This window comes from Macaca thibetana, chromosome 5 (genome assembly GCF_024542745.1).
Source record: "Macaca thibetana thibetana isolate TM-01 chromosome 5, ASM2454274v1, whole genome shotgun sequence".
Taxonomy (NCBI): Eukaryota; Metazoa; Chordata; class Mammalia; order Primates; family Cercopithecidae; genus Macaca; species Macaca thibetana.
The window spans coordinates 64879692-65023870 of record NC_065582.1 but is presented as its reverse complement, the minus strand read 5'-3'; the positions used below and the strand labels follow the sequence as shown (position 1 = coordinate 65023870).

The 144179-nt window shown below is 35.5% G+C and overlaps 1 protein-coding gene and 1 pseudogene across 1 annotated transcript; both read right to left on the bottom strand.

The window, feature by feature from the left end:
• Positions 1 to 40911: 40911 nt before the first annotated feature.
• On the bottom strand, positions 40912 to 84997 carry ANKRD50 (ankyrin repeat domain containing 50). The gene is made up of 4 exons (XM_050789889.1): positions 82968 to 84997; positions 55046 to 55275; positions 45412 to 48962; positions 40912 to 43946 (listed from the first exon to the last, which is right to left on the bottom strand). The coding sequence occupies exons 1-3, from the start codon at positions 83477 to 83479 to the stop codon at positions 45415 to 45417; spliced, it is 4290 nt and encodes a 1429-aa protein (XP_050645846.1). The 5' UTR covers positions 83480 to 84997; the 3' UTR covers positions 40912 to 43946; positions 45412 to 45414.
• A 25382-nt stretch (positions 84998 to 110379) lies between these two features.
• LOC126954349 (survival of motor neuron-related-splicing factor 30-like) lies at positions 110380 to 111153 on the bottom strand (annotated as a pseudogene).
• Positions 111154 to 144179: the final 33026 nt, after the last annotated feature.

Here is a 144179-nt window from a genome sequence, read left to right as displayed (position 1 = left end):
GAATTTTGCCATGCTGAAACAAAAACTCTCGAAACGGTACACATAAACTCAGTCAACTTCTTTCTTTTGAGGCCACAGACTTTAAAGTCAGTGGTTAAATAACCAATCCACACACAAAAAAATGACGATTTTCTTTGGCCAACATTATTTTAATTATAAGTTCCAGTTTCTTCAGCATTTTGTTTGCTGATACATGACTAGCTTACACAGCACCTTGGTTTGCTGATCCAAGTAATGTATTGGTTTTTCTTCTTTCCTATAATTAAATTCAAGTAAATGTTTTCCCCAATGTACAACTCATAATTAGTAGTGAACTGCATGAATTTTTTCATTAGCCTTGTATCTATATTTTTAAAAGTTTAATGTAAAAAGTTGGGTTAGCATACCCATTTTGTAAAAGTCTAATTTATCAGATGATACTTAATATAAACTCAAATATTTTTATAAGTAGTTATGTATATCTTTCTCTTTGTCCCTATAAAATAATGTTAGTTTTAGGAACAGAAATTCCAATCCTAGTATTATTTTACATAAATACAACTTACATTATCCAATTTTTTTTGCCTCTATTTGCCAAATGTAGACACATTTCTATTTATTTATACAAACACTGATTACAGCCTTGAGTTTCTCTTTTCTTGATCCCACTGTGTATTTCTTTGGTGTAAATATCCTTTACTAAAGAGGAACACTTCCCCCCACTGCCTTTGCAAGTAAAACAAATCACTTGTCACAAAATGATGAAAACATATAGTTTAAGTTTTTGTTAGCATATGTGATAAAATGTCTTAAGTCTGCAATGGCTGAGGCCAATGAGAGAGAATGATGACTTTCTGAATAAAATATATTTTCTCATTTGCTGCTGATTCAGATTGATTACTCATTACCATCATTGAAAGATAGAAAACACACAAAGAGGCTTATATATATATATAAAATCAATCATCTGATATGCTGAATAATTAATCATCTGATATGCTAGTTATCAATACAAATTAATGCACCTCACCTCTGGAGTTACTGTTAAAAAGTTTGGAAAATGGTTGAAATTAGTGCCAATTTTGTAACCTTGTTATTCTCCTTATCCCCCAGAACTACACCTGTCATATGTAATTATGAAGCACAGTTACTTGGACCACATCATATGAAAAAATGCATTAGAAACCACACTTCTGTATTGAAATCTTCTGCTCTTCTAGTGAAAAAAGGTCAACTAACAGCAATTTCCTATGACCTAACCTAGTATTTTCCCCTCTTGTCATATTAACATAAAGCTGGCTTTTCCATGGGTTGCAGAATTCAGTGTTGTGATGAAATAATATTTTGAAGTTTAGTTAACTTGTCATTTTCTATATTTTATGTTACCCTGTGATCCTTTGACATTAGGGCAATGTCTGAGCACATTTCTGCCACTATAACAGAATACCACAGACTGGGTAATTTATAAAGAAAATAAATTCATTTTTCACAGTTCTGGAGGCTTGGAAGTCCAAGAGCATGGGTCTGACATCTGGCATGATACAAGGGCAGATGGCAAAAGCCAGCACATGAGACAGGGAGAGGAAATCAGGCTGAACTTACCCTTTTATCAAGAGTCCACTCCCATGATTATTAACCATTTCCCACAATAATAGCATTAATATATTCACAAAGGCAGAGCCCTTCTTATCTAATCACCTCTTAAAGGTTCCACCTCTAACACTGTTACAATGGCAATTAAATTTCAATATGTACTTTGGTGGGGACATTTAAACCATAGCATTATGCCCCTGACTCCCTCAAATTTATGCCTTCTCATTTACGAAATACTTTTTATCTTGATAGCCCCCAAAATCTTAACTAATTTAAGAATCAACTCTAAAGTCCAAATTCTTATGTAATTCAAATATGGATGAGACTCAAGGCATAATTCATCTTGAGGCAAATTCCTCCAGTTGTGAGCCTGTGAAATTAAAACAAGTAATTTACTTCCAAAATACAATGGTGGAACAGGTATAGGAAAGACATTCTCATTTAAAAATGGAAAAACCAATAAGAATACAGGGGTAACTGGTCCCAAGAAAGTCCCAAACCCAACGGGAAAAACAACATTAGGTATTAAAGCTGAGGAATAATCTTTTTGACTCCATCTCCCACATCCTGTGCACACTGGGGCTAGGGTTGGGTCACCAAGGTCTCAGGCAGTCCTACCCCTATGGCTTTGCTGGGCTTAGTCCACCCAGTACCTCTCCTCGGCTGGAGTCCCCTGCCTGCAGCTTCTCCAGGCTAGCATTGTATGCTGGTATCTTCTATAGTTCTGGGTTCTTATGGGCAGCCCAACTTCCATGGCCCTATCAGGCATTGCCCTAGTGGTAACTCTCTGCAGTGACTCTTTCCCTGTGGCAAGTTTCTGCTCATACCCCCAGGCAATTCTTAACATTCTTTGAAATCTAGATGGAGATAGCCATGCCCCCACAGCTCATGCATTCTGTATGCCTGCGGAATTAGCACCACACAGATGCTGGCAAGGCTTGTCACTTATACCTTCCAGAGCAGTGGATCAAGTTGCACCTGAGTCCACTCGAGCCACGGATGGCATAGAGAAAAGACACTGAGTGGAAACGTGGGGAACAGTGACCTAAGGCAGCACTGGGAAGTGAGCCTGTGGAGGGTGCCCTGGCCCATCTCCCAAAATAATTCTGCCTTCCTAGTGCTCTGAGCCTGTGATGGGAGGGGCAGTCTTGAAGCCCTCTGAAATGCCTTTAGGGTATTTCTCTCATTGTTCTGATGAGTAGGATCTGGCTGTCTTCTATCCATATTAATATCTTTAGCAATGGGGCACTTTGCTGAACCCTTGATATTGTCTCCCTAATATACCTTTTTACTGCTTATGTGGCCAGGCTGTGAATTTTCCAAATCTGTTTATTCTACTTCCCTTTTAATGATAAATTCTTCCTTTAAGTAATTTCTTTTATCTCCATCTCACTGAATACAATTGAAAGTATCCCGAAATCAGTCTGAATGCTTTGTTGCTTACGTATTACTTCTGCCCTATACGTAATTCTTTGCTCTTGAGTCTGTATTCCTTAAAGCCCTCAGGCATGGAAGCAGTTCCACTAAGGTCTTTGCCACTTTATAACGAGAATGACCTTTACTCTAGTTTCCAAAACCTTGTTCCCCATTTCTGTCTAAGACTTCATCAGCATGAATCTTTTCTGTTTGTGTTTCCATTAACATTCTGGTCACAATCATTTAAGCAATTTCTAAGAAGATTCAGATTTTTCATACCTCTCTCTTCTGAGCCCTCACCAGAATCACCCTTAGTGTTCCATTCACAGCAATATGGCTTTTTTTTTAAAACTGCTCTTCTAAATTCTTCCAGCTTCTAGCCATTACCCAGTTCCAAAGCCATTCCACATTTTTAGATATTTGTTGTAGAAACAAATACCTCCCAATATCAATTTTCTATCTTAGTTTGTTTTCTGCTGCTGTATCAGAATATTACAGACTTGATAATTTACAAAGGAAAGAAATTATCTCTCACAGTTGTTGAGGCTGAGAAGACCAAGAGCATTATACCAGCATCTGACAAGGACCATCACATGGGGGAAGGGTGGAAAGCAGAAACAAGCATATGAGAGAGAAAGAGGAAATCAGGCCATAATCATCTTTTTATTAGGAGCTCACTTCCATGATAACTAACCTACTTCTATAATAAGGACATTAATCTATACATGAAGGTGGAACTCTCATAATCTAATCACCTTGTAAATGTCCCACCACTCAACACTGTTACAATAGCAATTAAATTTCAATACAAATTTTGGACGGAACATTCAAACCATTGCAGGCAGCTAAATCTTTCAACATCCATTGACTCCTAGAAAAAAAAAGAACGTACTCACAGAAAAAGAAAACAGTCTTTTGAGGATCAAAAGCCTCTATGTCTTTTTAGGAAAATGTAGCCCACAAAGAAACTCAAGGCACAGATATTTTATGACTCAAGTGAAATTTTCCTGTTTCTGTCCCCTCCTCCCTTCTCTTCTCTTATCCCAAGATAAAACGCAACCCCAAAAGTTAGGAGAAGACGACAGCGGGAAGACAATCTATGAGTAAATAGATATTGTAAGCTGTTGAGAAGGGGCATCCACACTGCTGAGAGAAGTCTTGAGGGAGGATGACAGAAGGACTCTCGATCTGTTGTGGAAAACAAGAGTAGAGAAAACGCTTGCCTCATTTTTCCTAATAGAGATGAAGAAAGGGAAAGTTCCTCAGGGTAGCAATGGCTTCAAAATAGAACTTTCTTATACCAGGAATAGATAATTCCCCCTTTCCTGAGTAAATAGGAAGAGGTAAAGAGCTGAGCTATATGAAGCGTGCTGTGGTTTGGATGTTTGCCCCTATGGAATTTCATGCTAAAATTTATTCTCCAGTATGGCATTGTTGGGATCAGAGGCCTAGTGGGAAGTGTATGGGTCATGAGGGTGAAATCTTCCTGAATAGGTTAGTGTCTTCCCTTGGGGTCAAGTGAATTCTCACTCTATCAGTTCCCATAAAAGCTGGTTGTTAAAAAAGAGCCTGACACCTCCCCACTTTCTCTCTTGCTTCCTCTCTTGCCTCCTCTCTTGCCATGGGATCTCTACTTATGGTGACTCTCCTTTGCTTTCCACCATGAGAGGATGCAGTTGAGGCCCTCACCAGAAAGTGAGCAGATGCCACCTCCATGCTTCTTGTACAGCCTGTAGAATCATGAGTGGAATAAACCTCTGTTCTTTATAAATTACTCAGCATCAAGTATCCTTTTATAACAACACAAAATAGACTAAAACAAGACCCCATTGGGTTTCTGTAGTTTCAGGATGGACAAGAATAATAAAGTGATACTTGTGCATGGAAGAAGGGCCCAGGCATTAACTGGGTCATAACATGACCCATGGAGCCTTGTAGTCAAGATTTTAAAATGTCACAACAGCTATCAGCATGGGTCAACACACAAACGCCAGAAAAGGCTGTAACACAGAAGGCTGCTGCAGGAGATGCAGAGTGGCCACCCAAGACAGAAGCCATTCTTAACTACTTGGCACTCTGTAAGCTCCTTGAAACACAGAGATAATCCCAGAGAAAGGGGAGTGAGTATTTTTGGAGTGGGTAGAGGAACAGTAACCAAGTGAAATTAGAGTTAATGTTAGAAATACCAGTTGGAGAAAATAAAGAAAAATCTATTTTTTGGACCTATGAGTTTTGAGGCTAAACTGGAAAAGTTATGACAAAAATAAAAACTATATGCAGCAGAAGTACGTTTCAAACCGAGAGAGGATTAAATCATTTAGCCATCCCTTTCCAAACCCTGCATTAAAAACAATAAGCCATTCTAGCTCTCTCTTTGAGTAAAAAAATTTATTTCACAGCCCATCTTCCAGTCTTAGCCACATTAGAAGCTAGTGAAATAGGTTCCGTGTTTGGCTTTTGATAAGCACACTTCATCCCTCACTACTTTGGTAAGTACCATAAAGTACTGTCACTCAAGATTCCTGATTTTTACCCTCCTTTTCTACTCTTATTTTCTGACTTTTCTCAAAGTATTTTGATTAGCCTGTAACTCATTCTTGACTCTGTTTGTCCTGATTTCCTCTTGTGTTATAACCAATAGATAAAATTCATTTCCCCTCACATTTTCACCAGAGCTCCTCTCAATCTTTCATCAACCCCTTTTCCCCCAAACAACATGCTCATGTATGCTAGCACTGAATATCATATTTACCTGTTAACAGTTTTACTTTAAATATATATCATATTATATTTCCTAAACAATACTTTCCATTCTACTCACTTCTTTGTAATGCAACTTTTCCACATACTTATCAAGTGGTAGAGTGTATGTCTGTGTACTCCTCAAATCCTTAACTTATTTTAACTAATAGAATATCACAGAAGTGAGAGAACTCCAGTTCTGGGGTCAGTCCTTTACTGACATGGTAACTTCTGATTTTTGCTCTTTAGAAGCTAGCTCCCACAAGAAGTGAGACTATCATTCTGCAATAGTCCTAGCTACGTGGGCAAGCCATGGAGGACAAAACATCACGAAGGGTGACCAAGAGGCTAAGGAGGACTGAGGCTCCAGACACGTGAGCAAAATACTTATCTTGAGTATCTTCCTATCAAATCGTCAGATGGTATGAGAGGTCCAAAGAGAGAACTGCCCCATTGAGTCCAGGCAAACTGTAGAACCATAAGAGATGATATGTGATTGTTTTGTAGTCATGTATTTTTACTTAATTACAGAATACAGTATATGTGTGTGTATATCACATCAAATTATAAACTGTAAATCATATTTCCTTATATAGCAAATGGTACATATAACAATATGTGTAATGGTGTTGTGGGTATGCTAGATGCTCAATAAATATGTGTCTGATGAATTTTATTTATATTTTATTTTATTTTTTTTATTTTTTTATTTTTTTTGAGACGGAGTCTCGCTCTGTCACCCAGGCTGGAGTGCAGTGGCCGGATCTCAGCTCACTGCAAGCTCCGCCTCCCGGGTTCACGCCATTCTCCTGCCTCAGCCTCCCGAGTAGCTGGGACTACAGGCGCCGCCACCACGCCCGGCTAGTTTTTTGTATTTTTTAGTAGAGACGGGGTTTCACCGTGTTAACCAGGATGGTCTCGATCTCCCGACCTCGTGATCCGCCCGTCTCGGCCTCCCAAAGTGCTGGGATTACAGGCTTGAGCCACCGCGCCCGGCTATATTTTATAGATATCAATTAAATGAGAGATGTTTTCCAAATATGAAGCATATTACTTGTCCTTCAAGGGCTAAATCTCTTTGCACTATAGCAAAGCTATTCAAAACTTTCCTCATTTATGAACTTTCTACTATGTTTCTAGTTAGTGGGGTGCCTAAATGAACTGACCAAGATATTCATTTGGCAGTTTTAATCAATTGTGGTGAATTAGTAAGTAAGCCTTTAAATCACCATATGATTTAAAGTCTTCACAATGTGAAGACTCAATCTTTGTAATTTCTCAGAATATTGTAACCAACTTTTATCGAACATGTCTACTTTGATGACATTTTAAAAATAAAACTATTAATTGTGCATAGAGAACATCAGATCTTCCTCAGTTCTGAGGAGTCACAGATGGTGGGGATGAAGAATGAAGCGTTGGTTACAATAAGCCAGTTACCAGGAATTGAAATAGTTAACACAAAAGTATTTATCTTTCGGTTCTTCCTCTGTGACTAGACTCTTGTGTCCTTTACTACACTTTGCTCTTTATTTCTCATCCTGCTATCATAGATAATAACTCATGGCAGAATTGAACCCATGATGACCAGTGAAGAGCTTGAGTTCCATTGTTCCTTTTATCTTCTCCATATACCTAGCAAGACACTTCAGAGGTAAAGAAAATAGAACTGGGTTCATGAGAATCAATTTAAAGAGAGAAAAAAAAAAGATTGTCGACAGTTTTTAACAAGAAATCCATAAACATCCAAGTAAGTGACATTTCTGTCACCAACACACTTGGATCTGAAAATTTACTTTCCACATGCAAACCTACATAACTGAAAAAGAACTAGTTTTACAAATAACCTAACTGCTAGTATATGCTAACAAAAGATCATTCCAGCCTTCCCAGTATTAAGAGAGTGGAAATAATCAATGAATGTGAGTAAATCAATGAAATTGTAACTAAGCATTTTCAGTTTTATTAGGAGTCTAAATAATGAGTGGTTTAACATTTATAATATAATATATTGACACATTTTCAATATCTATATCTTTTGCTCAACTTGATTATAATTCCAAAGAAATTTTAAAATACAGATTATTTTGTTGACCTAATATTTGTTTTTTGTTTTTTTTTTTTCTGTTTTTCTGAGATGGAGTCTCACTCTGTTGCCCAGGCTAGAGTGCAGTGGTGGGATCTCAACTCAGTGCAACCTCCACCTCCCAGGTTCAAGCAATTCTCCTGCCTCAGCCTCTCAAGTAGCTGGGATTATAGGCACCTGCCAACACACCCAGTTATTTTTAGCATTTTTAGTACAAACAGGGTTTCACCATGTTGGCCAGGCTAGTCTTACTCCTGACCCCAAGTGATCTGCCCGCCTCGGCCTCCCAAAGATTGGGGTTACAGGAATGAGCCACCATGCCTGGCCATATTTGTATTTTTCTAAAGTATGACATTCAAGATTATCTTCCTGTTTCAAATTAATAATTCCATAATAGAACATGCCAGAAGTAGAAGACATTTGAGCACCAAAAGTTATAATGCTTTGATATATGAAACATTTATTTCAGAAATTCAATTATTGTTTGATTCTATGGTTTTATATTTAATAAAAAGACGACTCCGATCTTAACTTCATCTCTAATCTCTTTAGAGATTATATGCCCACACATTTTGTTTTTATCATATTTCTTTATACTGCTTCACTTCATATAAGCCCACTTTTATTAAAGATGTTCAAATACAATCATGAGAGGTTTTGATTTTCAGAAACCAAATACAAAAATTCAGTTTAACCAAGTGTGATAAAGTGTTATTTCTGTTTGGAACTTTTTAACAGCCTGCCTTTTACAGTAATATACCATAAAAGAAACAATTTCTTCCATTGCATTGAAAGTGCTGATTCTGTATAGTAGATCACTACTTTAGTGCTAATGTTGTTTTTTTTTTTTAATCCTAAATTAATTTCTTTTAAACATTCTGAAATAACTTCTTTTTCTTCTAAGGAGAGACACAAAAGGGTTTTGTTTCTTTTGTTATTGTATTGTTTTATTGTATTAACTAAGTGTCCTAGGAGGAGCATTAATAGCGGGTGTTGGCTCTACTAAATGCTTAAAAGAACTGGAATTCAAAAAAGTTAAAGGACTTCTTTGATATGTTGTCACAGAATAAAAATTAGAGACATGAAGCCAGCTCCTGGTTGTTCTGTACCACACCTAGTATTAAACTTCACCTCTCTAGAAGGATTAGTAGTTGACCTCTTAAGATACTAATATTCTGCCATACTATGTTAAGAATTCTATCAGAATGTCTTAACTTACCAACCTACAAAATGACACCTACTTAGGTGACACCTCTCATGCCTTAATATAGAGAAATTTGTGCCTTGTTATACATTAAAGTTTTTGAAAACCCAGTTTTTGAAAACCCAGAATCTTTTGCAGTCTGTATTTGTGGTAAGGGCTATATTGCCTGGTTGTACTAGAAACACATGAAAATCAAGAAAATACTCAAAATGGTAAGCACATAATAATTTTTCTCACATAAAACTTATTTTTGCATGTCTTCATAGGTATATAATTGTTCGTGCATATACTTATTTTTATCAGGTGTTGCCTAGCAGCAAATAAACCCTTGCATATCTAAATCAGAGCACAGAAATAACTGAGCAAGCCTGGGGGATAGTGAAATTTCATTTTCAACATAATTAGCTCTGTAATTGTAAGGCCCAGCTTAGTAGATGTGTTTGGAAATGTAATTAATTATGATTGATTTAAACACTGTTTAAAATGCATATTTTTATGTTCTAAAAGCTGAATTAGGTAGGGAAAAATTCAATTTTGAAATTAGTAGTGTTTATAAACACTATTGAATTTTTTTAAAAGTTAATGTAGTAAAGTTAGCTGCAATTGCCTAAGTGTAATTTTTAGATGAAAACATTATACAACATAAATTAGTATAAATTACAAGAAATTTAAAAATCTGTTTTATGTCAAATCAACTAATAATAGAACTGTTACTACTTAAATAATCAAAACATTTTTAGAACAACACATCCTAATAATATTTATAATCCGAGGAATATGAAAAAACTATAAATCTATCCCTAGAGCTATCTTTTTAAATTATTTTTTATGGTAGTTAAAAACACACAACATAAAATTTACCATATTAACAATGTCTAAATACACATTCCAGTAGTGTTAAGTATATGCACAGTGTTGTGCAACTAATCTCAAGAATCTTTTCATCTTGTAGAACCTAAACTTTGTACCTACTAAACAAAAACTCCCCATTCTTTCTCCCAATCCCTGTCAAACACCAATTCTACTTTCCGTTTCTATGAATCTAACTATTCTAGGTACCTCATATAAATGAAATTGTAAAGTTTTTGTCTTTTTGTGACTAGTTTATTTCACTTAGCATATTGCCCTCGAGGTTCATCCATGTTGTAGCATGTATCAGAATTTTCTTCCTTTTTAAGTCTGAATATGTCTTGTATGTATCCACCACATTTTGTTTATCCATTCATCCACCAATAGGCACGTGGTTGATTCCACTTTTAGCTATTGTAAATATTCCTGATATGAATTTGGGTGCGCAAATTATCTATTTGAGATCCTGCTTTCAATTCTTTTGGATATATACCCAGAAGTAAAATTACTAGTCATATGGTAATTTTAGTTTTAATCTTCCGAGAAACTGACATACTGTTTTCCATAGCAGCTGTACCGTCTTACATTCCTACCAAAAATGCACAAGAGTTCCAATTTCTCCATATCCTTGCCAACATTTATTTTCCGTTTTTATTTTTTTTGCTGGTAGCCATTCTAATGGGTGTGAGGTGATACTTCATTGTGGTTTTGATTTGCATTTCTCTAATGATTAGCAATGTTGAGCATCTTTTAATATATTTTTTGACCGGTTGTATATAATCTTTGGAGAACTGTCTACTCAGATTCTTTGTCTAGAGACAGATATTTTGACAAAAGGAATGCTAAAAAGGAATCCTAAATGAATTTCTTTTAAAAATCCTGAAATAACTTATTCTTCTTCTAAGGAGATACACAGAAGGGTTTTGTTCATTTTGTTGTGATATTGTTTTATTGTATTACCTAAGTGTACTAAGGAGAGCATAAAGAGCAGGTGTTGGCTCCACTAAATGCTTGAAAGACTGGAGTGCAAAAAAATTAAAAGACTTCTTTGATATATTGTCACAGAATAAAAATTAGAGATATGAAGACAGAATGATAATTAGAGACAAAATATCTGTCTCTAGACAAAGGACCTGAATAGACATTTAGTTCTAAATATATTCACTGATTTTTCTAAACAAAAGACAGAAGAAATTCTTTAAAAAAAAAAAAAAAAAAGTCAGGATTTATAAAGTTCCATATCAGAATAGAAGTAATTTGCAAAATAGTATTCAAAAATTTTTGTTTTGCTTTGCCTTTTGTTTGTCTGGAGGCCTAACAGGTTAAAAAGAGAAAAGAAAAAGAATCGTGCATTTTTCTTTCAATTACATTTTGCTGAAAGTAAAGCGTGTCCTAGAGTTGAGGAAATGAGGGAATTCTGATTTCCTCAGCTGGGAATGACTTACAGAGGTGAGTAGGCAGAAGTAGTGATACCACAGTCCGGGATACTTTTGACACTTGGCAGAGGGCCCCACTAACCCTGAGGCTGTGGTTCTTTGAAGACCAGCAGAAGTTGCAGGAAGTCATGAGTCATCACAGTCTCAAGGCTTGAATGGCTCATTGGCCTTAATTCTTTCTGCAGAGTAATCTCCATGTTGCTCTTTATCTCATCAGCCTGCTAATTTCCTATGCTTTTGTCACAGTCACTTGAACAAGATACTGCCTGATCCTTCTCCATTTACAAGAAAAATTAGTCCCAATCCTCCTCCCACATTCTAATCCCTGTATTCCTCTGCCCTCAGTTTCTCTTACCAAGATATCTCAATTTAAGCACAAGTAATTATTTATCTCTTCCATTCTAAGGTGTATTGACTTCCTCCAGTTTTGTTTTACCCTTTCTGTGGGAACTGCACCCCTTTTGCATTAGGATGCTGTTCTCTTCCTCTTCGACCTTGAAGTTCTAATGGGAGCTGACTATGATAATACTTTACCTGCCTTAATAGAGTTGACTTATTCAAGGGTGGGCCAATCTAAATTCTCCCCTGTGAAGAGTGAAAAGACTGAAAATCCCTCTGTAGTAGTAATAGTGTGAGACTTGAAGACCCTAACCTATGAAAGAAACTGATCTTCAATTAAACAATAACCTTACATCTAGAGAGAACAGAAGAGAGACAGTCAGGAGGATGTCCAGTTCCTGGCTTCAGTTGCCCCTCGGGCTATGCTGCTTTCTGTGGTTCTACGTTTAGGCAATCCAGCCTTTCCATAAAGCCCCCTCTCTCGGGAATAAGTTGAATGGATTTCTGTCATCTGGAAACCAAAGACTCATGACTAATATATTTATTTCCTTCTGCCATTGAAAAACCCTCCTTTTATACGATCTTAGATCTGACCTGGTGAGGCCTTTGCTTCTCTTTGGCTGGTTAGCATGACCTTTTGATGAGGCTTTACTGAAATCATCTGAAGCAAACTCTTTACTGTTGTCCTACAGAAATGCTTCATAGAAAGCAGAGTTTCAAAGTTATTTCAAGATTGAATGACATTTTTTTCCAGAGGTATTTTTAACTAAACTGGACCTGTATCATCCAGCTTAAAAGGTTTAATACCTATATGTACTAACATCTTCTGATGAAGGATCTACCATATCAACCTGTTCTGTCAGTCAAAAAGCAAGTTTATTTTAGATTCTATATAAATGGGCCTGTCTCTCCTCTTCTTCCAGGCCCTGAAGAGTTGATTTTGAATTTACACTCTCCATCAAAAAGAACTTATATTCAGATTACCTTGGGGCATTAAGGATAAAGATAAGATAGCAGTCTTAATGTGGTGCTTTCAGCACTGTAGGATTGCAGTGGGTTTGGGCACAAGAGCCATTTTGGTTTCATTATTTATTTTAGTTTAGATAACACATATCTATGAGTGGTAGAACAGAGTACAGCAGAGTTCTGTAAACAAGTAATATATAAAAGTAAATTAGAATATGGAGTTTATAATAAATCTACAATCAGGTACTTTCAGGAGCTTATTTTACAGACCATAACCTGCTGCCTAGCCCATGACCTGATTCTGATGTAAGGAGATACTCAAATATTCCGTGAGAAATACAGCTCTGTACATGTTAGAAAACCCTTTGTGTTCTTTGCTCCCATTAAGAATAATCCAAAACAGACCAAGAAAAAAACCAGGGTAACACCTCTAGTCATGAACTAATCATTACTTTACACCTCAGTATGTTCATACCTGCTTCAGGCAAATCTCCATGAGAATTCTAAATGTTTTGATTGCTCAATAACCACTGGCAAAAGCAAGGGGGTCTCTTGAGCAGCCATAGCAGGCCCTCCCAAGTGTGAATTACCAAAACCTGCTTATTTGCCAGCAGCTGCAATCTTCTGATCTCCAAAGCTACACTTGCTTGGAACTCAGCCTTTGTTTAGATCAATTAAATTGCCCTAGGCAAAATGCATGTTTCTCTCTTTACTGTACTTTTCTCTCTTACTTCTCTGCAATGTATTTAAAGTAAATACATAAAAGAAACTTATGGATGTGAAAGGCATATTTGGGGGATTAGAAACAAGGCTTTATGGTTCTAGAAATTAAACTTTCCTGTCACTCTTCTATTCATGAATGGGAAATGATACTGGAAACTTCTTTTGGGAGAATACATGTTCTCGAAACTTGTGTCAGTTATCGATGAAAACTCCCACAGTAAAGGAGATGCATGGCTATTTTGGAAAAAAAGAGTAGGTTTAAAGATCTTGGCTGTTACTATTTCAACTTATTTTCTTCAGGGAACATTGACCTTTTTCAGGCACATTAAAATTAGAGTTTTGAAAATGTTTGTAGTGCGTTCTGTCATGTGAAGAGTAGGCTTGGACCTCAAGTTTAACCTGGAAGAAAAGATAGAGGTGACAGGTAAACTGTAGGAATCCAAATGATCAACTATAGTTCTCCAAAAGGCCAATAAAATACTGAATTGTAGAACAAAAATAGGACTCTGGAAACACAAAGCCATATTGCCATAGTCCAGGGACATAGGGAGGCTAATCTGACCAAATACAGATTAGCAAATACCGTCATTAATCAATTATATTCACTTTTAACATTTGAATATGATTTTTAAGTTTTCTCTCCTCATTGTAGCCTTCTTGTTTTCTTCTTTGTAAATGTTTGAGATTTCATGTCTCCCGGGTATTGAGAAGATGCTGGAATGTATGACTATTCAAATTTACTTTTGAACATTTTTATTTTATTAAAATCTAGAAATAATTTTCAATCAAGTCTCCAGTATTAACAATCACCAGTATTTAAAATCTAGATATAGCATCTCTCATTTTATGCTTGGGAAGATATTTTCATATAATCATATAAACAGCTGGAAGAATAGGAATTATTATTTCTCCTTTACAGGTGAATAGAACAATAGCCCAGGAAGAAATGTAGAAGAAAGAACAGCAAAGTGTAGATTACGTTCTAGGTCTCCTGGGTGCTAATTCAGTGATCTTTCTAACACATCACATGCTATTTTTTAAAAAATGTCTCCAAAGTTTATTACAAAGGAATGGCCCCTATAGAAATCTATGAAATTTGATTTTTCTTTGCTTTGCTCTTATACATGTACTGCAAAAATTAACAATGATGCAAAGATAATTTGCCAGGAATAAACCACACATGTAGGTGTGAGAGATTTTCCAGCTTAACATTTGAATCATTAGTGAATGGAATTTATGTTTCATACTAACAGAAAACACAGCACCATTAATCCTCAAGATTCACTGAAAGACAGCTAACTAAACCTTATTTATCTTTGCTAATTGATGGATCCTGTGAAAAGGTATGAACACAGTTTATTGTTGTGGTTTTAATGAATGAAAACGCCTTCTGTTGTGGATTGGTTTGGTAGTCAGTGTTGTGTTTAGATTGTTTTTCTTCTGTAAGGATATTGAATTTGTATCAAAGCCTTACTCCAAAATCTGTTTATATATAATAGCTTATCATATTTTCATCTTATATCTTTCCTAATATTCTGATATGGTTTGGATTTTTGTCCTTGCCCAAATCTCTTGTTGAATTGTAATCTGCAGTGTTGGAGAAGGAGCCTGGTGGGAGGTGATTAGGTTGTGGAGGTGTATTTCCCTCTTGCTGTTCTCCTGATAGCGAGTGAGTTCTCATGAGATCTAGTTGTCTAAAAATGTGTAGTACCGTGTGAAGACAGCCTGCTTCCCCTTTGCCTTCCGTCATATAATTGTAAGTTTCCTGAGGACCACCCCCAAGCTATGCTTCCTGCACAGCCTGCCAAATGATGAGCCAATTAAACCTCTTTTCTTTATAAATTACCCAGACTCAGGGATTTCTTTATAGCAGTGTGAGAACAGACTAATAAATTTTCAAAGATAACCAAATTCCTGTGGCAACTCTTCCACTCCCCACACATTCAAAACCATGTCAACAACATGCCAGAATCTCATTTTCTGAAACTGTTGAAAAATCCTCCTGGAGGTTTCTCTGACTATTGAAGCTCTCTGCCTAAAAAGCTCAGAAAACAAGAAGAATCTCAGGTGACCCTGATCATCTGGTCTTTTTTTTTTTTTTTTCCTACATCCACTGATGTATCTTCAGGTTTGATAACTTTTCCCTATCTTGTAATTAAAAGGCAACAATTAAGACATAAGAATTAAGAGGTCATTTCATTCTGAATCCTCCCTATGGGTAGACACTTTTCATCAAAATCACATATATTTTAATTTTTTTAATTTTCTGAGGATTGTCACCCTTAAATTCTTCCTATCGCAAATCATTCATTATTACTAAACAATTATAAATTTAAGTTGTGCCTATTCTTTTTTATATGTAAGGTACAAAACAACTGTGTAACATTTTCCTTATTGATTGTATGAATTCACAGGCAATATTGTCACCCTTTATATTTTATTATTTTGTTCTCTACATTTTGCAATCTCAGTTTACTGGACTCATCCATAGATACCTAAATTGTCACCTGATTCTTCAGCTTTTCCTCCAACTTAGCATTAAAAAATGACAAATAAAAAAATCTTGGCTCTGTCTTTTTACTTTGTTGACAGTAAGTTATTTAACCTCTCTAAAACTATTTTCTTAATTCATAAAATATAGGTAATAAAACTTATTTTATAAAATGTACATTTTAAATGCAAAATAATTTTATAAAAGGTCTTAACACAATGTCTGGAATCTAAACTTCTGGTAAACTTCATCCTATTCACAGATCCCTAGGCTGAGGAGGATGAGGGCAGAGAGGAGGATCTGTAATTTGCAAGATATTTCTTCTTAAAAAAGAAAAGACAAAATAACAAAATACCTAAATTAGCCTTTACCAAAATTCATGGATTCCCCAGGAAAGGCATTTCTTACACTCTGGTCAGTTCACAGTGCTGCCTGTCTTTTGACCATCCACTATGGCTGTGTTTGCAGGGGCCGGCTCTGTTTCTGGCTTTGCCTGTTGGCTTCATCCTAAATAGGCTATTTCTTTACAAACACATCCCTTGATTGCTTTACGCCCATGTGTTCTGCCTGCTGTTCTCATTTCCCCAACTCCTGAGCTGATGTTACTATTCTTCAAATTGAGGGCACCCTGAGGATGGAAACCTGCAGGGCAGCAGAATGAATTTAATCCCATTGTTAGGTTCCATTCTAAACTACTCAGCAGGCAAAGAGCAACTCCTCACAGAATGTGTTGCTCCTGAGAGTGGAAGGGTAATGAACTGTAAAACCAGATGGCTCAATCTCCCAAAGCTATTACAGGGTTAACTTTCCTCTTGCCTGGGATCCGCAAGGGTACCAACTCCTGCTGATTGTCTCTCCAAATCCCCAGGATAACTAACTCTGTTTCCTTTTTGGGGAAAAAATATTAAAATTTGTCAAGACGATCAAGAAACAGTGAAATTCTCAATTTCTTGTTGTAGAAAACTGATAGACACTATTTAATTTTTCTCCCAGTAATTGTAAGAGTTGATATTTTAATCTGGGAAGGTAGACGAAAGTTTTTGCCTGTGTATTAAAGAGAATACACCCAGTTAAAATGGATTTTATTCAAGAGAGAAGTAGAAAAGAATGCTGGCAAGGATGTGGAGAAAAAGGAACTCTCATTCACCGTTGATGGGAATGTAAATTAGTACAATCATTATGGAGAACAGTATGAACATTCCTCAAACTAAAAATAGAACTACCATATGATCCAGCAATCTCATTGCTATGTATATACCCAAAAGAAAGGAAATCAGTATATCAGCACTCCCATGTTGTTGCAGCACTTTCACAATAGCCAACATTTGGAAGCAACCTAAGTGTCCACCTACAGATGAATAGATACAGAAAACGTGTTACATACACACAATGGAGTACTATTCAGCCATAAAAAAGCATGAGATCCTGTCATTTGCAACAGCATGGATGGAACTGGAGATCATTATACTAAGCGAAATAAGCCAGGCACAGAAAGACAAACTTTGCATGTGCTAACTCATTTTGGGGAGCTAAAAATTAAAACAATTGAACTCATGCAGATAGACAGTAGAAGAACGGTTATCAAAGCCTGGGAAGGATAGTGAGCGAGGAAGAGAATGAGGATGGTTAATGGGAACAAAAAGTATAATTAGAATGAATAAGATCTATTATTTGATAGCACAACAGTGACTACTGTCAACAATAATTTATTGTACATTTTATAATAACTAAGACTATTAAAAAGTAGAATGCTTGTAATACAAAGGATCAATGCTTGAGGTGATGGATTTGGTTACATTTTCAACAACACGCTCTGTAAGAAGCTCCATACCAATGTTTCTCTCTTTCTTATGACCTTTCCACCTATAACTTGATTGAAATAATTCACCGTCGGTGCAGGCATATGTCCCACATAAAGGCTAATAGGAACTGCATATGCATGCACATCGAGGAAGGGCTTTTCCCATTAAAACAAAACAAAAACACTAAAGCTTTGGTCCTTTTTTTTTTCTATGCATTCTGTTTTTAAAAAAATACTGTTTAGAGACAACTACAGGGGCCATTTGTGATGTTATTGGTCAACATGGTCCTAAGGACATATTTTTTTTCTCAGAACTTGGTGAAAAGTGCTTTCATCTAATAAAAGCAAGAGATGATGAAGAGAAAACTGGCTTTGTTCATTTTGTCAATATGCAATTTTTGTTGTCCTTTGGTTCTTTTTCATATTGTAATGCTGTGATGAATCAAACACAGCTACAAATCTTGCAATATGATTTCTATTATAGATTGTCCTCAAGGATAACTATTTCACTTATAACATAAAATTTCAGGGTAATTTTTCAGAAATGTATTTGGGGGACCAAATGCTAGCCCTTTGAAGAAGTGTGTAAATGGGTTTCATTTTTTAATCTTGACTTTTAACTATAAGTTTCTGACAAAGACTCTCTCTTTGACCAAACTGTAGTCAGGCTCCTCTGAGCCCTCTTCTCAACTAGGCTTCAACCCCAGGTTTCCCTGTCCTATCCTTCAGGTTCCAGTTATAGCCAGAATCCTGCTAAGTTAGTTTGGAGAGAATCTCTCCACCCTTCATATTTGATCACTCTTAGTATCTATTAATAATCAGATTCCTCATGCCCTACCCTCAATAACTGATCATTCTGGCCTACCTTCAGCAAGAGTCCTGTTATGTCAGTTTCACCAGAACCCCTGCTACCCTTGATGTCTCCTTTTAGCAGTTTTTAATCTATCAACCTGACTCTCCAACCTGCTCTTTTGTTATAAATCTCCTACTAGTTTTTGCTGTATTCAAAATTGAGCCTGATTTCTTTCCTGTATTTTGATAGCTTTTATACCTATTGCAATGGTTCTGTAATAAAGTCTTCCTTACTACCTTGTCAGAACTGTCAGAACAAGCTGTTTTGTTTGTTTGCTTGTTTTTGTTTTTGACAGTTCACTAGTTTTAATAAGTCTCAGTAATTGCATGAATGGGAATTCTCAAATAAATCACAGATACCTACTGGATGAGCTAACTTGTAGCTTCATTTTTCTAAGGAGAACATTTCAGAATCTTTACTAATCTTTGAAGAGAAAGTTTATTGCAGATGCTAATCTGACTTTTAATCTGCTTTTGTCTTTTTCTTATTTATCTCTGCCTCACCTCTATTACTAACATGATATTCTTCAGGAATAAATGTTCTACTTCTAGCCTCTAAATCAAAGCATGCAGTTTCACACAATAAAATCAGTTCTGACTAGTCAGGGAAAAAGATAAGGATGTCTGGGCCGGGCGCGGTGGCTCACGCCTGTAATCCCAGCACTTTGGGAGGCCGAGACGGGCGGATCACGAGGTCAGGAGATCGAGACCATCCTGGCTAACACGGTGAAACTCCGTCTCTACTAAAAAATACAAAAAACTAGCCGGGTGAGGTGGCGGGCGTCTGTAGTCCCAGCTACTCGGGAGGCTAAGGCAGGAGAATGGCGTGAACCCGTGAGGCGGAGCTTGCTGTGAGCCGAGATCCGGCCACTGCACTCCAGCCTGGGTGACAGAGCGAGACTCTGTCTCAAAAAAAAGAATTAAAAAAAAAAAAAAAAAAAAAAGGTAAGGATGTCTGCCTCAAAAGTCTATTTAGAGTTTTGATGAAATAAACTTTTTCCAAAAAATCCATAAGCCACCAATTAGTATGTTATGAAGGAATATGCTATGCATTAAAACTATTTACCTAATTTGAACATATAGATGGCCAGTTATAGTCTTATCACAATATCAGAAAAAGCAGAATTTGCATGAGTAAAGAGTTAACTCAGAACTACTCTTAATCATAATAATCAACTCCTCAAATAACTATAAAAGTTATTAATGAATAAATAAGAGACACATTTGATTCAAGTCAGTTAATTTGAAATAGTTTGCCTAATTTAGCAAGCCGTGTGGAAATCAGAGAGAAAAATAAAAGGGCAACTAATATGTACTTAATTCTTCAACAGGTGTTTCATAATGTTAACTCCTTTAATCTTCACAACCTTGTAGTGAGTGTATTATCTTAATTTTAAATAAAGGAAACAAGATGTGAGAGGTTACGTAATTCGCCTAAGGTCAAAGTGCTAGGAAATGGTAAATACCAGATTTGAAATTAAGCCTTACTAAAAAAGTTCACGAAGGCTTTGCTATGTCCTGCAGTTCAGGCAGGAAATAAGTTTTGCATCCTTAGCTAGTTCATGGGATTGCAACCATGGCATTCTAAGGTGACGCTGTAATGAGTCATCATGGCATGATTCCAGCCAATGTACAAATTGGCACATGGGACCTACTTGCATTCAGAAAAAAAATGACTAAAAGGGCCCCTAACAAATAAATAATATTTCAAAATTTGAGCTGGAAACAAAGTTCAAAAAAATAAATTTGTCAGTTTCATTGACTTATTTTAAATTGAGAATACATTCACTTGGTAAATAAATAGAGGGCATCCAGTGAAAAGTCTACCTCCATCTTTGCCCTGTGAGCCGAGAGTTTCTATTCTCCTCTTTCCATTTGTGAATCATGTGATTAGCTTTATATGTGCCCTTCCAGTGATTGTTCTGTGAAGACATTTTGTCACCTTTCTAATGAAAAAGGAAGCATAAGATACATACTGTTCTCTGTTCTGCAGCAAGTTTTTTTTTTTTTCTCACATAACAGAATATCTTGGAAAGTTTTACTAATCTTTACTAAAGATTGGTACATAGATAGCTACCTCATTCTTTTTTTTTTTTTTTACAGTTGCAGAGTGTTTCCTTAAATAGACAATAATTTATTTAATCAGTCTCCTACTAATGGGCATCATTTTCAAATTTCTTGCCATTATCATTTTCATTTTTGTGCTATACTTTCATCCTTGTTGGCCAATTATCTTTTAATTATTCAAATAATGCTTCAATGAATAAAGTTGTATATACATAATTTCAAACAGGTATAGTCATATCTGTGGGTAAACTACCAAAATGGGATTGCTGGGTCAAAGAGTAAATGAACTGACAATTTTCTAATATCATAAGTAAATCACTTTTCATGGGGATTGTGGCAGTTTCTACTCCTATCTGCAATGTGTGAGCACACCTATTTCTCATAGACTTTATTTAAAAGAGAGATTTTTTAAAAAATCAAGTTTTGAGATTTTTGCCATTCTAATAGATTAAAAATGCTATTTTAGTATATTTATTACACTACATGTTGTACTCGGTTTTCATTTGTGTATGTAAGAATGATTGAAAATATATATTATATACTTTACTGCTTTATTGAAACCTCTCATTACTTATCGAGTAGTTTTTCAGGTGATTCACTTGGGCTCTTCTTACTATACAATGACATTGTCTGCACACCGTAAAAACTTAACCTTCTTCATTGCAAACTCTGCTAGTTTTTTGTTGTTGTTGTTTCTAACTATATCGACTACTAATTCAGAATATATATAATAAAATTTCATGTAACTGTAAAAAATAAAAGAAAAAGAGTACATATAAAAACTTGTGCAACACAAGTCTATGATTTTGTTATAGTATTGCTCCAATGTCAATTTCCAAGTTTTAGTAAATGTACTGCAGTAACTTAACATGTTATCATTGGAAGAATCCGGTAAAGAATATACACAGGAACTCTGAACGATTTACACAAGTAAAATAAAAGGTTTCCTTGCATTTGATAGACTTTTTGCTCTAATTCTTATACTTATTTCTTTATAGAAACTTAGACTTTTTAGATATTTAGATATAATTATAGAGGGTAATAGTAGAAAACCCAATAATAGTGTTTAGTCTACACACATTCAAGTTTATAACATGTCTTACGTGTTGTGGTTGTATTTCATACAGCATGGTGATCTTTCTCCACTTGAAAAATTAGATGAAAAATCACTCACAACTGGGAAATATGCTGCTGTTTCCTGTGCTGATCCCTGATGGGAAAACAGAAGCTCCTCTGTTCTCTGTGTGACAGGTTGAAGAAGGAAATATGATCCAGTCTCCTCTGAAATAATGCATCTTCACTGTGGATTATAGTGGAAGAAAGAATGTTAGCAAAATCAATGTGAAAGTAGAAACATAAAATCTTAGGGGTTGAGGTGGGGATGGAAAATCATTCAACATGGATTAAGAAGATCTGTCATATGAATGAGACTAAGTTTTCTGAGTCATTCTCTTGAAGGAGGAAGTTGAACTAGATGACCCAATGCAGTACTTCATAAGCATCGCTGATTTTCAGAAATGCTGGGAAGCTGCTAAGGTGATTCAGATGACAAGCCAGGTGTGAAACCCCACTGATTCAAGATAAATTTTATGTCTAAATTATTATTTTAAATAGGACCAGAACATCATCCATTGCAGAAATAACTGTTATTCCCAACAGATAACCAATTGACTTAAAAAGTGAGAACTCTTAAAACAACCCAAATATGTATTTCGGACCTTAGAAGAATAGTTATTCTTGTTTAAAAATTACTTTTCACCCATTGGAAATTTTGGATAACCTTCAAGTCTTCATTATTAAGCACTCCATTGATAATGTATTTGACTTAAATACATCCTAAATAACAGCTGTAAGTGAAATGAGCCAAACGTTTCTTTCATATATTATGAGCTACTGTAATTATTTAACATTTGAATAGGATCACCATAAAAAAGGGGGAAATACTTCAGAAAAAGGCGGTATCTGACTTTATAAATGATCATACAATTCTTAATAGTTGATGTTTTATTTTAATTATCTCTAGCTCTTCATTGCTTAAATTTCAAAAATGACTTAGCAAGTTTTCTTTCTCTTAAAAAATATTTTCACAATTGCTTAGGTAAAATCTTTTGCCTACATGGGGTTAACTGCTGTAAGTCCCAACTCCCACTTCAACCACTATAACTTCGTGCTTTACCTTCAGACTTTTTATCTTTAATACCAATATTTACCCATAACAGATTGATGTATTTTTAAAATAGAAACCAAGAACTGCTCCTTCAACTCTTCCTAAAAGGCACCTTTTATGAGAAATAGGTGTAGGCAGGGCAAATAAGGAACCTTGCCCATACTTGCCTATCTTCCCTCATTAAGGTTCTAGGGTGTCACTCTTGGTTCAGGTCCCACATTTGCACTCTCATCACTGCCCTGTGGGGAGGGCTGAGACCAACAATGATAAAATTTGGCTTCTGTTCTCCAAGGAAGTACCTGTGAGCACAGGCGGAGAATTTATCTATATCATACATAGTAAGTCTTGATGGGGAAAATATTTTAAAGCCTGATGACCAGTCTTCTTCCCTCTTAGAAGTCTATGAAAGGCCCTGCTGCTATGCTAGTAATAAACACCAAAGAAGAGCTCCTTGAAGGCGGTGTCATAGATAAATGTTCTCTCACTAAGGCAATGTCAGAGGTTAAGTCCTTCATAACTAAGGCAATGGAGTGACGTTGAACTCTTGGTTGAATCCCAAATTGAGCTCTGCCTGATCTCTACATGCTCCCACACCTTCTTCACAAATAAATGCATATAATTTTTCAAGTTCCACCCAATAGATGGAGGCACAAAATGTACATGCTGTTCTTGATGTTATAAGCCAGCCTGATCCACACCAGCAACAAATAACAATCAGGGTTTTACGATAATTCCATTGCTGGTACCAGTACCTTCACCTGGCTTTCTCTGAACCTACAAAACCAAAATTTCTTAGCTCTGTGACCCTAATATTATCTTCATCTTCTAGTTCTTTTGACCTTTAGTTCTAATGTTTTGGACGTTGGCTTTCTCTTCCATTTTTGACTTAAATCAGACATTCATCTGTTAGTATTCCTTTGCTCATCTGAACCCACACTCTTACTTTGTTGGGAGACAGTTCTCCAGGGGTCTCATGTTTCTGCCCATCCTGTGAAACCTTCCATTCTCTACTACATTTTCAAAGATAATTGTGTAAGAAGGAAACAACAGACATTGGGGTCTACTTGAGGGTGGAGGATGGGAGAAGGGAGAGGAGCAGAAAAGATAACTATTGGGTACTTGGTCTAATACCTGGGTGATGAAATAATCTGTACAACAAACCCCCATGGCATGTGTTTACCTATGTACAAATCATCATATGGACCACCAACCCTAAAAGTAAAAAAAATTGGTAAATATAAAAATATAGTCTGGGAGTGGTGGCTCATACCTATAATCCTAGGACTTTGGGAGGCCAAGGTGGGCAGATCACAAGGTCAGGAGATCGAGACCATCCTGGCTAACACAGTGAAACCCTGTCTCTACTAAAAATGCCAAGGAAAAAAAAATTAGCCAGGCGTGGTGGCAGGCACCTGTAGTCTCAGCTACTCAGGAGGCTGAGGTAGGAGAATGGCGTGAACCCGGGAGGCGGAGCTTGCAGTGAGCCGAGATTGCTCCCCTGCACTCCAGCCTGGCCGACAGAGCGAGACTACATCTCAAAATATATATATATATATAAAATATATAATAAATAAAAATTAATATAAAATATAAACATATAATACTTAAAACCCCAAAGATATTGTGTAGTAAATAGCCTTGCAGGTATAATACCTACTTCCAGTGCAGAGGACTATTTCTTTATTGTCTAAGTTAATAAAGAAAATAGCTCTCTCCAGGGCAAAATTTGAGCAAGTCTGTTAGCAGTACCTTTATAAGATTGAGGATTTCTTAGTCTCTGGGTTCCTCAGCACAACCTCTGTGGATGCAGCATTCTCCTGTGCCTGCCTCTAAGTTATTCGAGTGGGGCTTGGTGTGAAACAAAAACCAATGCAAAGATGGAGCTCATGCTGCCTGCTGTGTTATGAGTAATAAAGTCCTTTTTCTCTAACTCTGCTGGCATCTATGAGATGGTAGCTGGCTAACTTGTGAGCTTCTAAGTAGAATAAAATCCCACACCATGTGCAGCACTTGACATGCCTCAGTTCATAGAACTAGTATAGCTGGCATTGTTTCTTTGGGGTTTTCCTAGAATTTATTTCCCTTTCCTGATGGTACTCTGTTTCCCTCTTGAGAATTACATGTTCCCCAATGGATACTATCTTCAGGAATTTAATTAGGTGTTCTGTCCTCTCCTAGTTAAGACATGGAGGCATGATGCAGGTTGAACTCATTGGAACTTAAACAAAGACAATGAAAACAATTGACATTGATTCATCCCCAGCAGTGACTCCCTAAACAAACATTATCTGCTATTTCTGTACATCCTTTTCCTAGAATCTATAGATAACTTGAACTCTGCCTATGTCCAGGTCAGTTTCCTCACATTTTCCATGAATTGTGTGAGATTCAAATATCCCCAAAATACATTTCTTTTGGTTGAAGTTGGCTTTTGTTTCTTTCCACCAAAGAACTCTAACATAGTCAGCCAGCATTCTGGGCAGTCTGCATCTCACTCCTGGCTAACATGGTGAAACCCGCAAGGTCACATGTGTTTTTGTGTTGTGGCCGCCTGCCTTTTCATAAAGCATGGTTCAAATGCCTCTGATTATTATTATCACACCGGTAGCATGTATGGTGAATGCTCAGAGGAAGAGTTGTGATATGGAGTGCAGCTGACAGCCCACACTTGTTCTTTTGGCATACCTGAAACCTTCTTTTTCTCCATGCTTGTTGGATAATTAGAGGACAAATGGGTAGGTCTTTTTGACTTCAGTGACAGTTACTAAATTCTTCTTAAAAGAATCAACTGAATTCAACTTAATTATCTCCAATAGAAAGAGGTCATGGCAGAGTATCAGCTAAAAGCAATTAAGCAGTCAACCCACAAATGTTCAAATGAATAAGTGATGAATAATTGGTTGGTTTCCTATTATATTCAATACAAATTGAGTGAGTAGAACAGATGGGAAAGCAGGGATAAGAAAATGTATACTATTTTGTACTAAGAGTTGGGATCCTGTTTGAGAATGATTAAGCCAAGAGTATGTTTTAACAAGTGGCCTAAAATAGCAGGATTTAAATGTTTCTCACTACCACACAGCTGTTTTTGAATGAGAAGAAAGTGGAATTCAAAGATTAGTAATTGAACACATACTATGTACAAGACAATCCAAAAGATACCAAGATAAGTAAGACTTATTTTCTATCTAAATGATGATTACAGTGGGAGAAAAATGAGACAATCTGTTTAGCATAAAACAGAAAAAAATCATGAAATATAAAAATAAATTACGACAGTCATTAAAAATAAATAATCTCTGTCTGGGAGATGAGAACCAAGGTCAAAGTGGGCAGAGAAATATAGCCGTGAAAGAGCATAGAGACTTCCAGCAATAGCAAACACTTCGATGGGGGATATGAGCGGAAGGTTTGGTTCCTGTCCAGTGGTAGTGAAGTGACAGAGAAAAATGGAGGAAGAAGCAACTAACTGGAAAGTTAGGCGAAAGATAGCCTGTAAAAAGCTTTGTGTGCCAAGCATGAACTGGCATTCTGTCAGAAGTGAGAGATCCTACAAGTTTAGAGGTAGGATTATGCTGTAATAGAGTGATGTTTTGAAAAGATAACTGGTGGCCACATGAAGGAAAAACTGCAGAGCAGATGCACTGGACTGAAGAGCACAGAAGAGGCTGTGACACGGTCAGAGCTCTGCTAGAAGATAGTTAGGTGCCATCAGCTTGTAGAGTTGGAGAAATCCGAGCACTAGAGAGGAGTATGGGTTAAGGGGGAGTCCCAGGAGACCAGGAGAGGCTCTAAACAAGGATGGGGGAAATGGGTGGAAGTACAGAACAGAAAGGTGAGAAATGGGGTACGGATAGAACCCATAGGCTCCTAGGCTCCAAACCTGTACAGCATGTTATCGTAAAGAATACCATAGGCAATTGTGAAAGAATGGCAAGTATTTGTGTATCTAACATAGAAAATGTACAGTAAAAAATACAGTGTAAAAGATCATAAAGCAGATCCCTGATCCCTATATAGGTCGTGAATACACTTTGCAGCAGTGGAAGTTGTTCTGGGTGAGTCAGTGAGTGAGTGGTGAGTGAACGGGAAGGCCTAGGACATTACTGTATACGACTGTAGACTTTGTAAACACTGTTCACTGAGCCTACACTCAATTTATTTTAAAAATTGGTCTTTCTTCAATCATAAATTAACATTACCATACTGTAATTTTTTAAAGTTTATTTTTAAATTTTAAAGGATTTTGACTCTTTTGTAATAACACTGCTTAAAACACAAATGTAGAGCTGTAAAAATATTTTCTTTATATCCTTATGCTGTAAGCTATTTTTCTATTTTTTATTTTTTTTTAACTTATTAGACTTTGTTTGTTACAAACTAAGTCACAAACACACATAACTAACCTTGGCCTACACTGGATCAGAATCACCAGTATCACTACCTTCCACCCCAACATCTTGCCCCACTGTAAGGTCTGTCATTGCCTATGATAATGATGCCTTCTAGAATACCTCCTTTAGGACCTGCCTGAGGCTGTTTTACAGCTAATTTTAAAAAGTTAAGTGTAAGGTATACACTAGAAAATAATGATAAAAGTACAGTGTAGTAAATAACCAGAAATATAGTCATTTACTATCAAATATTATTCACTGTACATAATTGTATGTATTTACTTTTATATGACTGGCAGTGCAGTAGGTTTATTTACCGCAAAACATCACACAAACATGTGAGCAAATGCTTTGCTCTTGATGTTACAATGTCACTAGGTGACAGAAAATTTTCAGCTCCATTAAATGATTTGGGACCACCATCGTATATGCAATCCGTAGTTGACTGAAGCATCATGATGTGGAGCGTGACTGTACCTAGACGTGAGAGGTGAAGAGAAGCAAAGCAATTCTGGAATGCATTCCTTACCTAGTTTTGAACAGCAAAAATTTGAAAAAGAATGTGGAGACAGGTAGTTTTGTCAAAAATTTTTTGAAAGAAACACTAGTTTTTGTAAAGTTAAATAGTTAATATTTGTCCTGAAGGACCTCTCAGAGCCTTTAATGTGACAACATGAATTATAATTTTCTAAAAGAGAGGAATAGCTTGCAGCGATTACTAAGCCTAGTGTAACATAAACATTTATTTTAGATTTATTAACACAATTTGGAAACAAAGTTCAGTAAACGTTACTTTGGAGTTTTAAGCCTAAGTGCCTGGGAGAGTAAAGTGTACAGTGGAAGCTCTTTTATTGACTCAACTAGGATGTATATGTGGTTTTCTAATCAAAATGTTTGGTTGGTTAATTACTTAAAATTTTAGTCACAAAGCAAAAATGTGCATCTCTTCACCAATTTCATGAGGAAGAACAAAGCTTTTCTACCAAGAAGAGTTCCCAGATGGAGTTCCTTGTCCTCTTTCATGAATATGCCTCCCTCATACAGCATCATCTACAATATTCCATTTCAGTTTCTTTAAAGTAGAATGAAACACTCTGTTAATTCTCAGAGGAGTCCAGGAGATAACTCACTGTTGGATGGGGAAATTGATGGTTTTCAATTTGGATATACTGAATTTTAGAGTTTTCAGAATATGCTTGTAGAGATTTTTAGCTAGTATTTGGAAATGCATAAATTACCTTTCCCTATAAGAATTAATGACAATTATAATACTTACTTTAACTGTATGTATATATGTGTATAAGAGTGTCTGTTTTTTCTTTATCTCCCTACAGAAGTATATTAATAAAGTTATTACTCATCAAATCTAATAAAATTGCATGGTTTAATTTATTGTAACCCCTATCATCACAATAAACATTACTTTCTTCAGACATGAAGTTTACATTTAGACAACAAATTACACAGATGTGTTGGTTCTTGTATCCAAGAATCACAGGGAAACCCGAACAAGTACTGCACTAATGACAACACATACTTCTTGTTGAAAACCACAGTTATGAGGAGTTAGATGTGTGGATGTGTCCATAATATTCACAGATTTTAAAATTTTGGCAGTGAGCAGTGGCTCAAATCTATAATCCCAGCATTTTGTGAGGCTGAAGCAGGAGAATCACTTGAGGCTAGGTTTTTCAAGGCCAGACTGGGCAACATAGTGGATCCCATCTCTACTAAAAATAAAATAAAAAGAAATTAGCCAGGCATGATTGAATGTGCGTTAGTTCCAGCTACTCAGGAGGCTGAGGTGGGAGGATCATTTGAGACTAGGAGTTTGAGTTTATAGTGAGCTATGATCACACCAGTGCACTCCAGCCTGGGCAACACAGAGAGAACTTATCTCTAAAAAAGTAAATAGGAAAAAAAAAGAGAACATTTTATTTATTAACACGCTTCCCTTGGATTATTTTTTAAAATATTAAGGTAGGTCACAGGCAGAGACAATAAGAATTACAACATGGAAGTAAGTGGCATAGCATGAAATTCTTAATAACAGGGGAGACCCCTAAGTGTGGAGGTGGTTTTGCCCCAGACTAATGTAAGGAAAGAGCTCTGAGCGATTCTAGTGATGCAACGCCCTGCTCCCTGTGTGCCCCACAAACCACCGTGTACATGCCTCTTATGAAGAGAAGGATATGCTGGGGTGCCGTGTCCCATTCATGTCCTTGATCTTGGGTACATTCATGTGCTACTTATCAGCTGATTTAATAACAAAGCTAAGTGAAAGTAATTCTTGTCACTCTTTTGGTCACAATTAGCCTTTGTGACCTAGTCTAGTTCAATAGCTTAGGACTTGTAGCATTTCATCTATTTGCACATTACTTTAACTATTTTGGGTAAGCTCACAAATTATCCTTCAAGTTTTTTTTTCCCTAAAAAGATAGATATTACTGTTTTACACATGGTACATTGTTAAAGAGCACATTTAAATATAGGCATTTTTATAGTGGTTACAACAATTAGGTTCGTAGTGGTGAGTAAAGATAACTGAATGGGATCTTTAGGAAATTTTTAATTAGGTTGCAGCAAACAAGTTATTAAGGAATTAATTATTAAGAATTTTAACCTAATACAACAAGAAAGCCTAACACAATATTCCATTTGTCAAAATAGCATATTCACCAAACATAAAGCATTTTTGTAGTTAGTAGAATCTTTGGTCTAGAGGATTATTTGACTTAGTATTTGGGAATTTTATGATACATAAGGACAGAGCTACTTTTCTTTTATAGCAAGATAGTATAACATAGGGATTTGTGACACAGGTTCTAAAGCTAGACTGCTGGTTCAATCTTGGCTTTTGGGCTCATCCACTATGTGCACTTGGGCAAATCACTTAAACCTCAGTACAGACATGGGGTGTCTCATCTGTAAAATGATGAGGATAATAATGTTTACCCTATGGGGCTACTATGAAGCTTAAATGAGTAGATAAACTTTCAGGCCAAGTTACAAGTAAAACAAAAATTATAATTTTAATATGTAAAACATACGAAATTCTCCCAGAAGCAGAAACACATGCAATTAAATCCTTTTCTGCTCATTAGAAGTAGTTTATAAGCAGGAGAAAACAGAATCAGGAAAGCAGAAATTCAAGAGAGTGTAATCCCCATCTGGGGATGAAGAGTATGGCCAGGCAGTGACATCCCAGCTGTCAGTTAACAAGGCCTCATACAGATGGACAACCCTGAATCAGTGAGACAGAAGCAATCAGGCAAGTAGGTATCAAGGAAGATTAGACATTTAGATAAGTAATAGATTCAAAATCAGATGAAAATTATGATGCTCTTGGTGAAAAAAAAACAATTGTAAGATTCATGGGACTCCAAGAGTCATATCAGAGTAACCAGGAGAAAAAGTGAAAGAAAAAAGTTCATAAGGTAAATTATTGTCATGCAAGATGCAGTGTGAATCTTCTTTCTCAGGGAGATTTTTTCCTAACCACCAATCTAAAGCAGTAAGATATCATGACAGGTCAGGTTATCAAATTAGACACATAAATCAGAGATCTTACCCAGTATCAAGTTAAAAAAATCCCAAAGATGAAAATAATCAAGAAGGATCAGGAAGCAGCAAGCAAGGAGAGGATCTTAAAACAACTCCTCAGGCCCTTTCTTTCTGCATTGTACACATTCTGGTCCAGGATAACAGGTGAGTTTTTTAAGTGAGGGGTATGATCATCTAAGTTGCAAGAGAGCTTTATTGTATACTAACACAAACTTAGTACTTATGTGACATTTTCCAGGGAGCTATGCACCTTAAATCCATTAATATCAAGTTTGCTTACCTCAAGAAATCCTTGCTCAGGGACATCCTGCTGAAAGTATTCTACAGAAGACTCTCTAGCTAGAAAATACTACTGGTTTATTCACCTGGTGGTCTATCATTAGCATATGTTCAAGATTCGACTGATTCCCTGTGCCTTTCTTTCCTGGGATGAGTCTGCTGCCTAACTCCTCCCTTTCCAAGAAGTTACCGTGTGATATAGTTTGGCTCTGTGTCCCCACCCAAATCTCATCTCAAATTGTAATCCCCATATGTCAAGGGAGGGACATAGTGGGAAATGTTTGAATTATGCGCGTGGTTTCTTCCATGCTGTTCTCATGATAGTAAGTTCTCATGAGATCTGATGGTTTTATAAGCTTTCCCCTTCGCTGTCTTCTGTTCTCTCCTACTGCCATGAAAAGAAGGTCCTTGCTTCCCTTTCGCTTTCCACCACGATTGTAAGTTTCCTGAGGTTTCCCCAGCCATATGGAACTATGAGTCAATTAAACCTCTTTCCTTTATAAATTGCCCAGTCTCAGGTAGTTCTTTATAGCAATGTGAAAATGGATGAATACACCATGTTTTGGTTTTCTACTCGGCCCATTGCATTTGTGTATTTGTTCATTTTCTATCCCTAATCCCTGCCTACTATTACCACTAAAAGGTAAGCTCCATATGGGTAGGACATTATTTATATTATGAATTGCTGTCTTCTCAGCCCATAGCGAAAAATAGCGGCTCAATAATTACTTATCGTCTTCATAGAACAGTGGTTAGTTTTTAAGGATGAATTGGATTTTGACATATTAAGAAGATGAAGATGGCATTCTAAGTCACAACAAACTATGTAGAAAAGTTTGAAAGAATAAAAGCATTTGAGTGGGCTCCATCTGCTGAAATAGCTAACATTTTATTTTTTGTTAATCATGGCCTTTTGAGATTTGAAGACCCATCCAAAATAACTATGAGTACCAATTTTGTTCTTCTCTACCACAATAACTATCCTTTAAAATGTTGATATTAAACTGAACTTTTGACTACACAGTCTTAAGTCCATTTAAGATACGTAACACATTCTTAATTATAACAGTTTTAAAAGCTTAATGGAGTTATATATTATGCATACAAAGACTTTCTATATAGATGATTGTGTCATATGTTTATTTAACACACTATTATTTAACAGATGAAAGACCAAATGCCAATTACTGTATGGAAGGTGAAGTTGAATGGATATTGCCTCCCAGATACAAGATTAAAGCTAGACTAATTTTGAAATAAAAAATGTGTTTACTCCATCCAAATTGTCTCTAAATTAAACTATACAACACCATCTTGAAAGGCAATAGAGTATAGAATTTAAGAGTATACGTTCTGGTGCTCCTTTTGGCAGTAGATATGCTAAAAGAGTGCAGGTTCTAGAATCAGACTGATTCAATTCAATCTCCACTTCACCATTTGCCTTTTAAACGTGAATTAGTTCACTCAACTCTCTATGCCCATTCAAAATTCATTCATTATTAAAAATTCTTCACAAATTAGAAATAGAAATACACTGTACATAATTAAGGGTATCTATAAAAGACCTACAACTAATATTATAGTTAATGGTGAAAGACTATTTTTCCAACAAAAATATCCATTCCCAAAACATATTCACCATTTCACTCAGGGCTCTAGACAATGTAGTAAGGCTATGAAAAGGAGTAAAAGGCATGTAGATTGGAAAAGAAAACATACAACTGCTTTAATTCACTGATGATATAATCACCTATGCAAAAAATCTCTAAGAAATTACTGAATATCTACTTGAAATATTAAGTGTATTTAACACGGTCAAAATACACATATACACAAATTTTATTTCTGTATAATAGCAACAAAAATTGGAAAATAAAATTAAATATACCATTTGCAAAAGCATCAGATAAAAACTTGAAATACTTAGGGATAAATTTAACAAATATATTCAAGAACTGTACACTGAAAACTATAAAACATTGCTGAAAGAAATACAGATACATTGTTTTCATGGTTCAGAAGATACAACATTCTTAAGAAGTCGAGTCTCCCCAGTTTATCTGTAGATTCAGTGAAATCTCAATCAAGATCCAAGGAGGCTATTTTTTTGCGGATATTAACAAAGTGCCTTGACAATTTACAAAGAAATGTAATGAATAGGAAAACCAAAACTGCTTTGAAAAAAAAGTTGAAGGCTGATCTACTTGATATAAAAACTTACTGTAAATATAATCGAGGTAGTGTGGTATTGACATAGGGTAGACAGATAAATTAATGAAACAGAATATTGTCAATAAACAGATTTACATGTATGCGTTCAACTGATTTCCAACAAAAATGCCAAAGTAATTCAATGGAAAAGCACAGTCTTTTTATCAAATGATCATTATATCTAAAATGTATAAAGAATTTGTTTTATTTACTAATAAAATAGAATTTTGACCTAATTGAAAAATGGACAAAATGTTCAAACAGACTCTTTATCAACTGTACAGATGGCAAGTAGGTATGTGAAAAGAGGCTCAGCATCATTACAAAGTAGGAAGAAAAACAATTAAAAATCACAATATGATTCAACTACATATTCACTAGAATGGTTAAAGTCGAAAAAAGACTGAGAAGGAACTTTTGAACCAAACAAAGTGGTGTAGACTCATTTCTCCAGCCTCCTCTCCACTAAAAATGACTGTAAACTATGCACATTGGGTAAGATGCAGTCAAAGTAAAACGTTGAAATATGGTAAGAGGAAGGCAAACTAGTTTTGCAGTCTGTGACTACAGAAACAACACAGGAGCAGGATGTCTTATGACCTCCACCCAACTGATAGAGGTGACCCAGGTTTCGCTTTTATCAACCCCAACCTAGTAAGAGACAGCAGATGGGCACCACCAGCAAGGGAGATTCATCACCAGCTCCACTAACAAGAAGCAGTTTGAGGAAGAGCTCTCCAAACACAAAGCAAAGCAAGCAGAAGGAAGAAAATAATGAAAATAATAAATAGTAAATATAAAAACAGAAATCAATAAAGTTGAAAATAACAAATGAGGAAGTCAATAAAATAATGCTGAATCAGATAATCTGAAGAGTCCTATTATAATCACTAAAATTTTGAATTCACGATTAAAAACCTCCTAAAGAAAAAATTGTCAAGCCCATATGGTTTAGCCGAAGAATGCTATCAATCATTCAGAGAAGAGTTAACATCAATTTTATATGATCTCTTGCAGAAAATATGAGTGGAGGGAACACAGCTCAACTCATTTCATAAGGACATTAGTACCTTGATACCAAAACCAAAGACAGTACAAATAAATAAAACTACATAACAATATATCTCACGAACTTACATGAAATTCCTTAACAAAAGTTTAGCAAACCAAGTCTAACAATGTATTGAAAAATGTACATCATGACAAGGTGGGATTCATTCCAGATATACAAAGCACTGGACAAAACCCAGCACCCATTATTAATAAAAACTCGTCAGCAAATTAGAAGGAAAGGGATATTACCTCAACCTGATAAAGAACATCGACACAAAATCTACCATGAACATCATACTTAATGGTGAAAGAGACTAAATATTTTTCCCTTAAAATTGAGAATTTTTAGACAAGAATATCCATTTTCCTTGCTCTTATTTAATGTGGCACTGGAACAATTAGCCACTGCAATGAGGTAAGAAAAAAAGATAAAAGGCATACAGAGAGAAAATGAATAAATAATATGACTCCTATTTTCAGATGGAATGATTGTCTACACAGAAAATCCCCCAAAATCTGCACACACAAAAAATATGGAAACATTTAATCTTTAAAATTAAAACAAAAATACTAAAAATGACTACGTGAAAATTTAAAACAAACTTAAAATTGCTACAACAAAAGTTAAATGTTTAGATATACATATAACATTACAGGATCCATATATAAAAAATTACAAAATGGTGATAAAAGGAATCAAAGACCTAAATAAATGGAGATACATATTATATTCCTGGGTTGAGAACATCAACAAAATCTTTACTATGTTAGTTCTCTTTAAATTGATCTACATGTTTATGCAATTTCTATCAAAATCTCAGAAAAGTTTTGAACAAACTTAGAAAAGCCTATTTTGAAGGCACATGACCTAGAATAGCTGAAACAATCTTGGAAACAAAATGGAAAGCTTCACCCTGCTCCATATTAAAGCACACTGCATAGCTACTCTATCAAGACAGGGTGGTACTGATAGAGGGATAGACACACAGATCAATGGAACAAAATAGAGAACTCAGAAATAGACCCACAAAAATACACTCAACTGATTTTTGGCAAAGGTGCAAAAACAAATTAGTGAAGGAAGGACTGACTTTTCACCAAATGGGGCTAGAGCAATTGGACACCTATTATATTTCATATTTTAGCAAAAATATGAACTCAACCTAAACCTCATACCTTATAGAAAAAGTAATTCAGAATAGATCATGGACTTAAATGTAAGGTATAAAAACTGTAAAACATTTGGAAAAAAAGGGTAAAAATCATTGGAGTTCTAGGCTAGGCAAAGAGTTCTTATATATGACACAAAAAACATAAGCCATTATAGAAAAATTGATAAATTGAACCACATCTTTTTGCTCTGTGAAAGACTAGGTGAAGAAAATAAAAAGACGTGAGACAAAATAAAAAGACAAAACTGAGAAAATATTTGCAAACTATGCATCTGATGAACAAATAGTATCTATACTATATAAAGAACTTTCAAAACTTTACAGTATAAACAAACCAAAAAAACAACCCAATTGCAAAGTGAAAAAGATACAAACATTTCACTGAGGAGGATACATAGATGGCAAATAGACCCAGGAAGAAATGTTCAACACCATTAATCATTAGAAAAATACAAATTAAAACTATAACAGGATATCACTATACACTTACGAGAATGGCAGAAATAGAAAATAATAACAGCACTAAATGCTGGCAAGGATATGAAGAAATTGGAGCACTTACACATTGCCAGTGAAAATATAAAGTGATACAGTCACTCGTGAAAAGTTCATTTCTTATTTTCTTTCTTTTTCTTTTTTTTTTTTTTTTTTTTTTTTTTTTTTTTGAGACAGAGTCTTCTTCTGTCACCCAGGCTGGAGTGCAATGGTGCAATCTCGGCTCACTGCAACCTCTGCCTCCCGGGTTCAAGCAATTGTCCTGCCTCAGCCTCCTGAGTAGCTGGGATTACAGGCATGTGCCACCAAGCCCGGCTAATTTTTGTTTTTATATTTTCACCATGTTGGCCAGGCTGGTGTCAAACTCCTGACCTCAAGTCATCCACCCGCCTTGGCCTCCCAAAGTGTTGGGATTACAGGTGTGAGCCACCGTGCCCGGCCACATTTCTTGTTTTCTTAAATAGTCAGTATCCTGTTCCATTATTTCTTATAATTGCATGTGAATCTACAATCATCTAAATTAAAATTTCAACTAAAAAGACTGACAATACCAAGTTTGTGTGAAAATGTGGAGAAACAAAAAAATCTCATCCATTCCTGGTGAGAATGCAAAAGGGTACACCCATTTTTGAAAAGGTTTTGTTAGTTTCTTATAAATTTTAACTATACACCTAGCAACCCAGGAATCCCACTCCTAAGTATTATTCAAGACAAATGAATTTAGATATTGATAAAAAATATCTAAACACAAACGCTTACAGAAGAATCTTTCATACTAGCCAACAACTGGAAACAACTCAACCTTGTGAACAGACAAACAAATTGTGGCATAAGCCTACAGTGGAATACAGAATACTACTCAGGATTAAAAAGCTATGCTACTCATACATGCTAAAACATGGATGCATTCCAAAAGCATTATGCTAAGTAAAATAAGTCAGGCACAATCGACTATTTATTATATCATTTCACTTACATGACATCTCTAAAAAGCTAAAACTATTAAGAAATGAAACCAATGGTTGCCAAAGGTTGGGGGTAAGAGGAGAAAATTGATTCCAAAGGCGCACAAAAAACCTTTTTGAGGTGATGGAAATATTCTCTATCTAAGCTGTGGTGATGATTACATTGTACAACTTGTCAAAACTTACTAAATTAGACTTTCAAGGGATGAATTTTTGTGTATGCAAGTTATATGTTGGTTAAAAAAATAAAATTTTCAAGACTTTTGAATAAACTTGATTAATATTTAAATAAACTATATTTCTATATATCAGCAATGAATAGGAAATTAAATAAAATACTATTTACAACAGCATCAGTAAGCAACAAATTCGCTAGGAATGCAGCTAATAGAAACACATATCTCTACAACAGAAAACTATTAGGGTGGCACAAAAAGTAACTGCGTTTTTTTATTACTTTTAATGGCAAGAACTGCAATTACTTTCACACCAACCTAATAAGAAATATTATTTAAGGTAAAGAGGATCTAAATCAGTGAAGGATATAAGAGCTTCATTGATTGGAAGAGTAAAGATATTAATATAAACAAATCAATTCACCCAACACCATCTTTATCTGTAGATTCAGTGCAATCCTAATTAAAATTTCAGGTTAAAAAAATAATTGAGAAGCCTATTATAAAGTTTTATGGAAAGCAGAAGGCCAAAAGAAAAAAAAAAAGCCAAGGCAATCTTGAGGGAGAAAGTGGGAGAATTTATACTATCGGATATTAAACTTATTATAAAGCTACAGTGATTAAGTGGATATAATATTGGCTCAAGGAAGGACAAAAAGATCAACTTATAAAGAGTACCTGATTTATAACAAAGCTACAACTAAAATGCAGTGACAGAAAACTATTCAATAAGTAATGCTGGATTAATTTGATAATTAAGAAAAGTAAAAGCTATTTGAAGAAAACATAAAAGAATATCATCATGACCTTGCGATAGGCAATTTTTATACAATAGGACACAAAAGCATAACTACTAAAAATATCAGATTAAATAAGAATCTTTGTTTATAAAAATGTCATTATGAGAGTGAAATGGCAAAGCACAGAATCTAAGAAGATATTTGCATTGCATATGCTATAAAAAAGACTTAAATCCAAAATATAAAAGAATTTCTACAAGCCAAGAAACTCAAGGGGAAAAAAATGTGCAAATTTCTCAACAAGAGAGGATATCCAAATGGACAAAAATCGTATGTAAAAGTGGCTGATTCATTAGTCATCTGGGAAATGCAAACTAAAACCTCAATGTAATGCTAGTACAGAACCAAACAGAATTAAGAAAAGTAAAAGAAGAAAATGAAATATCAAATGTTGGTAAAGATGTAGAGCGTAAAAGATAGAGAGTAAAAATTAATAAAACCATTTGAGGAGACTGCTGGGCACTAGCTATTAAAGCTCATCATACACATACCCTAAAATCCAGTAATTTCATTCATATTATTAAAAAGAAATGTACGCACATGGATACCAAATATACGTACAAGACTATTATTTCCTGCAGTATTCTTAAGACTCCCAAACTGGAAAGAATCCAAATGTCCATTAGTAGTAAAATATATATATATATATATATATTTTTTTTTTTTTGAGACGGAGTCTCGCTCTGTCACCCAGGCTGGAGTGCAGTGGACCGGATCTCAGCTCACTGCAAGCTCCGCCTCCCAGGTTCACGCCATTCTCCTGCCTCAGCCTCCCGAGTAGCTGGGACTACAGGCGCCCACCTCGCCCGGCTAGTTTTTTGTATTTCTTAATAGAGACGAGGTTTCACCGTGTTAGCCAGGATGGTCTCGATCTCCTGACCTTGTGATCCGCCCGTCTCGGCCTCCCAAAGTGCTGGGATTACAGGCTTGAGCCACCGCACCCGGCCTAAATATATTTTAAAAAGTATGGTATATTCACACAATGGAATAATGTGCAACAATTCAAAAAGGACAAACAAAACTGTGTCAATGAATTTCACAAACATAATGTTAAGGGAAAGAAACCAGCACAAAAAGGACATATTGTTTGATTCAATTTATGTAAAGTTAAAAAAAAAACAAAATAGTTAATACTAATGGTAATGAAAGTCAGAAGAGTGGTTTTCTTTCTTGGGGGTAATGTCTGGAAGTGGCAAGGTAGGTTTCTCAGATTATAGTTATAGCCAACAACTTGATCCAGGTGATAAACAGGTTTGTTCAATTTGTAAAAGTTTATAGCGTAGCAACTTAGGATTTGTGTGTTTTTCCTAAATATCTATGTTAGAATTCAATGTAAATTTACAAATGAAATGGGAGTAACAGACATATCCATTAAAATGTGGCATCAATTCTATCAGGATATATACCATTATCAGTGTTCACACATCCAGACCAATAATGAGTAAAAAATATACGCATACAGGGGTCTTCTAAACATTACAAATATATTCTTCTAAGAATCCAGCCCTCAAAACTTAGCTAACTTTTGCCAGTGTGGTAATAATAGTGTGAATTTAAGAGTGGAAATGTAAACATGCAATAAATTTCAAATAATTTTATTTTAAAATTGGATAATTACAATTTTACTATAACAGCAAGACTGGCAAGCAGAGGCTATCTCTAGGAATTAAGATTAGCTCAAATATTTGCACAATAAATGATTTTTTTCCCAGAAATTCCACAACATAATCCTCAGGGTGTATCTCACCACTATTACATTCAGCCCTTCCTATCTGCGGATTCCGCATCTACAGATTCTTCCAATTGTGGATGGAAAATACAATATTGGAGAGATGCAGAATATGCAAATACAGGAGGCCAACTGTGGGACTTGAGCATACACAGATTTTAGTATCCACCTGGGTTCCTGGAACCAATCCACCCAGGATACAGTGGGATGATTGTAGTTGGAATCCTTCCAACTGCTACAACAAAGAAGTGAAAACATTAGTCATCACCAAGTTCTCATAGTGTATTTCCTTGGACCATTAGCTAGAAAACTCCATGTAAGTTTATTTAGCTACCGGTCTGTTTTTAAATTCTTCTATGTATACCATATATTTGTGTTTAAACACATTTTGTCATATTATTTTTTAGAATAAGATTTATATTAATTCAACAAACATAAAAAAAACTGCAGAACACTACAATATTCATGAAATTATTGAACAGAAGATACCTTGTTGGCCTTTTTAGAAATCTCTCTTTGGAGTAATAGGATAGTCATTCATCAGTAAACATGGAGAGATTGTTTCCAGGACTCCTGTTGGATACCAAAATCCTCAGACACTCCTGTCCCTTATATGAAATGGCACAGCGTTTATATATAATCTACGCATATGCTCCTGTATGCTTTAGATCATCTCTAGATTACTTACAATACCTAACACAATGCCTACACATCACTTCATTCAGGTGGACTCAAGGTAGTATTTAGCACACAGCAAATTTGTTTTTCAGAACTTTAGAATTTTTTTTTTCCGAATATTTTATCTGAGATTGGTTGCATCCAGGGATGTGGAACCCACAGATTCAAAAAGCCATTTGTGTGTGTGTATACATACAGTGTGTGTATGCTGTGTTCTGGTAGGGGAAAGAGGTCATGAAGAAGTGACTCAAGTTTACTGAGTGAAGAAACACAAATTTTATTTAGAAAATGAATGACCATGTTTGCAACAAATTCCCAAAATATCCACCATAAGATGGCCATAATATTCTGATGATCAAGGAGCACACACATACAAAATTTATTGGATTACTGCAATTCTCAGAGGCACAAAACCTGACATGGTGTGATGTAGTATATAATCAGTCGTAGGGGGCGGGGGGAAAGAACATTAAGTCCTTAAGAAGGCTTAGGAAGACAAACACTAGATCTTTTTGTTTTTCTACCTTCCTTTGGACAGTGTTACATTTCACTTTCTTCTTTGCAAAATGGTTCCAAATTCATTTGCTCAGGATGTATTTAAGATAATAACTTAAAACAATAGTTGTTTATACTCTATGCATATCATGCATGTTCTACTGGTTCAAGGACAAAATTAAAACAAGATTTTCTCTGTAAAGCAAATATATTTATTATGCACTTTCATATACATAGGGATTTTTTTGAGTAATATCATACAAGGGATAAAATAAAACTTTTACAATGTGAAATTCAATGTACACTTCAGGCTATTTACATACCCCAAACCAAAGGAAAAATAAAAAGAAAGCATTTGTTTGCAACTACATTTGCTGAGAAGTGTAAATGGAGGACATTAAGCAAAACAAATATTTGCATAGCCAAAACAATATTGAGAAAAGTATTTACTTCTTTTTTTTAAGTATCAAACTATTTTTTGGTGAGAATTCCAGTGAGGGTGAGGGTGAAGACAAAGAACAAAAAATATTCGCTCTACTTCGCAGTACGCACTGATTTCAGGTCATTTTTTCTTCCAAAACCTTTCCTAGAAACATTCAGATTTTTATTTCATTACTGTATTTTTATCACTTTCCTTATAATAAACTCATGATATTTAGGGAATAGACACAGACGGAATGTTATAAAAATGTTATAAGCACATGCCATCATAGTTGTGTAGTGGCAACAGCTGATTTATAAAATTTAAAGATTCTAATTTCAAAAATATCTATTAAGGAGTTTTATATTTGGAGGACAATTTTTACTTTTTAATAGAGCAGAAGCCATTTTCATTTATAGTATTAAATCCCCCACAGAAACAAATAAGCAAAGCAGGGCATCTCCAGCACCCATCCTATCATCCTTATCCTAACTCAAAGTCATTTATGTTCTATTCTAAAACATAATTTATATAAAAACATCCCGAGGAATACTTACTTTTGAAAATCGTATTTTTCCAATAGGTTCTCTTCCTACCAACTGCTTCAAGTGTATATCGTACGGATATGAAAACATTTAGCTCTTTGAAAAACATAAATCCCTTATGCAATGTCATATCTTTGCCCTTTGGACACAAGGTGCAATTTTGTAAAAACAATAAAATTAAATAAATACAATTTCAATAATTCAAAGTTAATAGAAAAACTGGCAGCTTTCAGGGTTCTCTTTCTAAAGAAAAATACATGTAATAGAAATTAGAGCTTCATCCTCTACAGTAATGTAAATGTACTGTATTTATGAGTAAAGTTGGTTCTAATAATAGTATGTGTTCATATTTATTAATAGACTCATTAACACTTTTAAGGCTACTTTGCAAGAGTCCTATTAAGTGTATTTAATAAATGTCCCATAGGGACAAGAATTCAATACTTGAAACATTCACATTTGAGTTATTAATATTGCCGTGTCACCTTAATATCAATTGAACTTATCATCTTATCTCGTAGTCCTCACTATGACTCATAGACAAAATGAGTTTTGCTGACTTAAAAAATAAAAGCAAGAAAAGCCTTACAATAAGATTCAAGTGAAACATTTATCATAATAACACATTTCTATTTCCACGAACAATGTATCACATGTGTCCTTCATATATGAAGATGACATTACTGACCTTTGTTACTAGGACATATTCTAAAGATTTTGTTCTAGAAGTAGCAATGGTTTTGTGCTGAATCTCCACATTCTCTTTCCTCATTCCTCCTTATCAACAGTACATGAAAAGAACAGAATTTCTGGGTTCTATAAGATTAACAGGCCCATTCTAAGATCAAATTCACAACCTTGGCTTCTGAACTGTTATGACTACTTTTCCAGACATATAAACCACCCATCTAAGCTATAGCTCCACTGATTTAAGAGTAAGGAGACTAAGGCTGTGGGTCACATGCTCATTTGAACCTATTTTACCTTGCTTGTCATGAATTTCTCTCTTAACCCTGGCATCCAGCCCTCCTGCATGCAAATGTACAAAGAAGAAAACAGGAAAGAGTATGAGGATAGAAAAGTGCAAATCCATCACTATTAAGTCACAATAAAAAGTACACGTGCTATGATTGACAGGTGAGCGGTGTCATCTGTGAAGGACAGCACATTTTATATTCATCAAGAATACTCATTCATCCAACCAAACCATTAAAATTAATCCAATTGATTTTGAGTGGGGCTATTTTGGTCATGCAGCAATTTACAAAATAGAAACAGCTGAGAGAGAAGCCAGCAAAATTAATTTATTTAGCCAGGAGGAAGAGGTCAGTTTAGTCAATGAATTATTCAGGGATCAAAAATCTACCCTTAGATAGACAGGTGCATTTCTCTCTGCACACACATGCGACTGAGGCATGGCTTTGTCCCTGAGAATTTTCATGCCTCAGGAATGATAGTCTGTCTTCTTAGAGGTGGAATGACAAAGTGAATGGAAGGTGAAATTGTATCCCAGTGGATGAAATAGGACTTTGTTCTGCCTACAGACTGGTTGGTTGTTTGTTCTGACATGTTTAGCCACAGATGAGAAGAATTCTACTGGGAAAATCCAGATTTAAACTACTTAAAGCAGCTCCCTAAACTACTACAAAATATTTTTTTAATCTGCCAAGAAATCATTTTTCATTTCAATGTGATATTTATATAGAAACTGATTTTTATCCAATGCTGAAGGTATAGTGAACATAGAACAGTTGCAAGATTTGTTTTATTGAGTAACATTTTTAAAGATACAAGAAACAGGCCATACACTACAATGCAATGTGACTAAAACAGTATGTTTAAGTTTCTTTTGCCACAAAAACAAAAACAAAAACAAAATAAATACAAGGAACACTGCCTTTTCATATATATTTGATCATGGCACATGCACATTTTTAAATCAAATCTTAACTTAAAATACTCAATTTTTCTTTTCAGCTTTTATCAGGGAACTGCAGTACGTATCTGCATTTTAAAAAAGTGCTTATTCCTGTGTAGTGAATACAAAGCACACAAAATGAAATTTTGTAAGCACAGAGGGTTACATTGAGAAGGCAGCCTTACTATTTAGGCACATTACAGTAATTAAGGTAACTGTACTGCAGAGATCACATTCTTCATTTTTTTTTTTTTTTTTCCAGCAAATCAACAGGCATGTTTTCATCCAGTAGCTGAAGAACCACTCCATCACAATGTCTTCTGTTTCACAGAATAGGAAACTAATGTAAAAGTTAAAAAAAAAATAATTAATTTCTACATTGTATTATAGAGCTACATATCATTTTAAAACTTTATATAATACATTTACCTCTAGTTATCTTTATCTATATATTGACCATGCAAAGCGCACAGCAGACTTAACTATTATTTAACTTATAAGGCACTTTTTAAATTCCACAAAATGTTTACCTTAATTCAGGTGTTTCATTTTTAATATGTATTTATACTTTGCCTTTACAACAGATATCATGAAAGTTGAAACGATGCACCATCAGAACTAATTATTTTAAAAACGAATTGCATTTGGGAACTGAATTAACTACTTTATTCAAATTATTTTTGAATGACATTTGACTCGTCACCCCTAGATTCACACTGAAGGCTGTTTATTATTAGAAGACATGGGGAATTTATCTTTAATAGTATTTCACCTATTATATTCCTAAAATATATTTACAAAGACAGAAGCAGCAAAAAGGAAAGACTATAATTTTGTTAGAGGAAGAAAAGTCATTAAGCAAAGTGGGATAAATATAGCTGCAGTGTAAGCTAGGAAAGATCCCTAATAAAATCTTCAGATTTATCTCCAACATAGGAAATGTGCTTCTGAAAAAGCATCTACAATATAAAACTTTCATATCTATTTTCCTACTAACGTCCCCTGTATTATTAACGAAGCATCCTTTGTCATGGGGAGGAAAAAAAATATTTTTATTTAATAAATATGACTATTTTATCTAGGTATAAAGTTCCTTAAATACCAATATTGCAAAAACATCCATTTACCATTCTTCACATCTATGCCTTATGTGTGAAAACATTACTTGGAAGATTATCAAGAGATCATAAAAAATACCTTCTACTAAGTTTTTTACTTCTTTCTGGGTGAAAAGGAATGAAATTAGTATTTACTATCTACTAAGTGCTACATTGTTGTACTCAAACCAGAAAGATGAGTGTGAAACAGCCCCTCCCTCTGCCACCATCAAAATTCTTTTAAAAGGAGGAAATAACTGAATAGGAAAGAATTCTTAATCTGGGATCTATAAGTAGTATATTCATTCATTCATTCGTTTGTTCACTTATTCAACAAATTTTTACTGGGAAACTACCATAGGTCCAAGTACTATTCCAAGTACATGAAATACGGTAGTGAACAGATAAAAATCCCTAACCTCACACAGGTTGTATTTTTAGTACAGAGGAGAAAAATAAATATAATAAACAAAACATCTCAAGTATTTTAAATAGTAAGTGCTTTGGATAACATAATGCAGGAAAGGGGGAAAGGACTGCTACAGGCAGGAGAATTCTGATGTAAAGGGGTGATGAGGAAGGTCTGGCCCAGATGACATCCGAGTAGAGATTAACTGAGGGAACTGGCCTTGTGATCGGGGAAAAGAGCATTCCAAGTAGAGGGAACTATACTTTTGTTTTTTACTCTTTATGTTGACAAAATATTACCTTCTATAATGGTGTTTCCTTTTTATAGTTGAAGCTAGGGTCAGAACCTTCAATCTGAAGCTTCAGAGCTTGTTTAAGGCTTAATTCTGTCTCTGAGGAAGGGTATCCCTCCAACACTTCCTGATGCCCTCTATCTTGCATTGTTCGTGGGACTGAAACCCTACCAAGAAAAACCTGGTTGCTCTGAAGATGGTAATTTGGATTTGTCATTATTCCATTTCTCTTCTTCTGTTCCCCACTTTGTTGGTGAATAAGAAACTGCTGTTGAGATCGACCAATTTCCTGCTGAGCTGACGGTATCGTAATTTTGCACTGAGATTCTGCTGGCATTTGTTTAGGTGGTGCAGCAGTCCCGGATTTGGCTATAGGTCCTCTTTTATCAAACTGAGTCATTTCATATTCTAAAACCTTTGGCTGTGAAGAATTACTTTGTTTCGCTTTTTTCCCAGCTGATCCAGACTTGGCAGAATTTTCTGATTTCCCCCCTTTATTTGCTTTAGTTGACTTCAAACTGGGCTTTACTTGACTCCACTCAAATTCACTACTTGGTGAATTATGACTCTGTCCTAAGGACTGTGTTGTGGAAGATGGGGAAACAATTGACTGTCGACTTCTACTGCGTGGCAATGAATGCTGCTGAATTTGTTCTGTAAATGACAAGTTGTGAAAGCTATCAATTGGCACTGTTTGAGCTGTTGCTGTAGATGAAGTAGTTCTCAAAGATGAATTTTTTGAGCTTTTTAGGGAATTATTTGACAGTGATGACTTCTGCCGGTCAACTGTAGAATCTGGAGATTCTGAAGGAGAACTAAATGCATGAGCTGGCCCATTAGGTAAACCACGTAACGAAGGCTGCATATCCCCTCCACCAGTACTACCAGAGCTATTTGATTTAATTGTTAATGACTGCATTTTTGAAGACACTGACTGCAGAGGTTTTTGCTCCATTGTGTGAACAGGTGATGGGGAACAGCCATTCAAACTAGATGCACCGTATTTTTCTAATAATTTAATTATTTGAGAATGTCCATTTTTGGCTGCAACACGCATAGCAGTGCGTCCAAATTGATCAGCATGGTTTGGATCAGCACCATGCTCTAATAAGACCTGCACAACATCAATGTGCCCTTCCTGGGCTGCAATACAGAGTGCAGTTGCACCTTGGTTGCATGTATGGTCAACTATAGCACCATGCTCAATTAGAAGCTGAACCACTTTTACATGGCCCTGCCAGGCTGCAGACTGCAAAGCAGAGCGCTTTTCATTGTCTGCAGCATTGACATCAGCATGGTATGCTATCAAAACCTGCACCATTTCCATATGGCCTTGCCAGCAAGAGACATGAAGTGCTGTCCTTCCTTCAGCATCACTTGCTTCTACGTTTGCACCATTTTCTAAAAAATATTCGGCCATTGTAAGTTGATTTTCTAAAGCCAAGATATAAAGTGTGGGCCTACCATCGGCATCTTTGCAGTTAACATCAGCTCCATGGCTAAAAAGCAATTCAACAATGTCCCTGTGCCCTTCTAATGCAGCAACTCGCAGTGCGTTTCTTCCATCATAACCTCTTTGATCAATGTTAGATTTGTTTTCCAATAATACTTGAACACAATCATAATGACCCTCTTGTGAAGCTAATATGAAAGGGATTCGTCCATCATTGTCAATCTCGTTTGTTCTAGCACCTTGTTCAATAAGTGCTTCACATATTAATCTGTGCCCTTCGAAAGCTGCCATGTGCAAAGGTGTCCATCCAGCATCATCTCTGTGATTTTCATCTAACCCTCTATCCAGTAGAGTACGTACCACCTCAACATTTCCTTGTGCTGAAGCTATACTGAGGACTGTCCTACCTTCACTATCAATACTATCCACAGCTGCACCCCAAAACAAAAGTGTATTTACAACTGATGCATGACCCATAGAAGCTGCTGCTAAGAGGGGTGTACGACCATTGTTATCTGTGTGATCTACATCTGCTCCCCCTTCTAGAAGTAAGTCAACCACATCAACATGTCCTTCATAGGCAGCTACCAGCAGTGGAGTCATGCCATCTTTATCACAATGATCTACTTCAGCACCTCGATCGATTAAAAGGCTAACAACTGATGCGTGTCCTTTACTTGCAGGCACACAAAGTGCAGCTACAGAGAGTGCTGTCCTGCCATCAACGTCCTCATGATTTACTTCTGCTCCATGGTCCAGGAGGTGTTCCACAATCTCCCTGTGTCCCATGTATGCTGCTGCTATCAAAGCAGTTCTACCTTCATTATCAGCTTTGTTCACTTCAGCACCATGTTGTAGCAAATTCAGTACAATATCCTCATGTCCTCCCCATGCTGCTGCTCTCAAAGCTGTTCGGCTATCAGCATCTGCACAATCCACTTTTACGCCAGCATAAAGTAGTGCAGAAACTACCTCAGTATGGCCACCCCAAGCAGCAGATCTTAATGCTGTCCAACCATCTTGATCAGTATGATTAATATTTGCTCCACACCCAATCAAACAATTAACCACCTTAGTATGTCCTTGTCTAGCCGCTAGGGTGAGTGGTGTATGTCCATGAGCATCTTCTATCTCTAAATTTGCTCCCCTAGAGACAAGTAAATTGACTACATCAAGACTGCCACTATATGCGGCATTAGCCAATAATGTTCTCCCATTTGAATCACACTGATTTACTGAAGCTCCATTATCTAATAATGTCCGAATGGAATCCTCTCTTTCTAAGGCTTGTCGAACTATGCATGATGTGCGATCATCTTCACTGTTGACATGAGCCCCAGCTTTAACCAACAGCTGCAGTACTTCTTGTTCCTTGGGTATTAAAGTAGAAAGGGAATCTCTAACAGGTGTACCGTTCCATATCATCCACAGAGCTAACTCTGCTGTCTCTAATTGTAAGTTTGAGTTAATTAAGTGCAAGGCAAATTCTTGTGCTTCCAGTGGTGTTAAATTCTTGGCTTGACAGGTATAACTCATGGCCAACATTCTGTGTCCTTCTGCTGCATTACATAAATACTTCTGAGTACAGTGTTTCACATCCAGAAGCCACTCTGCAAAACTATAGTGAAACAGTATTTTTGTATTTCCTAGTCCATCAACAAGAAGTTTGGAGAGGACATCTAACTTGCGTTGAAAATCTTCCAAAGTTAACGACATATTTTTGGTCCATACTGCATGATATAATTCCGTTATGGTCAAAGGTCGGCAGGCTGCAAGAATCACATTCAAAATAGGCTGAACCTTTGCAAATTGTTTTCTTACAAAAAGTCTTTGGCATAGCCAGAGATATAAGCCATTTAGAGTTCCTGGGATGTCACGAATTTCTCTTAACATAATAAAATTTTCTACAACTCCATCTAAAACTCGTTCTAGGTAAAGAAAGCATCCGCTGCTTTTAATGTGCAGTTGATTTAACATCTCTGCAGTTTCTTTTGTGAGGTGTTGTCGCAAAGCTTCTTCTTGATCTAAACGATGAAGAATGTACTGCTGAACATCCTTGACAATATATGCCTTCCGAAGGTCATCTAAACTTATTTTTCGAAAACCTAAAGAAGAGATAAAAAAGTAGATGTCGTCAGTTGAAAAGGATTATAGAAGTTGCCATATCTTCAAAGATAATGTCTTCAACATATAATAAACAAATAAATCAATTAATAAATTAATACTAATAAGCAGATCAATATCTATTAGTACGCAAACAGTTTTCTTTTCTTTCTGTAAAAGCACACTGATGGCAGAAAAATTTCATTTTCCTACCTACAAATCAAACTACTTATTCCTTTAGTAGCTTGGTGCCTCTCTCAACTCCATTGTAATAGATACTAATTAAGACGCAGACAGTCTTACATAACCATAAAAGTACCCAGTTAACATTATCTGAACTCCCAAGTGATTAGGAAAAAAAGTTGCAGGGGATATAACAAGTAAGGTTTCTTTTTATGAAATCTTTTCCATATAAATAATTTATATTTTCACCTATACACTTGAATGTACACTAGCCTTAATTATGTAACTGAGTATTTACATCCAATTAGAATATCTAGTCATTGCCTTTAAACTACATTACTGTATATTTTATCAAATTAAAATAACTAAATCTCAGACCATCAATAAATAGCTTGAACCAATTAAGATCCAACCTTTTGGCCAAATTATGGTAAAAAAAACTTCAGCACTGTAAAATAAATAATAAAACTTAAACCAACCTAAAAATATGCTAGCTGTAGCTATTTTAAACTCATTTTAAATTCTTTAAAGGAAGCCATAATTTCACTGTCTAAAGGGAGATGACATTATGCTGTACAGATATGAATTTATTAGATAATTGTGTACCCATCTTAGAGAACAAAAAACTGCTGAGTGAATGAACTTACCAAGTCTCTAACATGACCAGATTTGCATTTTGAAGGAATATTCTAACATCTAAAGAAGAACTGGAGCAAGTCAAGACTAAAGGAAAAACCTGTTTTAAAGAGGCGGTGATAAACTCTAGATGAAAATCACTATGAGCCTGAACACCCATGGTGGTGGCAGCAGTTGTAGCAGCAGCAGCAAAAATAACATGATGGACTTGGGAATTTTTAATCAGAGCTAGATTCTATAGTATTTGGTGAATGTGGAGAATTAAAGAGAGAAGGAGGAGTTGAAGCTGACATTAACTTGTGGTTCTGCCAACAGGAGTGAAAAAGAGACCACTGAAGGACAAATAATAGGTCTGGAGAAAAAGTTGATGAATTCAATTTTGTAATACTAAGCTTTAAGTATGTAGATAAAATGGACAGTTATTGAAAAAAACAACCTACCAAGAATGAAATATGAATAACAAAGTTGTCCTAATACAGTCTTTTGTATATAGATTTATATAGCCCTAAATCTATATAAAAATAGAATCTAATTTTACATATATATGTATACATGCACAATTGATTATTAAATCCTTAACAGAAATAATTTCAGAAGATAAATTTCAATTATGAAAAAGTCACTCCTCACCAAAGGAGGGTTTAAAAACATACCTAGAAATTTACAGCAATCTACATTTACCAATGATGTGAGATGATTTGCCTCCAAATCTTTTTCTGTGTGTCCATTTGTTTCTGGCTTTATCGATTCACTTAAAAATTTAAGTTAGATAAGGGAAATACCTAGTACATTGCTAATAAAATAAGTTACTTAAGAAATAATATTATCTTACATTATATAGTGTTTTAAAGTTTCTGAAGTTATGTAATACTTTACATTAATGTAATACTTTATATTACATTACTTATTTACATGAAAGATCATATAAAACATTATGAATAAATATCTAAAATTTAAATCTAATTAACTAAGATGTCATGATTGGAACTTGAGATTATTAAGACGGAAACTCCACAGTAACAGGAATGGTTCTACAGAAAAGAATAAAAGAGAGCAACCTTTACTGAGAGTCAACTATTTCTAACGCAGCACTTTAAGTACTCATTATATAAACTTCCTTGTCTGTTAAGCCTGTGAGATAAATATTTCTATTTAAAAAAATGAGGAACCTAAAGCTCAGAAAGGCTAAATAAATTGTTCACAGTAACACAGCTAGAAAGTGATAAATCAGAATTTTGATTGTTTTGTTTGACTTCAAGTTTGCTCTTTTCATTAAGATAGGAACAAGAATAGAAAGCTGTGAAAGAAAACTCAAGTGTTTGATAGGGGAATAAAGAGGAGGGAGTAGGGACATAGGATTAATTCTATAAGAAAGTATAGAATTTCATAAAGAAAACTTACAAAGAATTTATAATTTAGAGAATAAATCTCCCCCAATCTAAATACTTAATAATATGAAATTTAGACAGAAGAAATTATGTTCATTATCAATAATAATTATCTGTTCATTAAAACAGAATTAAGAATATCTATTAATCAACAACTTAAATATCTTGAATTAAGGTACTGAAAATAATTACTTTTTAAAATTATAACTTCTGACTAATACACATGTAATCCTCCTATTATGAACACACACAATATATTGCTACCAAAGCACTTTTAAACATAAGATAGGGTTGAAAAATAATCAAACCTTCTAGGGGAATAAAAACATGACTTACTGAAATGATGGACCACCTACCTCCCTATTGCTTTTCTATTCTTACTTGAATAGAAGTATTTTTCTATTTCATTCTTACTTGAACTTTTCTATTCTTACTTGAAATATTTCTATTATTTTCTATTCTTGCTTCAATTATTTGTCAGGGTATGGCATCACGTAGTATTGGTGAAAACAGAGTGAAAAAGAAGACCTGTGCCAACATTTATAAATTGATGCTTACTGAAATTACTTATTATCATGAAGAACCTGTGAGGATAAGCAATATGAAAATAAAACCTAACAAGAAATTTAAGCAAATGCCAGCATATTAATATACAAATAAAATATGTAGGCATTAAATAGTCATTAAAAAGACAATATGGTGACACTGAAAGGTCTGTCAATGTTAAATTTAAAAAGCAGAAAATCAAATTGATATATAGCATGATCTCAACTAGGAAGGGAAACATATACAGAATTTAATACAACGTGTTAAGAATGCTTAATTATTATTTTACCTCTGGTGTAATATTTGTGTATGTTGTCATTTAAAATATGTTCTAAATGGAGCCTGTATTACTTTTATAATCAGATAAAATAAATACATAAATAATCTTTAAAAAATATTGGAAGGTTAATTTTTTGTGCACAAAATGTTTTGAAATAGGCTGTTATTTCTTTAAGTCCCATTACAAGGCCTAACAACTATCAGCCTACGATGATACCCTAGTTGTAGTCAAAATTCTGCTTAGTGCCAAAGTGATTTTCACTAGATTAATCTGAAGCCATTAATGAAAATGCTAATGATCAGTATGGTGAATACATCAGAAACGTTGTAAAAACTCTCTTTCCAAAGGCTTAATCCTCAGATATGAGTAGATGAAGCCAATTTAGACACAGTAAAGATCTTAGGGCTATGATGATAATTTCAAATGCATACAACTTGAAACTCATACATTTCAACTTAAAGCATAAGCAAAAACCAGAAAGATATGTGTAGGACACATAGAAGGAAAACTGGAAAATCTAAGGAGAAACTTGAATAAATGCACAGATATGCTATGTTTATGAGTAGAAAGAAAGCATATTTTAAACAGCAAATTACTTCTTATTTAAATTGCAATTTTATCAAAATCTTAATTTTTTTGGCTTATATTACTGACAGTTATAATTTAAAATATGATATTACAACCTAGAGGAATACAGGTAAAAATATATAATTTAAAATAATAATATTGATGGCAAAGAGGGCTGGGAAGTAATTGTACAAGAAAATTACAAACATTAAGCCAATATTTTATTTGCAAAATGATGCTGAGATAGTTTAGAAGAGCAGATGAATAGTTTAGAAATACAGTAATAGCACACAGACATATCTATACGTACACACACCCAAACTTAATGTATGATGAAAAAAATATCACCAAGTAATTGTAAAGGAAGTCAATAAATTGCTGAGAAAATTTATGGTTTTACAAATTATTTAAGTTAGAGCTTTATTTCATATCTTTTAGTAAAAAATATTCTATACGGGCAAAATCATTAAAGGTAAAGTAAGAATACAGAGTAGTAAAGGACAATACATTAGTTTACGTATAATATACTTCAAAATAATCATTACAATTTTAAAAAGCTGAAGAAAACAGTTGCAAAGAATTGAAAAAATATCAAATAAAAGCCCTGAAAATCAGTAAGAAAATAACTTTGACTTCCCAATAAAAACATAAAGGTCAGATAGCAGAATTTCATGGAAAAAAGGCAAATTGATGAAACAGGCATAAGGGAGAAAGGGTTCAACAGTAAACAAGAAGTACAAATAAAAATGATAGCGTATTTTCCACATATCACATTGACAAATTTAAAAAAGACATAATTCAATACTGGCGCAAGTAAAAAGAAACCACCGAACATTTTCAGGTAGGAATATAATGATGTATATCCCTTTGGAAGGCAATTTGACAATATGTATTAATACCTTTAGCAATATCCTTATATTTTTACCTCAAAATTCCACATCTACCATGAACAGAGAGGTGGTCATGTTTATATACAGCCCAACATTTTAAATAATTAATATCTCAAAAAAAGAGAAAATTAACTGGAGTTCAAAATATACATACTCTATAATCCAACAATTACAAGTCTATATTTATAACATAAACTTTCAGTACACGTGGACAAGAATACATGAACAAATATGTTCATGAAGCATTTTTGTAACAGCAAAAAACTGAAAATGATGTAAATGTCCATGAAAAGGATAATGGAAAAATAATAGAAGGTTTATTGATGGGAAGGAGTACTATCTACCAATTAAAACCAATGAAACGCATTTATAATGAATATGGCTCAAAAATAATGTTTGCTAAAAAAAAGAGAAATAATAATAGCAACGATATATTTCTGAAGCACTTACTATGTATTAGGCATTGTCGTAAGTGCTTCATATGTAATTTGCCATTTAACCTTACAAAAATCCTATAAGAAAAGTAATATTAAAATCCTCATTTTATAGATAACGAAACAGAGGCACAGAGAATATAAATTGTGTAAAGTCACATGGCTAGTGAGTGGTAAAAGCTAAGGTGGCGTATGCAGTGTTTCATTTATGTAAACTATAAACATACATAATATAAAATATGAGCTGAAAGCATATAAAATAAGTTAATAATACTGGTTTTCTCTAATGAGGAAAAGAAAGGAATGGTGACACAGGCCAAAAGGGGCTTCTACTTTACCTACGCCTGACATATTAAGTGCTATATAAGTGTTAGCTATTGTCATTTAAATTACTAAACTTTTACCAACTACATTTTTATAAATAACAACAAAAAAGAACGCCATATGTGGAAACCAAAAGCACTGCCATTAGTAGCAAGGGAATTGAAGAGGGACAACCTGAAAGAAGGAATAAAGCAGATTATAGAAAATTATTTTAACAAACTAGTAAGATTTCAACATACTGTAAAATGTATAGAACTACTCAAAAGTTATATGACCAATTAACCATTAACTTAATTAATGTCTCTCCAATTACACTATATATCCTGTGACAGGTCCTTGTTTTACACTCCTTTTTTTTTCCCACAAGACAAAGAGGAGTGTGTTACATAATCTAATAGGAGTAACCACAACTTTATTATGGTAGTAAATAAAGAAAAGTAAGAAAAAGTAAGAGAAAAGAAAAAAATAAAAACAGAAACTCTGATAGTGTACTTTTATATATTATATAGACTGTAATCTGAAACATCAGAAAAAGGTTTAAACTGATCATGATACAACAGCATAATAAATAGAGCCCCAAGATGTATAGCAGCAAATAATGGCATGAGATACTCCTAACCTTTACTAAAGAACTTAGGAAAAGAATCTTGAAAAAAAGGTAATGTTTAAATGATCTTAAAAACACGCTAAGGCTTTTTTTATATAAATTTCAAAAGGCACAGTAGAGAATAGCTGATAGAAGGAGCAAATGCAACATGCAGATTTTCAACTGCATTCCTTTCCCTCTAAGAAACTAGTGCATTAATGAAAAGCATTTGAGGATGGCAGTATGCTTACCAGTAAACATTTTAGTAACAGCCTTACTCTGCTTTCGGGCAGAACAGAGAAGCAATAGCCATGGTGGAAAGAACTCATGGTGACCAGCTAAAAGTTCTGCAACAGTCCCAGATAAGCTGGTAGACGTTTGTTCACCTTCAGTAATGTTACACCCTTCATCAACAGAATCAACAAGCAGGTATAGGCTTTGCTGGGGAGGCTTCATTCCCAGTAGAGGGAGTAGAACACATCTGTAAAACACATACACATGAGCATTTTGAATGTTAAGTGGCTATAAGATATATTATTCAACCATTAGAGTATTAATAATAAATTCTTTAAGAATAAAATAAGGTATTAGAAAAAAAATATTATACAAGTTTCAATTCCTTACTTTAAGTACAATACTGGTCCCAAACAGTTTGTATTTCCAATTACAGCATTTTGAACAATAAAGAGTGTGTGTGGGTGCATGTGTGTAATTCAGCATAATTAACAAAGGCATTCAGAACTGAAGAAAACTGTATTTCAAAATTTCCTTTCTGATTCTTTTCAGTCAGTGATAAAAAGTGTGATTTCCTTACGACAAAGCTAAAATGTGTTGCAGAGTGGAAAACAAAACAAACTCTGGGGATCACCTTAATAAAAAGAAAAATATCAAGAGTTCTGTAGAATTTAGAAGTATTTTATCACCATTTTTCTCACAAAATTACTGCAATTTATACAAGGTCGTCTTTCACAAATTTTATTTTAAAAGACTACAAAGATCAACTATATTCTAGACCCCATTTGACGTATTTTCAAATTGCAAAGTAAATAACAAAGTATTATGCTTTACTCCATTAATTAATGCATTTCCTATGCGTGTAACTTATATTGTAGTTGAATATAACGTTTTCATAAATACAACAATGCTCATTCATTTTCAACAAATATTTACTTGATGTGTGCTGTGGGGTCAACAAGGTGCTGAACAGATACAACAGTGAAGAGGAAATAATCCATCCAGTTATGCACACCAGAAACTTACAAATAATGTTTTCTAAAACTGTTTTCTTAGTCTTTCAATGTAATAGCCACCAATATCTAATTTATCACCATGTAAGAATCAATATTTCTTTAAAAAAAAATCTCAAATATCCAGTATCATCATCACTGTAGGCCAAACTACCTCAATTCTTCATCTCTTTTACCTGGGCTACCCTAACAATCTACATGCCTCCAACAGCTCCCCTCTTGTGAGTTTCTACTGCAGCCAGGGTCACTTCAAATGTTATTCCAGCCAGACTAGCCTTCTTTCAATGACTTCATGAGACACGATCACACGTGGGCCTTTTCATTTGCAGTTTCCTCTGCCTGACATGCGCTTCCTGTCTCTCTTCATATAGTTTATCTTCAATTTTGAGAGTAACCTTCTCAAGGTCAAATCCCTATTACATGCTTTCATAATGTCAAATACAGTTCTTTTCCACTCCACTATCAAATTTTCAATTTTATATTTAATTATTTAATGTCTTTTTTTATTTCTCCTTAGCTGTAAGCATCAAGAGAAGAGAGACTAAATTGGTTTTGCTCATGAGTGTAGCCCCACAACCTAGCATAGTGCCCACAGTAGAACCTACAGACTTGACATTGTTGCAAGCTAGAATGGAAAATCAATAAACTGCAATGCAGTGGTCTCAGTGCTATGAGAAAAAGCAGTAAAACTGCTAACAAGATAAGAAGAAATGACTAACTGAACTGCATTAGGTAGGGAAGGAAGAGAATGTCAGAATAATATTCATATATTAGGTGCTCAAGATGAACTAAGTTTTGAGGAACCAATCACACTGATACAGGAGGGTAAAGGGAAGGTGGGGTAATCCTGGCAAGGAACGTGCTGAGTTTGGGAAAACTTACTCTATTGTATCTTACACATATATTTTGTCCATTATGAGCACAAAGATGGTTGATGAAAAATCAGTAACCTAGTCATATAGTACAATACATATAGAACACAATATACTAGAATAATGTACATAATAAGTACCACTTCAGATATAGCACACAGGAAGCCATCTTAAGTTACTTTTGATAGGGAAAGTGTGGAGGAGAGGTCGGGGAAATTGGGAATTGAGGTTAGTAAGGTAATGAGCCAGGAGTTGTTTAGTCAGGAGAAACAGCTGGAGGACACAGGAAAGAAAATCTAGTTGAGGCAACAGCACATGCAAAGGCTTAAAGAAGAGAAAAACCAGTGAAGTATGGAAGAAAGAATTATGAGAATCATGAAAATGAGTAATGCTGGGTATTATAAATTGTGGGCTTTGCCCTAAGGGTATTAAGGAGCCACTGAAATATTTTAAGCAGAAAATTGGTAAGTTTATATTGGAGTTTAGAAAGACAACTCTGGTGTATGCGAAGGAAAATCTGATGTAGGTAAGTCCAGAAGGAAAGAGTGACATATGAGGCCAATGCTTAGAACTTAGAAAAAAAAATCTCCAGAACTACCACTATCACCAAGGCCATCACTGCCAACTTAAATTCAGTGCTCTATATGCTTTAAGTACTTCACACATCCATTAACTCATCTGATTCTCACATTAATTATTTAAGGTAGGTACTATTATAATACTCATTTCCAGGAGAGGTAATCAAGCCACAAGAGGATCAGTCACTTGTTACTTTATAAGTGATAAGAAAGGGATTCAAGTCCAAGGTCTGGTTTCAAAACCTATGACCATCCATCCTGGTTTGCCTGGGACATTCCCAGTTTCAAGCACTATCTCAGGACCCAGCCCTGCCTCTTCCCAATCTTCTCCCCTAGTCCTGGGCACATCATAGTGGGGGTCACCCTAGTCTCCACTCTTACCCACCATGGTCCACTGACTAGCCATAACCAACGGTGAGAAAGTAAATTATACATTAGTAGCAGTGGGGATAGCAAAAAGTAGACAGATTTGAAAGAAATTTGGTGAGTAATATTAGTAGGATTTAGTGATTATCTCCTTTCTTTCGCCTATTCCAGGATATCTGCTCTTCTTTACCTAGTTTCTTATAGTGGAAATTGAAGTCATTTTTCATACTTTCTTTCTCCTCTAATATAATCCTTTAATGCTGTTAATTTCCCTCTAAGCATTTTCAGTATCATCCACTTAAAAATAATTTCCCTTTGATTTCTTCTTTAAAACATCCATTATTTAGAAGTAAGCTATATAGCTTTCAAATAATTGAGAATGTCCCAGTTATTTTTATCTGTATTATCACAGTTTAATACAATTGTATCAGATAACATGTTTCGTATAACTTCCATAGCTTCAAATTTATTGTGACTTATTTTATGGCCCACAGTATATCTATCCTAGCAAATGCTGTGTATGCACTTAAAAAGAATGTATACACTGTTGTTGCTGGGCAGACTGTTCTGCAATTGACAATTAGGTTCATTTGGTAACAGTATTGTCCAAGTGTCCTATGTACTTATTGAGTTTTGGTTTATTTACTCTATCAATTGTTAAAAAGAGAGAGTTAAAATATTTGAATATAAGTGTCTACTTCTTAAAATAGTTAGTTTTGCTTCCTATATTTTGAAGTTCTGTTATAAGGTGTACAGATGTTATGATTGTTATATCCTCTTAAGAAACTGGCCTCTATATCATTAGGAAATGACTCTCTTTATACTTGGTAATATTCTTTTCTCCAAAATCTACTTTGAAATTAACGTAGGCACACCACCTTTCTTTTAATTAGGGTTAGCATGGTATATACTTTTCTATTCTTTTATATTTAAGCTATTTGCCTCTTTATATGTGAAGTGTAATTGTTATAGGCAACATATAATTAAATCTTGTATTTTTACCCAAATTCTATCATTTAATTAAGATATTTATCATTTACACTTAATGTAGTTGCTGATAGAGTACAGTTTAAATTTATCATGTTTTTGCCCACATTATTTTGTAATGTACATGTATGTCAGTAGGATATATTACTAGGAATAGAATTGTCAGATTAAGAGGCACCTTCATGTATATTTTGATAGATACTGCCAAAGTGATGCTCCCCTTATAAATTATATATACACACACACACACACACACACACACATATATACACATACGTAATGTGTATACTCATATATGTAATGTGTGTGTACATATTTATCATGCACATATATGTAATGTATATATTTATACACACATAGGCAACAGCTGTGTAACACTAGGTATTTTCCTAGCCCCTCCATAATAGTGATTAATGTTATTTACTTTTTCTACAGCTAGGTGAAAAATGGCATCCTCATTATAGTGAAAAAAACTATATTATATATATTATTATATACTATATATTATAATATATAATGGTTGTACATATTTTGGGGGCACATGTGATATTTTGATACTTACATGCAATGTGTAATGATCAAATCAGGGTAATCGTGGTACCTATTACCTCAAATATTTATATTTTCTGTGTATTAAGAACATTACAATTCTTCTTTTCTAGCTATTTTGAAATGTAATAAATTATTAACTTTCTCTATTGTATTATTGAATATTAGAACATATCCCTTCTATTTATGTACCCCTTTATGTTTTAAATTTATAATTCCTTACCATAAGGGCAATCATATTCACATGTGCCTAGGAATCATATTTTTTTCTTTAAATTGTGTTTTCATACACTTTACCCATTTCCTCAAAGACTGCTAATTTTTCTCTTATTGGCACTCTTTAAGTGTTAAGAAATTGAGATAGTGCCACTCCACTCCAGCCTGGGTGACAGAGTGAGATTCCGTCTCAAAAAAAAAGAAAAAAAGAAATTGTTTGTTGTATGTAATACAATTTTTTTCCACCATGTGTCATTTTTCTTTTGACTTTTTGAAAGGTTTTTCTTGGACATGTACAATTTCTTTTTTCTTTTTTTTTACTTTTATATAGATAACACATCAGTCTTTACTGTTTTCCATTTATAGCTTCTAAGTTTTATGTCACATTTCTGAGGGGATTCCCCAGTTCAGTGATAATAAGAAAAGATTTTTGCTATGTTCCATCTCATTCTGTTGTTTCACCAACTCTTTTCCAAGCACTTACATCTCTGCTTCATGCAACTGTTTAACTCACGCAATCACTCATTGTTTTCATTTAAGGCAATATATTTGGTCACAGATTCCATTTGTTCGATGGAAACATTTTTTATGGTGTTTCTTGTGCCCTGTTTTTCACATTCCTTCCCCATTTGTTCTTGAGATGTATTTTATGTATCCTGTGCTAGCTCTTTCTGAGTACATTCTTTCTGGATCAGCAATTACAAGTTGAGTGTATACAGTGTCCAGGCTGGCAAGAAGTCTCCTTATGCATCAGAGTGATAGGTATAAACAATTTATTTGAGCTTGGACTTCTCCCCAGTCAATTAAGATCAAAAGCTGTAGGGATGTACACAACCCGTAGAGTTTACTACACCCAATACCTTTTACTACACCAAATACTACACTTAATACCTTCCTCCTGCACATACATGGCTCATCTGTGTGACTCCTTCTGCCCTGCCCTCTTCATTCTTTCTATATGCTTATCTGGGTCCAGGAAACTTCTAGCATAAGTCTATAACTTATCTCCCTGGGATCAAATGAGAGCTTTTGTCCTCTTGATATTCATCAGAATATGCACTTATTTCAACGAATAATGGTCTGCCAGCTTTGCATCTCAATTTGATATTCACTCTCACATTATATTGAGGTTTGGGATTATAGGTCTCTCATAGTTTCAAAACACACAGAGCTTTTCATTCACTTTCTTGCCTTGAAGCTATTTCCCAGTACTATTTAAAATGGTCTTCATCATGTTAAAAGCAGATAGGATTCATTCCTAAGTCCTCCTTTTTGTTTTAGCACATTGTCTTCCTTTCTGTTTTAACACCAAGCTTTTTTTTTTCCATTCAGCACCTATTTCTAACACTGAGATTTTTTCTCTCTGTCAAGAAAGCTCCCTCCTCCAGGCAGTATTTCTTATTTCAGCAGAAGTTTCATTCCTGAAATAAGCCTTCTCTGACTACCATATCTAAAGCAGCCCTCATCACCATTACTGTTCCTGCAATTGTTTCTTTGTAGCATTTATCACATTCTTAGATTAACTTGTTGGGTTACTTCTGTACTGCTTTTGTTATAAGGCTGAGAGTGAAGCTCCTGCACACCTCCACATCTCCTTGCCCTATTATGTAGGCTCCAGGAGGGCAGGAATTATGCCTATCTTGTGCACTGTTAAGTTTCCCAGCACTCAAAATCACTTGTAAAATGAAAATCCCACCAAAGTATGTATACACAAAACAAAAATTTAGACAGTCTAAAACAGACTTTTCTGTATTTGTGAATAATTACATACATGTATATTATTATTCCAAAAGAGATAATGTAATGACAGTTGGTTATCACAATCATACAAAGATAACACCATCTTTAAAAGCAACGGTATGATACAGGGTTTGACTTTGCATGTGTACCTTAACTAAATGTTTTACATTTCTTACCTTCATTAATATTGAGCCAATATTTATTACATTCTTAATTTTTTGTTAATTCAATTTAAAATCCTTGAGTTAGTTTTTCCCCCATTTTCAATTGCCTTGAAAATGAGGAATGACAAGATCATCCTTCTGTAGCTAGCCTTTTATTGATTTACTCAAATTTTTTTTTTTAAATGACAGACAAAATTATATGTATTTACCATGTATAACATGATGTTTTGAAGTAGATATATGTTGAGGAAGGCCTAATTCTAACTAATTAACATATATAGTACTTCGCATAGTTACAGTTTTTGGGGTGACACTCTTGATTTCCTGGCAGAAAGGCTGCTGAAATTCTGAAATGAAAGACATCCATTGTTCTTTTCCTTTGATACAATGAATTTACTTACTGCCTTTTTCTTAGGAGATTAATGACCTTTTAAAGCTCCTATAAGTAAATTATAAGGAACATACTATTAGATAGATAGATGAACAGATTGAACATGTAAAAAGTGTCTTCAGACTTAAAATTGTTTCTGTGAAACATCAGGTTGAAGCTCACTTTCTTCCTCACTTATTCAGACATAAAGTAATAGGAAGAGTGTCCCTCCTAGCCTTTTAACAAAACAACTCAGACAAGCTGGAAGAAGAAAAATTGTGAATTACAGACAGACTGTGGAGCCCCTGGGGCCACTGATAAACAGCGTTCACACTCTCTTGCTGCCTTTTCTCTACTGACCCCTTAGGGCTTTAAAAAATACAGCAATCACCCTGGCTGGGAAAGGTATGGAATAAAGCCCCGCCCCCAGTCTAGGCTCTTCTCCCATATGACCCCTATGGAAAAGCCTTAAGGAGGAGTCGGTGGGGAAGAATAGAATAAGCATTACTTGTCCTTGAGGAACGAGTGAAACCCACTGCAGCTTACAGCAAGGGGATGGGCAGGATCAGAAGACCTCACCCCAGATCAAGGGGTATAACATAATCTTTATCAGAAAAACAGAAAATGTCCCCATTCTCTGCCCTCACTGCTGAGAGAGTTGCAGAAGAGAAGAATTTGAGAGCTGAAGGTAGAGTAGATATTGAAAAAATCCACCCGGAAAATCAGCCCCTGCTCTAAATACAACATATTATTAGAAGATTTGAGGTGAGAGGTACACTGAGGGTACCCACAGCAACAACAAATATCAAATTTCGTGACTCCTGACTAGCTTAACTCACCTCTCCTCCACATTAAAGCCTCCTGCAGAAAACAAAAAGTAGGCCCATTTCCAGGTAAAGACTATTTACAACTATTTTCCAGTTGTTTGACATACGGTATGGGGCTTCAAAAATTAATTATAAAATACTAAAATAACGAAAATACTTCTGAAAGAGAAAAACAAAGTTGAAGGACTCACACTACCCAATTTTAAGATTTACTATTAAAGCTAGCGCAATCAAGGCAGTCTGTTAAGTATTTGTTAAAGACAAATACATAAAAATTCTGGAAACAGCAGCATAAATAAAGGAACATGATTTTTCACAAAGTTGAAGAGGTAATTCAATTGAGAAAGGCAGGTTTTTTTCTTTCTTTTTTTTTTTTTTTGCTGAACAAACAATGACAAGCTGGATGCCCAAATGCAAAAAAGACGAACTTCACTACATATCTCTCACGCCGTCACACAAAAATTTACTCAACACAGATCATAAACTTAAGTGTAAAACATAAAACTATACAACTTTTAGGAGAAAATTTTGTAATATTGAGTTAGGTAAAGAGTTTTTAGACACTTCACCAAAAGCGGGATCCATAAAGGAAAAACAAATTGAAAACTTGACTTTATCAAAATTAGCTACAGCTGTTAGACACTGTTAAGATAATGAACAGAAAAGCTGAAGACTGGCAGAAAATATTTGTAAAGCAAATTTCTGACTAAGGCTCATATTCAGAATACATAAATAACTCTCAAAACACTAAGAAAACAAAAATTGTTTTTAAATGGGCAGAAGATTAAAATAGACAATTTAGAGAGGAAGACAGGGGTGTCAAATAAACACAAAAACATGCTCAGCATCATCAGTCATTAGAGAAGTTCAAATTAAAACCACAGTGTGATACCATTAGACACCTATTAGAATTGTGCAAATAAGTAAAACCCCGGACAACATCAAGTGCTGGCGCAGAGCAATGACAGCCATTTCCAACGGTACAACCACTTTGGAAAAGTCTGGCAGGTTTCCCAAAAAGTTAAAGCTACACCTACTGCATGACCCAGCAATCTCACTTCTAAGTATTTATCAAAATGAACTGAAAATATATGGCCACATGAAAATCTGTACATAAATGACATAAATGTTTACAGCAGCTTTATTTATAATCTCCCAATTAGAAACAGCATACAGGATCTTCTACTGGCGAAGGGATAAACTAACTGTGGCATATTCATACAACAGAGTATCACTCAGTCATAAGAGAAAAAACAAAAAAGAAAAAAAAAACTACGGTTGATTCACACAACAGCATGGGTGAATCCTAAATGAATTTTCTAAGTTGAAGAACCCAGTTCCAAAAGGATGCACATACTATTGCATTTATATGACACATGGAAAAAGTAAAACTATTATAGAAATAAAATTTACGTCAGTTTGCCAGAGGTTGGAGTGGGGGAAGGAGTTTACTAAAAAGTTCAGCAAGTAGGAATTGTTGGGGTGATGGAACTGCTCTGTATCACAACTAGGTGGATCCATGACTCCATGCATCTATCAAAATTATAAAACTGTACTCTACAAACAGTAAATTTTACTTATGAAAACTGAAAATAACGCAAAAGTATTACTTGTTAATGTTTCGCTGAAACACAAAAGACACAGCTTGGTACTACCAGGGAGTCAGGATATTCAGAACTCAGAAGATTATGTCCTTCATATGTGTAATATGGAGTAACTCATTGTCAATGAGTTGCCCTCTTTCCAGTTGGTACTCTGAGGTTCTTCTGAACAGACCAATGCTCTTAGATCAGATCATTAACACTGAAGTCAGTGAAGCCCATCTAGACCTACCAGGATGCTGAATCAAACTATAGGATTCTGTTTTCCAGGATCTGATCAACAACTGGCGCCTTATCAATTTCTCTAACCTCTTCAGCCCTGCGCTTGGTTCTTTAAACAGATCCTCCCTTTGGCCTTAGAACCTTCATACATGCTGGTCCCTTACCTATTATAATTTCCACTCCTCCTTACTTCAAGGTTTTTATTATTCTTTAGAAATCAGCACTCATTCAGAAAGGTCTTTCCTGACATTTCTCACCCGACAACCCAAATTAGGTAAAGTTCTCTACGTATACACTCCTACAACATCCATGAAAGCCCTTATAACAAGTGTAATTAATCAAGTAACTAAGGAATTGGCAGTTTAGCATCCACTTTCAAAAACTTTGGGAGAGAAGGAACCACCTACATATTATTCACCACTGCATTTCCAGCAGCTAGCACAGAACTTCACACAAAGTGGATGATTTATAAATATTTATGGAATGAATGAATGAATGGGTTTATTTCATTATTGATATACAGAACAGTGCTTATTCATTCCAGTGTCATGCCTTTAAGATTAAACAAAAACAACAGTCCACTGTTGGCTTGCATTCAGCTCCTAGGTGCTTGTGATGGTTCATTTTGTGTGTCAACTTGACTGGGCCACACGGTGCCAAGACATTGGTCATATATTAATCCAGGTATGTCTGTGAGGGTGTTTCTGCATGAAATTGACATTTGAATGGGTAGATTGAGTAAAGCAGATTGTCCTTCCTAATGTGGGTGCTGGCCTTCATCCAATCAAGGATTGAATACAACAAAAGGCTAACCCTTCCACCTGACTCCATGAGGTGGGACATCAGTCCTTTTCTGCCTTTGGTCCTGAAAAATCAGCTCTTCTTGGGTCTTGAGACTGCTGGCTTTCATAATGGAATTCACACCATTAGCTCTCCTGATTTTCAGGCCTCCGGACTCCACTGAAATGAAACTAGTGGCTCTCCTGGGTTTGCAGCTTGTTGACTACAGGTCTTAGGATTTCTTAGCCCCAAAATTATGAGAGTTAATTCCTTACAATAAATCTCCTTAAATACATATATGGCTCTGTTTCTCTGGAGAATCATAATACAGGGCTTACTGCAAAAATTTCCCTTCATATAGGTTACTTTCTTAAATTTATTCTTACATAATTTGTGTTTTTTAAAATGTGTATTCTGTATCTTACACTTATACCTACAAAACATTTATATCTTCCCATCTATTTTTGCAGTATTAGTCTATTCTTACCATACTCCAAAGTACTAAATAAAAGTCTCCTACAAACAGTGCAATATGGATGAAAAATGTACTTTTATCTGGGAAAAACTGTGTGCCTCTAGTGAAAGGTCCTAAAATTAGGGCAGAAGAGAAAACTAATGCAACAGCAATCCCAAATTACTGATCACTGATTTCTACTTGAAAGCAGTACACAAGTTGAGCATTCCTATTCCAAAAATCTGAAATACAAATCCAAAATGCTCCAAAATCTTAAACTTTTTGAGCACTGACATGATAACACAAGTGGAAAATTCCACACCTGACGTCATGGGACAAGCCGAAGTCAAAATGCAGGCATACCACACACAGTTTATTTGTGTTCCCAAGGGAAAAATAAAAAAAATTACCTTCAGGCTATATGTATAAAGTGTAGATGACACATAAATGAATTTCATGTTTAGACTTAGGTCCCATCCCCAAGATTTCTCATTATGTATATGATAATATTCCAAAATCAAACAAAACATATATCCAAAATCTGAAACATTCTGACGCCATATATTTTGGATAAGGTATACTCAACTTGTATTAATTAAAGTTGCTTTGCATTCGGAAATGGATAATGAACCAAAACTCTCAAGTACTAAACACTCAGTATATAGACACTGAAATACATGTTTGCAAAGTGACTTAACTGGTAAATATTTTAAAGCAATTTGGCTTTCTGGAGGGAGGTAATGGTTGGGGGGATATAATGCATTTGTCTTTTAAATTAAATATATGTGTAATGTATGTTGATTAATTTTCTTCTTCAGGAAGTCAAGATAAATATAAAAATGGAAAATAAACACAATCAACCTGCTATGTTTAAATTGAGCCCCTCCCAAAATTCACGTTAAAATCCTAACCCCCAATGTGATGGTATAAGAGGCAGGGCCTGTAGGAGGCAATTAAGTCATGAGGGAGAAACTTCATGTATGGTATTAATGTTCTAAAAGAGACCCCAGAGAGCTAGCTCATCCCTTTTATACCATGTGATGGCACAACACTGCAAGAAGGAGCCATCTATGAACAAAGAAACAGGACCTGACCAGACTTCAAATCTGCCCATATCTTCAGCTTGGACTTTCCAGCATCCAGAACCTAAAGAAATAAACACCGTTGCTTATAAGCTGCCTAGACTATTGCATTTTGTTTTAGCAGCCTGTATGGACTAAGACACAAACTGACATTTATGCCTAGAATATGTAGAAGCATGATCTTTATGAATTTACCCATTTATTCCTCACCCAAATCCTGTAAATTAGATACTAGTATTACTTCCATTTCACAGATGAAGAAACAAAGGTTTTGAGGGTAATAGCTTGCTAAGTGAGACAAGTAGTAAATGGCAGAAGAAATAGAATTCTCTTCATTTCAAAGTTCCTCTTCTTAATTATTGTGTTAAATTGCTTCTGCAAACATCAAAGAGTATAAGATAAGAGCGTGGTCCAATATTAAACAAGGAAGTTCTTAAAACCTGGCTAAACCAGGAAAGTGATGCTAATTTTTTAGCAATTAAATTAGCTGAAAATATTTTTGCGGAAGAAATAATATTGTAATGTTTAAGGTCTTCTAACTGAATATGCTACTTTTCAAATTTCACTTTCCTGAGGGTATTAAACATTCCTGTTTGTTTGCTACAAATTCTTTACTAAAAATCACTTATCTCAATACTGAAATTCCAGAAAAATCAATAGATGGTAGGTGTTTGAAATAATTTTGCTGAAATTATTATATAATTAGTATCAAGGGTCTAATTACCTACAGCTCCTGAATTCACTAAATCTGAATCTGTAATTACTTGTGATATATCAGAATACTTTTTCTGTATATCTGAAGACTGCTCTGATAAGTTTCATTTTATTCAGTTATCCTTTATACTATGCTAAATGGAGAATCATGATTTTTAACCAAAAATATCCTCCAATTTAATGGTTTTCAATTGTAAATATCCATATTTTTTTCTACATTTATTACCAGTTACCTTGATATTTATGGGATTTAAAAAATTATACAACATTAGCAGTTTATCCATTCTGAATTCTGAAGCCTGAAATATCATTACTACCTAGAAGGTAAACTCTAAATGCACGTTTTGATGCTAAATTTAAATAAATAGTAATGAGATTTGTTTTGATGTTAAATTTCATCTAGAAACTAAACTTTCTAAAATAGTTGAGGAGTATATGCTGACACATCTGCCTATCACTTTGTTAACCAAAGGATTAAATTCTTGCAAAAAGCCAGGTATTAAAAATATGTTTTTATATAAGATGAGAAGTAGAAAAAGTAAAGCACTAACAATTCTTACTCAATATATCTTGTCTTATTTTGGAAAAACAAACCTAGACCTTCTTTTCTTAGGAGCAAAATTACCCATCCAATAAAGTAAAGCAAGTGGAACAGGAAAAAAAAAAAAAAAATCAGGCAATACAATTAATACTTTCAATCGGGGAACAAATATTATCTATGCATTTACCAGGATAAAAAACTAGTAAGTAAAATTGATAATTAAAATTAGTCCAGGAGTTTGGCCCAAATGTAGAACACAATTTGTCTCTAAATTTTGGACTAAGGCATAGTAATTTCCTGGTTTTATGAACTGTCTCCCCTTTGTTAAAACACAGCAGGAAAATATGGAATTGAAAATAAAAAGAAAAATATAGCCAGTCAAGAATAAGATAAACATTTCAAAGTATCAGAAATGAAAAAGAGGCATAACAAGACAAAATCTCTAGCTTGCCAAGAAAGTATGCAAGGCAACCTAGAGATTTGCTGATGGAAGTAAAGGGAATATAAGTTCTCCCACTTCTAGCAACAGGACTCAGGCTCAGTTTGGAACTAAGAGCTGGAGCTAGGGCATGTCCTATTAATAATGAAAGAAAGATGAAACAAAAAGCACTGCTGACTACCACCCAGGGCTATGGCTTTTAAGAAGCAGCAGGGAGCACATAAAGTTAGTCTCAATGGAGACAGGAACTGAACCTAAAAAGATCATGGGTCAGTGACTGAATTTACAAAATCGTTAGTGTCGGCTTGGAGTAAGAACTTCATATCTCAATTTTTAGCCCTCATTCAGGATCATACTGGGGATGGGGAATGGTGGAGGCAATCAATAACAATTAGACAGAGCAGGAAGAGCAAAGAGGTAGAAATGGTAATAGAGAGGAAATCCAAAAGAGAGTAAAAAAAATTACAAAACTTATAATGCCCAGAAAGAGAGCAACAAAATCAATGATCAGAATATGAATTCATATCCAAATTAATTTATATAACTCCTAAAGATTTAAAAGAAAATGTATTTGTAATAAGTATGAAATTAATTTTTTAAAAAAATTATTTTACAAAGGTACAAATCCAATAAAATTGGAAAGAGCCAGAGAAATCTTGTTTATAGGAACTTCTACTGCCAGACAAAATGTAGTAGGTGGCAGCAGCCCAAAACTTCCATTGCAAGAACTAGAAAAAAAATGAATAAATTACAAAATTTATATTTTTCAAGATATGAGAGGGCTTGTTGAAGCAAGAAGATAAGATGAATTAGAATTTCAGAAGATAGGAGCTCTTCCAAAGTGAGCAAAAGAATGACCTGCTAATTTATTCTCAGGGATTATTTGCTAATTTGGGAGGCCTATACTGATTTTAGTTACAGACTAAGAATCAGATTTGGCTCACCCTGAGGGACTCTGCAGGAGAACCAAACCAGCAAAGCTTTCAAGAAGTCAGTTAAATTCCTTTTATAGTGCAAACGTATGGTGTCCTGAACACGAGACTGAACTTCTTCAACGCACGTCTACTTAAACTCTGGGCCATGCTTAAAAAGTTGGGCAACTTGGCCAACTGCATCTAAAACCCAATATGAAATCTCTCGTAGTATCTTGGAAACAAAATTCTGCTAAAGGGAAGGTGCTTACTTTAAGCACGTAACTCAGGAGATTTGCAAGAATTTGAAGGTATAAGGGGCAGGAAGCTAAAGAGCTAAACATAATTTCTTATGTTGCGGGGAAGAACTGAATTACCAAGGGTCTTTCAGAGCTGAAAAGGCTCTTCTGACTCTCCAACCAAAAGCTTAAGTGAACCACATAAAAATAATAGAAATAAACCAAGGATCTTAGTAACATTATAAAAAAGTACCAGCCCAGCTTAATGCCTGACTGCATCAGCCCCTCACCCTATCTGTCCAAGGTTTTCTTGTTGTTGTTCCTTTGTTTTAATTAGCCTTTTCTGATAAAAGACATCACCTGGAAATCTACAATCATTTAACACACTATCAGACATAAAATAAAAAGTTATTAAACAGAAAAAAGTCAGGATTATAGATTGATAATCTAGAGAAAAAAGAGATAATAGATGCAGAGGAATAATCCAAATACTTTAGTTAGTATAAACTAAAATAACCATGAATAATATGTTCAAGAAAGTTGAGTAGATGGATCAAAATAGATAACTGAAAGAATTATAATTTAAAAATGTAACCTATAAAAATAATGAAATAAAATTCCATTCTAGAACTAAAAAATATATAATATTTGACATTAGGAACCCTGAATGTATTCAACACCACTCTCATTAGAACAGAAGACAGGATTAGAAATTCAAAACAAGTTGATAGAAAATACCCAAACTGAAGCACAGATAAAAGAAAGAGAAAACAGAAAAAATGAAAAAGATGTGTGGAACACAGTTAAAAGGTACAACATATATGCAACTGTGGTCCCCAAAGAAAAAGAATGAATAAACTAGAGACACTATACGATCTGAAGAAGTAATAGATTAAGGCTTTTCCAAACTTATGAAAAGCATCAATCCACAGATTTAAGAAATTCAATAAATATAAAATAGAAAAAACATGAAGAAACCACATTTTGGCATCTCATGCCAGAAATCCAAAGACCGAAACCCTTAAAAGGAGCCAGAGAAAAAAGGCATTATCTCCAAAGGAGAAAAAATAACACTTTAAGAAACTTTTCAACAGAAACTAAAATTAAAAAGATTTGCAAAACATGAAAAACAATGCCATTCTTTTAAGTTTTTTTTGTCTTGGAGAATATAGTTATCCTTTTATTTAAATGTTATTTATATTAACATGTAATGATTATTAAATATATGAATGTATTTAAATTTTATCAGTTTAAATTTCAAATATAGCAAATACATATTGATAGACATAACTGGCATAAAAGTTATTTGAGGATCTCAATACTTTTCACACCCCACATCCAATATGTCATATCAATCTTGAAACATAAATTAGGGTACACTTTTCACTTGCACTGATACTTCACCAAATCAAATCCAAGCACCACTGTCTCTCCCTTCAATTACTGCACTGGTGCTTACTGGTTTCCTCAGAAGGATAAAATCGCTATTTACTAAAAACGAAAAGACTAAGGGAGCAGTAAGATGTGGGATGGAAGTCAGAAGTCTAATTTTGAACATGTTCAACATTAGAAATCTAAGCAAAGAAGTTGAGTAAGCAATTAGATTTATAGGTCTAGATTCAGAGAAGAGGTCATGGCTGCATAAATAAAATTGGGTCCACTGAGAGACAGTTGATAATTAAGGCCATCAATGAGCTTGATGTAAGAAGCAAATGTAAACAAAGAAAAGCCAAGATTTTTACCCTGATGTATTTCAAAATCAAAGGTTGGTGCTATGGTTGAGTGTTCCTGCCAAAACTCATGTTGGAAGCTAAATTCTCAGTATAGCAATGTTGGGAGGTGGTTGCTTTAAGAGGTGAATAGGTTATTAAGGTAGATTAATACGTTTCTCTTTAGATTCGATCTCCAGGGAATTGATTAGTTCCCAAGAAAGCAGGTAAGTTATAAAGTGAGGTTGCCTCTAGTGTGAGTTCCCTTTGCATGCACCTGCTTCCCCTTCCACTTCTCTGCCATGCTGTCACATAGCACAAGGCCCTCATCAGAAGCCAGGCAGATACCAGCACCATGCTCCTGGATTTTCCAGCAACCAGAGTTATGAGCCAAACAAACGTCTTTTCTTTAAAAATTACCCAGCCTTAGGTATTCTGTTATAGAAACACTAAATAGACTAATACGGTTGGTAACATATGAAGAAAAAGTTGCTGGTATAAGAGGAAAGAACCAAGTGAGAAAGTGAAGAAAGTGTTGCTAGAAGTGGGGTGTGATGGGGGGTGGGTAGCAGGAGATAAGTTATGTAAGATATTTCTGCTGCATTGAGTATTGAGCATTGGATTTAGCAACATGGAGGTCTTGGAATACTTACAGAGTGGAAAATAAAGCTTGATTATACTCTAATGGGATCATGAATGTATGAAAGAAACAATAGTAAATATAGACAGAATTTTTTGAAGCATTTGCTATAAAAGGGAACAGTGAAGTTGAGTAGTAGTTGAACAATGATATAGGTTGGGGGAGTGTTTTAAAAAGGCTACTAGTACGGGATATTTGAATAATGATGGGAAAGGGTAAAGTGCTTAAATATGTCATTGAGTAAGTGAGATGGGATGGGATCTGGTAAATAAGTGAATGGAAAAGGAGCATGGATGGTTTAACCATAGTTAGAGTGTAGATCCATACTCTACAACCATAATTAATGTAAGGCAGACTATGTAGATATAAATGCAGGAGGGTTAGTACAGTAGATGTTCCAGTAAATGTGTAGATGTTCTCTTCTAAATATATATATGTGTGTGTGTATATATGCTATTTACTTTTATTTACTTTATTATATGTATATATATGCTATTTTATTTTATTTACTTTTTATTATATAGGAAGATAAGTTGACAGCTAAGAGTAAGGGTTGGGAGGTGGGCAGGGAAATAGAGGTTGAGAAGACAGAAGTGTGAAATGGTGAAGTAGGCGAGCAAGGGAATGGAAAGTGTTTCTCAGAGTGTGGTATGGGGACCCTAGAAGACTCTGAGAACTTTCCAAGGGGTCTGTGAGGTCAAAATTATTTTCAAAGAAATATTAATATCATATTTGCTTGTTTCACTCTCATTTTCTTCTGAAGGTATGGTGCAGCTTCCAGGGACTACATCATGTAAGGTATTGTAAGAGACTGAATGTCCAAACAGTCCAACTGGGATTTTTGTTAGGATTGTATTGAATCTATAGGTTATTTTGTGGGAATTAGCCTGTTTACAATATTGAATCCTCTAATCCATAAAAATGATATACTCCTCCATTTACTTTTCTTCGGTTTTCTTAATGTTTTCGTTTCCAGTGTACAGACTGAACACATCTGTGATTAATCACCAAGCATTTGACTTGTTTTGTGTTATTGTAAAAGAAAATTGTCTGTAAATGTATTAAAGAAGTTTGAAAACTGTTGCTATAGAATAAAAAATGTACAAAACTAGAGTTTGTAACAAGTATGTGTGTATACCTATATATCTCCCCTTATGGTCAAACTACATAGATTTTATAAAAAGTAAATTCATAAGAAAGGTCATCTATGGGGTGTGTGTGAGTAGAGTAGATCTGAATTAGAAAGGATACCCAGGGACTTTAAGTGTGGATTATTTGTTCTTTAAAACAAGACAGAAAACTCAGATTAGAAGCAGATATGACCAAAAAAAAAAAAAAAAAAAAAAAAAAAAAGAGTAGGTATGTATGTTTGCTTTCCTGTTTACTTTCCCGTATCACTGAAATGCTTTAGGGGATGAAAACAATCTATCATTTCCCCAACAAATTGCTTATAAGGATTTCTTCTCCTCTGGGGCCATTAATTTTTCCCTTTCAATTCCTGTGACTTTCATTGTTTGTGATCTGTGTCCCTCTAAGCAGCAACTGAACCAACATATCAATTGAGATTGAATTCAAGTTTTTTCTCCTTTCCAAATAAATATTAATTTTAAGTGATAGTCTCAGAAAGAATGACAGCTATTCCACACATGAAACTATGGATTTATGGAAGAGAGGCAAAAGGTGACCTCATACGAATCTCATCAAATAACATAAATCTAATGCTATTCAAAAGATTTTCCACTTGATAAAAATTAATTTCAACATAAATTTCAAAAGATACAAATACAATAACCAAAATAGGGTTTAAAATAAATCCTTTTCATCTATAACTATATAATCTACATGTATAAATTGTTCCACAAAAAGCAACCATGGACTACTTAAAAACTGAACATGGCTAAAGCAGTAACAATTATCAGTGTGAACAAAATTATAATGTTTTAAATTAAAATATAAAGTTATTCATTAATTCAAGAAATAATTACTAAGTTCCAACTGTATTATAAGCCCTGGATACAAAGAGGACAAGAAAAGCAAATACTCTGTTGATGCCAATAGATGGGCAGAAAGTCAAAAGAAACAAATGCACAAAAGAGTTCCAGATCATGACAGATACTGAAAATTAAGAACAAAGACAGCTAAATGGGGTGATGGGATTTAAGACAATGACCGGCTAGGGAACTTCTAAAGACTCAGTGATTAAGGAAAGCTCTCTGAGGAGACAATGTTAAAGATGGTACCTAAATGACAATAGGGCAAATAGCCATATAAAAATGTGCTGGCTGGAACATGGCCTATTTCAGAACATAATAAGGGCAATGTCAATGAAGAGCAATGTGCAAGAATAAAGCAGTACAGGTTAAAGTCAAAGGCTAGGCAAGGGTAGACCATGTACATACAGCTTAGGATTTATTCTAAACATACTAAGAAGCCACTGTCAGGTTTTAAGCAGGGAAGTAACAAGATCTGATAACTTTGCTTTGTGAAAATAAGAGAAACAACAATAATAGCAAGATGAGCAGTTAGGAGTTTAGTGCAGTAATAGACCAGGCAACAGAAAATGGGAGTAGTAGTGTTGGAGATAGAGAGAAGTGGAGGTATTTGTTTTATCTTGGAGACAGAACCAAAGTATTTAGTGGATTGAATGTAGATGATGAATGAAATCGAGGAATCAATGGTGACTCCTATATTTACGATAAAAATTAATGACTTCCCATTTTAAATATTTAACTTTTGTATCGTTAGCTATTTTCACAATAGTGGTATATCATAAACACCCCAAAACTCTGTGGCTTAAAGTAACAATCATTTTAGCTTTCTTCTGCATCTCTGCTCTTCGTGATTTACTCTTGGGTTGGAGACAAGTTGCAGGTTGGGTCCCATCTGCTCCAAAGCTCTCTCCTGTTCCTTGGATCAGCAGCCTAGAAAGATCTTGTCCTTCTCACTGTGGTGGCAGAAGCACGAGAAGACAAGCTCAACTTTAAGCTTCTGTTTGGGTCATGTCTGTTAATCCACTGGCCAAAGCAAACCTTAACGGCTGAGCCAGAAGGAAAAGATAGAGAAATACACCTTTTTTTTGTTTGTTTTTTGAGACGGAGTGTTGCTCTTGTTGCCCATGCTGGAGCGCAGTGGTGTGATTTCAGCTCACTGCAACCTCCGCTTCCCGGTTTAAGTGATTCTCCTGCTTCAGCCTCCCGAGTAGGTGGGATGACAGGCATGCACCACCACGCCCAGCTAATTTTGTACTGTTAGTAGAGACGGGGTTTCTCCATGTTGGCCAGGCTGGTCTCGAACTCCCGACCTCAGGCGATCTGCCCACCTTGGCCTCCCAAAGTGCTGGGATTATAGGCGTGAGCCACCGCGCCCCACCAAGAAGTACACTTTTCCTCTAGTGAAAGGACCTGCAATCTCTTATGGCAAAGACCGCTAGTAGATGGAGGTACAAAGAATAGAGACAAAAATAGAGACAAATGAGAGAACTGTAAAAGGCTACTAGTTTCTGGAAAGTTCCAAATTATTCTTCAAGATAACCATGAGGAATATGTAATTCTTCTTAATACTTAGCTCTAGTAAGCAATTACATAAACATTTTCAAATTCTACTTCATCATTAAAGACTACACTTAGCTAAACACGTGTATAGTAGAAAGAAAATGGCATTAGAAATACTTCTGAGATTAGGTTAGCATAATAGACATGGGTTTGAAATTTAAAACAATGAAAATTATATGGTCAAAGACACTACTAAAACAACTAGAGGGTAAAGACAGGCAACCAATTGGAATACACTTCAAAGTGATTTGTTCATTTGTTTGTTTATAGAGATGGGGTCTCACTGTGTTGCCAGGCTGGTCTCGAACTCCTAGGTTCAAGCGATCCTTCCACCTCAGTCTCCCACATGTGTGAGCAACCACACCCAGCCAAAGAGATTTTTTAAAACAAAAAATAAATATTTAGTTACCTTATTTCATAAAAATCAAACTATTTTACTTCACAAAATTGAAAAAGGCAAAATTGCTAAAAACAAAGTAGAGACCTAAAAGCAAACTGCAAAAAAATCAAATTCTCAACATATATCAAACAAAAGCTTCATATCTCTACTGTTCATATAAAGGTTTTACTAAATGCTAAGAAAAATAAGAATGTTCTCACTTGTCCATGCTCCCTAGATGCTTTAATACGTTTCATAGACTTAAAAATAATTCTTGAAAGAATGAAAGAGCATAATGTGCTCTGTTGAGGTTATAGAAATACACGTTAGATGAGGCATAACCAAATCATTAAAAGTTTCCAAAGCTAACCAGAGAAATGTGAATTTGATATGTGGGTTATCACAGGCTCAGAGGAATATCCTAAAGAAAACACTGTTTTAGTATGGCTAATTAGGCAACTGTGAGAAAAATGAATGAAGTAAGTAGATCAACCGGAATGGGTGAATAAAAATTGTAGATTAGGATAAATGAATTCAAGGACTATCCCAAGAAAAAGATTAAATATTTTAGAGTAGAATATTATGACAGAAGACAGTCAAAGAAAACTCCAGAATCCAGCCTAGGACAGTGCTTCTCAAAGCACTCTAATGCACACAGGATTCACTTAGGGATCTCATTAAAAGGCAGATTCTGATTCCCTAGACCTGAGAGTCTGCATTGCTAACAACCTCCCAGGTGATGCTAATACTGATGATCCTAAGATCACATTGTTTAATAGAAAACTGCCTAGGAAATAAGAATAATTATAGAACTTAGGTAAGGCATCAGTTTTCCCGTATTTCTAGATAATAATCAAGCTTCCTATTATATGCTCTCTTATCCTGTTTCTTCCTTCTTAGCACTTATCAAAGGTGTGTTCATAACATGTATTCTTGTGACTATTTGTTCAATATATTTTACCTCACTTAACTTAGTGTTCTGCTTGGCTCAACACTTTAGCCCTAACGCTTAGCACATATCTAACACACAGTTGACACTGAATACTTGATAAGAAATAAATAAATCATCAATGAATAGAAATGCTTCAAGAGAAGCTAGTTTAAACATAGGTTAGTGAGGGACTACCAAGTAAAAGGATACATATTGATCAGAATGATAAGCAATTTTGATTGCTATCTTATTAGCAATCAAATCTGCATCAACAGCTTTATCTATGCATTGGTAGCCATGTAAGTAAATAAAATAACTGAAGGCATATGTGTAAAGAGAGAAGATCTAAGCTTGTGGGGCGAGAATGCAGAGGAAGGTCCACCAAAGAATGGAGTGAGTGGGAGATTCTGAAAGAAAAAAGTGCAAATAATAAAAACAATACCTAAAACACATCATTTACAGGACAAAGGCAAATTGAGCAATAAGTTCACAGGCAATCATGCATAAACATCTTTTTGTAAATGTGTAGAGATGAAAGTTAGATTTCAGTAAGCTAGGAAGAAACTGATGGGGAAGAGGAAGGGAAACTGATAGGGAAGAGGAAGCAGCACTTACAGATACAAACTCTAGACAGTATGAGAGCAAATTCTGGAAGTGATAAAAAATATAGCATTTTTTTTGGAGGAATAGAAAACATATTTGTCTTTGAAAATGACTATAGGAGCCAGGCTGGCACATGTAAATACATGAACTGGTCCTGGTATAGAATAATATAGCATGGTGGAGACTGAACCAAATTAGAGCATGCAGAGCTCATAAGACAGCAGTTGACTTAAGTCTGTAAGATTACTGCCTCAAAGGAATGAGAACCCAGTATTGTCCAAATTTCCAGGTTTTTTTTTTTTTTTTTAAGAAAAAGCAAAAATCTGGATATGTATACGAAATTTGCTACATTAGGAAAAAAGCAAAACAAAACAAAACAAAATACTCAACTTGTAGAGCACCACTTCACTCTCTCTGGTCTAAAAGGAATCTGAGTTATCAAACAATAAATTAGATTGCAGAACAGAACTAAGAATGTGGCTGACTTCAAAGTTCTAAGTATGCAAACAGGAGCAATATGTTATGCCATTAGAGCAGAAGTGATTAGAGGTTGAGGACTGGTTCAGCAAATGATAAAGAGTACCAGGAACCAAAGGAAGCAGCACTTAGATTGAAATATAAAAGGAACAGACAAGCTCGAGTAAAAAGAAAAGATTTTCAGAAGGAAAAGTGAGAAGATTTGAATAAAAGGAAGTTTGTATCTTGAAGTAGAAAGGATATGGTTAAAAGTTGGAAACAATAGACCATTCAGTGAAACGTGATGATCTTTAGATTAAAAGACAAACATGTAAAGTTTTGATAATGAAATTATATTGATTAACTTATTTTATTTAAAATTTGAATAGTAATGGCACTTTAGAAGGATCTTTTAATTTGACAATACTTAAGAATAGATAATGACAGTTATCTTAAATAGCACTAGTTATACAAGATTGATTATGAATGTAATATATTTTGCCTTAAAAACATACAAGTGAGGGTAAGAAGGAGGCACACATTCCAGCCCCCTTCTGTTCTTGGCCCCTTTGTTGAGTGTGCCAAAAATACTTGGAGCCAGTTGAGAGAGGAGATAGATATCTGGCCACTTAAAACTATCTGGACTAATGCCATATTAATATATGCTAAAGAACAGACAGTAGGTTAATAAATTAATAATCACTATACCAGTCTGGTCTGCATTTAAAACTGACCTAAATCATGTAGCATTTCAATTTCCTTTCTTATTTAAGAGCTTCAGCCTTCTTTCAATTAGGATCACACATATTCTAGATAAGCAAGTAGCATTATGCACTCATTCAAAAGACAGTCATTTAACAATTATTATATGCAAAGTGCTATGTACAAAGCACCTTGGGAAATATAAAAAATTCATCAGTCATGAATAATGTCATGAAGAAGTATATGCCTAATATGGAAGATAACAAAAGATATATGCATAAATAACTACAACACGGCCGGGCGCAGTGGCTCACGCCTGTAATCCCAGCACTCTGGGAGGCCGAGGCAGAAGAATCACGAGGTCAGGAGATCGAGATCCTGGCTAACACGGTGAAATAAATCCCATCTCTACTAAAAACACAAAAAATTGGCCGGGCATGGTGGTGGGCACCTATAGTTCCAGCTACTCGGGAGGCTGAGTCAGGAGAATGGCATGAACCCGAAAGGCAGAGCTTGCAGTGAGCCAAAATCGCACCACTGCACTTCAGCCTGGGCGACAGAGTGAGACTCTGTCTCAAAAACAAAAACAAAAAAACTGCAACACAAGCTACAAACCTAAACAGATATAAGTGAAGATCCATAAATGCTCCCAGAGGAGGTAAGATTAGAAAGAATATTCAAACATTCAAAGATTCCCATTTGACACACAAAACAAATGTCAGTATTTGGTCTCCTAGTTTGAATTCTTTTTCTAACAAGGCATACCGCCTTTTACCATTAGCACAAGTTTTCTATTAAACTCTCAAAACAGAGTTACTCATCTTTAATTCTTTATAGAAATTTTACTCCATTTACACTGAACCCATGGTATCCCTGAAGATGTTTAATTTTTCCTGTTAACATTACACAGAACAAAATATTTTTACCCAACACAGTAAAACTGACATCACGTATCTGGTCCTGCAGACTGTTAACAAGAAATAAAAGTGAGGTAATGACATACACTAAGAACAAAAATTTGTATTTCCCTGCACCACATCCTTTCAAATCTCCAAAATGACTTTTCTGTTCAAAGTCCAGAAAGGTGTTTCTGGTTGAACAAAATAGCTATCTTCTAAACCAGTCACAAAACCTAATGCTACTACCCTCCACTCCTCACTAACTTAGATGCTTGAGCTTTTTGTCAAAAATAATTGGAATGTTTTACAATTATAGGGCTACTAGGAGTCCACCTCTAACACTAACTCTAGAAAAGACACCGTCAATGCAAAATATACAAAGTTTTGCACTAAAGGCCTAAAGGGGGAGGCAGAATTAAAGAAATCAGCCTTTGGCTCTCAAAATAAGTAATAAGTAAAAATATAAACATCAACTTAGTTTCAGCAATGAGGAAATAAAATATTGTAAACAAATTAACAATAGTATTGTACTTTAGCCAGATACGAAAAATAAAAATGAAAAAAAGATATCAATGTGTCTTCACATCATTCCCTTTAGCAGATCACCAAATTCTATTAATGTTTAAATGTTCATGTGTTTCATGAACCCTATAACAAGTATTTACTCTGATGGTTATTTCTCTTTATATGAATAAGATAAATATTAATGTTAGAATTTGAGTTCCATGAAGGCAGAATTCTGTTTGTTCTATTGCCTGATTTATCTCCAGCTGAATTCTATCTAACACACAGAAGGTTCTTAATAAATAACGCAGATGAACTATGCTTAAAACACATAACACTCTCATTATTTGTCGTACAAATTGATGAATGCCAGAAGAAATTTTGTGACAACTAAATCTAAGAAACTATAGAATATACTATACCATGTCAGAAGGGAAGAAAGCGGCAATGCTTCACTAAGATGAAGTTCCTTTCACTCTTCCTTAATTATCATGAACTAGTGATTAACAAATTACCATTTAACCATACAATTTCATGTATTATGTATTCTATCTACTATCATTAGGCATAAAAAAAAATTAAAGAAAGCTAGGAAGTAAACTGAAGAAAAGTGGATTTAAAAAGCATCAAGTAAATAACTTCTCTGCAATTTCCCCAGCTTTGTGAATCTGTGAATAACAGATTTTTCATTATCAACTTTCTATAACTATTAAATAGTTCCACACATGAATACAGATGCTCCTTAACCTATGATGGGATTACGCCCTGATAAACCCATTGTATGTTGAAAATATCTTGAGTCAAAAATGCATGTAATAACTCTCAACCTACCAAACATCATAGCTTAGCCAACCCTACCTTAAGCATGCTCAGAATACTTACATTAGTCTACACTTGAGCAAAATCATCTAACACAGTTTATTTTATAACGAAGCGCTGAATATATCATGTAATTTATTGAATACTATATTGAAAGTAAAAAACAGAACAGTTGTATGGGTACTCTAAGGTTTCTACCAAATACATATTGCTTTCTCACCATCCTAAAGTCAAAGAATCTTAAGTTGAACTATCATAAATTGGGAAAAGTCTGTATATGAAATCATCAATATTAGTAGATATTTAAAGGTTAAAAGTAATAATACAAAAACTGGTTTTGGATTTAGTTTTTGTCAAAAGCGAAAAATAAGTATTTTCCTGTTATTTGCTTACATTTATCAGTTTTAACGCTGACTTTGATGGCTAACAACAAAAGATAATAGATTTGCCTTGAGTTTTATTGGACTAAATTTACACATTAAAGAGTCTACAAGAATATCACACCTCTCAAAGATACATCCCTTTGGCTGACTTTAATAAATCCCTCCCACATTTGAATTCTGTACCATCCTTAACTCTCATTCTAGAATACCACTTCCTCTATCACTATATGGGTAATCTGAAAACCCACACTCAAACCACACTGTGACACAACTCCTGTTCTCCAGCTTTGCCACACATAACCTTCTAAACCCCTCCTCTTCCCATCAAGTCCTCCAAAGAATTTCTAAGATTACTAACACACATAAATACATACATACATACACACACACACACATATTTAAAATCTCAGCCCTGCCATTTACTAGTCTGTAACCTTGAACAATTTACTTAGCCTCTCTGTACCTCAGTTTCCTCGTGTATAAAATGGGAATAGTAACTACCTCACAGGATTATTATGAGGATTAAATGATCTAATATTTGTAAAGCACTTAGAATAATGACCGACACATACTGTTTACTATAATTACTATTAAATATTTTCAATAGTACTTCCAAAATTTATAGATTTCACCCCACTAGATTTGAGGATATCATAAAAACAAACATCACTCTTTTTAGAGTGATTCAAATCTCTCCTAGAAACACACTCACGCAGAAGTGAGCCACACACACACACACACACACACACACACACACACAAACCTCCAGTGCACAGTATACCAGAATCTGGAGAACAAACTTTTGCCCACTAAGAATGTTATTGTAGAGAAAAAGCTTATGGCAAAATGGGTAATTCAAGCAGAAGTGAGGCACAAACTAACAATTTGCCTGCTACTTTTACAATGAGCAGAGGCATGATAAGCAAACAAACAAACAAACAAACAAAAACATGTTTTCAAGGAATTATGTTTTCTTGAATAGATTTGAATCTGAAACCACTCTGGAAAGCAACTTGCTCACTTCCTGGACCAATCCATTTACTATGGAAAAAAAGCTTAGCTGAAGTTAGGAAAAAACCACTTTCTTTGTACCACTCACTAAAAGTAAAAGTAGTAAGATGATGCCAAATTTTCCCTATTTTATAAAATCACATATTTCAAAATATCACTCAGCTTTTCAATTATTTAATAGAAGAATAAATCCCAAAACTCATCAGCAAATGTTCTTCAGATTCTCAGTGGCCAATAATCTCCTTTAAAGAAACCCTTTCTTATTTAAAGAAATACTACTACTATAAGGGGGAAAAAAAAAAAAGGTACTAGATGCTATACTGATAACTACTCTAAGTTCAGTTCACCCTCTGAAAAGGTAACCTATTTTCAGACAGCTAAATGTGCTTCTCTACCACAAGAACAAATTTCCCTTACCATTTATAGGCAATATAAATAACATTCTGTTATTAAGCAAAATTCAGATACACTTTTAATCCATATGCTGTGCAATACCAAAACCTAGATTTTACTTTCTTTGATATTCAAAGTAAACAGGTATATTCATAACTTCAGATTAAGGCCAAATGTACAGCACAAGTAAAAGTAACCCACAAAGTTAAAAAAAAAACAAAACAAAAAACTACAACTAAAAATTATTTTAATTTCAGCATAGAAATCTGAACACCATGACAGTTTTATTGTTACCTTTTAAATGCTTCGGCTGGGTTTCTCTCGCACTCCCCAGGTTGTAAAAGGCTTTGGACTGCTGGATCCCTTAGCTTGTCCTCATATCCTTGGAGTAGTCCACTGCGGCAGATCTGGGCTACTAGACCTCTAATAAACCCTCCAACACACAAAGTATCAGAGTCCTGGGCTTTGCAGAAATGAAAGGCCAAAGCTTGGCGATGTAAACCTCTCTGCAAACTTGTAGGTGAACTTGGCCATAAGAGTTCAGTACATAGGGCCGTCTTGCCACTGCCAGGCCCTCCTACCAACAACACACCCCAGGCAGCTCCCTTTCCAGAGACACCACTAGCATTATTCCCAGAATTCATTACAAGTGATGGTGCATTGACAGTACTATTGCAGCAGTTACTTTTTTCCTGGAGGCAATGCTGAAGCTTGTGGAAAACCCACTCCCTACAGTAAAACTGCTTCCCTTGCAGTAAACTGGTTTGAGCCATTTTGCAGACTTTCTCTTCCCAAGGATTAGTCATAATAGGTTTTTTATCTTCGTTTGCTAGAGTCTGGATACATCAACATAGGTCTTTCCATCCATTATGACATAACGTGCATACTAAGTTGACTTGGAATGACAGAGTAACTAGTTACAGTAAAATTCAACAGCCACAGAGTTCATCTGTCAACAGAACGTGCATGACTTTATTTGGTTCCTTATTCTTGATCAGCAGTCTATGCATTAGTTGAACTGAGGGAGAAATGCCTGATTCCACAGCTCAGCATCACTTTTCCTATATCTTAATGAATCACATAACTCCATGGTTACAACTGGAGTTTATGTGATTGTGGATGTTTCAAGAACAGAGATGAGACAATACATCTGGAAAACTAAAGAAAAAACCCAATCTTTCGATTTGTACAAAATACTTCTCCAGATTCCAAGTGTTAATTCTGCATCTGACAATTAGATTCAGAAAAGAGGTCCATTGCATTAAATGGCATCAGAGAGATTACATTTACACGGTATGAGGTACAGTATGTAAGTAGCTCTGTATTTCTCGTTGAAGGATGATCACTCAGAGTATTAGATCTTGCCAGTTTCAGGCATCTGGGCAACTGCCAGGGAACTGTTTCAGATTATAGTTTCTTATGTGGCAGAAATGACAGACCACTGTTAACACTTTCTTTATTCAAAGCATTCATAAAATGCATTTTTCAAGACAGCAGATTCTTAATGAACCTGTTCACAGGTTTCTTGGTTTTAAGATGTCCGGGTAATCAACAATTTCCACAAGTAACTAAAATAAAACAAACAAAAATACCTCAGTGCAAAATATCATATGTTAAAAACGTATTAAGGTCAATAAATGTTGCAGTGTACCAGTTAACGTAATCTCAAAAATCCACTGCTTCACCTTTGGCACTTTCAAAAAGTTGGACAAAAACCCCTGAAATAATCACATTCTCCTTTCTGCATTTTTCTTCCTTGTTGTTATGCTTCCCAAACAGCCACATTTTAATCAAGTTACCCAAGATTTTTGCAACTTCACTATAGCAAGGGAGGGGGGGAGATACTTTATGCACATACAGTAACACCCTTAACTCCAGCCAAAACGCTCATTCACAGTAGACTGGTAGAACAGCGCCAGCTAAGGAAGCTCTGTTAACTTACACAGTCCAGTCAGTCAAGGACTGTCTACTCCTCCAGCCACACTTCTTTGTTGATAGTTTGCAAAAATCTAGGGGAGAAATACCAGGGTTGCAGCTGGATGGGAAACGGCTTTAAAAAAAAAAGAAAACAAAACAAAACAAAAAACGATGGAGGATGATTGTTCCTATACGAATGATAAATCAAACACAAGTAAAATGTGAATCCTTCCTTCCTCTAGGCCAAGGATGGAGGTCAGAGATAAAATCTACCACTCTGGCCAGATAAAAGGCTGCTAGGGAGAAATTCCTTCCAAGACAGAAAAAGGATAAAGAGTAGAGTGCTTCGGTGCTAGTGGGTGTCTGCCCACAGGTCCGGCCTCCAGTTTCATCTGACAGACAAAAGGAACTCCGGGATTCCCAGCGCCGGGCACTACCTTGGGTTTGAACCGCCCAGAAGAGCCACAGGGGGGCCACCTCGGAGAGGCCACGAGCGAAGGTGCAGCCTCCGAGGTCTGCCCTTCCAGAGGCTGGGAGCGCCTCTGCACCCCGCCCCGCACCGAGACTGGGGTGTGTCTTTTGAAGGGGGAGGGGGTGACCAAGGTCCTTGCTAATCCCAGACGAGGGGTCGCCTCCCGGTCGGCTTCCGCCTCTGCACTCCCGCCCCATGCCCCGCTCCCGCTCCCGCTCCCACCCGGCCGACGGCGGAGCGAGGGAAGGGGGCAAATCTGGGTCTCGAGGCTGGAGAGGGTGGGTGGTTGGGTCAGGTTCAACCCCGGCCTCAGCCTCCCAGCTTCCAACCCGAGGGAGGGGCCTCGCTTCCACCACCGCCGCCGCTCCCCGGTTACCTCGGCCCCAGCCGCCGCCGTAGCTGCAGCCGTGGCCGCCGTGGCCGCCGCCGCCGCCGCTGCTGCGGACTCTCAGTCTCAGACACTTGCTTCGCTGAGAAGTCGCAGCCAGCAGCGCTCCCGGGACTCCAACTGCAGGCGCCTCCTCCGCCGAGCCCGGGGCACGCTCCCAGCTCCGGATCCTCCTCTTGGCTCCCAGCGGCTGCCAGTTCCAGCTTTCCCAGCGGAATCGGTCGTGCTCGTCCCAGCCCCCACCGGCCAACCGCCGCCGCCGCCGCCGTCAGGGCAGTGACTGTCTCAGGCAGCCCCCGGCCTGCCGGCTCCGCCCCGCCCCGCTCCGCGGTCCCGCCCGACCGGCCCAGGCCCCGCCCCAGCCCCCGCCCCCGCCCCGCCGCTCGGCCTTTCTTTGCTCGCCGGCTCCGCCCCCGCGCCCTTCCCCTCCCCCCACCGCGCCCTCGCGCTGCAGCCAGTGCCTGGGCGTGTGCGGCCGCCAGGGACCCGCTGCCTGAGCGGCGGGGAGACCTCTCGGGGCGGCGTGGGGGCCCCGCCTTTCTCAGGGGAGGCGGAGAACGGGGCGGGGGCTGCGTTCTCACGTCCCCGAGCTCACGCGAGTCGTTGCCCCCACCCTCCCCGTCACCACTGGGCCCTGATCCTTCCTTTGTCTTCCAGGCCGGAGGGACTCGCCGGCGGTTGGGGCCGTATCTGCTCCTGGGAGGGGCAGTTGGGTAGGGGTAGATTGCCTCTTCCCTCTCTCTGCTCAACCCTCTTGCCTCTCCCTGCTCAACCCTCTGGTCTTTCCCTTAACCCCCTTGCTTCCAAAGCCACTTCAGGCCCCGTTCTACCCCTCAGTCGTCCGGTCTCCTTTCAGTCCATTAAATTCCAGGGATGCTTTTACTTTGGCTGGGACGAAGGGAAGGAAGGAAAGGACTGGGAAGAATGTTGCAAAAATAGAAATAGTGGGGATTTAGGGTGGCGTTCCTAACAGCCTCATGAAAAGGACGTGGCCTCCATCAGAGGGAGGTTGACAGCAGGCTTGACTGGGTCTCAGGCCCCTGCTCCTCAGGGCCACCTGATCACCCGCAGCGTCCACTAAAGGGGGAAAGGTCCACGGTTCTGTGGCGTCAGGAAATGCCCTAGAGGGCCTGCTCACAGGGGCCTGTTGTACTAAGCATGTCAGTTTGCACTCACTGGACCTGAGTTGCTTAGATTCCAAACTTCTGCCAGGAAAATAAGTATACCGTCAACTGATGGAATAGGAAATGTAGCATCTTTCTATTCTAATTTTTTATGCTAAAATCCAGAGTGCTCTATCTCCCATTCCTCATTAACTTGAATGTGTTTATTTGCCAAAATATTAAGCCAGTCTCCCATCTGGTTTTAGGAATTTCATAGTATAGCTATCACATTTAGAAAAATGGGTAAACAAATAGATCGTATTTGTGCTTACTCTTTCATATTGTTTATTCGTGCCAATTGAGGTTTACTGATCTTAATATTTAATTTTAATACATGTACCCTGAATTTTGGGCTTCTTTCGTAAACCCCAAGCAGAAGAGGCAGAGTATAAATTCTCCAGAATTAGGGGGATGAAAATTGATTTTTAAAAAGCTACAATTTTAACTTATTTTTACTTAAGCGGTTTTAATTCCCACTTAGCTTGTTTGCCACGCAGCTTTATTGTCATTGAATAGGTTGACTCCTTCAGTTTCATGGTTGTAAAATTTTATATTTAGAGGAAAATTTAAATGAGAAATATGTACATCATGTTATCGTTTCTATTAAGCCGTTTGCTAACGTGATATTTAAAATAATTTCTGCCCAGTAGAGAAGTTACCGAAACTTTTTGTTTAGTGGGCCTCATTTAGGATAACTAAGCACTGTCATGGAATGCTGTTTTAAATAACATCAGCTGTAACTAAGCTGTAATTAGTCTTCAGACCTATTTAGTTAGAATTTTATGTTTTTTGCTTTAAAATTTATTTCACATTTTATTATTGCTTTTTGCTTTCTTTAATAGAAAACCCTTAACAGTGACATACACACACACACATATATATAATTTTATGAAGCTTTTATGTATTTATTTATTTATTTTTGGAGACGGAGTCTCGCTCTGTCGCCCAGGCTGGAGTGCAGTGGCCGGATCTCGGCTCACGGCAAGCTCCGCCTCCCGGGTTTACGCCATTCTCCTGTCTCAGGCTACCGAGTAGCTGGGACTAAAGGCGCTCGCCACCTCGCCCGGCTAGTTTTTTTTATTTTTTTTAGTAGAGACGGGGTTTCACCATGTTAGCCAGGATGGTCTCGATCTCCCGACCTCGTGATCCGCCCGTCTCGGCCTCTCAAAGTGCTGGGATTACAGGCTTGAGCCACCGCGCCCGGCCGAAACTTCTTTTTATCAATTGCCTAAATGTTAAACGTGTCATAAGCAGAATACTTACTCTTGGTACCTATTTACGTACTTTAATCAGTTTCTTAGTTGTATTTTCTCCGATACCATATACTCACATTTTTCCAAAGAATGCAATTTTTTTTCAATGTGGCCTTTCTTATTTTTAATTTGTTCATAAAATTTCCTGAAATCACAGTTTCACATGAATTTGAAATTACTGACAGCTTTAACGAATGCTTCTCTGAAGACTATAATGTTTTAAATGGAAAATTAAGTGGTGAGATACGTATTAAGCTCAAAACACACTGCTAAATAAAATATATTCTCATTCTTTCTATACTGAAATGTACAAATTTTTCAGTCCAAATCTTTTCCTAGCTGTTGTCTTTTTTTAAAGCTCACTTAGTTATATTGTGCAACAAGTATTTTTACAAAACAAAGCTCATCATATAAGTCTTGAAAATGTATATTTATTTTGATGGTTTCAATCAAGTTTAAATACTACAAAATTATGTCATCTCAATTTTAATCCATTTAGATACAAAATATAGTTTCATCCAGTTAGAAGCAACAGCTCCATCCAAAGATTCCACAAGTTGAGATTTTCCAAATCACAATTATAAATTTCAAAAATTAAGACTTTTATAATGTCTGTGTTCTCATCATACAGTACATTCAGTTCCTTGTTTGGTAGAGTTAAATTTCAGTTTCTTTATATTTGCAAGCTCTGTAATAATTATAACAATACCTAAAAGCTGCAAAAGTTGAATACTGTGATCTTAGAGTTCCAATGATTTTACATGAAAGGCTATGAAAATTTAGAGGACTCATTTTAGTCCTCTAAATTAACTTGTGTAAGTCACTCAGGTTTATTTACAAAGTGATATTTTATCCTTGGCAGTCTTTCAAGTTGTGCCACATATTAAAATTTAAAATTTAAAGAACTCTGTGCATTGTATAAAAAGCGTTCAGCCTACTTGCTATACACTCTACTACAGGATAAGTCAGTCTCCACTTCACATATTTTGGATATACCTCACATGTAATTTTCTCCATTTACTACTGATTCTCAAAAGTGGCATTCTGGTGGCTTCTTGCATGTGGAAGGCAGCTGCAGCAAGCCCGGGCACACTGAACTGCTATACCACGTGTCTGGCAGGATCAGCAGCCTTAAGAGTTTCTCTGATTACTACCAAGCCCAGGATTTGGTATATATTATATGAATGTGTATGTGTATGTGTATGTGTGTGTGTATATGTATATGTTTATGTATCAACCACCCATATCAAGCTATTTTTATTTTTTCAGCTAGCACACTGCACACTGTCCTTCAACGGATAGTTACTTTGAATCTGGAAAAGAGTTATTACTGGCAGCCTTTCAGATTTCCCTACAAATTTAAAGAACTCTGTTTATTTCATCTCATATACTATTTAACGAGACCATGGCAGAAGCTGAAAATAAAACAAGGAAGGTCCATCAAACCATACCAGATTATTGTAATGCTACTATTAATAACAGTGTTATGTTTACATAAATTCACATTTTGTTAGTTATGTTCATTGGACTTGATGGAGACCTAGACTATAGAAAAACTTTGATTGACATGGGAGGCATAATGATAGGAACGTCCAACTGTGGCTACCCTCTTAAATACTCTTTTAAAAGAATGCTTATTTAAGCCTTACATTTTAAAAGTAATTGTTGCCAGCTGTGTTCATTCCTGTCCTTGAAAACAAGCCTGAAAATAGATGTTGCTCATAAAACGTGTAAGATATAGGTCTTTCTTTCAAAGAATTAAACAAATCCCCAAATAAGATTTATTTTGCAGAATTACCAGTGAAGAGAAATAAAGACTCATTGGCTGTGGTTACTAGGTGACTAGTTACAACGATTCACCTTTACCCTTCACTTTTTTCCATGTGCCTCGATAAAGCAAAAACTCTTAGTAGACCCCAAAATTACACCAACAGTACACATGACAGCATGGATCTGAAATTCATATTCTCATTCACCCCAAATATGCAGCAAGAAATTTAAAGAAGCAAATTAGGATTCTCTAACATGCTCCTCTATTGGATTCCCAGAACTGCTTTTTCCTACCTTTTCTTCTATGGGTCCATATGTAGTTTAAATGACCTCCTCATGCCAACCACAAAGTCACCTTTTCATCAAATCTCACCCTTTCATCAAATCTCAGACCCCAATAAATACCCTCCATGAAGTATTCTTTGAACTATATTTTAAATATCCAAGAACAGCTGAAAGTGGCTTAGTAATAAGTTATATCCCTGAGGCCTGTGTCAGTCATATGGTCACATGCAATAATAGCAATAATTACATGTAATTACATTAATTAGAAAATAATTCAATGTCATATGTGAAGGTAAACTTTCAATTATGTCCACTGTGCGTCCTTTGACTAGATTTTGGTGAATCATTAGATAAATTAATCACTTGCTTTGCTGCAAAGAATTTATTCATTTGACAGATTCCCAAGTAAAAGAGAGATACTATTTCACTTACTGTCCTGAGACTCTCTGTTTTGTAGAACCACATATTATTTTTTCTTTGTCCAGGTCTCTTATTACTTGATAAACTTGCATGCCTTGGCATTGGTAACCTCGGGAAGGTAGATTGTATTAGTTTGGAAGTTTAATATTATGTACTAGAAAGCATAAAAATAAATTAAACAGTCTGTGGGAGTAACACATCTTATAAGACATTTTTCTAAGGCCACAGAGGCTCTTGTAAATATCACTTCCCGTCCTACATACATTTCCAGGGAACTGTAGTGATGATGTGGGCAGAGACAGCATCTACATACATTTCCAGGGAACTGTACTGATGATGTGGGCAGGGACAGCATGTACCACAGCTGATCCAAGAAGCCTAAGTCTTGGTGGTTACTTCTCAGAAAGGTTTTGCTTTGTTTTTTTCTAAGTTAGGTGGTAAATGGCCACCAAGAGGTAATTCATAATATCCTGACTAGTCAATCTTACCTAGGTGCCTATATTTGTTATTAGTGCTCTCCAGTCAGCTTAATATATGATCATTCCTTTGGAATGTTAAATTTTTATTTTCATTTAATACTGATTAAACCCCTTCTGTTTTTGAAAATTATTCTGTCAGAAAAATGTAACTGGAATCACAAATCTAGACTAAATTGATTGAGGAACACTGTATGCCCCGTGGTTTTTATTTTGTTTTGAGACAGGCTCTTGCTCTGTCACCCAGGCTGGAGTCTAGTGGGGCAATCTCGATTTACTGCTACCTCCCACCTCAGCCTCCAGAGTAGCTGGGACTACAGGCATGTGCCACCACGCCTGGCTGATCTTCATATTTTTAGTAGAAACTGGGTTTTGCCATGTTGCCCAGGCTGGTCTTGAACTCCTGGACTCAAGGGATCCATCTCCTCGGTCTCCCAAAGTGCTGAGATTATAGGCATGAGCCAGTGCACCAGGCCCCAAGTGTTTTAACTATGAAACACAGGGCCCTGTCAGAGATTATTGCTGTTTTACAAACATACTGAAAATACCAACCTACAGTTATTTTCTATGTAAATGTGTGGATTTCCACACTGTTGAAAAAGGAAGCCATGATTTTATGCCTTTTTTCCAACTCACTGTGGTAGCTAGACTCCAAAGGTACCCCCAGTGAGCCATGCCTCCTGGAATTCATGTCCTTAAGCTGTCACTTCATTTTGTATCTGGTCTTGCATTAACCATTGGAATGTGGCAGAAGTAACAGTGTGCCAGTTCCAAGTCTAATTTTGAAGAAGACTGGTAGCTTCTGCATCCTACTTTGGCATGCTCACTTGTAGGAACCACCATTAAAGAAACTTGGCTACCCTGCTGAAGAGGCCATGCAGAGGGGCCTCACAAGGAAGCCACGAGGAGAGGCCCTGAGATCACATGGAGAGATGGAGAGGCCCAGCCCAGCATCCCAGTGGGCAGGGTGATGGGGGGAACTTTTCTGATGACTCTAGCCCCAGCCAACATCTAGCCAACTTCTGCAAATGATATAGCTCTGGAGAAATGAAACAATATGCCCTTGTTTATACCATCCTGGTTTTATTTGATACATATATTATCCATTTGCAAAATAATTAGAGAAATGAGATAAAGGTTAAATGAATTTTTGAAGTCATATAGACTGAATGAGAATGCATGCTTATTTCCAAATGTCTTTTCTCTCTATTACATACTCCTTATCTCATTAGAAACCTTTCATCAACAAGGAAGCCTCTGATTCTAGCCTATTAGACAGCCACTTGTTACTTCCAAACATGCAAAAGCATCTGGCTCCGGCATAATGCTTCATAATACCAGAGTCAGAAGCTCCCCTCTCAATTCACCTGCAAAGTTTTATATAAAAATGGAATGGTGGCCAGGCGCAGTGGCTCACGTCTGTAACCCCATCACTTTGAGAGGCCGAGGCGGGCTGATCACAAGGTAAGGAGATCGAGACTATCCTGGCTAACACGGTGAAACCCTGTCTCTACTAAAAATACAAAAAAAATTAGCCGGGCATGGTGGCGGGCGCCTGTTGTCCCAGCTACTCGGGAGGCTGAGGTAGGAGAATGGGGTGAACCCAGAAGGCAGAGCTTGCAGTGAGCGGAGGTCGTGCCACTGCACTCCAGCCTGGGTGACAGAGCGAGACTCCGTCTCAAAAAAAAAAAGAAAAAAAACAATGGAATTTCCATTGCTGGGGAAGGGAGGAAGGGAGGGGAGGGTAAAGCAATCTAAATCGGAAGCACATTGTCTCAGTAATGCTATGTAAGTTCTGAATACCTAGAGTTTGTAACTGATTCAAAATTTAAAAAGGAGGAAAATCATTGTTTTTCCAACATTTACCTTAAGGAAAAGCTTTTGTTTAATTTCTTTTTTTTTCATGGAGGATTCTATATTTGCTCATTATTGTCTATATATTTATATTCTATATTTGGATATTATTAAGAAAATTGTACCCAGCTAAAATGTAAATAATTCAGGTGAACAAATGCATTAATATTTTGCTAAAGAGTCCATGTTTAGTGCTACAGTATTTAAACATGGAGATAAACTGGTTTAATAGAACTCAGAGATCATAATTTGATGTGAGAGTCCCACAAAATTTATTGTTACAATCTCAAAAAGCTAATAAGAAAAGTAAATCATTTGCAGCCAAATCAGGTGGATTAAGACCCCAAGGATATGGGAAGCAAAGAAATCAACCTCACACTTAGAGACATACTCTTTAAAAGAGAGAGGGAATCTTTTTTTCTAAGAGACCTCATGGAAGAAAGAAAAAGGTATATGGTCTGGAGTTGTTTGAGAGAGAGAATACATCTGAGAAACAGCTTGTCTGTAAGGTGGAACCATCATTTGAGCATTAAAGATTTTATGGTTTATGACAGTGTAATCTTGGTCAGAGCCACCACATGCAGCTAGCTGCACAGGCTGTGTGCTGCACAACTTCAGGTGACACCATTCAAATGGACTGTGATGTGGTTCACATGGACTAGAGTACATCAAGGTTGTGAATGCAGTTAAAGAGCATGTTTGAGTATTTGTAAAAAAGCCAAATTTCATGAGTTGATACACAAAAGTTTATTTCTCTTCTCTAATAAAAAGCCCATAGCTTATATGGTAGCTGTACGACGCCATCAGGAACTGCCTTTCTTTCTCTTCTACCCTCTTGAGTAACTTTCATCCTCATTTTCACTTCACCCTTTGGTAAGATAACCAACTTCTTCCATGTTGCCTGGGGTTTTCTCTATTTTAAAATGAAAAGTCACATGTCTAGGAAAACTCCGCAGTCCCTGATTTTACCAGGAGGGTTGGTCAGCCCACAAGGTCTCAAACTGTCATTCTACCTCCATCTCCTTTTATCCGTTAGAAACAGAAGATGAGGGAAGGAGTAGTGAATAAGTGGTAACTGGCACCTATATCAGGAAAATAAAACTTTTTCAATAATTGTCAGCACATTTGTACTTACGTTTAATTTACCAGAACTACACAAGGTAGGTAGGGAAGTAGATTATATTAGCTAGACACATTGCTGCTCTAAAAAAAAAAAAAAAAAAATCAGAATTCTATTAATATTAGAAAGAATTAGATAAATTATATTAGGAAGAAATTAGAAGTGCCTGCATAACTTTGAGGCTTTCTGTAATATTCTCAGCATCTCTGGAACACAGTGCAAACAATGAAGGCAAATTGGGGCTGGGGATTGTCAAAAAAAGAATACCAGAAGGCTAAGGAAACATTACTTAGGGGTATGCATATCATTATTGAAATGATTCATTATGCGCTACATACTGGCAAGAAATCAGATAAAGCCAGGAATAGTGTTACCTATTGAGAAAATGATAGAAAGGATAAGAATTTAGAAGAAAATATCAAGGTTTATTTTAGATCCTGGGGAAAATACCCGTATGAGAAAGTGATTTCTTTCATTTCATTGCAAACAGATTGTTTGCCTTCAACTTAATATTTATCAAGTAGTTCTCTTTTGTTCATTGTAACATACTAAACTTTAAGGAGGAAACTTTATTTAAAATTTTATTAAAATGATATTTCTATTACACTGATAACAAATCAACAAATAAATTAACAATGAAAAGGAAAATCAAATAGAAAAAGAGGTAGTGATTTGATAACTGAAAGATTTTTTAAAATTTATTTCAATGAATATGTGTGTGGAAAGTTTAGCTAAGCATTTTAATGTCCCATGACAGTTTGAATAGATTATGGATCAAAAAGGAAAGCCGTTCATCTGCAAGTCATAAGTGACAACTGAATTGAAAACATCACCTTGTACTTAAATTAGACCACATTTGAATTAGTCTTATATGCATTTATTCTGAGTGGGAATAAATAGTGCGGTAAGAATCCCTGTGAAAGACATAATGTTTATATGTGAATGTTCCAATTTCTCCTAGTTATAGTTAATGGGATTAAAATACAGTTTAATCCAATCCAGCAATATTTAAATAAATATGCTTTAGAGAATTAGTAAAATATAATAGGTCTGGAATTATTCAAATTTTTCTTTGTGTCTATAAATAAATGAGAATGAAGTGACAGACTTGATAGACTAAGATTGTGAACATGCTGATAGTAGGAATTTTCAAATGACATGGTGAAATATAAAACAACCTTTTGGAAAGAAATAACAAATTTGATTTTAAGGTGTGGACCTCATTTTGATTAAATACTATTAAATATTAATTATTATTATTATTATTTTGAGATGGAGTCTCGCTCTGTCACCCAGACTGGAATGCAGTCGTGTGATCTTGGCTCACTGCAACTTCCACCTCCTTGGTTCAAGCAATTCTTCCTCCTCAGCCTGCTGAGTAGCTGGGATTACGGGCACACACCATCATGCCTGGCTAATTTTTTCTGTATTTTTAGTAGAGAGGGGGTTTCACTATGTTGGCCAGGCCGCTCTCAAATTCCTAATGTCAGGTGATCTGCCCACCTCAGCCTCCCAAAATGCTGGGATTACAGGCATGAGCCACCACACCCAGCCTAAATATTAATTATTTCTTTCATCATTATTATACTAAGGATACGATACAGGGTAAATAAAAAAAGATGGAGAGTAGATGATATAGATACATCATAATTATTTTTGAGTCAGGACATGGTGAACATAAACAGATTAATTTCTCAGAGAAAGAATCCTCCCTTATGATAACATTTAAAAGTGTAAATTGGAGATTCTATATATTTATATTAAGATGGTTGATATGTTTGGGATATTTATCCCACCCAAATCTCATATAATACCCAGTATTGGAGGTGGGGCCTGTTGGGAGGTCATGGGGGTGAATTCCTCATGACTTGTTTGTGCCTCCTGGCTTGCTTGTGCTATTTTTGCTACAGTGAGTGAGTTCTCATGAGATGTGGTTGTTTAAAAGTATATGGCACCTCCCCCAACCCTCTCTCTTCCTCTTGCTCTTGTCATGTGACCTTCCTGCTCCTGCTTTGCTCCCTGCTATAACAATTCCTTGAGGTCTCTCTAGAAGCTGAGCAGGTGCCAGCCCCATACTTATACAACTTGCATAACCATGAGTCAGTTAAACCTCTTTTCTTTATAAGTTACTCAGTCTCAGGTATTCCTTTAAAGCAACACAAGAATGACCTGACACAATGGTCAAGAAATTCCATTGATGGAGTCAAGCCTGTAAGCTTGTGTACTGATAAAATGATCCTGGAAATTGACTTCTTCGAAGGAAAACCAAGTCTATATATCATTTTTGTATAATACAAATGAATTTAAAACATTTTAATTATAACATTATTGTAAAACAATTTTTTGGAGGATGAATATTATCTCCTTTTGACTCATGGAGTGGAAGAAAAATGTCATTAAAGTGTTGATTAAAAAATGTCTCCTCCTTAACACTTTTGTCAAAAAGACCCAGCAGTAAAAGGGAAAGTTTTTGGAGGAGAATTTGCTTTTTGCCCCAAGTCAGCTTTTTATGGGGTAATCGATTTTTTATATCTATTGCAACATCGTATACTATAACCTAAAGCTTAGCGGCTTGAAACAACACTGATTTATAATTTCTCACATGTCTGTAGGTTGACTGGGTGTTTCTTCTGCTAATCTCACCTGGGCTTTATGCAGGTGCAGCCAGCTGGTATCACTCACATGTTTGGGTCATCAACTAGAATGACTGAAAGAATGGAGTGACTGATTGCACTTTCTACCTGTGGCTTCTTCTCAACACGATGCTTTCGGAGTTCCCTGAGAGTTTAGGAAGGATGCATAAATCCTCTTGAGACCTAGATTCTGGAACTCAGTGTTACTTCTGCTAGAGAAACTCACAAGGACAGCCTAGATTTAAGAGGTGGGGGAATAGATTTCACCTCTTTATGGGATAAAGTACAAAACATTACGATCATACTTGTAAAGTACCACAAATGGAAACCCTTAATAATGTAATAAACAATATAAAATCTTCACCAGAAAAAGCAAAAAACACACATACACAAATTCTATGTTAATTTTAAAGGAATGGTGCCCTTCTATGTTGTAGGACCCCAGATCTTAAAACTTTGATTTAACCAGCTGAAATAACTCAGAAACAGAAAATCAAGTGCAGCATGTTGTCACTTATAAGTGGGAGCTAAATAATGGTTATGCATGAACAGAGAGAAGGAAATAATAGACACTGGAGATTCCAAAAGGGAAAAGCATCAGAGACGGATGAGGTCTGAAAAATTACCTACTAAGTATAATGTTCACTATTCCAGCGATGGGTACACTAGAAGCCCAGTGCCACCACTACACAATATATCCATGTAATAAAAACTGCAGGTGTAACCCCTTGAATCTATAAAAAAATTTTTTAAAAATCCTGCTGGTCGGTGTTCAGAAGGAAATGAGGAATATATTATTGGAAACTGGAGGAAGGGAGATCCTTGCTGTATAGTAGCAGAAAGCTTAGAAAAAAATTGCTAAATGTAGAAAGCAGACCTTGTAAATAATGAACTTGGATATTGGGTTGAGGAGATTTCTAAGCAAAGTGTTGAAGGTGAAGCCTGGGTTCTTTTTTCCGCTTATAGTAAAATGTGAGAAGGCAGATAAACTGAGGAAAGTACTGTTCAATTAAAAGGAACCATACTTGATGATTTGGGAAATTCTCAGCCTATATGGATGGCAAAATATGCAAAAATTAAGAGATTACTTCTGAATGTATGCCACAGAGAGAAACTCAGGATGTGACTGTACAACTTTTCGCTGCAACCTCAGAAAAAACAAAAAGGCAGAGTGTTAAATACAAGAGATTAAAGATATTTATCATAACTCTTCTCAATCAAACCAGAGAGCCTCGAGGAAGCTTATTGACATCATCCCTCAGCCATGTCAGCAGAAGCCAAAAATAGAGAAGGAATTATTTCAGAAAAATCTGTGGATTATTTTTGTCTAATGGAATGAACTGTGAAATACACAAAAAGCCCACAAGGTAATTGGGAATAATTCATGAGAAGAACTGACAGCTGAGACTGAAAGGGACAGAGACAATATGAAGAAGAAGGAGACTCTCTTAACCCTGAATTTATCCAGGCAGGAAGCAGGGACTATTAAAACTACTCATCAACAAACACATGCTACCTTTTATGAAAAAGAAAGGATGTCTCAAAGCCAAGATCCAGAGGATACAGTGGAAAGCTACAGAGGATGTTCCCAGGCCTTGAAACCTAATGGAGTTTTCCCAGCTGGATTTAAAACTGCTTCCATTTTCCTCATTTTGGGACCAGAATGTTTTAAACTGTGTTTTCTATTGCCATGTAACACATGATCAAAAATGCAGTGGCTGAGCAGAGGTACCTGAGACAGGCTCCAGTGTTCTCTTGTACCCAGTATGGTATGAGTGAAAATCAAGTGTTTGTTATATGCTTTGGAAGATCTCACACATACCTGAGATCTAGTCGTCTAGATTATGGTTTAAGTAGGACTAAGGAAGGAAAAGCAGCAACTTACATGGACTAATAACCAGAGAACCAATGAGAATATGGACATTTTTAGCAGAAACCAGTATGACTATATGATGACAACCATTAATCAGTTCATCCTCTTTCCATTTCCTGCTGTTTCTTAACTATGTTTGAGCACAGAGGAATCCCTTGGAACATAGATCTAATTTCAAGAATCACTGGGAAGATAGACTCTGAGTTGGCCAAGCAAACCGGGCATTGACTGAGGAAACCCAAATTTTTTTCTGAGATTATCCTAAATTGACTGAAATTCTGAGATTAAGTTTCTAATATTCAGCAAAAGGGGAGCCAAAATAGAAATAGTTTGAATTACAGAAAAAGCAAAATCATGTTTCATGTACATTGAGTTGAAGACTAATTTTTTTTACATGTTGAACTTCCAATGTGGGTCTTATAACACTTTATTTACTTTATTTGCTGGCAGTTCCATCTTCTTCACATAGATTGTAAACATTTGAAAGGCAGTAAATTGGTCTTACTTGTTTTGGTATTACCAATGACTGCATGCTACTTGTTCACAAAGGTGCCCAAGTACATGTTGAATAATAAATACTTACCATCTTTGATCATTGTTTCTTTGATACAACATCCTTGTGATTCTTTATGAATAAAAAAGCTATTTCTGAGTAGTCACTGTAATGATTTAAAAATATAAACTTTTTCTCATTTAAAATTAATTTATTTATTCTTTTTTGACTGTATTGGTAATACAAAGAAAAGTAGGAAAAAGTAATTATATGTTTTAATGACACAGAAATTGGATTCTAATCTTCAGTATCCATATATACATATTAAAAGTAAACAGTGAGTCAGGCTCTTTTTATGAGTGCACTATTAGCCTTTGAGAGTTTAGATGTAAACTAACATTAGCTAAATGAAAAATAAAACAGATAATGATAAACATATTTAGATCATTTCATGCAATAAGAATGAGTCAACAGAAAGGTCCAAAGGATCTTGTTCTAATTCCATTATGTATACCTTAATATTTTTATAGGGTATATTTAAAAATTCAAATGCCAAACAGTATAAGATAAGAAAGAGCAATTATATATAGGTGCTTGATTATAAAATTGCCCTAAAACAATTCCTTTGTCATTTATGTAGATTTGGGGGCAAAAGATATTAGTTATAATTGACAGGTATTTAATATGTGTGCTTGCATGTGTGCACCTACTTGTACCCATATATATCCACATAAATATTAAATCTCTTAAACTTTAAATTGAGAAATATGAATTTATAAACCTGAAATCAACCAGTATCCAACAACATACCTGTAATTGTCTACCTCAATATTATTAAACTTTGTGAGAGAATACAACATGAATTAAAAACACACTCCCTGACTTGAAGTATGTGTACTGGAATTGGAAAATGAAAACAATACTGATAAAATAACTGAAGAATATTTATAGAACATGCCATAAAGTGAAGTCAATCTCTACATTTTAGACTCTGTTCTGTGATTTGCAAGTTAACATCAAGCCAAATATGTTACACCTGTTGCATTCAATTTAACTTTATAAGTTCAACATGATCATAGAAGATATTATACTAACAAGAAACAGCTGACTATATATTTTTTAAATATTTAAAATACAATAATGAGGAACTATTTTACTTTAACACTAAGTGGTATATTTTCTATTATAAGACCTCCTGCTTAGATGGCTTCTTTTAACTGGACAAAGAGTGGGCAGCTGACTCAAGTCAGAGGATTTATTGATTGATCAGGCAGTCTATAGGGTGAATAGGCCTGAAAAGTTCTGCAAAAACTGGGATGAATTGGATCAATAACATTGTACACTATGGAGTAGATATTAGTATCCACAGAGAAAATTAGGCAGGTAACAGAAGGAGCTAGAAATGAAAGGATGCAGATACCATAAATTCCAGGATCATGATGGCTTATGCTAAAGAAGAAGTTATGAGAACACACAAATTATCACTAAGCAGCATAGCTAAGGTAATAAAAAAGAAGAAAATTGTAAAATCAGTTTGTAAGAGAAACAAAAAAATAAAGACTCCAAAAAGGAGGCACAGGAATGAAACTAGTGGGACCATGTTCGTTGAAGAATCATGAATTTTTACTTCTGATGTTCCTAGTGCTGCCTTGAATCTAGTTCCAATCCCCACATGTCCTGATTCTACTCTGGATCTTACTCAGCTATTTCTGTATGTCTCATCTCTCTCACTGAGCCTTATGTTAAATCTCTGCTACTTGAGCTTGTTTAAATGACTTTGTTCCTTGAAACCAAAAGAGCCTGATCAAACATTATATTTTAGGTGCTTGGGAAAGAATCTCTGTACCTAAAGAGTTTAGTCACCTGAAATAGGGAAAACATTATAAATAGATGATTCAGAATATATATCATAAAGACTGAATCATTATTCCCACAAAGGATATAATTTTTTTTCTGATTTTCATAATCCTACAAACATATAAATCTAGGCCTAAACTCTTTTTTGACTTTTGTTTCTTGTTTGCAAAAGGTTGTTGTACACCACCACTTGGGTGACCAGTGAAATTCATCCATGGCTTATCTCACTATTTTCAACAAAAATACTTTCTGTCCTCCTAATTTTAGTTAATGTCACTAGGATACATTCAGTAATATTGATTTGACACCATTGTGTCTTTTTAAATTTCATTTCTGTCAATTCTAACAATCTAACAAGACCCATAAATTGGTCTTCCTCTTTCCTCTTTCCTATACTAGCTGGAGTCCCTTAAATGGTCTCTTTGTAAATCAGCTTCAAAATTAATATTAGTAAGAACAGCTCTGATAGGTCATTCATCTCCCCCTTCTCAGAAACTCTCAGTAGATTCTCACTGCTACCAAGCCGAATCCTGATTCTCTGACCTCTTTCAAGATCAAGTTTGGTTTCCAATACTAATACTCATCATTACTCTAAATATAATTTCCACTTTGGTCAAACTGGGTAACCACTAGATGTTTCTATGTGGTTTGCCTTCCCTGCATGTGCCCGTTCTCTTCCCTCTTTTAGCATGTCCTTCCCACATTTTTTTAGCCTATCAAAATTCTGTTTCTTCTTTCTATCTTTCAGGTATAATTTAAATCCCATTTTAAAAAAAAAAGTGTATTTCCTTAAACTTGTCACCAAATAAATTCTTTCTTACCTGAATTCTCATAGCAATTGGTTTGGACATCTCTAATGATAAATACTGATTATTTGTGGAGCTTATTTCCACTCTCATACTCAAACTTTTTAAAAGCAGGGACCATACATATTCATTATTGTATTATCCCCCCCTATCCATTACTCTGCTTTGGCATTGCTATTACTCAGGAACTCTTGTTGAATAAATAAATGTACTATGACTAACACAGGGAACCACAGAACTACTTTTATAAAAAGCAACCTCATTTAATATAGCCACAACATGATATTTTCATTTTAATTCAAATGAACATATCTTTCCATCCCACACAAATCTGTTCCTCCTCCTGGTTCCCTCTTACTGTTTGGCTACATTATCTACTTGGTTGCCCAAGTCAAAAACCTAGGATTCACTACACACATCATTTTTTCTTTTTCTCTTGATAATAAACTATATTTTTTCCTACTAAATATATTTTATATCTCTCCTTACTTCACTTTTTCATCATCACTGTTTAGTTAGGATTTTCATTATCTCTCTTTTCTGGTACTCCTGCTCCAGTTTCCACCATCTTCTACACTATTGCAGAGCAATCTACCTTCCATGCTACTGCAAAAATGATCTTTTGAATACAGAAAAGTATGAACATCATTCTTCTTTGTTAAAATTTTTTTCTCATTGACTGCCTTTAATCTGTGTTAGAGCTAATATCTTGTATATGGCCTTTTGTGATGTGTCACCTAACTACCAGTCCAAGTTATCTCTTCATCTTTTTCCCATATGCACTATGTGCGTAATAAATTACTTGTGCACATTATACTTTCATACTTTGGAAAGCCATTCTGTGTAGGTACAAGGGTTATTTTCTTTAAACACTTTACCCTCAGAATTTGGTGGAGTGCATTTCACCATCATTTAAAAGGCACATGGTAAATTCTTTTGAAACAATTAATAAATTAATAAATAAATAAATATAAATTATAGGAAAGGGAATTCCTATATTTCTTAAACCTTAAATCATTCTATGTTTTATTGTCACTAATTATCAATCTTTTAAGGAGTAAAAGAGACATTAAGAATTATCTTTGTTCATTGCAAATGAATGGCCGTAAATAAAACTTAGGACTTGAGGCAGCAATAACATGGCCAGAATTTTTATTTTCTTTAGTATTAAAAAGTAAAATGAGTAACCAACACTATAAATAGAATGCTAGATTATGCTTAAATTTACTATTTCACAAAATTTGAAAACACATACAACATTCTGTATTTTAGAAATGTGACAACGTAAAACATGTTTATGGCATTTTTCAATGATGAGGATAATTGAACTGGCTTTTTCAGAAATTATTATTATCACTACTTTGGTCATCCTAATGCCCTTAAAACCTATATTATGTTAAAGAGAAAGGATGAAGAATTGTCTCTGCTTGGGATGATACACAGATTCTTATGTCTTTGGCAAAAAATATATCACAATAATAAGAAATATTATACTTCAATAAAAAGTGAATATATTTTATACCAAACAGTTGGCATAAAATTGGGCAATATTCTGTCTGTGGCTCTCACCTTATAGATGAGAAACAATAAAGTAATTTTGGAGGATTAAAAAGCTCCATAAATCTTACTATTCTCAAGTTATCAGCTTTATTTCTCTATTATAGGTGAATTGAACTTCATTTTACATTCTATTTCATAGATGTCAGAGTTTTAAATATAATTAATATAAATTAACTTTTAAAGATATGTTAAAGTATTAATTATCCAGAGTTAAGACAGGTTATTTGGTATCCCAGTATTTATCCTACACCAAAATTTTATGTCACGATCACTACAATATAAAATGAACAATAGAATTTTTAATGATAAAAAGTACCTTGGATCTTAATATGTGAAAAGAAAGGCTGCAATATAGTACACTATAAAATATTCACTTTATCCTGAAATGATCATAAAATAATATGCTCAATTGATTCAGATGTTTGTTTTGTAGCTTTACAAATCAAATTTCATCATTTATTAACATGGAAATCTAATTATTGGGCTTTTACTGCTAAATATTATTATAGATCCTAAAAGTACATCATTCTATTCAATTCTCATAACTCTCTAAAGTAGATACTATTTTAAGTATTTTACAAAAGAGAAAACTGAGACATGGATTGGTTAAGAGACTTTCCCATAGCCATGCAAGGTGGTAGTAGATTTAAAACCAAACTTTCTGAGTCCAGGCTAGGTGTTTTATTGCTTAGTTATACTAGCCTATATATGATTTTTGTTTATATCAACATTGGAAGGTGCTCAAGAGGATATGTATATAATAACCTGGTAGTGATTGTGTAGAGAGGAGTATACATTAGCTTGGACGTAGGAATAAATAAAGTTTAAGAGTGATACTATCTTTGTCAGTCCATGAGGCTATCTCTACTTTCATTGTCACCATCTTCTCTCAACTGGACAACTACTCTAACTGCTTACCTGCTCTCCCTTATTTCACCTTGTACTTCTTCCACTCTATTCTCTGCGCCTAGTTAGAGAGATTTTCCCAAATCTGTGTAACTTTTCCATTTAAAAATCTGAAATGGGCAATAATACTTAGAATGCTTTACATTCCCAGCATAGGCTAGCTCCTGTCTGTCATTCCATCCTCCCCTTGCACTACTGTCATTCCTTGAGCAATACTTGCAGGGCTATAGCCATAGGCCATGTAAGTAGCCAAAGAGTAACCCCTGAGGTTCCATTAATGCCATCTACAAAGGAGTTGTTCATGGTACACCATGTTCCCTTCTGTCAAAGGACCTATTCAAAACTTCTTTTCTTTGCATGGATGACTTTCTCCTGCACTCCCGCTCATCCCTCATATCTCAGTTATTTGGTCAAACTTCTCTGAGGTAGAAGTTTAGAACATGTTCCTTTCCTCTAGTATGTAATTATAGAATCAGTAATTTAATTATATATATATATATATATATATATATTTTTTTAGATGAAGTCTCACTCTGTCACCCAGGCTGGAGTGCAATGGTGATCTTGGCTCACTGCAACCTCAGCCTTCAGGGTTGAAGTGATTCTCCTGCCTCAGCCTCCCCGGTAGCTAGGATTACAGGCTTGTACCACCACACCTGGCTAATTTTTTGTATTTTTAGTACAGATGGGGTTTCACCGTGTTAGCCAGGATGGTCTCGATTTCCTGACCTCAGGTGATCCACCCACCTTCGCCTCCCAAAGTTCTGAGTTTACAGGCATGAGCCTCCGCACCCCACCTTAATTAAGTGATTAACGTAATTCTGTGTTGGACTCTTGAAAACATGTTGCCATTTGCCATCATTTTATCCACTATACCTAGGAGTACAGCACATAGTAGGTGCTCAATAAATGTCTTGACTAAATGAAGGTATTACATGAGCTTCTGTTCTTTCCTCTATGAATTATAGAGAACATATCAAAGTATCATTTGAAGAAGACTGTAACACAAAATGTAGTAAAAGAGATAAATTGGCTAGAATAACACATATCTTGAATATATACAGTATTTTTAACAATGAAACTAGATTTTCTAAAATGTTTCAAAATTATTTTCATGTAATGCTCACCATCAAGTATAAAAACAATGTTTTCAGAAGATTTGGAAAGAGTGACAATAGCATTCAAAACCACTAAACATTACTATGGAAACCTTTGTCTAACAAATTTGATAATCCATGTTGATAAAAATAAGATATTTTTGATAAAAAAGTAATGTTTTTCCCTAAACTACCTTCTCATTTAAGCCCTAACCCAGGGGAAAAATTCAAACAATTAAACTACCTATAAAATACGGACATTGACTAATCACAATTGGTGCTGGCATGTCCATAAGGAAGGCAAACTGAAAATAATTGCTTCAAGTATACGCACATGTGTTCATCGATTATCAGTCCTTCCTGTATTTCATATCTCCTTGGTCAAAATATGACATCTTGAAATAGTTTTTTGGACATCTGTATTCTTTAATTAATACGCTCAGTGAATATGCATTAGGTCGGGTATTGTGCTAGTGTTACAATGGTGAACAAAACCAGGTATAATTTTTGTCTTTCTGGAGTTTGCAGTACTCAGGCACACTGGGTACACTGGCACTTCTATGACTCCTTGAGTAGGCCTGGCATTCTAGAGGCCAGCTCAATATTCTTTCTTTCTGCCCATCCAGAAAAGTTTCTGTTTTAAAGATGAAGGTGCGCTCAATCTCTCTCTCTCTCTCTCCCTGTCTCTCCTCCCCACCTTACCCTCTCTCCCCACTCCGCCGTGTGTGCGTGCGTGTGTGTCTTGTTGGTTCTCACTTTTGCATGCTCTCTTACACTTGCTACCACTTCTACCCTACTCACTTTCCCAATGGTCTGCTAAACATGTACACCCTAAAACACACATTAGGGTAAGGATAGGGGGCCCCAGTTCAATCTGAGGTCAAGTTATGTTCTCCTCTTAAGGCTTTCCTAAACAATCACAATTTGGTTATCATATTATGCTTGTGTGGATTAATACAATTAGTTTTCATTTGAATATTCTTGTGAATATACTGCACGTGTCAGAACTTGAAGAGGGAACATGATGAAAAACATGCCAAATCTTTAAACATTTTAGGATATATTCCCAGGAGTAGAATTTCTGGGTCAAAGAATTTGCTTCATTTAGAGCCATACTTTTGAATCCATCTCTGTATTCCCATTTCTTCTACTCTGTTATTGCTCCATTTATTTCAATTTGACTTTCTCCCTTACTGAAATGGCTCTCATTAAGATTATCAATTACTTTTTAATTGCAAATTTAACAGTTGCTATTCCAGTCTAAAATGAGGTAAAATGACTCACTCTCAGTGATAGAAATTCAAAGTTTTTATACTATTATTCATGACACTTCAAAATTATGCCCCAAACTATTTTTTGTTTAAAATATTTTTCACTTTTATTAATGTATTACTTCATGCTCCTTCCTTATAAATTAATGAGCTAGTTTTATGCTTCACAGAAAAACTAAAAGCCGTTAGATAGACATCACTCAACTCTCTTTGTACTCTTCCCTACACCACCACTTCCTCTACAAATTCACATACCAGTGTGCCAGGGTTTATCTTCATCCCACTATACAATGGAAGTGGTCTAAAGTCAGTACTTCCACAATCTTTTCTAGAACTTTACTACATTATTTATAAACTTTCAGTCATGTAACTTCAACATTTCTCTCTCCAGCACATTCCAGCCTGTCAGAAATAGGAGGCTAAGATACACTGAAGCTCTTTTAAAGTCCTCCTAGATAATAGTAGGTATCGAGAAGGCATAGGGTGGGGAGACCTTAGGTTTACCAATATACTCAGCACATGTAGGTTGAGCCACTCCTGTCATCTGACATTTTTCTTGGGTTCTACTTGAGATTAATTCAAACACCAATCAAATCAAAGTTGAGGGTTCCTGTCGGATATGGTTTGGCTCTGTTTCCCCACCCAAATCTCATCTCGAATTGAGGGCAGTTTGCCCCATGCTGTTCTTGTGATAGTAAATGAGTTCTCATGAGATCTGATGGTTTAAAAGCATGGCAATTTCCCCTTTGTGCTCTCTCTCTCTCTCTCCTGCCACCATATAAGATGTGCCTTGCTTCCCCTTCACCTTCCACTATAATTGTGAGTTTCCTGAGGCTTTCCAAGCCATGGGGAACCGTGAGTCAACTAAACCTCTTTTATTTATAAATTACTTGGTCCTGGGTATTTATAGCAGTGTAAAAATGGTCTAATATACTGCCATAGAAAAGGTACGATAGTTTAGTTTTTCTGGTGAAATAATTTAGAATTCTAAACTTACAAGGCATGGATGTCAGAACAGTCCCTCTCTACTTATCCGTAAAAGCCTGTCAATTCTTACTTTACTTGTATGTGTGTCAGCTTCTCTCTGCTAAGGAACAAGAAGTTTTAATAATCATCAAGGGTATCTTCAAAATCTGCAGAGTAAGAGATACCAATAGTGGAACTCATCTATAACTATAATTTTATATGGTGATTCTAACAAGGTCCTTACTGTGGTTTTAAAAACATGTTCAAATAAACTGGTTTTGAAAGAAATCACAATAAAGTACCTATTTTGAAGAACCTATTCATGTGAATGTATATTGTAAAAAGAAATTCATTTATTTCACAAAGACATGACTTATAGAAATTTGTTCTATCATTTTTCATAATTAATATTATTCAGGGAATACTAGTTTTGGCAGGAACAATGAGCCAATGCCTTTGGCTGTCTTTGGTGATATTTAATACTGAATTTCTGATTACTAGTTTTTAAGTTCCAGTGCACAAAGTTTCCATCCTGCTAGACTGTACAGGAGACAGTGATGCATAATAGGTCAGCACTGGATTCCTCAGGGCAGAGACCTCTTGGACATATCACTAGATTAATTGCTCTGAGCCTGTCATCCCAGCACTTTGGCAGGTCAAGGTGGGCGAATCACAAGGTCAGAAGATCGAGACCTTCCTAGCTAACACAGTGAAACCCCATCTCTACTAAAAATACAAAAAATTAGCCAGGCGTGGTGGTGGGTGCCTGTAATCCCAGCTACTAAGGAGGCTGAGGCACGAGAATTCCTTCAACTCAGGAGGTGGAGGTTGCAGTGAGTCAAGATCCTGCCACTGTACTCCAGCCTGGGAGACAGACAGAGACTCCATCTAAAAAAAAAAAAAAAAAAAAAAAAAAAAAAAAGACAAGGCAAGGCAGAAAACTTCCACAGAAGTCAAAGACAATAAAAGGTCACACGTATTTAGCCACAAACTTTTTATTTCTAAAACGTGGTTGTAGCTGAAAGCAAACCAGGCTTTTATAAAATGTTCTTATCCAGAGCCTTCCCCGTGAAGAGTAATTTTCATTGTTTTATTTTCTAATCCACTGGTTTTAACGAAATGCATCTGCCACATTAAAGGGAGCTGTAAAATGATAAATACTCACAAAACTGAAAACTCCAGTTGCTTACCAAGCATATTTTGCCATTTTTGCCACCTAGTGAACTTGAAAAAGAAAGTACATCTAGGTTATTGCTTTATGTTTTTATAAAGTATTGAGAGGTTCTTTTCTTCCTTTTACACAGTACCAACACAATTTTCTTAATAAAATAGGTAATGGCATTTTTTTTTTTTTTTTTTGCATGTACTCTGTGCAAAACTGTCACAACAAAGCTTAGCGCCATAATAGGTCACTGAAAGAGTTGTTACAAGCTGTGTGTCCTGGCTTTGTTCAATCCATTAGAATTACTAGAATTCCGAGGTCAGGAGATCGAGACCATCCTGGCTAACATGGTGAAACCCCGTCTCTACTAAAAAATACAAAAAACTAGTCGGGCGAGGTGGCAGGCGCCTGTAGTCCCAGCTACTCGGGAGGCTGAGGCAGAAGAATGGCGTAAACCTGGGAGGCGGAGCTTGCAGTGAGCTGAGATCCGTCCACTGCACTCCAGCCTGGGCAACAGAGAGAGACTCCGTCTCAAAAAATAAAAATAAAAATAAAAAATAAAAAAATCAATGTTAACAGTCTAATATAAGGGCTTTCCAGCCGTCTAGGTTGTTGGGGAAGCGAAGGAGGACCAGGAAAGACAGTGCTGAAATTCCTTTGGAGTAGATGGGAACTATCAAAGAATACAATGTGAATTACTATCTATTTTGCCAAGAGAATGGTTAGTTTACTCCTTTTCTTTGAAGCTTAGTAGTGATTGCTTCAAATGCTGATGTATAGTCATTATTCTTTGTTGTAAATTGTCCACAGGTTATTCAATATAGGTTTGCATTTTATTTATTTTTTTAATCTTAAAAGCACTTTAATAAAAATTAAACATACAAAACTGAAATAATACACATCCTAAAAATTATCTTCTTCCATTAATAGGAAGATGCTTTTCTATGCATGTATTTGGCTTAAACTCAACTCAGGATAACTGTGATGTTCACTTACACCAACAAATGCAGACAACTTGATCTAATTAACAAAAATTACAAACAGCTGAATGAACATAATATACAGGGAAATTATGGTCAGATTAATGCACAAGAAATACAAGAATTTTTAATGATGAAATATTCAGTACTCTTGTTCATTAGTTTAGCCTTTTTTTTTTTTTTTTTTTTTTTTTTTTACAAAAATAGTATCTACACTGTATACAGGGCTATACATCAGCTTTTTGTTCTCCCATATAAACATTACACATTCAAAACATGGTACCACTGCAGTAAATGAGAAAAGAAAAAACAAAAACAGGAAAAAAGCAAACATACAAAAAACAAAAACACCTTAGAAAAGGGAGCTCATCCTAAGGTTTCTTACATAGAACTAAGAGTACATAAAAACAAAACAGATCAATTTTAGAGATGGCCTAGTAGGCCTAGGAAACAAGTATTTGAGGAAAAACCTCAAAACAAACTTTGCCATTTACAAATTAACCTATCTTTTATACTTAACTGAACAACAGCTAAGTTTTAAAGTTGAAAATAAGAAAAATGAAAGGATCTCTTTAGCAGGTTGGTGTTTTTGCCTTGGTGTTCCAGTGAATTGCTAGAGTATGTGTCAAGTTCAAAGCATCTGAAAATTTCAAGTTGCAACTTACAAAAAGTACATACCATAGGTTAAGTAGGCACTTGATATTAGGATGATCAATAATTCATCTAAGTGCTGTATGAAACAGCATTTACAAAAGTTGCTTTATTCAACAAACTTTGAGGGAACCGTAGTACTGATAATGAGAAAAGTTAAACAAATAGCAGTTATCAAATGCAATTTCTTCACGTTTCATTCTACTGAAGTCAACCAATGATGACAATGGTATCTTGCTTACTCATCTAACAAATAATTTACCTTTAGAAAAATATAAGGATAAAAAGGTAAATGTAAAACCCTGCAGAGATGAAATCCAATAGTTTTTCTGATTATTGAGGCATCAAATGCCTGCCATTGTATTTAGAGGTATCTTGATATTGTGTCATAGGTTTATCGGCAATTCCAAATGTTCCTACTCCAACTTTGCCAGTCACACTCTCAGATGATGCAAAAATATTCCTCTTTACCTGGCCTTTTTTGTTTTTGGAATAGGCTCTGTTGTTGAATTGTTGCCATTTCACTTTCTGGTCCTCTCTTTCCTGCTCAAGTTCTTTTATTCTCTGAGCTTTTTTCAAAGCTTTCTTCCTTTTATATTCACGCTGCTGGGCAATCATTTCTTTTTTTGACATGGGTTTGTTGCCACTGTCCTCCTTTGCCTTCCCTCCTTATTCTACAGGCTTGAGGTTCAAGGGTGGAGTCACTTCAGCATTGCCATAACCAGCAAAGGTGATTGCAGCGGTGCCATTTTCTTCATCTATCTCTTCAGTCTCCGCTTCATAACACTGTCCATCTTCACTCCAGATTGCCATACACTTGTCTCCTACTTTCCATGAATGAGTAGGTTGAGTAGAAGCAAAACTGTCTGAACTTGCAAGCGTCTCAGAAGGTTGAGTTGACAGAAGGTCTTTGGTTAGTTCTATAACTTCTTATAAATCTTTCTTCAATTTTAGCAAATCTTCATTTTCTCCATTTCCAGATAATGCAGCTTCAACTTGCTGGAGCTGAGCTTTGTAGCTTGCCAGCTGCTTTGCTAAATCCTCTGACATCTTGTGTGGGGCTGGGGGCGGGGCGGCGGGAAGGGGTCGGGGCAAATGAACCCAGCGGTAGTGGTGGCGGCAGCAGCAGCAGTAGCAGGAAAATCTCCGCGACAACAAGAAGACGACTGGTTCTGAAAAGGAAGAACTCGGTCGGCGGCGAGGGGGAGGGCGCATTTTATTTATTTTAATATATCAATTCACATCTTAAAATTATTGTGAATACGGTTTCTGGTTTTAATATCTTATTTTTTATAGGAGTTATGCCACTGAAGCCTCTTTTTACTCTTACATTTAGCTGTTTTAAACACATAGTAGACAAAAAGTAGAAGAGGCTGAAATTGTGGTTTGTGTTTTCTTGCTTTTTCCCTAGTTCTTACTTCACTGCATGCACTTTTTATGTTTTCTGAGCAGTTTCTTAACATAGAGATACTTTTATGCTGTAGAATAGTGATTATATTAATTGTACCTGATTTTAGAATTTTATTGGAAATATTTTGATTATGTCACTGTTAAAGACCTTTCGTTCTCTAGATTAGAAAGAACGAACTCAAAGTTCTTTGTGCTTCACATCAAGAAAAAAGTTTAAATAGGGTTACTAAATTGGGTTACATAAATGATGCAATATGTTTGGAAAAGGCAAACAAAATCAGTTTTTCATTGATTTCTTCTTCCAATTTCTAGGGTACAGCAATGCAAATTTGATTGAGCAAATATTTTTCTCCCTTCCTTTACTCCATTTTCATTTGCAAATAACATGGAACTTAAAATTATTATTTGAATCATTCTCATTTTACAATAAATGGAACCATAAATACATTCTAAATAAAACTCCGAATTAGGTGGATTCTATTAAATTTCACAGGATATAACTTTATGGGATTTTTATTTGAACTCACAAGAAGTGTAAGTACCAGATGGATTTAACATGAAGCTGATGAAATTTCGTGAGGCTCCACCCTCATGACCTAATTACCTTACCAAGGCTCCATATCCTAATACAATCATATTGGGGGTTAGAATACCGACATATTAATTTTGAGAGGACACAAACATTAGTCCATTGTATTGAAACATGCTCATTAACTCATTTTCCTTTTGGACAAGACATTTTTTGTGACTCCCTCTCCACTCTTTCCGGTTTTTTTTTTTTTTAATTAAATTTCTATCATTTTGAACGATAGTGAACAAAGATGCCATAATGTAGTTAATACAATGTGGGAAAGGCTGTCTCCTTTGCACGTTAGATATAGAGCTTAGTAAGTAAAACGTTTTATTTAACAAAAACTATTAAGTACTTTACATTCCATAAAAAAATTAATAACTTAGAACAATTATGAAAAGAGGGGACTACTGAACAACTTGAACTAGAATATGGAATAAAATATTTTTTATTTGAAAAAATATGAATTTGAACAAGATAAAGAATCTATTTATTTTGCATTGTTGTCTGGTTACGTGAAGAGCTTAAGGAAATAAAAAATCTTGAATTGCTTCTCATAGGATATCATTAGTAAGGTAATTCTGGGTAGTGCATCAAAAAATGGACACAAGCAATTCCAGCACATGAGCTTATCTCCTGTAGAAAGAGCTTCTCTTGAAGCTCTTGGAACACTAGGTAACATCTTCAATATATGTTTTGGCAAACTAATTGATGAAAACAACAACGTATGACTTGGCTGTTATATGCATGAAAAAGAGTTTCAGGATCTTGAGGCTAACCATTGTCAACATAATGAAAAGATTTTGTAAATTCTAATAGTAATACCAAATAGTAATATGGTGCTAGGCACTACTCTAAATACCACACATATATTCACTCATTTAACCCTCATTTGACAGATGCAGAAAAAGGCACCAAAAGTTAATTTTCCCAGACCACACCAGTCCCAAGAGGCAGAGCCAGGAGAGAAATTGAGGCAGCCTCACTCCAGAGTTTATGCTCTCAACACTGTTTCCCTCTTCAAAAAGGATTATCGTAAGTGTGATAACCCATTGGGCTGGGGTTACTCACATACACTGTCTACATATGAGAGGTAATTTTAATCAAATATATCAAATCAATTGTATACTAGCTGAACTCTTCTTCTCCTGCCCCTGTAGTCAATTAACTAGTTTATGAGATTTTACTATAATTTAGTAGTTATTAATAATTATGTCCATTTTTCATAAGTCTATGTAAACTTTAATGTCAGTGGAAAAGGTCTTCTTACTCTTTTGGAATTCACAACTTTTGCACAGTGCTTTGACTTAGTAAATGTTTAACAGAATGCTACTTGAATAGGGAATGAATGATAGAATGCAAAGCATGATGTTAGTGTTTTAGGGGACCCAATAACTGGAACCCCTCTTCCCTACTCAAGGAAGTAATAACAACAAAAACACAAAAGACACAACACTTGGAAGGTAAAATTTCACCTTTGGTATTTCAAGCTAATATTGGAGAATGTAACTTATGTCTGCTAACAGGTATAACATTTGGTAGCACTTAACTTCTTGAATTAATTATCTATCACTGTATATAAATGATCTCGATTTAACAGTTTCAAACAACAATAAACATTCATTATATAACATCAAACAATTTCTCCTGATGAGAAATTCAGGACTTGATTGCTCTAGCTCAGGGTCCCCAATGAGGTTGTTGTCAAAATGTTGGCCTGGGCTGTAGTCTGAAGCTTGATTGAAGCCAGAAGGTCTGCCTTGCAAATGGCTTAATTATATCACTTACAAGTTGATGTGGGCTATTGGCAATATCCTCAGTCCCTTTCCATAGGACTGTTTGAGTGTCTTCATAACATTGCCAGCTGGCTTCTCCCAGAAGAAGCAAGGCAAAAGTCAATTTCTTTTATGGTTTTGCCCAGAAAGTCACACACTGTCATTTCTTCATTATTCTATTGGTTTTAAAAGTTAGCCAGATTCAGAGTGGTTGGTGTCTACACAAACAAGAGGTAGCCGGAGGAATGAATCATTGGTGGCCTGTTGGATGCTGGCTACCAAGTCCCTTGTCACTGTCAGTGACTAGGGCTGGCCTCCTCCATCAGAAACTGAACCTGCCAGTAGAGAAACATGGTAAAGGAAATGCACAGCTTCCCACTGAGTTCACTACCAGAAAAGAGAATATAATAACGAAGGACTGAGCTATGTGGGCCAAGTTTCTTCCTCCAAACTCAACCATCAGATTATTGGTCTCAATTTCCCTGGAATAGAGAGAGTAAGAATGGCAAGAGATCAAGAGTATTATAATGGAATGAAACATTAAAAGTGGAATATAATAGTTACAGCACTAACACACAATACAAATTTATGACTGGAAATCCGTTGAATTGGGACCTTAATTCATTGAATTCTAGTGAAGATGATAATAATAATTACCCATCTTTATAGAGTTATTTGCAGTTAAAATCTCTTTAATGTTCATTCCTTTATTTAATTCTGACAATGTGTTATTATCCCTATTTTGTAGATGAATAAAAAAGAGGCCCTGAATTTAAGTAAGAGATTTAGTTTCTGTGTGGCAGCACCACAGATAAAATTCAGGTCAGTTTTTGCCATTTTATCTGGATGGCTCAGATTCCTTGAAACAGATGTTTTTGTCAGCATAGGTAAAGTAGGATGGTTGTAATACACATGAAAAAAATACTATTGACTTGATTGGTGGAACTGAATAGAAGGGGAGTATAGAAGCTTAAAATATATTACTTTGAAATTTTAGAACAGAATAGTCGGATCTGTGGGAAAATGGCCACTATAATGTTTTGTTTAGCCAATACTGGACTTACAAAAGGCTGCAAATTTATCTTCAGCTGCTTCCGAGATTCTTTCACTCTTCTGTGGCTAAACAGTTAAAGAAAATAAAAGAGGACTGGGTGCGGTAGCTCATGCCTGTAATCCCAGCACTTTGGGAGGCCGAGACTGGTGGATCACTAGGTCAGGAGTTCGAGACCAGTCTGGCCAACATAGTGAAACCCCATCTCTACTAAAAAATACAAAAATTAGCTGGGCATGGTGGTGCACACCTGTAATTCCAGGTACTGAGGAGACTGAGGCAGGAGAATCACTTCAACCCGGGAGGTAGAGGTTGTGGTGAGCTGAGATCATGTCACTGCACTCCAGCCTGGGCAACAGAGGATGATTTTGTCTCAAAAAAAAAAAAAAAAAAAAAAAAAAAAGAAAGAAAGAAAAGAAAAAAAGAAAAGAAAAGAGTTTATTTTTTTTCTTGAGATATTAATTGGTACAGTTTTTTGTGTTCCTTACTTTGTAAGACTTATTTTTTTAAATGCATTTTTGTCCTTCAACTAAAGATGAATTTTGTCAGCTATTGTTTTCTTGTCCATACCTCTTACTGTCAGAACATCTCCTGCATACAAAAGATTTAGGGTGGAAATTAATTATAAAATAATCTCCCAAAGGTACTGCTGTGAACTATCAATTAACACTGTTTGGTGCTTTGATATTTTAAAAGGTTTAAATGGGGAAGTTTAATGTGTGTGTAAAGATGTGTGCAGCGTAAAAGTCCTGAAGCTACCAAAAAGAATACTATAAATCACAGATGGATTTCAGAAATTTCTGAGTGAGGATGCAGATCATGACCACATTAATTTGTTTGTTGAAGATTCAACCAGAGTATGGCATGCCAGGTGCTGGATATTTAGTGATGACCAAGGTAGACAGGTCTCTCATCCCTAGGCATATAATTGAGTTAGGAGGAAGCCATCAAATAAGTAAACAGGTTACTATGCGATGAAAAATTGCAGTAGGTGCCATAAAATAATAGATTTGAGAGAATATAATGAGCCTACTTTAGTTTGGAAGGTCAGAGCAATCCTTATCTAAAGAGAAGAGTTTTAAGGCTGGATCTGAAGAATGAATAAGAACCAGCTGTGAGCACTTCAGACTGAAGTTACAGAGATAATAAAGATTTTCATTCCCTGGAATTGACTCTGTATTGGTGAATGTATGGCTGTATAGAATAACATGTTTCTTATCTCTGTTCCAAAAGCCTTTCCAGTTCTTACCATAACATCACTACATTAATCCTGTTTTAGTGATATTGTTACATTGAGGAATGATGTAGGAGTTTAAGTAAGCACAAACTCAAAAAAGATCTGAAAAAATGCATTGTTTCCAACATATTTTCTAGGTTGAAAATTGGATGACTTCCCACAGAATTTGTATTTGAATTAATTGTTCAAAAGTATTAACCTTGCTCAGTGGAGTTATTTTCAAAATGTCTTTAGCTTGATCTTAGACAACAATTTAAATCTTATAAGTCCTCTTATTTTCATTCATACAAGACCTAAAAGCAAATCTCTATGTATATACATCCTTAATTAAAATAAATTCTTATGGTTATTTTGTTATTTAAACAATATGCAAAGCTTTGCATCTGATGCTTTTAATTCAAATATGCTGGTAACAACAAAAATAAATCTTAGCTCACTTTCTTCACAGCGTTTAGATCAGGTTTTAAGTTTTCTGACTTCTGTGTAAGCATTTTCAGAAGTTAGCTATTGCCTTCTCTATCTCAGCGTTCCCTAGCCCTAGCATGGTACTTGACAGCTAGTGAGTGTTTCATAAGTGTTTATTGATGCGTCCTTGTTGACTTAAAAAGGTAAAGGATATGTGATTGTCTTTTTAAAATAAAATATAACATATTGGTGCTAGAAAGGTGACCTTTAAGTTGCTATGCCAAATAATTGAACAGTACATAAGCCTTGGTGCCATGATTGTTAAAGTTTGGGTAAGTTTTCCCTTGGATGAAATTTGAAAAAAAGGTTTTAAATTTATGATACTATGCTTTGTTGGTATGCCGGGGTATTTTTGCTTCAAAGAGATTGGGTAATGGTGTCAGTAAAGAAGACAGGCAGGGAAGTGAGGGGCATGGGAGTTTGCCCACCTGGTCCTGTAGCACTATAATCCATGGAACACATTTGGGAGATTGTTGGAACAGAACTTTTTAACGAGGAAAATGAAGAGAGCCACATATGATCTGGATTTCATGGAGTAGAATCTGTCTTCCTTTTCTTAGAGTAAGCTTCACTTTTTACATACATAATGATAATAGGTCCATATAATTTCAATGGAAACTTTAAAAATCATGTGTATTTTGGAACCGTTACATAAAACAGGTTTAGACCATTAACTGTTTACTTAGACTGCTAAGGTTAGAATCTCAGCTTCGGCATTGACAAGCTATGTGGTCTTGGACTAGTTAGCTACCTTCTCTGGGCCCAATTTCTTAATTTGCAAAGTGAACATAATACTAGTGCCTATATAAAAGGGTTGTTTGCCCTGAGGATCCAAGTACTTTATACACTTAAAATGCTAAGAACTGTACCTTGCACATAGTTAGCTCTATAAAAAGTATTTGTTCAATAAACAATAATGAATATTCATATTAAAATTCAAGAACGTTACTATAAGTTTTGGATAAGGGAACTGAAGAATCTTCGTCAAATGCTCCAAATCATTGAGTGGAGTTCATGGGAGAATAGCTCAAATTCAAAGCTTCTAATTCCAAGACTGTCAGCCATATGTGTGCCTGCTTCTCTGCAATTAAGCCACAAAGGATTAGAAATTCTCTGTTACACAGGCCTGGAGTGTAAGAAGAATTATATATAGATCTATAAAGATAAAATCAAAGATCTCTGAGAAGAGCCAATGTGTGTATAAAAGAAGGGATAGCCCTAGAATGTGATGAGTTGCTCACTGTGAACCACTGTGAGCCACAAATGTGAGCCATGCATATGACCTTTTTTTCCTAATAAGGAACAAAAGGCATTAAGAAAAAGATTTCCAGCTTATAGGAATAAAGATAAAATTCTGTGTATCATTGAAATCAATGTGATGAACAATTTGCTACTTAAAATTCTTTTTTAATGAGCAAGATATAAACCAACAACAAATGGATTAAATTATTTCTTAGAAAATACTTCAAAGAATATTTTTTGAATATATAAATTAATGAAGACTTTAAAAAGGTCAGAACAAAGCAAACAAAGAATTCCTTTGGCAATTCACTGGGCAATCTCGATATATGTGAATTAGCAGGCTGTGCTGACAAGTTCTGTGTCATGATTTTTAACCCCTGCATCATGAAGTTTGGAGAACTAGAGCAAGCATTTAGAACTTACTGAGCAGATGTATTTGCTGAGGTTGAACATGCTGAGAAGCTCATCTGACTGATGTAAAGAATAGTTTACTAGAAGAACTCTGATGCTCATTAGTGATATTGTGAAAGTCTAATGTCACATTACCTATCACAAAGGTATCTTAGAATTAGCAATATACAAAAAGTACCTGGAGCTATTGACCCCTATTCCTACCAAAAGAATGAAGTATGTAACATTTTTATAATACTTTTTAACACTTGAGGCATAAAGACATTGCCTTCTGTTATGTGGAAATGACCATGGAATTATAATTGGAATTGGATCATATCTATTTTACTGTAGTCAATTTCTTGTTTAATTAATTTAGGTAATATTATCTCTCTTTTTCACTTTCAGACTTGCTTGCTTGAAATTTTCATTCTTCAAACATGTTTTCAGCACCTTTGGGTTTTAATGTCCTCTATCATCTTACAGGCTATTACACAATAGATGGACAAATAAGAGACATAATTCAGTTTCAGTGTTGAGGAGTTGTTTCTGTTTCAGTAAAGATGTTTTACACATTATTAGATTGGAAAAATTAGAAAGCTGAATAATGACAAGTGATGGCAGAGATGTGAGGATATGGGAAGCTTTAGTCACTCTGGAGGACAGTCTGGCACTTTTTGGATAAATAATTATAAAATGGATGATGACTCAGCAGTTCCATGCCTGGGTCCATATACCCAAGAGATACTTACAAATTCATGGTGGGGCATTTAGGAGCAATGTCATTGCAGAATTGCATATGTGTATATGTGTATGAGGTGAGTGTGTATGCGTGTATGTGTATATTTGTGGATGTGTGTGCAAGTGTGTATATGTGAGTGCGAGCATATGGGAGCATGTACGTGTGTGTGTGTGTGATGGCAGGTTCTAGGCAATCCAGACATGTAGTATTGAGATAGTAAATGCACGCTGTGAATTATGTACAGCAATTAAGTGTAAGAGATTACATGGATTCACAGCAACCTGGATGTATATTATATACATAATATTTTATTAAACTAAGAAATGAAAAATCAAAACCAATACATTTGCCTAAACTTAAAAATACTGACATTTGAGGTATATATTTTATAAAACTACACAAATAAAATTGTACTCACTAAACAGAATGAGTGATTGCTTATAATGGAAGTGGAGATGGGAGTGGGTGAGGAGCTAAAAGGTAATAAATAAAAACCTAAAATCAGAGAAGGGTTTTGTTTGGACCAATGACAGTAATAGGGCATGAACTGAGAAGTGCAGTGTAATTACTTCAACTGTCTGTCCCCAACATCCAAGAAAAAAAGTATTATAACAAAGGGAAAGTCTCCAAGAAATGCTCTAGAAGCACTTGGAGTAAGCACGTGCACAGATGAAAGAGAGAAAGAGAGAAAGACAGAGAGAGGGAAAGAAAGAAAAGAAAAGAAAGAAAGAAAGAAAGAAAGAAAGAAAGAAAGAAAGAAAGAAAGAAAGAAAGAAAGAAAGAGAGAGAAAAGAAAAGAAGGGAAGGAGGGAGGGAGGGAGAAAGAAGCAAGCAAGCATGAAAGAAAGATAGGAAGAAAGAGAGAAAAGAGAAAAAGAATAAAATAACTGTATTGTAGGAGCATCCCAGAGGAAATGAGATTTGAATGGGTTTTGTGCTGTTGAGTAAGAGTTGGCCAGGCCAGGTGGTAGAGAGGGAAAGTTAACAAGAAAGGGAAATACTCAAGTATATTCTGAACAATAGGAGCTGCAAATTCAATGGCATGAAATCAAGAATATGTGCCTTCTACTTGGAACCAAACATAGTTCAATATGACAAGAGCATATACTTCAAAGTGAAGTTATGGTAAGAGGAAGGGATAGAAAGGCAGACGGGACCTAGATCATGCAGGACCTTATATTCTGTGCTTCCACTTTTGAATGGGATTCTGAAGGCTATGGGAAGGATTTTCAACTAGAGTGTGATATTGTATTTTTACCATTCTGTCTCTAATTTTGGGCATGGTTATATTTAATGCCATTTCAAGTTTTATTTTATCTGAAAAGTCTTTCCTTTGTTTAATTCCTAAATGAATTGGATATAATCTCTGTAGCATTTAATACTCTTTTTTTAAAATAGCAGTTAGTGTACTCACAATTATGTGTCCTCTTCTTATCTGCCTTTTGGCACTTAGTAAAATAGGCCATATGTTGATAGATGATAGAAAATACCAAATCACCCATTGTTCAGTATGGCTCAGATGGGAAATGGTTGAAACTTGGAAGAAAACATTTTACCTAAGTGTGATGGCTCAGATTTAGGCAACACGTAACACAGGAAACACAGTGGGGTTTTCTTCAAATGTGTTATCAAAGAAGAAGGCAATTACAGTGTGGATCAGAGGGGCAGAGAGTAAAACTGAAGGAGGATATTATCCTCAAAAAGTGATTTTTTGATTTCAGAGAGATACTTCCAGCCTTCTGAGAGTTATCTTGGGCTAGTAACCATAGTCACCATTGCTTGAATTTTTATTTTATCATAATAGTTCAGATAATGTGGTTCATAAAAATGTATCAACTACCAAATAAGGTTGTCAGCTACAACTTCAAAAATAAAGTCTGGATTTAGTTCTAGATAGATGATACAACCCTTCAAAAATATGGAATGCACATTCCGGGTATATACCACATTGTTGGGTTATTCGAAATATAAGGTTAATACTTGTGATTAAAGTATTAAAGGAAAGCTTTCCTTCTGTGTTTGAATTTCACTGGTTAGTTACATATTATAAAAATCACTAAATCTGTAACTATACAGCATATTTCTGCTGAAGTCTTTTATAAATAAAATGAATGTTTGGTAAGTCAATTTCTCAGTTGAATCTTTCCCTGCCAGCTCAACCACAGAACTCAGAAATAAACATGAATTTCATCTCAAAGTTTTCCAAAAGATTTTTGTTAGTGCAGTAGTTATTCCCAAATGATTTGGCAACAGGCCAATGACAATGTTTATTAGTTATCTCCCCATGTCCGCAATTTCCCACTGCCTCTTCCTGCCCCAACTCTTTCTCCTCTAAACCTCCTTATCAGCTAGGAATTATCGTAAGTTTTTAGTGACTTTCTGTTTAAAATATTTGTAAATAAGCTTTGGGGTAGTTATAATGATGTAAACATTTTCAAAAATCTGTATTTGGTCATATATTCCTAGCAATGATGTGTTTCTGTGCAAGTATTTGAGGGAGTCCAGCCCCTCTTCCCTATATTCTATTTCAGTACGAAGGCAGCCCGTGCCAGATTTAGTCCTAGCAAAGTGGAGGGCTGCCCAAGCGTTTGCTTCATTTGAAATATTCTGGTAGTCAAATGTTTACACAGAGTCCCCAAATCCTCTGTCTTGAATCCATCATATTATTTCCAACTTACTGTCTATTTGTGAAAACTTCTAGTTTGGATGCTGGTTTCCAAGGAGGAAGCAGTGAAAGCGTCACTATTGGTCACTGTTAAAACAAGATTAGCCAACGCATTGGAATTTGTACAAACAGAAGAAATCTTACCCATTCTAAAGTGTTCTTGTTTCTTCACAAATTTATCTCTGAAATACCCTGAAATGCACTGCTTTTTAAAATTAGTTCTTGGAATGTTATTGTGAAGGTTTCCTGAAGCTGTGGCTGATAAGCCTTACTTGGAACTATGTTAAATAATTTTAAAAGAAAGACAAATTCGCCATGTAGAAATCTACAACAGAGATGTTAAAATAATTTAAAACTTACATGAATGTACAGAATCACACTTCAATTAATAACCTATTGATTCAAATGTAATTATCTATACTAGGAAGCCAATATTCAAAGGCATTGCATAGACAGGGATTTATGACATGGAAGAAAGTACCCTGTGTTTTATATAACATATTCTGTCATACTGTGAGTAAATAGAACAGACAATTTGTAAGCATGTTATGTGCCAACTAAAGATATATAGATTAACTGCAAGTGTCTGTTGAGATTTTTGAGCTGATTTAAGCAGTGTTGGTACATGAGAGATATATAGACTAAGGAAAATTCTACTTGGAGGACAGAAGATTATGCCTAACTGCATTATACTTATTTTAGTTACACACACATTGTAAAACAGCAGTGAGAACACCAGCATATCTGTGCACGCATTAAATTACATGTTGTTCATATTATAGTTCATTGTGGTGTTGTTTCCCTCGTTGCCAACAAGATTTGCTAAGCAAGTAGTTTAGTGATCACTAGTTGGTAAGAACAAAGTGTCACTGAGAGATACTGTCTCTCTAATGAAGAGCCATTTGTCTGCACACAGGAAATAATAACCAGGGCTTTATAATTGTATACTTTCCCTGAAAATGCTATTCAAACATGCTGATGGAATTAATGAATTTGTAAGTTATTTTTTTAAATTACACTTAGGTTTATAAGATAAACTCAGCATCTCTTTATCTTGAGTGATCTTCTAAGTGCAATCACTTGATCATCTTTCACCCACGCTTTTTTAATAATCCTACAGTACTTTGCATATGTTTTCATGCAGTATATTAGACTTTATAATTTTTTTTAAATAAATCTACTCCCAAATTGGGAGATTCCTGTTACAGGAAACTATAAACTCTATAAACTCACCTCTTTATTTTCAATTTAGCCAAGGATCTGGTACTGTAGAATCTGATACACATTTCATAAATGTTTAATATAGATTCCTTTGCAGAGCACAGCTACTTCCTTCAGTGCATATAGTGAGAAAAACTTCATTAATTGCTTCACTGATTTAGATTTGATATTCTCTCAACCATTTATTTGTCCTAAATAGGGTAAATATATAAAGGAAATACTGATACCAGTTTGACCTGCTTTTTCTTGAACTTTCTAATAAATTTCACTTTCAAAGTTTAGACAGAGCAGGTCCTTGAAGGAATAGTTTTGCAGTCACTGAGTATTAGACCAAAGAAATAATACATTTTCTGTGGAACTTGCTTCACTGATGACCTTAACACAGCACATAATTATTCTTGGTTTCTTTGATAAGCATGAAGTTCACAACCCATACAGTCTACTGTTCTTTAGGCATTTTAACAGACATTTTCATGAATAAGTTTGACTTTTTTCTTTTTTGCTTTATAAAAAGAATAACTTGGCACTTTTAAAAATAAAATTTTCAGTGCCTTCCCTTGAAGATTTTTTTAGGGGCCCAGAAATGCAGATTTTTACAAGCCCCACAAGGGATTCTTATTTTAATCAAGTTTAATAAATCCAAGACAAATTAGTTTAAAACTCCATCTCTTTCTCTCTCCCTTTCAGTTTAAAACTCTCTCTCTCTCTCATTTTTTTTTTTTTTGTGTTTTAAAGTGTAACTACTTAGTAGGTAATTGGCATCTACTTATGGGGAAGAGAGGGAGGGAAGGAGGGTGGAGAGAGCGAGAGACAGATTTTCAGAAGATCCAGTATTAATGAGGGCAAAAGAGAACACTTAAGCATGGGCATCAGTGGGTGATCTGCTGTAGTGTGGTATAACATTTTTGTAGGATGTGTATGTAAAATGTATCTAAAAATTAGACCTCTTAAAATGGTACATATATTTTGACCCTTCAATTTCTCTTGTATACGTTTATTCTCAGGTAGTCATTATGAAATTATGTTAAGATTTATCTGTAAGGATGCACACTGGCGTGATTTTTTAAAAAAATTAGTGAAACACTGAAAACAAAGTAAATGTCCAAGAATTTGACCGAAGGAAATGTAATACTACGTTTCTCTTTCCTGATCCAGGAATAGGGTATGTTCTATACCCTCTTAGCACTGTGCTTTTCTTGGTACTCAGCACGCTTGTTAATATTTCTTTGTTAATACTGAGAAATCATTATATATAAAGCCCATAATGACAGACACCGGGTCATTATATCTGCAATACTTAGAATAGAATTTGGGAATTAGGCAAATCTAAAACAATATCTGCTGAACATATGAACAAATGATTGAAGAGGAACTAGGCTGCCAGAAAACACTATAGAAAGATGTTTATTGTCTCAAAAGTTAATAATGTTTTCAGTTGTTCAAAAAATTGACAATTATAAAACATTATTTACATTATGTTCCTGCCTTAGAAAAAAAAGATATTCCGAAAATAAAACTTCGGAAGTTTAATTACCAAAGGGTAACACTGATTACATCATACGCTTGTAGTTATTGTTAATTTTTGTGGCTTTCCCCCCAAATTTTGTTTATCTATAATTTTTAAAGTGTCTCTAAAAGAATATATTGCCGTTGTAATAAGAAAACAAACATTATAACATTTTAATACTGCTGCCTGAAATGAATAATTTTAAAAAAGCCATGCCAGGCCCCAGTACTTGGAAGACTGAGGCAAGTAACAGGGGTTTGAAATTTGATAAAAGTCAGCAGGGCAAGAGAGTGGGAACGAAGAATGCCATGTGGAAGGGATTTGTACAATAGGATAGCCAAGTAAGAAATGGACTTGACAATTGGATACAAGAGGATACAATTTCAGCTTCCTACTCTGAGCTACATAGTGTGTGAGAGAATATATTTTTGATTCATTTGATTAAAGTTGTAATTTCTTTAAAGTTGTAATAACACAGAAACATACACATATACACTGACCTGTGAATGTGTGTATTGGAGTTTCCTATCAATTTTCCTTTAAGATGTTCCATCAGGGATATGTGATCATAAAAGATTTGAGTGTTAGGTTAAGTTCCTACAGAAGCAGTGCCTGAATCAAAGGTTTCTGTGTTGTGATTTATTTAGCAAGTGATCCTGGGGAGTGCAAGTATGAGATAAGGGAGGGAATCAGGAAAGGAAAGGCAGCCAATAAGGGGATATATAGAATTGACCATCACTATGAATAACTGACGCCCAATGTCATAGGATGTACTGAAGAGACTTAGGAAATATAGCTCAAAAATAAATGTCCACCCGTTGGTTCCTTCTCCCACTGGCAAACAGTTATTGACATGTGCTATAATTCTCTTACACTCCAGGCTTGTACATCCATGAGTGAGCACCCAGTTCACTCTAGGTGTCCAAGAAGCTCTAGTCAGAAAGCAAGAGGTGTGTGTTGTAGTCTTGGGGTTGCTGTTTGAAGCTCGTGGAAGTTTGTGTGGAACTGGTTGCTGCAGAAGGGCCTGTAATAAAAGTTGAGGCTATAAAGATTTGATGTGGCATACGAGGTTCCTAATTTGCAAGGGCCTAGCCACATAAACTGAAATTACTCAATAATTCTAGGCTTCTACTTCCATACCACCACCCATCACACATCCATATATTTAGCTGGGCTGTTTAGACAAGTAGTCACGCAAAACAATTAGGAGCACAATGAGCACAAAAGGAGCTTTTGAGTGAATTATAAAAGGTGGTCCTGTCCAGCAAATGAATTATAGAAAGGTGTCTTTTTACATAGAACCAACCCAAATGCCCATCAATGATTGATTGGATAAAGAAAATGTGATACATATACACCATGGAATACTAGGCAGCCATAAAAAGGAATGAGATTATGTCCTTTGCAGGGACATGGATTAAGCTGGAAGCCATCATCCTCAGCAAACTAACACAGGAAATCACATGTTCTCGGTCTTAAGTGGGAATTGAACAATGAGAACACCTGGACACAGGGAGGGGAACAACACACACTGGGGCCAGTCGTGGGGTGAGGGGCAAGGGGAGGGACAGAATTAAGACAAATAACTAGTGTATGCAGGGCTTAAATCCTAGATGATGGGTTGATAGGTGCAGAAAACCACCATGGCACATGTATACCTATGTAACGAACCTACATGTTCTGCCACTTGTATCCCAGAACTTAAATTTAAAAAAAAAAAAAAAAAAAAAAAAAAAAAAGGTGTCTTTTTTCTTAGGCACCTTAGTCACATCCCAGGCAGTAAGTTTGTGTACTGCTCAACCAAATGCAGAAGCCCTCTAAAAACACAATTAATATATTTAAAAAAATAGAGTATTAAACTAATCAAATGATGTGAAAAGAAAAATATCTATATGAAATATATATTTCCTATTTATGAGTGCATAAATTAGATTCAAATCCTATTAATGTGAATTATAGTTTTGGGAATTTTTTTTTTTCTTGTAACACTTTTATTTATTTATTAAAAGATGGAGTTTTGCTATTGTCGCCCGGGCTGGAGTGCAATGGCACGATCTCAGCTCACTGCAACCTCTGCTTCCTGGGTCCAAGTGATTCTCCTGCCTCAGCCTCCCGAGTAACTGGGACTACAGGCGTGTGCCACTATGCCTGACTAATTTTTTTTGTAGTTTTAGTAAAGGCAGGGGTATCACCAATTTAGCCAGGCTAGCCTCGAACTCCTAACATCAGGTGATCCTCCAGCCTTGGCTTCCCAAAATGCTGGGATTACAGGCATGAGCCACCACACCTGGCCTCTTGTAGCTTTTAAATTATGTTGTTTTAAAATTCATTTGCATCCATTAGTCTATTTCTTTCACCAGATTATAATGAACTAATCAAAGTCATCTTACTCTTTGGATTTAAGTTATGAAACGTGAGTTTCTCTCTTAAACTTAGTGTCACCCAGGTACTTCTGGTTCAATTTCAGAGAAAACTTTCTAGAAGAGGATAGCGCCATGCTTTAATTAATTGGATACAAGCAGCCTCTACATTCTTAAAAGGCTTGATTTTGTGTGTATGTGTGTGTGTGCATATCTGTATTCAGAAACGTATGTTATCAATGGTTTCATCTATGCATATATATTTTGGAAATTCATTATTTGAATGTTGAACTCAGTTAGAAAGTATATGAATAAATAAGCCAGAAAATTTGGTACTAAACTTAAAGGTTCATATCATCATTTTAAAATATGATTCTCTTTTCAGTACATATACACACACGTATATTCACACACATATCAATATATAGTTATACATATATAAACATGCAATGTACACACATATATAGATGTAGATATGATATATACACACTGTATATAAATATAGATCATATTCTAAAATAATTTTAGAATATAATCTCTAAATCTTTAGAACATAATTTTAGAACATAATTCTCTTTTCAGTAGCTGTCACTATAGGCAAAAATGCTCATTATTCTACTTAAATATCTAAGTGATGCTTAAATATCTAAGTGATGCTTGCTACTATTAACTCAATGTATATACTAGCTTCAAAATTTTAAAATATCCCTTTACTTACTTATCTCTCTCTTTTTCTCTCTCTCTACAAATACACATACATATATACACACACATATATTGATATATAGTTATACATGTATAAGCATGCAATATACATACATATAAATTGATGTAGATACAGTAATAGATATATACACTATATATAAATATAGCTACACACATATGCATATATGTATTTGAGTAGTTATCTACTAGCACACACTTTAGACAAGCATTAACTCTACTAATGACTTCATGGAAGATTTGACTTTATTGTTTGAGTGTTAACATTAGTGATCCCTCTAGATATTACCAGCTCTATGCATTACCTATGGTTGGGGCCCAATCAAAGTTCAGATATCAGCTGCCGATACAATACAGCTACATAAGTATATAGTGGGATTGACAGAAACAGTTCTCCAAGTTCATCATATGTGAGAAACAATAAGTAATTTAATTCCAGGGGTTATTAAATCGCTGTGTGTGTGCACATGCGTGTGCATGTGTGAGTGTTTATTCATTTTAGGTATTATTACTAGATAAGATTATCTTAATAGTATTGGAAAGTAATCTTTCCAATCTTGAAATATTTAATATATAATATAGTATAAAAATATTTAACATACAATGTAAATATTATATAGGAACATTTAATATATAATATTTATATCGTATATTATATATATTAAATATATATTAAATCGTATATTAAATATATATTAAATATATATTAAATATATACGATATAAATATTATATAATAGATGAAATATTATATTATATATTAAATTTAAATATATAAAACACATAAATATATTATATTAAATATTAAATATGATTATATAAATATAAATATTATATATTGCATATTTTATTATGTTTATATATCTATATTATAATAATATATAAATGATATTATTTATAAATCATTAAAATATATAAAACTCGCAAATATACTAAACCATACACACACACACACACACACATATATAAAAAAAAAAAAAGTTTCTTAATTTTTAAAAATATTTACTAGCAGTTTCTATTTACTTCTTGGCAATAAAAACTTAATTGGTCGGGTTCTTTTAAAATTTTGTGAGATAATATTGCTACGCCTCCTTATCTATAAAGCGGTTGGACTGATACAGGTCAAGACGTCTTTCAACTCTAGTCTTTTTCATATTTATATGGTTCTAATACACACCTACATTTGGGAGTAGTAAAGAATAAGGAAACATATTTCAATCACTATCTTCTGCTTCATTTCCCTCTGACATCATGCCCTTGCTCTGCTACTACTACTGGTAATAACAATTATCAACTGAGTGCTCAATGTGTGCAAGTTTTGACTAAGCCCTTTGCTTTCATCAACTCATTTGCTAGCCCAGTGACCCTCTGAGTGAGATCTTTTAGTGCTATTACAAACCTAAGTAAACTGAAGCATAGTTAGGCAACCCTCGAAGCTTGCACAACTCGTGTTAGAGCAGGGCTAGAGGTTGGCATTGCCTTCTGGAGCTCCTGCTCTTAACTATTCACTGATGGGTCCTTTGCCAGTGGGCTGCCGAGGCAAGTGGGCTATGACCCTGGGCAGCCAGATAAGGAGCTGCTGCCCCTCCTTCCATCTTAGACAATTTCAATCTAAGGTCCCTAACTTTGCCACACTACCATATGTGGCTACCTGTTGACAAAAGCAAATGTAACAAGAAGTTAAAATGCCAAGGAGAGGCCTCCAAGACTGTTCCTGCTGTTGTAGTTATGAACCCAGTTGCTCTGAGGCTATGGATTGACCTGAGGACTGACCTCAGGAACTATGTAATAATCCTGTACCCAAGGAGGGAAAGACACAAATGGGCACAGGAGCTACATATTTACAATTTTTCTCCAGTTTTCTGCTCCACTGCTTTTGAGACATTAATCATTGATCTATTAGTAGGTTTCAAAATGAAGTTAGAGGTTTGCATCTAGCATTAAAAAATAGAATACAATTGAAAATTCTAGAGTTCGTCATGAACAGTGGAGATAATACTATTTCTTGAAATGCGTATTTCAGTTAAGTGTGTGTATTTACTAGGTCATCATTTTACAAAAAGATATTCTCAGTGAATAATCAATAATTCTTATTGAATAGTTTGGAAAGTATCTAAGTTAAAATGAAAGGGGGGAAAGGTGCGTATCAAGCTTAGTATGTTTGTTTTGCAATGAGTGATCAGCAATGTTCTATTTACATACCATGATACTTAAAATATGAATAATTATGCCCTCTCCAGATTTAAATTCTTGCTCAAGTGATGCCATTTCAACAATCTTGGTCAAGAGAAAACAAAACATCCTTATTCTCCTACCAAGTGGACTTGGAAGATCTAAAAATCCCACTTTCCTTCTAAACCATTTTGTCTCGAAGAAAGATTCTTTATTGTTCAGGCATTTTTCTCTTTTAATTTTAGTTTTGTTGAGTTGTTTTTCTGTTAACCTGAGTAACTTTCTTAACATTTCCCAAGCTCAGCTTTCTAATCTATGAAAAGGAGTCAACAGCAATCACCCTACCCCCTCCATCTCTGTCTCCCAGCTTCCTGCCTCCATCATCTCTGTCCCGTACTGCTGCACTGGCCTTCTAATGGCATCTTTGCTTCCACCCTTAGCTCCCTTCAGTCCAGCTTCACTCAGGGGACAGAGTAATATTTTTTTTTTTTTTTTTTTTGAGACGGAGTCTTGCTCTGTCGCCCAGGCTGGAGTGCCGTGGCCGGATCTCAGCTCACTGCAAGCTCCGCCTCCCAGGTTCACGCCATTCTCCCGCCTCAGCCTCCCGAGTAGCTGGGACTACAGGCGCCCGCCACTTTGCCCGGCTAGTTTTTTGTATTTTTTAGTGGAGACGGGGTTTCACCGTGTTAGCCAGGATGGTCTCGATCTCCTGACCTCGTGATCCACCCGTCTCGGCCTCCCAAAGTGCTGGGATTACAGGCTTGAGCCACCGCGCCCGGCCAATATTTTAAAACATTAATTGGGCCACGTGTGGTGGCTCACGCCTGTAATCCCAGCGCTTTAGGAAGCAGAGGCAGGCGGATCACCAGGTCAAGAGATCAAAACCAACCCGGCCAACATGGTGAAAACCCATCTCTACTAAAAATACAAAAAATTATCTGGGCGTGGTGGTGTGTGCCTGTAGTCTCAGCTACTCGAGAGGCTAAGGCAGGAGAATCACTTGAACCCAGGAGGCAGAGTTTGCAGTGAGCCAAGATCACACCACTGTACTCAGCCTGTGCGAGAGTGAGAATCCTTCTCAAAAAAAAAAAAAAAAAAAAATGAATCGGATCACAACAGTTTCCTTAAAACTTTCCAATGAATCTATTCATGTGTGATTTACTTTCAGCTATGTCTGCTATCATCTCCTAACCCTCTGGCCTTGGCTCACTCAATCCTAATAATGACTGCTGGCCTCTTCATGTTCTTTATATGTGCTGAGCTCATTGTCATTCAGGGCACGTATTCTTCTCTCTACCTGTACCATTTTTTTTTTCTCAGATACACATACAGTTCACTCCCTCACATCATTTATTGAAATATTGCTACCTTTAAATACATCACCTCTTTCTTATCTCTATAACCTGCTTTAGATTTCTTTACAACACTAATCATTAGATAGCATTATGTCACATATATATGTAATAAACATTGACTTACTATGTGACCTACCTCACTGGAATATATGTTTCATGAGGGTTGGGACTTTTTGTGGTTTACTGGTATGTGCATGGCCCCCAAAGCATCTCTGGCACATTTTAAGTGCCAAATAAATAATTGGTGAATAAATAAATAAATAAATAAAAGATTTTAAACCCCTTACAATCTTGACATGTGGATTAAATAAAATAAATTATTAAAAGTGTGGTAACACTTGGCAATAAATTATCACTCAGTAAAAGACAGCTGTTTTTATTGTTGAAGCTAAATTTTATTTTCCCATGAAGTATGTAGAGTTATCATCAGGATAAGACATTTTTTTCCTTTATCAGTGAGAATGCTGTGATAATTAATTTCATATGTCAACTTGTCTGAGCCATGATGCCAGGATATTTGATCAAATACTATTCTGAATGCTTATCTGATGCTGTTTTGGGTGACATTTACATTTTCACTGGTGGGACTTTGAATAAAGAAGATTGACCTCCATAATGTGGGCCTTATTCAGTTGAAGGCCTATAAGTAAAAAGCCTATCCTGCTATCAAGAGGGAATTCCTCCGCAAACGACCTTCAGAGTTCATCCGTAATATTAGTTCTTTCTGTTTCTACAGCATATTGCTCTTCAACGCAAACTTCAACTCTTTCCTAAGTCTCCAGCCTGCCGGACTCCCACATCAGATTTGGGACTTGTCAAGTCTCCATAATCATATGAATCAATTTCTTAAAATAAATATCTTGTACACATACACATACACACACACTCCATTTGTTCTGTTTTTCTGTAGAACATTGACAAATACAGTTTATTTCAGCTGCAAGCATGTCCTACCAGCTAGACTCTATTATGTCTGTTGTCACAAAAGGCTAAAACATTGGGGATTTATTTTTTCACATCAATGTGTTTGCTTATAAGCAGTTTGGTACTGGCAGAGCTGTGGCTCAGCATCTCTCCTCGTCTTTGGTCTTCCCTTTGAAGACACAATATGGTGGCTGCACTTTCAAACAATTGGATTCTCATGCAGTCACATCAAAGAAAGGAAGGAACAAATGATGGATCTCGAATGGTTTTCCCATTTATCAAGGACGAAAATCTTTTCCTAAAGCCTCCCACATTACTTCTCTTTGTGTTTTTCTGATTTGAATGTATTTACTTTTCCACACCTTACTGCAAGGGAAGCTGGGAAAATGTTATGATAGAAAAAAAGAATGATGGGGAAATAGCTGTAGTTAGACAACTATGGCATAGGCCATGTGTCATAAGAAAATATGGTAACAATATAATGGAAATATGATAGGATTCTAAATGAGTCACACCTGGTACATAAGATTTCTATTGCTGCATAGTAAATTACCACAAATTCAGTGGCCTTAAATAACAGACATTTATTATCTCACAGTTACTGTGGGTCAGAAATCTGAGCACAGCTTAGCCAGGTCCATGAATCAGGGTGTTAGGAAGTTTAAATCAAGCTGTGGACCAGGAGGATAATCTCATTTTGAGCTCCAGGTCCTCTTCCAACTCCCTGGTTGCTGGCAGAGTTGTTTTTTGTGATTGTAGGACTAAAGTTCTCTGTCACGTGGACCTTTCTACACATACATTTTGCTCTTTCAGACAAAAAAGAGAGCACCTGCTGCTGCTGCTACTTGTTTCTTACTTCTAGACAGGTGTTTAAAGGCCTTTTAAGATTAGGTCAGAGCTATCCAAGATCCCCTGCAATTAATTTAAAGTCAACTGATTTAGGGATCCTAATTATAGCTGCCCAACTTCTTCACCTTTTCCATATGACATAATCACAGCAGTGAAGTCCTACAACTGATACCACATTCTGTTGGTGAAATTCCAGTTACAGGTCCTTCTCACATGAAAGGGGAGGGAATTGTACAAGCATGTACATTGGGGATCATCTTAGAATTTTCCCTACCATATCTGGATTCTTGTTTTTATCTGTATAGCCTTTACCTAGTTGCTTAACTACTGTGAGGCTCACCTTTTCCATATAAAAATAATGGGGTCAATTAAATTTATAGGGTTGCTTAAGTGTTAACTGCTGTAAGTATTCAAGTATTTGGAAATACCTAGCTCTGTAGTTGGCTCATAGAATGCAAATGCTACACTCCTGTCTAATCATCTACAGAGTTGTTAAATAAGATGAACTAAGTAAAATGCTCAGACAGTATATGGCACATAGAAATAATAAAATAAATGTCACATTCCTCTTCACTTTTACATGATGCTTTTTTTTTTTTTTTTTTTTTTTTTTTTTTTTTACACAGAGTCTCTCTCTGTCACCCAGACTGGAGTGCAGCGGTACAATCTCAGCTGACTGCTACCTTCGCCTCCTAGATTCAAGTGATCCTCCCACCTCTGCCTCCCTAGTAGCTGGGATTACAAGCTTACGCTACCACACCTGGATAATTTTAGTATTTTTAGTAGAGACAGGGTTTCACCATGTTGGCCAGGCTAGACCTGAACTCCTGACCTCAAGTGATCCTCCTGCTTTGGACTCCCAAAGTGCTGTTATTACAGGCGTGAGGTACCACGTGCAGCTTACATAATGCTACTTTACAAGACAGTGCTTTAAAAAAAAGGCAAACATCATAAAAAGATTTATAATGTTTCTGACAGTCATTTAATTTTTAATGATTTTTTATAATTTTAATTAAATCCTAAAGAAAAATTGAAAAATCTGATCTTCCAGCACACTTAAGTTGAAAATAATTTTATTTACAATAAGTTTTCTTTAAAAACTATAAAATTATGTAAATTTTTATAAAATGCCCTTTATACTGTAGCATTGTTGAATGTTTTCAATGCCTAAAGATAATGTGATACACAATTTGGAAGGAAAATATTATAAATACTATTTCAATTTTTAAAGTTTCATTTAAAATGTCACTTGCTTCTGAACAAGAATTTGAAGCAGCTTACAAGAATAAATAGCAAAACATTTTCTTTAAAAAAATTTAAAAACGGAAAGTCAGAGATCATTTATTTAGAGAAGTTAAGACATAAATGCTCCCAGAAATGTGTTACTAGAGGAGAACACAAAATTTAGCCCTGTATTTCTTAGCAGTTAAAGCAAAAAGGAAATAGTAGTAAGTAAAGTCATTAATATTCTCATGAGAAGAAATACATATGTATCTTTAAACTCTTTCAGGGAAGAAAACCAATTATTTTTCCACCTTAGCATCCCTTTGGCCTAGCCTAGTGTCTTTGACCTTAGGCTCTAAATACATGGTTCTTGAACTGAATTAACCTGTCACCAAAACTAGCTTTCATCTGAATATTAATAGAGAGAAAAGTATCATGTGGCTACTGACATAAGGGATGCTGGTTAATATTATTAGCAAGATATTCCAATGTATGTTTGAGAAGACACAAAAATGTTCTTCATATAGTAGTTTCTCACGGCTGGTATATAGAATTTAATTTTGATAAAGTTATTTCCTTAAGGAGCTAAGCATAGTCTTTAGAAATCCTTAACTTTTAATAACTTATTTACTATTAGACTTTGCTAAAGCATTTAAATATTTTAGATATGGTCCTTGCATTCCAAGAAATCACAACACAACTAATGTGGGATTGCCTTCTCTGACAAGCCCTGAAATGTTAGCACTCTGGAGAGGTTTGACTAAAGGATCAAGTGACATTTGAATCTGTTATTTTGTTTTAACCAAGCCTAACATATATTTTACTCAGAAAGAAACAGCCATCCACATTCTGCACCAGTGTGCCTCCAAATGGGTCCAAGGTTGTCTGCAGAAAGAGGAAATTGCCTAAATTCTTGAGTTCTTGATTTAGATCCCAAAGTCTGTTGCATAGAGAATAAGAAAAACTGGCCTAGATAATTTAAGATCTTGTGTGGTGAATTGGTAATTTCAATAATTAAAGATTCCAGTGCTATGGTTAGATATGATTTGTCCCCACCAAAATTCATCTTGAAATTTGATCCCTGATGTGGCAATGTTGAAAGGTAGGACCTAGTGGGAGGTGTTTGGGTTATGAGAGTGAATCCCTCATGAATGGCTTGGTGCTGTTCTCATGGTACTGAGTTCTTTCTCTTGATAGATTGGATTAGTTCCCAGGCTAATGAATTTGTTCTCTTGACTGTGAGTTGTTGTAACATGAAGGACATCCCTTGGGTTTTGTCTCTTAGCCTGTGTCCACTTTCATTTTGATTCTCTAACACATTGTGATGGACCAGGAAGGCCTTTAACAGAAGCCTGCAGATGCCAAGGTCATGCTTCTTATACTCCCCAGCCTGCAGAACTGTGAGCTAGATAAACCTCAGCTCCAGGTATTTTGTTATAGCAACATAAAATGGACTAAGACACCCAGGATGCTTCCCTTAACAATTTGACTTGGAAAAATATCATATAGTAATGATATTACCAAATTAAGTTAGTGTGAGCATATACTTCTATGCCTGACTTGAATTATTGAATGCAATATTATTCATATTGTTATTTAAAATTTGTAAAATGTGGAGCCAAAGTCAACAATTTTTGTTGCTTCCCTTTTGCCACCAACTAGTCAACAATTTTGACTGCTCTTGAAAGAAACTATTGGCTCTTAATAGCAAAATATGCCAACAGTGTTGAAAAAAAAGTAAGCCTGTGAGGTGAGCAGAATTCTAAATGACTCCCTAAGAGTCCCTCGTATCTACACAGCTTATACCTGTTTTTCAGTTAAACATTAACTAGATACTGCTGTGAATTGATTGTGTTGATGTAATTAATGTACCAAATCAGCTGACTTTAATATAGAGCAATTATCCATGTGAGTCTGAACTAATCACATGAGGTCTTTAAAAGCAGAGCTTTTAGTTGGTTGCAGCCAGAGAGACACACTTTCGGTGGCCTAGAGGAAAGCCAGTATCTATGTTCTCAATGGTGCGTGTGGGCCACATGGCGAGAAACTGAAGGAGACATCTAGAAGAAGAGTGGTCCTGGCCAACAGCTTAAAACAACAACAACAACAACCAAAAAAAACAGAAAATAAGTTGGGACCTCAGCCCTACAACCGCAAAGAACTAAATTCTGCCAAAACACACAGAGGAACTCAAGACTTCGATGAGAACCATAGCCCTATCAAAAACCTTGATTTCAGCTAGTGAGACCCTGCGTAGAAACTCCGGCCATGCTGCACCTGGATTCTAACCTACAGAAACTGTAAGGTAATACATATATGCTGTTTTAAATTAGTAAATTTGTGGTAATTTGTTGCACAGTATGCATTTAACAAGAATTAATATATAATACATTTGATTAAAATAGAATCAATTATTAAACACATTAAGAGAAGGAATAGTAGAATTCAACTGTCTAGACTTCTTAGAATTTGTGTCTAAAATATAGAGTTAATTTCTTCCAATTTCAGCTTTTCCCATGCACAGAGTAAGAAAAGCATACAACTTATTTAGAGAACATCAAGTGTGTATTATTAAATTGCTATATTGCTTATTTGAAAGTAGTTGTGAACAATACTGGAAACAAACAAAAAATAGTTTAATGTTATGTCCAGGAGGACTGTCAATGGAGTTTGCACATTACTCAGCACTAATGTAAGCCATTGAACATTTTTGAGTGGTTGAAGAGGCTGATTGGAATTATGCAGAAGAAAGATTGCCTTTCCATAGATTAGGAGTGGACCATGAGGCTGTTGTAATACACCATGTTAAATCATGTGCTATGAACCTTCATGAAGATATAGTAAAAGAGTAATGAGCAGATGTTAAAGCCGGAGAGTTTGAATTCTAAGGATTTGAGGTCAAATGGATATGTGCTTTTGCAATCTAAGATTATAGTTTTTAAGCCTGAGTGTGATTATGTTGATTGTAGTGCCATTAAGAAAAGTATGTAAGTCACAAAGTAACGAGTTTGAAGATGCTGTATTTAGTCTGGATAAATGAATGATTTCCCAGCATGTCATATTTTAAGTAATGAGATGGACAAGCGGTAGGAAGTGAGCAAAAATTCCCTGAAAAGGGGAGATTGTTGCAGAAATAGATTTGGGTTATCAGGATGTATTAGTCATGGCAGGTGTCCCCTTCAAGGGAAAGAGGATAGAAATAAAAGTAGAGAATATGAAAACACACAAGTGGCAAAATGTTACATTCAGAAGACAGTAAAAATTGAAAGTAAAAATTGAAAGTTAAGTTTAACAGTAAAAGTTGAAAAAGCTATACATTTTTTGAACAGCTATATTGAGAGTTTTTTTAAGGAAGTAATGACAAGTTATTCCAGTGGGTACAATGTGATGAGTAATGATAAAAGACCTTTGAATTTGGTTACTGAGATGTTGATGGTGAACTTCAAAAACAGTTTCAGTAAAATAACTTATTTCAGTAAAATAATAAGAAAACTGCACATAAACTTCGTATAATTGAAGTTAAAGGGAAAGGGAGAGATAAGATATTATCAGGGAGAGGGGTCATTTATTCATCTGTATTTCTGTTAATAAATTCCAAGGACAACGCTGGACATAAGTCTCAGATAAGAATAGGACCAATTTATATGTACATATATGATGCTATGTACAATTTACATGTACATATATGATGATTAAGTTGAACTTTCTGGTAAGCTGCCTGTCAGATTACAATTTAATGCATCTTATTCAGTATTATACATACATAAACGCACACAATATGCATAGGCATTTTATGTATCTACACATAACCTAATAAATTAATTTGGTTTTTGAAATATTCAACCAAATGATCTGTTTAATATTTTTCCTGAAGACTCACAATACTTTGCAAATCCCAGTTCATTAATCCTTGTTAGTACTTGAAAAAAAAAAAAAGAATAATAATAACTTTATTCAGTATAGAAATGGGCTTAACCTCAGGCCTATTTCTTGAACTTTTATAAAAACCAGTAAATGAATATATATTTAAATTTCAGATATAATATTTCCACTGACATAGTTAAAATAATAAATATTTTGTTTTAAATTGAGGTTATGGCCAGCATAGATTTCTTTGCAAGGAAACTTAAATGGTTGATAGTAATTAGGGTAAACTCATAATGGTCTGAAGGACAGACACTTGTATTCAAGTTCTCTTTATTAATATATTCACATAAATCAAATTTCCATTTCCCCTAACAGAATAGGAGGCTTTTTTTTCTAATGCTTTGTCTGAAGAAAGACTATTCATAGTGTTGATGAGTGAAGACTGTACTCATTGAGGAATATCTATAGAGGAAGAACAGGAAGCATTCTTTTGCTAAATATAGCACAAAAACTGCATTCAGGAGACAAATCTTAGATTCATAATATAGTACATAAGAATGATGGCGGAAAGCTTGAGAGTCTGAAGAAAAATAGGCCACTGTGTGTGAAGGTTAATTCAAGGCTAAAACTGAGATTTTTAGAATTCTAAATTAATGATTTAAAAACATGCCTATAATCCTAAAACCTTACAATTCAGTATTGTTCTGCATTAACTCCTCTGAGGGAGACTTCTGTTAGCAATTAGGGTAGACTTCTGCAACTAACCTCAGAACTCATTCATTCACATTAGTCTCAGTAGTTCTCATCCCCAAGCATGACTAAGAAATAAGTGAAATTCTATACAGTGTGCCCCATTCCAATGTCCCAGACTCCTTTGGGCATCACATCGATTAATGTTTGTTCTGAAGTTGATATATGTCTTATGATAGATAGTCAGACTGTTGGCAACACTTCACCCTCCACCCCCACAGACAGAAACTCTAGAATTTTCCTCACACTCTCTTTACTTCCCAAGATGGCCAAGATAACTTATGATAGCTATATCAGTGCTACTGTGTTCACTGGGAAAGTTCTAACTATATGAACTTTCAAAAGCAGTCCAGTTGTTTCCAAACTCAAGTATAAAGGTTTCTTTTAAGGTCTAAACCTTCAAATGTCCTCATATAAGAGTAGTAGTATTTTCAATACACATTTATAAGGAAATTCGTATGTTTATAATGGACTTAAGGATTCTGTATAAAAACTCATAATCCCTGTGGTTCGAAACCTCAAAGATAAGAAATCACCAATTTTAGTCTTATTTCTCATTTTTAAAAACTAAAGCCTAAAGAAGTTTAGTGACTTACCCAAGGTATAACATTTAAATGGGAGCAGCACTTGGGACTAGAACCCAAGCCTGCTGAATCCCAGAGAGAGTCAAGTACTGTAATGTCAAACTCACCGAAGACCACTAGGAATACATCTTCAGTCAGGATGATTTCTAGAGCGAAAGAATGTCCATCATTGGAACTGTGTGCTGTCATGGTAGGAGGCAGTAAGGAAAGTCTTAATACAAGATTTGGGGATATTCTCTGTGATTCCAAAACTTAAAGGAAATTGAGGCCATTCTGGATTGGGTGCCATCTGGAAGTGGGAACAGTATGGTAACTGAGTATTTTGGTAATTTTTATCTAGGAGGGATTACTGAAGTGGAGTGAGAAGGAAAGGAATATGTTTAGTTCGTCTTGTGGTGGCAGAGTCTCTATATTATCTTTGACCTGGTCACTGGGTGGCATTGTCTTTGTCTTGTTCCATCACAGTCACGTGTGCTTTGTTTGATAATTGTTTATATTGTTTGTATCCTGTAACCTTGTTTACCGTCCGCTGGGAATTTCATGGCCTAGCTGTGGGCTACCAGAGTCATTTTTCATCTTCTTGATCACATATAGCGCCTACTATACTTACTGTGCACATTGATTCAGAAAGCAGCACTTGAACCAATAGATTGAAGTTGTAAAAAGAAACATTCCAGTTCAGTACAGGACACAACGTGACGTTTAAGGATAAAGTGAGTTGTCTCACAAACCTGTGTGTTTCCTGCTGCTGGAATGATCCACGAGTCAGGATCCTCTGGTAAGAGCATGATTGGAATAAATGTAGTTTGCATCTCTAAGATTTTACATTTTTCGGTCTGATACACAAAGTTTCTATAATCATAAAGGTTTGGAGTTCAGTTGGAAGAGACAGTCACAGCTGAAATAATTTTTTATCAGGTTATTATGGTCAAACATCAGCTTTTATTTCATATATCCTAGTAAATTATGTGCCTTCATAAAGGTTTATGTTGTAATTCAAATACTGAATTTTGTCTCCTATCTTACACTCTATATTTCATAAAAACACATTTGTATAAGCAACACATCTAAAATTAGAATACATAGAATGTCAGCAGTCTTTTGCAAAATGATGAAATGTACATTCATTTAAAATTTCCTTAACTTTTTTGAACACTTTCAACTCTTCCCATTCTCCATGTGCTTAAGATACACCCCTTATATCTCAGCCTGCAGCCTGTTGGATTGCTATCCTTCCAACAATATACAACCTGAGAATTCAAATGTGCTTCCTGAATACAACGTCTCTGATTCTATCCTGTAGATAATGAGGTGAGGCCTGAAATGAAGGCCAAATATCATCTGCTTTATTGACATCTGGTGAAACCATGAAGGCTTCAAATAGCCTAATTGCAAGTTCTCTTCACTCTGTTCTTGTGGATAAGTTCCCCCTAGCCACACAACCCTCCTTAGCAAGAAATCAGGTGTGGTTCCTGCTTATCCTTGGGTTTCAGTTATCAGCAAACTCATAAAATTACTCAAACCAATCATGTCCTCCCATAGAAACCATGGGGCATCTCAACCTCTTGATTCTGCAAAGCCTGCTTCCCACAACCACTGGTTGTATACTCTATTCCCAAATGCAACCATTGTGTGTGTCCCTGTGTGGCAGGCAGTATTGTTCTTCCCAGGCTGTGGGTGTACGTGACTGCTAAACTGGTGTTGATCTCATCTGTCCAGTGTTACGTGTTGTGTGTTGGGCCATCCCCATAACTCTAAGGCAGGAATCCCTCCCTCTCCAAAGGGTTGAAGAGAAGGTAATTGACGCATAGAACCCTCTATTTTCCTAAAGCGGTAATAAATACTTCTTATTATTTTTATTTTTTAACACTGTGTTCCATAGTACCAGTTATATTGTGATTTAAATTATAATTACTATTTCTCAAATATGATTTCTTATTGCCATGTGGACAGGAATTTGAGTCTTACTCAGCTTTGTATTTTCTCTATGGCCTAATATGGCATTTTACAGATTATAATTTAGTTTATACTCTATTAGTACTTTTTGCCTTCTTTCTAAATTTAGGTCATCTTGTGTCTTTTTTAAATCATGAGAAACATTTGTATTTGTAATATCGAAACTGTTTTTGTTTTACTGTTAAAAGAAAAAAGTACATTAAAATGAAATATTTTACTGGATAGGCCCTGAAGCTGGCAATAAAGCTGTGACTGAGAGCCACTTCAGCAAATTTCATCAGTTCTGTATCTGGCTGGAGGGTGATGCTAAAGCTAGTTGTCCCATCGCTCAACCATCAGCCTTACTGGGCTGACACATTTCTTATTAATTTGCTCCTTTATTTCTGTACTACTGGACATCATGCACCACTGATAAAACCAAGAATATAACTGCTACATCATTGTTAGAAATTGAACCATTTTTATAGTTTAGGCCAGCTCCAAAAAGTGTTGAATTTTCGTTAGCTTTTGCTTTAATAAGAAAGTAATTGAGACATGCACACAACTAGAAGATGAGTTAGAATATCCAGTGAATAACAAGAGTGTACACTACACAAGATTATTTGAAACGTGGTCCTATTTCTTTGTGTGCAATCTGTTTGAGAAATGTTACTGTATTATTTGACTCTCTTCCTATGTTTTATCATGTTCTAATTTAAACTTCACTTAAACTGGGTTAGTTCTAATTAATATTTGGGTCATCTTTTCATGTAGTAAAATTATTACTACTTGTCTCTTTATAAGCATACAGTATAGTACATCGTACACAATTCTTGAGTGAATAGTAAAATAGATGAACTTTGGCTCTTATTGTTCATGACATAATCTATAATTCTGTTTTTAGCCACTTAGATGTATTGGTAAAAATATGTCCCAAAGCAGAAAAAGACATAAACTGATGCTTTTTATTTTTTCCTAAAAAGATAATATGATCTTCACACTTTTTAAAATAGGTGGTTATCTTCAGTATGTACATGCATTCTTCAATATAATAAGTGTATAATAGTTCAATTTCTACTCATCTAAGGATTTTAAAGAATGTGGTAAGTTTCAATGACTATTGATTACTACTAGCACTTATTTCACTGGCCATACATTGCTTCTAGGTTTTAATGTGAAAACTATCTATAAAACATGAAGACATTTAATTTATTATAGATAGCTGAATATATTACCAACATTCAGTCAGTCTATGGCAATTCATAGTTATTTAAATATTCAGCAATCATATAGACTATTTATATTCTACTTAAGAGTCTGTGTTTTTTTCTGCTTGATTTCGCATTTGATTAAATATTTTAAATGGATACTCATTGCTCATAGATGCTCCTTTCAGTGATGTCCCATATCAGTGGTAGACAAGTGTACTGGACCTCCCTATTGCCCAACTTAAGGGGGCATTATTCATATACAGTTTACTTGTTGGTACGTCCTGGAACATGACTTCCTGTAAGGATACCAGAGTTTCTGGTTTTAGTCAAGTTGAGGAGAGAAGACTAATACAGGTAACAAAGCTAGACCCTTGCAGAAGGAGCAACACTAATGGGAGAACATTTCTCTAAAGAAATGGAGGTGAGATGTAGGAATGTATGGATACATTGACTCTAGTGAAGGTGCACAGAAAATGTTTTGGAGAGACTGAGAACAAGGAAGAGAAGTTTAACTACATAAGCCTGGGTAACAGAAGCTTTGTAGGCTCTTGAGCAGAGAAATGATGAGAGGAAACTCAAGTTTCTGGAGATGTAATACTAATGTAGAAGTGAAGGCATTTAGGTCTATTGTGAGATAAGATTGAAGAACAAAGCTGTCTCTCAGCTGTCTAGTCGATTCTTTCCTAGAACTTCTGGCAAACTTCCAGTTTATTCTTAAATTTACTCCTTTCTGGTAGTCACATTTTCTTATCACACCTACTGAATTTTAAAGAAGCTGTATGATATTCTCTAAATATGTAATGCATTTGTCTTGATCTGCTTTGTGTTGCTCTAAAGGAGTACTTGACACTGGGTAATTTATAATGAAAAGAGATTTACTATTTCACAGTCCCGCAGGCTGTACGAGAAATGTGGCACCAGCATCTGGTTCTGTGGAGGGGGCTCATGGAAGAAGGGGAAGGGGAGCTGGTGTGTCACATGGTGAGAGAGACAGCAAGAGAGGGCAGAGAGTGCCAGACTCTTTATTAGTCACTTCCAGTAAAAACAGAGTGAGAACTCACTCATTACTGCAAGGAGAGCACCAAACCCTTCATGAGGGATCTGCCTTCATGACTGAAACACCTCCCACTAGGATCAAATTGCAACAAGAGGTTTGTAGGGGACAAATACCTGAGCTTGTATGTCTTGCCTCCTAAATAATATTAGAAAATTGTTAGAAGACATCACTAATACTTATTAGCCATAATTATTATAACTAGAATGGTTTAAGTAAACACTTCATGAATTCTTACTGTATTTGAAAAGGTGTAAAGTAGATTTTTGGGGAGTTTGAAGAGTGCACTTGAGAATGGAAGGGATATGTGTGTATATATTTTTACATATATTTTACATATTAAGATATATACCAGAAAGAGTCTCAAATGCTTCTTTTAATTGACCTTCACGATAATTCTGTGAAACAGTTCTTCTATAGCAGAGGAAACAGGCCTAGAGATTTTGACTAATAGGTTAAATGTGATGAAATCCAGAATGAACCCAAGCCAGGCTGACCCCATTACGTTCTCATTGGAGAGACTAACAGTGGATTTTACTGTCACCATATTATTATGTTAGTAGAATAAGGCAGTGTTGCCTGTTTTCCTAAAAGATATAATGATTTTCATGTTGACAACTAAAATGATTATTTAAATTACCTTTTCCTAGAATCATGAGAAAGTAAGATGTAGGGAAAAAAAGTTATAGACTTTATTTCACAGTTTAACTTAAGAAAAATTGTATACACATATGCCAAATACATAGCCAGACCATGAAAGTCTTAAGGTTCTAGAAGTTAAAGTTGCTCAAAAATAAAAACCATGTAGATATTACATCATTATTTTGTTTACTTGAAATCCTGCAGTTAT

Coding starts and splice junctions, on each gene's coding strand:
- ANKRD50 (XM_050789889.1), bottom strand. CDS start 83,479: ATGACTAATCCTTGGGAAGAGAAAGTCTGCAAAATGGCTCAAACCAGT. Junction 55,276..82,967: donor CCAGCCGAAGCATTTAAAAG/GTAACAATAAAA, acceptor TGTGTTTTACAG/ATGTGTTCTACTCCCTCTAC. Junction 48,963..55,045: donor TGTTACTAAAATGTTTACTG/GTAAGCATACTG, acceptor TCTCTTCTTTAG/GTTTTCGAAAAATAAGTTTA.